This window comes from Nicotiana tabacum, chromosome 3 (assembly GCF_000715075.1).
Source record: "Nicotiana tabacum cultivar K326 chromosome 3, ASM71507v2, whole genome shotgun sequence".
Lineage (NCBI taxonomy): Eukaryota > Viridiplantae > Streptophyta > Magnoliopsida > Solanales > Solanaceae > Nicotiana > Nicotiana tabacum.
Window position 1 is genome coordinate 161,492,624 of NC_134082.1, and position 144,179 is coordinate 161,636,802.

General features: G+C 39.2%; 1 protein-coding gene across 1 annotated transcript in view; it reads left to right on the plus strand.

Annotated features, from left to right (window-relative positions):
- The first annotated feature begins 142,054 nt into the window (after positions 1 to 142,054).
- LOC107815464 (putative receptor-like protein kinase At1g30570) overlaps positions 142,055 to 144,179 on the plus strand; it is a 3,640-nt gene continuing 1,515 nt past the window's right edge. The window contains exons 1-3 of the mRNA XM_016641048.2: positions 142,055 to 142,254; positions 142,365 to 142,493; positions 142,666 to 144,179. The exon at positions 142,666 to 144,179 is cut by the window's right edge and continues 1,515 nt beyond it. Coding sequence (XP_016496534.1) covers positions 142,727 to 144,179 — 1,453 coding nt within the window. The 5' untranslated portion in view covers positions 142,055 to 142,254; positions 142,365 to 142,493; positions 142,666 to 142,726. The remainder of the gene's footprint in view (positions 142,255 to 142,364; positions 142,494 to 142,665) is intronic.

The window sequence follows — 144,179 nt, forward strand, 5'->3', positions numbered from 1 at the left end:
ACATGCCTATTATTCGATGCCATATAAGTCTCATTAATATAATAGATATTTTATTCATTAAAATTAAGATAATATTATTGAGAACAATAGGATAGAATTAAAAATTAAAAAAATTCAAGATTGGTAAAATATATATCTTCTATTATATTATAAAAAAAAGTAGTAGAAAAAAAAATATTAAACAAAGTAATATGCTAATTAAAATTTCTATTAACAATGTATTAATACTAAATATTGGATAATATAATAAAGAAAAATACCAAAAAGCCTATTATTCGATGGTTATATAAGTATCATTAATTTAATAGAGATTTTATTCATTAAAATTCAGATAATATTATTGACAAAAATAGGATAAAATTTAAAATAAAAAAAGAAAGGAAAGATCCCTCTCCTTAAACCTGTGGCAGCCTAGAAAAAAGCCACATGACATAAGTAGTTAATAATTAGTTATTGGTTATTATTTTTCAATTTAAATATCTATGAAATAATAAAATAAAAATTAAAAAAAAACTTTCCATTCATATTGGAGGGTAGTTTCAAGTTGGAGGTTTTAAATTATTTTAAAATAAAAAACTAAAATTACAAAAATTAATAATTACTTATTAGTTATTATTTTTCAATTTAAATATCTATAAAATAATAAAATAAAATATTTTATAATAAAAATTAAAAATTTAAAATAAATGTCCATTCATATTGGAGAGTAGTTTCAAGTTGGAGGTTTTAAATTATTTTAAAATAAAAAACTAAAATTACAAAAAATAAAAAAATGCCAATTCAAAATTTCTTTGTTTTTTTATAAAATGTTTTCCTTTTTAAAAATAAAAAGTTTATTTAATATTAACCCCGCATCGCACGGGTACGACCACTAGTTTCATGCAAAACGACACTTGGTTTAGGAAGGCCATTTGTCAAACAATCTTTTAAAACAATGGTACATATAAAAACTCTTGTCATGTACCAATTATCAAAGAGTATTTGGCCACAAGACTTCATGCAAGAAGTCACTTGAAAATAGATAGGATATTTGTAAAATTAAAAAGACATATTACTATTTAAAATTTTGAAAATACTATCACAGAAGCAACGACGGTATTTATTCCAAGTTGATTTTCTGGGTTCTTAGTTAAGGTATTTACACAAACAAATGAAAGAAACAATGATAACCTTATTACAACAAGCACACCAAATTAGTGAACTAAAACAAATAAATATAACTATTATGGGATATGTTTTGCCAAAATAAATTCACCCTACTGATTTCTTGCTTACTCTAAGGCCCAAATCAGATCAAAATGTTTTTTTTTTTTAAAAAAAAAATTTCATTGTTCTGTTTCGTTTATTAGGCCGTTATATGTCTGAGTTTGGGGATACAAGAAGTAAATTTTAGTTATTATGTGTGAATTAATCCTCTTTTTTCATCAACCTATATTCGATTTTGTCAATTTAGCAAAGCAACAACAACAACAACAACAACAACCGTAATCCCACAAGTGGGGTCTGAGGAGGGTAATATGTACGCAGACCTTACCTTTACCCGAGAGGCTGTTTCCAGGAGACCCTCGGCTCAAAGAAGCAACAAGAGACACTATATTAGTACTATCAATAGACTCATAATAAAACAACATAAAATACCATGAAATCCATAACATAACATAAATGCCATAAAAAACAAAGTAACAACAATATAAGAGATATAAGAAATACGAGAAAGATATAAGGTATTAATACACAAAGCGCTAGTGAAATTTCTGTTGTTTGAATATAACTGATAAAAGTCAGAACAATACAAAGAATTTGTTTAGTTTTATTTTATTTAATAAATATTTCAGTTTTTACAGACATCTCTTTGGGGGTCACTGTTGATAATTAACTCCACCATCCATATGGATTCTAACCCTAATTGTGAGGCGTTGATTTTGATTTGACGGTGCCAACATCAAATTTAATAAATAAAAAGATTATTATGTCGAGACAGGAAATTAAATGAAAGTACGAATTCATGAACCAAATTTTCCATCAAAGATTATATGATTGTCGGACAATCCTAAGTCATATCCATAAATGAGATGTCATGTCATTTTGAAGTCAATTTTAATACTACTAATTTAATTATGCTAATAAGCCGCTGAAACTTGTCTCTTTGTTTGGATAGGAATCTGAAACTATACACAAGGGCTGTTACCAATTATGGCAACATGTCACACTTAGAAATGGTGTAGTAAAGAAGAAATAATTATATTTTTTTGGATGATTTGATATACGAAATTACAAATAAAACATTACAAATAATTCACCTTTAATTTTAAATATTAGTAGTAACATTTTAAAGTTGCCTTTTCGAGAAAGGTACACTCAATAAAGGTAAAGCTACATATAAAAAAGGGAACTTCGTAATTTGCAAATAGGTTAAGAAAATAAACCTTCATAATATAAAGGAAACTCCTAGTATAAATTATACTGTATAATAGTAGAGATGGTTAAATTTTTGGGTTAAATTTTTGGCTAATGTTAAGGATCGAATCCCAAATTTAGTAGTTTTACATTTTTTTAATCCTTTGTTAGAGTTTCTAGCTCCACACGGCTAGTCAAGCGTGCTTATTATTGTAAATTAAATATTAAGTCATTTATTGTGCTTATTGTCTATGCCTTACAAGTGTATGGTACAATTTGTACTAGATTTTTACCTTATCTTTTTCAGTGACTCTTACGCCATCATCTAAAATTGTAGGCCAAGTTACGTTTGACACTCAATTTGCAAATAAAAATAAAATTCTAATAGTTGTAAGTAATTAAATAATGGACACACCAGCTATTTATTTAAAAGAAAGAGAAAAGAGCAGGACGACTTCCTGTCGGGCGATTTGCAGCCGTACCCTATATTTATGCTACCTTTTAACATATACCTTATTTTTAAAAACTATTGATTTCGTAACCAACAAACAAAAAATCCGTAATAATATGACCATTATACCCCTTCCAAAACATATAAAAGATGCATCAAGCTTACCAGATTCAAATTTCAGATCGCCTCCGTATCTCCTCCATCACTCCGTCTCTCCTCAGATCGTCTCTCGCAAACCAGATTTGAACCAGATTCAAATTCCAAATTCAAAATTACAAAATATATTGTAAGTATTCAAATATATCTTCAGAATTCAAAATAGTTTTTGAATTATATGTTTTCTGATTGATTGATTGAGGTTGTTTGACGAACTTCACTAATATGCTGAATTTACATTCTAAATCTGTTTGACGTTGAATTCTAATATCCTAATTCGACAAATATGCTGAAGTTTTTCACTGCATAATATGTTGAAATTTTTGGTTTATTTGCTAAACAAGTTGACTTTTTACATATGTTGAAGTATATGTCTTGTTTATTTGCTAAACAAGCTGAAGTTATTTAGTTCATATTTAAAAAATTCAGCAAAACGAAGTTTTCCTCCTACACTAGGTAAAAAATAAAACATAAATTAAAATTTAATATTGCACAAAAACTTAAGCATTAGGTGCTGAAGTTTTTTAGTTAATCTTTAAAAACTTCAGCAATATGAGCTAAAGTTTTCCTCCTACACTGGGTAAAACAAAAACATAAATTAAAATTACATATTGCAAAAAAAAAACTTCAGCATAGGTGTTGAAGTTTTTTAGTTAATCTTTAAAAACTTCAACAAGACGAGCTGAAGTTTTCCTCCTACGCTGGGTAAAAAATAAAACATAAATTAAAATTTAATATTGCACAAAAACTTAAGCATTAGGTGTTGAAGTTTTTTAGTTAATCTTTAAAAACTTCAGCAAGAAGAGTTGAAGTTTTCCTCCTATATTTGGTAAAAAATAAAACATAAATTAAAATTACATATTGCACAAAAAACTTCAGCATATGTGCTGAAGTTTTTTAGTTAAACTTTAAAAACTTCAGCAAGAAGAGCTGAAATTTTCCTTCTGCACTATGTATTTTATTATCATTTTTTGGAAAAATTTCATACCGAAAAATGCTTATATTTTCAGGAATATGTAAAATATTTTTCATATAATTTTTTGTATGCTAAAGTTTTTTTAGTTCATCTGCTAAAAATGCTTAATATTTTGTCCTGCAATATGTAATTTTCGGATAAGTTTTTGTTAATTGCTCTATTATTTTCTAAGTTAATTTTTTTTTAGTTCATGCTTGAAAACTCCGCAAAGGGAGCTTAATATTTCATCATGCACTGTGTATTTTATTATGATTTTTTGGAAAAACTTCATACAAAAAAATGCTTAATTTTCGGATTAGTTTTTGTTAATTCCTGCTGAAGTTATTTAGTTCATTTCCTTTGTTATTTCTCTAGTTTGAATAGAATTAATATTAAAAAAAATGCACAAAAAACTTAAAACAAAAACTGAATATTTTATTAAACATTAAAAAAGATAAATTAAATTACATAAATAACAAAATAACATTATAATCCTATAACTAAAAGATTATAAAAAAAAGAAGAAAAACTAATCATCCATATCATCATCATCATCATCATCGTCGTCACTACCAGATGGACGAGCATCTTCATCACCAAGACCATCAAATTTCACCAGCATCTCAATCCTATCAAGCTTGTTGTTAATTTCTTCCAGCTCCTTGTCGTACTTGTCTATGAGCTCATCCAGTTTCAGCTCAAAAGTCTCTATAATGTCTTGCTTGATTTCGTCAACTATTTGCCTGATGATAGCATCCATTTTTCTCCGTTTTGTATTTTATATCTGCTAAATATATGTATTTGAGTGAATAAACTCACAAGGTATAGCGTGCTTATATAAGCGAAAATAACTTCTGCATGGTATATGAAAAGGCAAAGAGGAATTTTAAACGTTGTCTAATTAAAAGCGTACATGAATGTGATAGGAATGTAATTATTACACTAACACATACCCCCAACGCAATATAATTACTACTTTAATTGTATTTGTTATGTTTACTCCTGTATACTATGCAATTAATGCTGACACATGCTCAAGTTTGTTGAATTTATTTGCTAAAACTTCAGCCCAATGTGCTGAAGTTATTTAGTTCATTTCTAAAGCTTCAACACTTAATGAGCTGAAGTTTTTTTCCCTGGATTCATGAATCCTGTCATACAACTTTTTCAAAAAAAAACTTCAGCTGATATGCTGAAGTTATTTAGTTTATTTCTAAAAACTTTAGCACTTAATAAGCTGAAGTTTTCTGTGCAGGATTCATTAATTATGTCATACATCTTTATTCAAAAAATTTCAGCAGAAAATGCTTAAGTGATTAGTTAATTTGTAAAAATTTAACCACAAACAACCTAAAATTCTTCTGTTCACTTTCCTAATACTTTCCACTAAACATGAATCTGCAGGATGAGTTCGATTTGCGTTGTTATAACTTTTAATGGAAGGTGGACTCCTATTTCAAATACTTGGATCATGATACAAAACTTGTTCTACTTAATAAGCACATATCATTCAATACTTTCTTGAAGAAAATTAGTGAAGTTGCAAATATTGATTCAACCAGATATTCACTAAAAGTATGGTTTGATATCAAACTAAATACAAGCAAAGGAATGCTTGTAACTTCAGATGAATAACTCACTACCTGTATCGCTTGCATATACAATAGATTCAGAACCTTTTGCTGATTATCAACATGAAGTAGGACAACCAATAATGGAAGTAGACAACGAGCAACAACCTTCTAACATTACAGCTGCTTTAGAATATATAATGTTGTAACAATTACCCGCTCCTCCAATAAATTCATACCAGTTTGTCGATGACCAAGAAGAAGAAAGACAACTAATAATGCAAATTAACAACCAACACACAATCCAACAAAATTTTTTGTTACCTTCTTCAATGATAAGCAACAACGAAGATGAAGTAAACATGGAGCTGATACCGATAACATCAGATAGAATTGAAGAATTTGCTGAAACTTCTAGTGCTTCTCAGAAATCAAGAAAAAGAGTGAGGAGAAAGTTGAAAGAATCTCCACCATGTAAAATACTTTGGCATGATGCGTTGCCTGAGGAAGTAAGAGTCGGATCAATTTTTGAGAACAAACAAAACATGACTAAATTTTTCTGCAGCTTGGAGATAAACCAGAAAGTTGAATTCACTGCTGTTAGATCATGTTCAAAGAGATACGAGCTGAAATGCATCGTGGACAAATGTGGTTGGAATGTACATGCTACCAGAATAAAAAATTCCACACTATTCAAGGTGATAAAGTATGATAACAACCATGGATGCTCGGTTGATGCAAGAAAATCAGATCAGAAGCATGCTACATCAAATTTTAAAAGTGAACAAATTATAGAACATGTTCGAGACAAAAAGATGGAGGTTACACCAGCCTTTGTAGAAAATGAAATGAAAAAGAAATTTGGGATTGATATTGGTTATCACAAGACATGGCACACTATTCAAAAAGCTGTTGCTTGCATAAGGGAAACACATGAAGAGAACTACCAGATTCTTCCTTCATAGCTACACATAATGGTGCGCAAAAACCTAGGAACGTACACAAGCATAAAAAGAGATGGGCAGAATAGATAAGCAAAACAATACTAACTTTCAGCCCGAAGTTTCAAATGTTCCTATTTGAAAAACTTCACACCTTATGATTTGTTTTTTTATATTTCACTGTACAGATTTGCTTACATGTTCTTTGCTCCTGCGACATCAGTAGCTGGTTGGTCCTATTGTAGACCCGTTATTGCAGTAGATGCAATGTTTTTAAAGTCAAAATATCGTGGTGTTCTATTTATTGCTGTATCAAAGGATGCAAACAATCAAATCTTTCCTCTATGTTTTGGTGTAGCAGATTCAGAAAATAATTAGACATATATTTGGTTCTTTGGGGAAATGAGAAAAGCAATTCAAGTCCGTCGTGAACTGGTTTTCTTGTCAGATAGAAACCAATCGATTGCAAATGGGATTAGAAAAGTTTTTCCTAAAGCTCACCATGGTATCTGCCTCTATCACTTTGAGAAAAATTTAAAGCAAAGACATGCAAACGCCATGGTAATAAATCTTTTTTAAAGTGCTTCAAGGTCATACAAACGTGAAGATTTTAATCAGTTAAGGTCACAACTCAAAAGTGTTGACAAGAAAACATACAATTACATAATGGAAGAGCCTCCAGAGAGATGGGCTCGATCGTGGTTCCCACGACGACGTTATGATATGCTAACAACAAACATGGTAGAATCAATGAATTCCGTTTTACTAAAAGGGAGAGAAATGCCTATTTTAAGAATGTTAGATTTCATCCAAGAAAAGTTGGGAGAGTGGTTTTAAGAACGGAGAAAAAAGGCAAATGAAACTTTTCACAGAGTGTCAATATGGGCAGAAGAAGAGATGACTAAGAAGATGGACTTGGCTTGCAAAATATTTGTGAGTATATTTATCAACTTCAGCTTTTTATATCTGTTGCAGTGATTTAGTGCTTACATTTAAAAAACTTCATACTTTTTCTTTTGAAGAAACAATATACTAATATAGTTTATCTTAATTTTTTATTCCTTGTTAGATGTTCAACCTTGATTCAGTGTTGTTTAGAATAAATAGTGAATGAATCGATTTCATTGTGGGCTTAAAGAAGAGAACTTGTGACTGCCTGGAATTCCAACTTGATGAATTGCCCTGTCCACATACAATTGCTGCTATTAATAAGAGATATTTGTAGAAACCTGACTACTGCTCAAATTGGTATTCAAAGAAAACATGGTTGAAAACATATGAAGGACATGTGAATACCGTGGGAGATCAAAATTCATGGGATATACCACAAAATGTACAATCTGAGCCTCCCGATGTAAAGATTTTACAAGGAAGAAGACAAAAGAAGAGGCATATCCCTGCGACTGAATCAGTACCATTGAAGTCTACCAAATGCAGTCGATGTAAACAAGTTGGGCATAACAGAACAACTTGCTTGTCTTCTCCAACACCTCATCCATATTCCAAGAAACACACTGAAAAATACTCCAACCTTCAATAATCCTTGGTCTGAATTAAACTTTCATTATTGTATGACATATTTGAAATGTGATTTTTTTTCATAGGAATAAAAAAATCTCTTGGACTATTTTATATACTGCTAAAGTACAAATCACTCATTTTTGTTGCGCAGGCTTACATGTTTGGTTGTATTTTAAAAAAGTATGCAATGACTTCAGCAAGAAAAAACTTCAGGTTACAGTATGTGAAATACATAACATATCCTTAACAAACATACACATATACACACACACACATATACGTACATCACACAAAAGAAACGTATGTACAAACAAAAGCTTTAGCATCTATCGGCTGAAGTTATAGAAAATAAACTTAATAACTTCAGCATATTCTCTAATGGATATGCTGAAGTAAACAAAAAAGCACATCATAAAAACATAAAAAAAGGATTACAAAAACTAAACATAAAACCAACTAATTTCATTAACTTCAGCAAATACCAATAATAACAAGGATAATGCAACATAAAACTAAGAAGAAAGAGGATGAGAATTACATTGATACAGAAAGAGATGAGGACAACACACAAAGTACAAACAATAACTTCAACGTCTCTAGGCTAAAGTTAGACAAAATAAACCTAATAACTTCAGCATATTCTCTAATGAATATACTGAAGTAAACAAAAAATACAGCATTAAAACATAAAAAAAGATTACAAATACTAAGCATCACCACCACCACCACCATCATCATCACAGTACTCCTCAATTTTCTAAATATCTCATCATCATCAGTATCAGAGATAACTATAGGGTACTCAGGCAAAAGACCACGGAGTCCAATGAGATCATTCTTCAACTTGTTGAATTTATCAGACAACTGACTTTGTTCAACGATTACTCTATCCATAAGAGAAAGAAGAGTCTTTAGGTTGTTTTACAACTTGGAATAGTCGTCCCCGATGAGAAACTTAAAACTACCAAACTGCTGCACAACCTTGTCAAACAAGTTGAATAACCTCCATAGCTACGTTCCAGGTTAAGCCTATTCTAGAATGATTCATTGGCAACAAACTGTGGTATGATTCTCTCCCAATCAACCTTTATTCGATTCCACAAAAGCATAAGATTAGACATCGATTTGTTATCGTACCACTTTGTGATGACACAGACGGTCGTCTTGAGAATTAACGCCCCGATTCCCTATTAACTGCCTTCCTCAAGTTTATTCTACTATTTTTATTAGCCGGGATGTTTGATTTTGAGTTACGGAGAGTTTTGGGGCACTTAGTCCCTAAATGAGAGCTTAAGTGTTGGAAAGTTGACCGTAGTCAGAACAGTGTGAAGACGATCTCGGAATGGAAATATGATGGTTCTGTTAGCTCCGTTGGGTGATTTTGGGCTTCAGAGTGTGTTCGGATTGTGTTTTGGAGGTCCGTAGCTAATTTAGGCTTGAAATGCCGAAAGTTGAATTTTTGAATTTTTCGGTCTGATAGTGAGATTTTGATCCGAGGGTCAGAATGGATTTTCGGAATTTGGAGTAGCTCCTTAGTGTTGAATTTGACGTGTATGCAAAATTTCGGGTCATTCGGACGAGGTTTGATAGACTTTTTGATCGAAAACGTATTTTGAGAATATTGGAGTTCTTAGGCTTGAATCCATGGTTAATTCGAGGTTTCGATGTTGTTTTAGGTGTTTTAAGGATTGGTGAAAGTTTGGGTAGTGGTTTGTGACTTGTTGGTGCCTTTGGTTTAGGTCCCGGAGGCCTCGGGATGAATTCGGATGGTTGACGAAGGATTTTTGGAGTTGGAAATTGCAGCATCAGCTAGTTTTCTGTCATAACCGTACCTGCGGTTTCGGTCCCGCAGGTGCGGAGCCACAGAAGTGGCAGAGCAAACAAAAATGCAGATTTGGGGAGGGCTAGCAGGTTCCGCAGATGCGGGTAATTCACCGTAGAAACGGTACCGCACATGCGGAAGGGTAACTGCAGATGCGGAAATTGGATTTTAAGTGGAAGTCTTAGATACGATGAAGTTCTCGTAGAAGAGGGACTGCAGAAGCGGTCCCAAGGCCGCAAATGCAGAAATCGCTGGGCAGAACATATAAATTCTTGCCTTCGCGAAATTTAGCCATTTTCATCTTTTCAAAACGGGAAGAAGCTTGGGGAGCACCTTTCAAGAGGGATTTTGAGAAGAGTTCATTGGGGTAAGGTATTTGGTCCCTAAACTTGTTATTGGAGTGATTTTTATCAATTTAAGCATGAAAAATTAAGAAAAATCAGTGGTAATTGGGGGGGTTAGGACTTGTCTAATTGGAGACCTTTAAATGATGATTTGAGGGACAAATTGAGGTACGATTTTGGTACTTTTTATATGACTGAACTCGTAAGAGTGCGAGGTTTCTGGAAACATAAATTTTACCGGATTCCGAGACGTGGGCCCGAGGGGCGTTTTGGTCTTTTTACATAATTTTGCGTATTAGCTTAGAATTTAATTGTAGAATCAGTTATATGAATTATTATTTATATTATGCAATTAAATTGAATAGATTTGGGCCATTTGAAGTTGAGTACTCGTGGCAAGAGCATGGTTTCAGATTGATTCTTGAACCGGTTCGAGGTAAATGACTTGTCTAACCTTGTGTGGGGTACCTTCCCTTTAGGATTGATATATTTGGTAATTGAAATACCTTGTACGTGAGGTGACGAGTGCGTACTTATACTAATTTGCTGGAAATCCGGTTTTCTTTAAGTAATTACTAGTATGTTTCCTTCCTGTTTATATTACTTGCACAATTAAGCCTGTTGTTAGTGGAAAGCATGTCTAAGTGACTTAATTGCTTTATTTGCTCAACCTGCCTTACCTGAATTCTGTGCAGCATGCTAGACTAGAATCACTTGTTGCCTTAATTTGAAGTTTGCCATTTCTGTATATTTTCCTATTGCTGCTGTGTTTTTATTTTGGGACTACGGATGTGGGATTCCGGTAGATCCCTCTGCACAGTTATATGGAACTACAGGAATGCATCTAGAAGATTCCTCTAGTACTGAGTATTTATATTTGGGACTACGAAACGGGATTCTGGTAGATCCCCGTGCACTATGAGTTGAACTACGGGACGAGATCCCGGGAGATCCATTGGATATGCACATATGGGACTATAGGACGGTATCGTGGGAGATGCCCGATTGTTACTATTGGTGCTGAGATGTATTTCCTTTCCGTGTTTACCTTGCTTCGGTATAGTTGTTGCTGTCCTGTATATCCTGTGTTATCTTCACTGCTGTACTTATTTATACTGTTATGTTCTATACTGTTGAACTTATATTTTTTTGTTTAACCTCAGTAGGGCCCTGACCTTCCTCATCACTACCCAACTGAGGTTAGGCTTGGCACTTACTGAGTACCGCTGTGGTGTACTCATGCCTCTTCTGTGCATGGTTTTCATGTGCAGATCGAGGTATTGCTACTCAGGCCTATCATCCTTGAGGAGAGGCGACTGCTCTAGAGACTTCGAGGTACATCTGTCGCGTCCGCAGACCGAGAAGTCCCTTTCTATTCTAGTTGTTAAACATTGCCCTTCTGTATTTTCTTTCTTGTTAGATATTTTGGAGTTAGACTGTTAGATATTCCAAAGGCTTGTGGATCCGTTAGTTTCCAAGTTTTGGGATAGTGTACTTGGTTCCAAAAATTGTTGTGTTATGTATGCCGAGCGGCACTTTTTAACACTGTTTTTATCACTCTTCTTTCTGCTTTAATTTGTTTATATTTCGCATTTTGGTTATCTTTTGAAAATTTAGGCTTACCTAGTTATAGAGGATTAGGTGCCGTCACGATGGTTCACAGAGGGCGAACCGGGGTCGTGATAAGTTGGTATCAAAGCTCTAGGTTCATAGGAGTCATGGATCACAAGCCAGTTTATTAGAGTCTCGCTGATCAGTACAGAGACTTCTGTACTTATCTACGAGAGGTTATGTAATTTTTAGGAAAATCTCACTTCATTTGATTTCCTTATTGTACGGTATTTTGACATCACAATTCTAAACTTCTGTCTTCTATTCTCTCACAGATGGTGAGGACACGTGCTACCCGAGATGATCAGGCACCCGCGCCCCCTACTGCAGCTATCAGAGGTCGGGGCCGGGGTAGAGGCCGAGGACGCGCACGTGGTGCAGCCAGAGCACTTACACGAGCTACTGCCGAGGTACCACCAGCAGGTCCAGCCGAAGTCCAACACCTAACACGCCTACTGCTACTACTACTCCAGCTCTTCAGGAGACTTTGGCACAATTCATGAGCATGTACACCACTCTAGCTCAGGCAGGGTTACTTCCCCTTGTTGCAGCTACATCTCATGCCAGGGGAGAAGCACAGACTCCCGTCGCCCACACTCCTGAGCAGCGAGTGCATGTTGAACATGTCCCTGAGATTATTCCTGTACCGCCCGCAGTGCCAGTTCAGCCCGAGGACAGGGCAGCGACTTCCTAGGTGGAGCAGCTGAGGCTTGAGAGGTTCAAGAAGTACAAGCCTCCTGTATTCAGCGGTCTAGCATCGGAGGATGCTCTGGATTTCTAGATGAGAGTTACCGCATTCTTCGTACCATGGGTATATCAGGATCGAGTGGGGTTTCCTTCACTACTTTCCAGCTTTGAGGAGCCGCCTATGAGTGGTGGCACACCTATGAGTTAGACAGTCCGGATGAGGCTACTTCACTAACTTGGACTCAGTTTTTAGATTTGTTCCTAAGAAAGTATGTTCCTCAGAGCCTCAGGGACGCATGGCGCGCAGAGTTTGAGCATTTACGCCAGGGTACTATGACTGTCTCAAAGTATGCTGTCCATTACACCAGTTTGGCTAGGCATGCACCAGCCTTGTTTCTACTGTTCGTGAGAGGGTTCGCCGGTTTATTGAGGGCCTTATTCCCAGCATTAGGTCTAGCATGGCTCATGAGTTGGATATGGATATTTCTTATCAGCATGTGGTGAGCATTGCTAGGAGGATTGAGGGTATGCATGCTAGGGAGAGAGAGAGGAGTGGGAGGCCAGGAGGTCTTGAGAGTCGAGCCATTTCTCTGGTGCCCGTGCCCCAGCAGTAGGTTGTCATGGTCGGGACTATATGAGTCACCCTGTTCATTCAACCCTTCCAGCAGCCAGTGGTGTTCCAGCTCCTCCTAGACCTCAGGAGCCTTATTATGCACCACCGGTATCTAGCGCGCCTCCTGCGTGGGGTGCTTTTAGAGGTCAGTCCAGCAGACCTAGCCCGAGCCAGTGACAACCACCACGTCCTCCCAGAGCTTGTTTTGAGTGTGGTGACACGCCATATGGTGAGCAATTGCCCCAGACTTGGGAGGGGTGCACCTCCACAGACTTCTCAGCCATAGCGTGGCCCGCAGAGTTCTCAGGCTATGGTTACAGCTCCAGTTGCTACCCCGCCTGCTCAGCTAACAAGAGGTAGAGGTCGGGGAGGTAGAGGTCGCCCTAGAGGGGGAGGCCAGGCCAGATACTATGCCCTTCCTGCCCGTACCGAGACTGTTGCCTCTGATTCTGTTATCACAAGTATTATACTAGTTTGTCACAGAGGTGCATATTCGATCCAGGATCCACTTATTCTTATGTGTCTTTTTATTTTGCTCCGCATTTGGGTGTATCTCAAGATTCTTTGAGTTCCCTTATTTATGTTTCTACTCCTGTCGGAGATTCTCTTATTGTGGACCGCATTTATCGGTCGTGTTTGGTTGCTCTTAGTGGTTTTGAGACCAGAGCCAATCTATTGTTTCTCAGCATGATAGATTTTGACATTATCTTGGGCATGGACTGGTTGTTGCCCCATTATGCTATTCTTGATTGTCATGCCAAGACTGTGACGCTGGCTATACTAGGTGTACTATGTATTGAGTGGAGGGGCACTTTAGATCACACTCCCAGTAGAGTTATTTCTTTTATTAAAGCTCAACGTTGGTTGAGAAGGGGTGTGGCGTGTATTTAGCTTATGTGAGAGATATCAGTATTGATACCCCTTCAGTTAATTCAATTCCAGTAGTATGGGATTTTCCTGATGTGTTTCCAGCTGACCTTCCGGGCATGCCGCCTGAGAGAGATATTAATTTTGGCATTGATCTGTTGCTGGGCACTCAACCCATTTCTATTCCTCTGTATCATATGGCTCCTCTTGAGTTGAAGGATCAATTATAGGAATTGCTTGATAAGGGTTTTATTTGGCCTAGTGTATCACCTTGGGATGCTCCTATCTTGTTTGTGAAGAAAAATGATGGTTCTATGCGTATGTGTATTGACTATCGCCAGTTGAACAAGGTTACAGTGAAGATCCGTTATCCTTTGCCTCGTATTGATGATCCGTTTGACTAGCTTCAGGGCGCACTGGTATTTTCTAAGATTAATTTGTGCTCAAGTTACCATCAGTTGAAGATTCGGTAGCCAGATATCCCGAACTGCTTTCAGGACTCGGTATGGTCATTACGAGTTCCTTGTTATGTCATTTGGGTTGACCAATGCCCCAACAACCTTTATGCATTTGATGCACAATGTGTTCTGGCCATATATTGACTCATTCATCATTATCTTTGTTGATGATATTCTAGTGTATTCCCAGAGTCGGGAAGATCATGAGAAGCACCTGAGGACTGTGCTTCAAACTCTGAGAGAGAAGAAGTTATATGCTAAGTTCTCGAAATGTGAGTTTTGGTTGGATTCAGTGGCATTCTCAGGCCACGTGGTATCGAGTGAGGGTATTCAGGTGGATTCGAAGAAGATAGAGGCTGTGCAGAGTTGGCCCAGACCATCCTCAGCTACAGATATCCGCAGTTTTCTTGGCTTGGCGGGTTACTACCGTCGTTTTGCGGATAGGTTTTCATTGATTGCAGCCCCTATGATCAGGTTGACCCAGAAGGGTGCTCCGTTCCAATGAACGGAGGAGTGTGAGGTGAGCTTTCAGAAGCTCAAGATAGATTTAACTACATCCCCACTTTTGATAATGCCTACAGGCTCGGGGTCTTATACGGTCTATTGTGATACCTCGAGGGTTGGCCTTAGAGCGGTGTTGATGCAGGACGATAGGGTGATTGCCTACGCGTCTAGACAGTTGAAGATATATGAGAAGAATTATCTGATCCACGACCTTGAGTTAGCTGCCATTGTTCACGCCCTGAAGATCTGGTGCCATTATTTATGCAGGGTTCCCTGTGAGATTTATATTGACCATCGGAGCTTGCAGTACTTGTTCAAGCAAAAGGATCTAAATTTGCGCCAGAGAAGGTGGTTAGAGTTGCTGAAGGACTATGACATCACTATTTTGTATCACCCAGGCAAAGCCAATGTGGTGGCCGATGCTTTGAGTCGCCAGGCGGAGAGTTTGGATTATTTAACAGCATCAGAGAGGCCTATGACGATGGATGTTCAGGCTTTAGCCAGCAAGTTTGTGAGATTGGATCTTTCGGAGCCCAGTCGGGTTCTAGCTTGCGTGGTTTCTCGGTCTTCCTTATTTGATCGTATCAGGGAGCGACAATATGATGACCCTCATTTGCTTGTCATCATGGACAAGGTTCAGCATGGTGATGCCAAAGATGTGAGTATTGGTGATGATGGGGTATTGAGGATGCAAGGTCGGATTTGTGTACCCAATGTGATGGGCTTCGGGAGTTGATTTTGGAGGAGGCCCATAGCTCGCGGTATTCTATTTATCCGGGTGCCGCAAAGATGTATTAGGATTTGAGGCAGCACTACTAGTGGAGGTGGATGAAGAAGGATATAGTTGGATTTGTAGCTCGGTGCCTCAACTGTCACCAGGTGAAGTATGAGAACCAAAGACCGGGTGGGTTGCTTCAGCAGATAGAGATTCCGGAGTGGAAGTGGGAGCGGATCACCATGGATTTTGTAGTTGGGCTCCCACAGACTTTGAGAAAGTTTGATGCTATTTGGGTGATTATGGATCGACTGATCAGGTCCGTTAATTTCATTCCTGTGTGTACTACTTATTCTTCGGAGCGGTTGGCGGAGATTTATATCTGGGAGATTGTTCGTATGCATGGTATTCCAGTTTCCATCATTTTAGATAGAGGTACTCAGTTCACATCACGGTTTTGGAGGGTCGTACAACATGAGTTGGGTACTCGGGTGGAGTTAAGTACAACATTTCACCCTCAGACAGACGGACAACCTGAGCACACTATTCAGATTCTTGAGGATATGCTTTGTGCGAGTGTGATTGAGTTTGGAGGGTTTTGGGATCAGTTCTTGCCACTGGCGGAGTTTGTCTACAACAACAGCTATCAGTCCATCATTCAGATGGCACCGTATGAGGCTTTATATGGTAGGCGGTGTAGATCCTCGGTGGGTTGGTTTGAGCCGGATGAGGCCAGATTATTAGGCACAGCCTTAGTTCAGGATGCTTTGGATAAGGTTAAGTTGATTCAAGATAGACTCCGCACAACCCAGTCCAGACATAAGAGTTATGCGGACGGAAGGTTCGTGATGTTTCTTATATGGTTGGAGAGCGGGTTCTGCTTCGGGTTTTGCCTATGAAGGGCGTCATGAGATTCAATAAGAAGGGAAAGTTGAGTCCGAGATTTATTGGCCCTTTTGAGATATTGAGGCATGTTGGGGAGGTTGCTTATGAGCTTGCCTTACCTCCCAGCTTGGCCGGAGTTCATTCGGTATTCCATGTTTCGATGCTCCGGAGATGTCATAGTGATCCGTCGCACGTGTTGGATTTCAGTTCAGTCCAGTTGGACAAGGATCTATCTTATGTTGAGGAGCCAATGACAATATTGGATAGGCAGGTTAGAAAGCTGACGTCAAAGAACATTGCATCAGTAAAGGTTCAGTGGCAGGGCCAGTCGGTCGAGGAGGCGACCTGGGAGACCGCACAGGTTATGCGCAGCCGTTACCCTCATCTTTTCACTACTTCAGATATGTCTTTATGCTCGTTCGAGTATGAACAAATGTTTTAGTGTAGGAGGATGTGATGACCCGACCAGTCGTCTTGAGAATTAATGCCCCGATTACCTATTAACTGCCTTCCCCGAGTTTATTCTGCTATTTTGATTTGCCGGGATGTTCGGTTTTGAGTTTCAGAGAGTTTTGGGACACTTAGTCCCTAAATGAGAGCTTACATGTTGGAAAGTTAACTATAGTCAGAACAGTATAAAGACGATCTCAGAATGGAAATATGATGGCTCCATTAGTTCCTTTGGGTGATTTCGGGCTTAGGGGCGTGTTCGGATTGTGTTTTGGAGGTCCGTAGCTAATTTAGGCTTGAAATGTCGAAAGTTGAATTTTTGAAGTTTCCAGTCCGATAGTGAAATTTTGATCCGAGGATCGGAATGGAATTCCGAAAGTTGGAGTAGCTCCATAGTGTTGAATGTGACGTGTGTGCAAAATTTCAGGTCATTTGGACGAGGTTTGATAGACTTTTTGAACGAATGCATATTTTGAGAATTTTGGAGTTCTTAAGCTTGAATCTATGGTTAATTCGAGGTTTCGATGTTGTTTTAGGTCTTTTAAGGAATGGTGCAAGTTTTGGTAGTGGTTTGTGACTTGTTGGTGCCTTTGATTTAGGTCCCGGAGGCCTCGGGATGAATTCGGATGGTTGACAGAAGGATTTTTGGAGTTGGAAGTTGCAGCATCAGCTGGTCTTCTATCATAATCGCACCTGCGGTTTGGGTCCCGCAGGTGCGGAGCCGCAGAAGCGGCGGAGCAAGCGCAAATGTGGATTTGAGGGCTAGCAGGTTCCGCAGATGCGGGTAATTCACCGTAGAAACGGTACCGCACATGCGGAAGGGTAACTGCAGATGCGGAAATTGGCGTTTAGATGGGAGTCGTAGATGCGACGATGTTCTCGCAGAATCGGGACCGCATAAGCGGTCCCAGGGCCGCAAATGCGGAAATAGCTGGACATAACATATAAATTCTTGCCTTCGCGTAATTTAGCCATTTTTCATCTTTTAAAAACGGGAAGAAGCTTGGGGAACACTTTTCAAGAGGGGTTTTCAGAAGAATTCATTGGAATAAGGTCTTTGGTTTCTAAACTCGTTATTGGAGTGATTTTTATCAATTTAAGCATGAAAAATTAAGGAAAATCAGTGGTAATTGGGGGGTTAGGACTTGTCTAATTGGAGACCTTTGAATAATGATTTGAGGGACAAATTGAGGTCCGATTTTGGTACTTTTGATATGAATGAACTCGTGAGAGTGCGAGATTTCTGAAAACATAAATTTTACCCGATTTTGAGATATGGGCCTGAGGGCGTTTTGGTATTTTTACATAATTTCACGTATTAGCTTAGAATTTAATTGTAGAATCAGTTACTTGAAGTGTTATTTACATTATGCAATTAAATTGAATAGATTTGGGCCATTTGGAGTCGAGTACTCATGGAAAGAGCGTGGTTTCAGATTGATTATTGAGCCGGTTCGAGGTAAGTGGCTTGTCTAACCTTGTGTGGGGGACCTTCCCCTTAGGATTGATATATTTGGTAATTGAAACGCCTTGTACGTGAGGTGATGAGTGCGTACTTGTGCTAATTTGTTGGAAATCCAGTTTTCTTTAAGTAATTACTAGTATGTTTTCTTCCTGTTTCTATTACTTGCACTATTAAGCCTGTTCTTAGCTTAGGAAAGCATGTCTAGGTGATTTAATTGCTTTATTTGCTCAACCTGCCTTGCCTGAATTCTGTGTAGCATGCTAGGCTAGAATCACTTGTTGCCTTAATATGAAGTTTGCCATTTCTGTATATTATCCTATTACTGCTGTGTATTTATTTTGGGGCTACGGATGTGGGATTGCGGTAGCTCACTCTTGTCTGTTTATTTTGGGACTACGGATGTGCAATTCCGGTAGCTCCCCCTTGTCTATTTATTTTGGGACTACCCACCTGCTCAGTTATATGGAACTACGGGAATGCACCCAGTAGATTCCCCTAGTATTGGGTATTTACATTTGGGACTATAGAACGGGATTCCGGTAGATCTCCGCGCACTATGAGTTGGACTATGGGACGGGATCCCGGGAGATCCATTGGATATGCACATATGGGACTACCGGACGGTATTCTGGGAGATCCCCGATAGTTATTATTGGGGTTAACTGTATTCCTTTCCGTGTTTACCCTGCTTTTGTATAGTTGTTGTTGTCCTGTACATCCTGTGTTATTTTACTGCTGTACTTATTTATACTGTTCTGTTCTATACTGTTGACCTTATTATTTTATTTTTAACCTTAGTAGGGCCCTATCCTTCCTCATCACTACCCAACCGAGGTTAGGCTTGACACTTACTAAGTACTACTGTGGTGTACTCATACCCATTCTGCGCATGTTTTTCATGTGCAGATCCAGGTACCGCTACTCAGGCATACCATCCTTGAGGGAGGCGACTGCTCTAGAGACTTCGAGGTACATCTGCCGCGTCCACAGACCGAGAAGTCCCTTTCTATTCTAGCTGTTAAACATTGCCCTTCTATATTTTCTTCCTTTTTAGATATTCTGGAGTTAGACTGTTAGATATTCCAAAGGCTTGTGGATCCGTGAGTTTTCGGGTTTTAGGACAATGTACTTGGTTACGAGAAATGTTGTGTTGTGTATGTCGAGCGGAACTTTTTAACACTATTTTTATCACTCTTATTTCTACTTTAATTTGTTTATATTTCGCATTTTGGTTATCTTCCGCAAATTTAGGCTTACCTAGTTGTAGAGAACTAGGTGCCGTCACGATGGTTCACAGAGGGCGAACCGGGGTCGTGACACACTCACACTTCAAAGTCTCCCACTTCTGCATAATTTCATCCTTATTAGGCTTCCTACTTCCGTGCACCAGACATTCTTTCTTTAACAAAAGCTAAAACACTAAGGATGAATATTAATTTAAATAAATATGATGGAAGTCTATGAATGACTATAACATTTTTAAGTGAAGAGATTGTTAATATAGACAAAGAGTTCACCTAATCAATTTAATATCTATAAATGTAAAAGTAACTTTTCAGGTGTTTTTACTGTTTTACATTCAGAGAAATTGAATGAAACAAGATAAGTAGGTTGTAAATGCAAAAAGAAATGTAACTTCAGCCCTAATAAGTCCACAATTTTTCTATAGTAAAAAAATAAATTCAGCCTGGAACATAACTTTTTGGATCATTTACTATATGGTCAAACAAATTTAAATGAAAGATGAAGTACGTGACAAAAGACAAAAAGTAGCTAGTAAATGTAAAAAAGATAAGTATCAAGTTAAAAAAAATACCAAAACATGCTGAAGTTTTTGTCATAAGCTTTTTTAAAAACTTCAATCCAATATGCTGAAGTTATTTAGTTTATTTATAAAAACTTCAGCACATCATAAGCTGAAGTTTTTCTTCGTGGTTCAATAATTTTGCTGTAAAGCTTTTTCATAAACTTCAGCCCAATGTGCTGAAGTTATTTAGTTCATTTCTAAAAACTTCAGCACTTGATAAGCTAAAGTTTTTGTCCTGAATTCACTAGTTTTTGTCGTAAAACTTTTTCAAAAACTTCAGCCCAATGTGCTGAAGTTATTTAGTACATTTCTAAAAGCTTCAGCACTTTATAAGCTGAAGTTTTTGTCCTGGATTTCATAGTTTTTCTCGTAAAGCTTTTTCAAACAACTTACGCAGAAACTGCTGAAGTTATTTAGTGTACTTCTAAAAACTTCAGCACTTGATAAGCTGAAGTTTTTGTCCTGAAGTCGATAGTTTTTGTCGTAAAACTTTTTCAAAAAACTTCAGCAGTTTCTGCTGAAGTTATTTAGTGTATTTCTAAAAACTTCAGCACATTATGAGCTAAAGTTTTTGTCCTACAGTCGATACTTTTGTTATGACTTTTAACCAAAACTTTATCTTAAAAAGCAGAAGTTATTTACTTAAAATATACTTAAAATTCATGAAAAAAGACACAAACATATTTGAATCAATCCAAGTCAACTAAAAAACTAATTAATGTGAATAGAACAAAAATTTAAAAGACATCACATAATTCACACAAAATAATGTATATTCACAAAATCCAATTTTGTTTTCACTTACATCCTTGAATAAAAGAAGAAAAAATTAGTTCTTTGTTTACAAGTTATTCTCTATTCAAAAAATTCATAGATTGTCTTCATATTCTCCATAGTCATGTCCTAGTTGCTCTTCTTGGGTTTCTTAACTACATTCCATGAGTCCAAAGATTTGCAGCCAATTCTCTGTTGAATACCAATGCATGCCTTTGGTTATAGAACTCTAAAATTCGCTTCCAACTGAACTTTACTACTATGATTTTTTTAGGAACTCCCGTCTTCTTTCATAACAACTTTACTACTATGATTTCATGCTTACAGATGAGACCTAGACACTAGCAAATCTCAGTGTCAAACTTAAGAGATATGCCCATGCTGAAGAGCTCCTGGCATAATAACTTTGCACCATATACACATCAACCTTCACTATGTTCTTCAACTGATTCACAGAAGTGGCAATACGAGCCCCTTACTTTACCACCTTGTACGGACCTCTGAATTACATTTGCCATATTCTTGCACTTCCCACATATGTGCATCTGGAAGGAATCACTAAGTGTGAAAAGGCGTTCATGCAAATTCGCTGTAGCACCATGAGCTATAAGACAGTCACGCTCCATTTCACCAAATTTAATTCCACCAAAGCATTTTTTGTCAGACACAACTTGACGAAGTTTACTACTATGATTTTTTATCAACTCCCATCTTCTTTTATAAGAAAAAAACAAGCAAATATTGGCAAAGACATGCTTACTGGTGTGCAGCTGGTAATTCGTGGGAAGTAAAGATAATGAAGGAGAAGTCCAAAATACTTCATATGTGACAGAGAGTGGCCACATAAAAAACTCGAGCTCCAGGAAATTTGCTCTTTTTCCTAAAAGTTAGATTTATCAACTAGTAAAAAGAGCAAATTGTCCTGGAGCTCGAGTTTTTGATCTGACCACTCTCCTTCACATATGAAGTATTTCGACTTTTCCTTCATTATCTTTGCTTCCAATGAACTCCCTTCTACACCCAATAAGCATGTCTTTGCCAACATTTCTTGTTTTTCTTTGAATGTAAATTTAAAGAAATATGATAGAAGTCTATGGATGACTATGAAAATTTTAAGTGAAGAGATTGTTAATATAGCCAAAGAGTGCACCTAATCAATTTAATATCTATAAATGTAAAAGATATCAATTTAATATCTATAAATGCTGAAGAGATTGTTAACTATTTTTTGTTCAGAGAAATTGAATGTAACAAGATAAGTAGGTGGTAAAACAAGTAAGTGGTAAATGCAATAAAAAAATAGTAAAAAATAAAGCCAAATTTTTTCTATAGTAAAAAAATAACTTCATTTACTATATGGTCAGGCAAATTTAAATGAAAGATGAAGTAAGTGATATAGGTGATAAATCACAAAAAGTAGCTAGTAAATGCACAAAAGATAAGTATCAAGTTAAAAAAAATACCAAAACATGCTGAAGTTTTTGTCGTAAAGCTTTTTCAAAAAACTTCAGCCCAATGTGAAACTTCAGCCCAATGTGCTGAAGTTTTTTAGTGTATTTCTAAAAACTTCAGCACTTGATAAGTTGAAGTTTTTGTCCTGGATTCAATAGTTTTGTCGTAAATCTTTTTCAAAAAACTTCAGCCCAATGTGCTGAAGTTTTTTAGTGTATTTCTAAAAACTTCAGCACTTGATAAGCTTAAGTTTTTGTCCTGGATTCAATAGTGTTTTTCAAAAAACTTCAGCACAAACTACTGAAGTTTTTAGTGTATTTCTAAAAACTTCAGCACTTGATAAAGCTGAAGTTTTTGTCCTACAATCGACACTTTTGTTATGACTTTTAACCAAAACTTCAGCTTAAAAAGCAGAAGTCATTTAATTCATGCTTAATTTTTTTCAACAAAAATGTACTTAATATTCATGATAAAAGACACAAACATATTTGTCTGAACAAAAATCAACTAAAAAAATAATTAATGTATATTCACAAAGTCCAAATTTTGTGCACCCAATCCTCTAATCAAAAATTCACACACAGTCTCTTCAAAATTTCCATAATCATGTCCTTGTTGTTCTTTTGGAGTTTCATAGCCGCTATTCTTGTTTCCACTTTCCATGAGCCCAACGATTGGCAGCCAATTCTTTCCTGAATGTCGATGTTTGACTTTGATCGAACATGAAGACATCTTCTTTCTTCAACCGCATATCCATGAACTTAAGAGCAAATACACCACAATCAACACTACAAAAAGAACATGAAAAAGAAATTGAAGAATAGTTAACACAAGGGCAAAAAATAATAAACATAAGATGCATGGTAAAACATATGTGAAACACGTACTTGTTATCGTGCAACGGTGTCTCCATCCTTTTAATTAGAAATTTTTTCACAGGTCTTTTCCCATAATATTTATTGTGTGCCCCAAATTCCATGCATTTGATATAGTGTGGGACCAACCGGGCATAATTTTGACATGTTCAAGCGCATGATCATATGTTACACTTCCCATGGAATCATACACATATAGTTTTATCTTTAAAGTCTAGAATTCCAAAAAGGTAGTACGTAGATCTCTGGACCGTCCTTGGCTTAAGTCGAAATGGAAAGAATACTTTTCTGGCAGATGCTCATGAGATACCACAGGAAAAGTCGACGCCTTTTACGCAGTTGGCCACCTTTTCATTCATTGATTCTTCCTCAAACCAACTAAAGTCCGTAAGTGGCTGAATAACCGCTTCTTCTTCTTCTTCTTCAGCCTGTTGTTTGGATATCCTCTTTCTCTTTGATTTGATCTTTTTTTTGATCCTCCATTCTTATTTCTTCCTTTTTCTAATTTTCTCCATCTGTTCTTCTGAAGGATGAATACTAGCCAGCTTAGTCATATACTGATCAAAAATTAAATCTGTTACTACACATCCTGATTTTGGATAACCTGGAAGGTGATAGCAATATTTTTTGCGCAAGTAATATATGCCCACATCCATATGCTGCAAATGAACAATAACAAATGATAACATGTTGTGAGCACGTGATTTTTTCCCTATCTGAATTACTCCTACAGAATCCCAAGGAAATATATTTTTTCTTTTAATTATTTGCCATTTTAGGAATTTTTGTAGAATTTTCTTAATTCTTTGCATTTTTCTATGCATGTTTATTTTATTTAAATCATGAAAAAATATAAAAATACTTTGCATTTGTATTTGAGGATTATTTTTACATTTTTAGATTAATTAGTAAATTAGTTATTTTATACAAAAAATAAAAATCACAAAATGGCTCACTTTTGCATTTTTACCTTTTAATTTTAAATTAGTAATTTCTTTCTTTTAGGAGCAATTAATTTGTTTTCAAATATTATATTAGATAATTATTTTAATTGTATAAGTTAATTTAGTTTAAGAGTTTAATTTAGGTCTTAATTAATTGAAAGGAAAAAATTTATTTTTATAAAAGGAAACAAAAAGAGAAGGAAATTGGGTATTTGAGTTAAAGACCCCAAATTGGGCCATGTCATTAAGAAACCCAAAACCAGCCCTTCTACCCGTCCAGGTCCAGCCCAACTTACCCCATTCACCCGTCCGTCTTCCCCAAACCTAACCCGTCCCCAACTAACTAATAACACAAAAGATACGAACCCTAGACCTAAATCCCCAAGACCTCAATGCGGCGCCCTACACTATTCATCATCTCCCCCTTTCAGACCAGTCCCAAACTCGCCAAAACTCAGGCAAGTTTCTCCCTAACTCACCTCACGCGCTCCCCCCTTCTGTCCTCTTGCCACATAGGTGTAACTGTTTATGACACCAAAGATTCCCCCCTTACTCGCCCGATTTTGAACCATTTCACGCGATTAGTAGGCTATAGAAGACGTGCGTTGGATGAGTGAGAGGCATTAGATCGATTCCACTTAATCCAAACCTCACATTCATCAGGTGTTCATTTTCAAGAGGGCCCGATCCGATTTCTTGAAGAAGAAAAAAAAAAATTTGGAGGGAAAGAGATATATAAGGGGATTCTGAGAGAATTGAGAAGGGGGAGGAAGAGAAAAAAAGATGGAGGATTTGTTCTGAGTTTTCCTTTTTTGGTTTAAATCTTTCTGTCTTCATTTCGATTTTTGAAAGAGAATGCAAAAATTTTCCAGTTCTTTTTTTGCTTGTTCTTAGTTTGCTTCCAAAAAATCTGAAAAAAATCGAAAAAAAGATTTCATTATCTTTCTTTGATTTCCTTCAAAAATGGAGATGGACTGAGCTGAGATCGAGTTGACCATTCGGGTTCGAGTTCTTAATTCTTGCATCCCAACGCATTATAGCTGTTGTTTGTCTTGAGTTGTCATTATTAAATTCACTTGTATTGATATTAACATAGCTTCTATGTGTGTGTGTTTCCGTGTGTTTCTGTGTGTGTGTGTGTCTTGGTGGCATGAGGGTTGCTGTTTGTTGTGAGGGAAATGAGTCGCTGGGGTGGTGGCCGAAGATTTAAGGAAAGGGGATGGCGGGTTAGAGAGGAGGTTGGTGAAAGGTACCGGTGGATAGTCGTTTGCTTGATGAGAGGAGGATATGGGCGCTAATCTCTCTTTTTAGCGAGTCTAGGCGGCTGGCAGCGTCTGCTCGTTTAGTGGGTGTTTGCTGCTGATGGTCGGAGAAGAAAGGGCTGGAATGGGTGTTTAAGGATGAATAACCAGCAACGGCTGGTTGGAGATGGGGAAATGATGGCCGGCCACCGTTTTTTTTTGGGTGTTCTCTAGGGTTTTGGTAGTGTGTCTCTAGATTAATTATTTGCCATTATAGGAATTTTGTAGAATTTTCTTAATTTTTTGCATTCTTGTGTTCATGTTTATTTTATTTAAATCATGAAAAATACAAAAATACGCTGCATTTTCATTTGAGGTTTATTTTTATATTTTTAGGTTAATTAGTAAATTAGTTGTTTTATACAAAAAATAAAAATCACAAAATGACTCACTTTTGCATTTTTACCTTTTAATTTTAAATTAGTAATTTCTTTCTTTTTGGAGCAATTAATTTTTTTTCAAATATGATATTAGATAATTATTTTAATTGTGTAAGTTAATTTAGTTTAAGAGTTTAATTTAGGTCTTAATTAATTGAAAGGAAAAATTTTATTTTTACAAAAGGAAACAAAAAGAGAAGGAAATTGGGTATTTGAGATAAGGACCCCAAATTGGGCCATGTCATTAAGAAACCCTAAACCAGCCCTTCTACCCATCCAGGTCCAACCCAAATTACCCCATTCACCCGCTCGTCTTCCCCAAACCCGACTTGTCCCCAAATAACTAATAACACAAAAGAGACTAACCCTAGACCTAAATCCCCAAGACCTCAATGCGGCGCCCTACACTATTCATCATCTCCCTAGTTCAGACCAATCCCAAACTCGCCAAAACTCAGGCGAGTTTCTCCCTAACTCACCCCACACGCTCCCCCCTTCTCTCCTCTTGCCACATAGATGTAACGGTTTCTAACACCAAGGATTCCCCCCTTACTCGCCCGATTTTGAACCATTTCACGTGATTAGTAGGCTCTAGAAGACATGCGTTGGATGAGTGAGAGGCGTTGGATCGATTCCACTCAATCCATGCCTCATATTCATCAGGTGTTCATTTTCAAGAGGGCCCGATCCGATTTCTTGAAGAAGAAAAAAAATCTGGAGGGAAGGAGATATAAAAGGGGATTATGAGAGAATTGAAAAGGGGGAGGAAGAGAAAAAAAGATGGAGGATTTGTTCTGAGTTTTCCTTTTTTTTTGGTTTTATTCTTTCTGTCTTCGTTTCGATTTCTGAAAGAGAATGCAAAAATTTTCCAGTTCTTTTTTTGCTTGTTCTTAGTTTGCTTCCAAAAAATCTGAAAAAAATCGATTTTTTTTCATTATCTTTCTTTGATTTCCTTCAAAAATAGAGATGGACTGAGCTGAGATCGAGTTGACCGTTCGGGTTCGAGTTCGTAGTTCTTGCATCCCAACGTATTGTAGCCACTGTTTGTCTTGGGTTGTCATTATCAAATTCACTTATATTGGGTTCAAGGTAGAATTAATCTAAGTTTTTTTGCAAGTCAGGTTCATTTCTAATCCTCTTCTTTGTTGCTCGTGATTCTGTGTTTATGGTTCGTATTCCATCATGGTTTAGTTTGAATCTTGAAACTCAATGTCTGTTTCTTCTAGTCGAGTTCTAAGCTCGTTTGGCCTTGGTTCAGGTCCATTTATGCTATTTTTGAGTTGAAAACTCTTCTAAGTCATAATAGAATATGCTGGAATTTCTGAGTTTGCATCTCTTTGTTGCTGTCATTTAAGATTTTGTAGGATTGAATCAGTGAGTTCGAACTTAGTTTCTTATTGATTCGTGACTAGCTAAGATTTTTGGTAAAGTTTGTTGAGCTATGTCGCTTTTCTCTGATGTTTTGTGGCTGAAGACTTGGTTTGAGTCTGTTTGTTGCCATTGTTTGGACTTAAAATTGATGTCTGAGGTTCAGTTGTGTGAGTTGTGTTCATCATTGAAGTTCTAGGAATTGGTTTTGATTTATGTTTTGGTTTTGTCATCGCCAGTTCTGATCCTTAATCTCTTCAGTTGTGTGTTTCATTGTTTTTTTTTGGATTTACCAATTGTTTGGTTAGGTTTTGAAAGTATGCTACTTGGATGTATAAACTAGTACTCATTTTCCTTCAGCCGTGCGACTATGACTTGAATAGTAGGGCCAAACTAGTACTCATTCCGAATCTTCAAGTTTCTCAATGTTTGAAAATCTTCCTTCATTCTTCCTGACAACCTTTATCTTTTAGGTTACTTGGTTTAATCGAACCAAAAGAGTAAGTAGGCCATGGTTATGCTTTAACACACTTGGGATGACTGCTGACTAGAAGAAGCTATTTCAAATTGAATTCTATCAAATTATCAGCTTTGCATTTGCGGTCAAAACATTAAGTATTTGTAAAATTTGGAAAACCAATTCGTTAAGTGACCCCTTTCTTGCCTGTTGCATCAAATTCTTGTGACTATATTTTGGTTTCATGTGTGTTTAGGCCTTCTACAATGGTTAATGGAATGGTCCATTGTCCAAATGTTATAAATGTGTAGAGATGATTGGAAAGATTGTGTGCTTATCAGGCTTTGTATTTGGTTTCTGAAAAGGACACTTAACTGAAATTAGCATAGCTGAAAGCCTGCAGATGTATTCGAAATATCATAGTAATGCATTAATGTTTGTTGTGGTTTGCTCTTGGATTTGTAGTTGCAATTGGAGCTTCGTCGTGATTGTGAATCTCGTAGTTCGTTTTACGTTTGTAATTAAAACGTCACGACTACGGGTACAGTTTCCATGACGTAGTTTTGACTCTAAATTTTGAACTAGCTTTAAATATGAATATCCTTAACTCATTTAGTTGAATAAATTTTGAGGTGTGCCATTCATGTCTTTGAATCATATAACCCATGGCCCTCATCTTTTATAACTTAGATATTTAAAATGAATCTCGTAGTTTGCTTTAGGCACGTAATTAAACTATCATAAACACGGGTACAGTTCTCGTGACATGGTTGTAGTACTTGTTTTTTCAAAAATTAAATAAATAGAAATATCTTTAGTTGGCCTTCAAAAGTATATATACAATCATTTCTATTAAAATAATTTAAGGTGCGCCATGCATAAACAAAATCCATAATCTATGGCCCTCATATTAATTATCTTGACTAGTGTATAAAAATGTGCCTTGAACTTTCGTAGTTTGCTTTAGGCGCGTTAATTAAATAATTGTCATAGCTACGGGTACGGTTCCCGTGACGTAGTTGTGACACTTAATTTCTAAAATCCGGGGGTACATTTATGTGACCCAGCCAAATTAATCTTGTTACTAAAATAAACATGTTATGGATCGTGGGTACTGTTTCCGTGACACGATTCGCGACGTGTAAGTACATAATTAGTTGTATAATACTTGGATTATTAAAAGCGATTTTCAGAAGGATAAAAATTCATATAGGTTTCAAAGATGTTTTAAAATCAAATAAATAGGCCAATAATAATAGTTGAGCGACCATGCTAAAATCACGAAAACCGAGAATGCCTAACACCTTCTCTCGGGTTAAAAAAATTCCTTACCCGGATTTTTGTATTTCGCGGATTGTAAACAGAGTCAATCTTTCCTCGATTCGGGATTTAAAATCGGTGACTTGGGACACCATAAATTATCCCAAGTGACGACTCTGAATCTAATAAATAATCCCGTTTCGATTGTCACTTTGAATGGAATAACTCTCTTACACCTTTTCCGGGGGTAGTAAAAAGGAGGTGTGACAGCTCTGGTGACTCTGCTGGGGATCAAACCCAAAATCTCTGGTTCAGGGTTCAAGAATTTGAGCTTAGAATAATTGTTATATTTGGATTTTATTTATTATATGGTTTTATTGCATGTTTGGGCCTAATGTGCTAAATGCCGCTTTTTACCGCTTTGATATTAACTGAACTGTATATAAACTGCTACGAAACCCTTCTCTTCTCATCTTCGAGGATGTGCATGCTAGCGTGACTCCTCTTCTGTTAGTGTCATACTTTAAATTAGGAAGAGGCTCGGACAAGTTACAAAGCCGGATGGCCTTTTGATTCTCACCGGATGTGGGATCCCTTTCCCCCCGACTCGAGTTGTCCGTCCGGGACACAAGTCTAGAACAACATACCCAGATTTTGAACTTAGAATAACTCAGCCTAATGCTGGATCCCTAGTAGGAACGCTTGTTTGCATCATATGCATTTGACTTTGGGGACTCAACACAAGGGTTGGGTCCGTCTAGGACAGGCGTACTCGAAAATAAAAAACCAACCTGATGCATTTTTATGTGCTACCTGTGCATTTAATTTATTTCGGACCGCATGTTGACCGACTTCTAGATTAAGTGAGAAAAACAAAAAAAAATTTTTAGAGAAAAGAAAAAAAAGAGACCAAGTGCGGAGAATGAGAGAAAATATCGTCTGTTGCCCAAAATTCGGTATCCAAAACATCCCGAAACTCTGCCGAAATGTTTTGAAAAAAAGTTAAAAAAAATCATTTCAAAGTGTTTTTTTATTTATTTTTTTCAATTGTGTCAAACATGGCCGAACTACGCGGGTTTGATTCTCACCGGATGTGGGATACGTAGGCAACCTTCATCGGGACCAGCCCCGCTTTTTGAAAATTTTGGAAAAAATATATGAGGCATCGTCATTTTGTCGTAAATAAAATGGGTCATGGTTCTTGTCTAAATAGCTGAATGTCCCAACGGGATGCCGGAAGGCTGTTTTTGCAAGAATAGCCGCTGATTGTGTTTTGTCAAATTTTGGCCACTTAGCGAGCACAACCCCAAAACTTCCATTTCAAAGTGTTGAAGGGTCGTATTCACAAAAGTAGCCCTGATTTCTTATTTTTTTGCAAAAATAACCCCTTTTGTCAGTTTTTCAAATGAGATTTACTTTGTGTGTAAACCAAATCACCCTAACCTAAATGTGCAGAATAAGCACAAGTCAAAACTTGTCAATGAAGGTCATGACCAAGATTCCTTTGGAAATGTACATTTGGTGGGAAGATCTGGGAAAATTAGGACGAGATGTGGTCAACCAGTACTAGGGGGGTCTCACCAGGTTATTGAAGATCAGGCCTAGAGGAGACATAATAAAAGCATTGGTTACATTTTGTGATTCAGTACACAACGTGTTTCATTTCTCGGACTTTGAACTCACACCCACTTTAGAAGAGATAGCCGGTTATGTTGGGAGTACCGAAGCTTTGAGAAATAAGTATTTGGATGCCCCGAGAGCCGTAACCTCTCACAAGTTTATTGATTTGCTAAAAATAAGCAGAGGGTCGAATATGCAGATTTGACGGTTGGGTTTTCTACTCCACAGTTCATATATCAGCGGTACAGACACATAGGGGGATTCGAAAACTCGGAGAGCAAAATTTGCTGCAAAGGGAATCGACTAAAATGGGAAGAGCATAGATGCTTCGCCTTCATGGTAGTATTTTTGGGTCTTTTAGTGTTTCCTAGGAAGGAAAAAAATATCGATGTACGTGTAGCCAGGGTCATCAACACTTTGCTTACCCAGGCCAAAAGCACCCTCGCACCCATGATAGTGTCCGAAATATTTCGAGCTCTCACAGCCTGCAAAGCCGGAGCAAACTTTTTCGAAAGGTGTAACTTGTTGCTACAAATGTGGATGACCGAGTATCTATGTCATCGTCCCCAGTACATGAACCATTGGTCAACGGGAGAAAGCTGCATAGAGAAGTTTTATACAAGGGTCGACGGGTTTAACATGCCAGAAGGGGTCGCAGAATGGATATCTTGCCTTCATTTCGTCATTGCCAATCAAATAGAATGGAAGTTGGGTTGGCTTCCTGCTGATGAAATCATATATATGCCTACTACCGGTCCTCACTTCCTCTTGATGGGTTTCAGAAGCATACAGCCTTATGCCCCGTACCGGGTTTTGAGATAGCTGCGGATGTGTCAAATAGTTCCAAAGGATGAAGACCTTAGTAATTAGGTAGTCGAGATCGGTTCTAATGGTCAATTTCATGAAGCGGCAGTTCGCTAGATCTGGAGCGAGTGTCAGTACTTGACAGAAAACTCCCAAGTGCGTGATTTTTCCAAGGGTGAAGCCTCGCCTGGTTACCTTGCCTGGTACAAAAGAAGTGTTGAGTTTGGAAGACCAGCCAAAAGACCCCATCTTCATGAATTTGTCGAGGCATCGCAGGAACAATGGGATTGGTTGGCCAAAGAAAATGAGTATAGGGCCACCATAAGCAAGATGGAAAAGCAAGTTAGAGATATTCAATTTGAGAATGGTTTGCAAGCCGCTGCGGATGAGGGTGAAAAGAAAAGCCAGCCAAAGAAAATGATGCCCTACGAGCCCAAATTCAGAAAATGAAAATAGCATCCAAAAACCCCGTTAGAAGTGCAAAAGATGAAAAGCTTATAAGTAACCTTAGGCAGAAAGTGGGTGAATATGGTTTTGATCTGAACAAGGCCGAAGGTGAACTGACAAGAGCTCGAATAAAATTGGCTAAAAATGCAGAGGAATGATCACGCTTGGTTAAACAGTTAAAAGAGAAATATGACAATGGAATCGTGGGGTTGAAGAAAAAAATCACCGTCCTTGACAACGAAATGACTAAGGAGGCAAGGGATTTCAAAGCAGAAAGAGAACAGTGTTATGCACTGATGTCGCAGTTAGAAAAAGACTTGCAGCAACTTCAAGAACAAAATCATATAGCTGAACAAGTTTTAAGGGTCAAGTCTCAGCAGGTTAGACGGTTGCTACAAGAAAAGGGTATCATCTGGGAGAGGGTTAGAGCAATTGCTGACTACATTGTCATGACGTGCCATGAATGTGAAGACATGACCAGAACCACCTTCTTTGCTGCGGTAATGACCTTTGTTCGCCAAGTAATGAGTGACCTGGAACGTTTCAAGGGGATCTAGCCATAGGTCTGTGGCAAGACCGACTGATGTCACACGGGCCTCTGGTGCAGTTGAGGCATTGATGTATTCATGACTTTCATTCGAGTCTATATTTTTATTTTCTTTGTTGGAGTCTATTAGTCTGTTTTCGAGTCTGTATTTTCATCTTTCTGTTGGAGTCTGGTAGTCCCCCTTTTCGAGTTTGTTAGTTTTTATGATTAAATTCTGTAGGATGAGTCGTTGTAATCTAGACGTTTTATTTTATGAAAATTTGAAAACCCCAAAATGTTTTTAATTTATTTATTTTACACTTATTCCTAGAATTACGCTTGGTCTGATTCATGTGGCTTCATGATACGTAGGCAATCCCTATAGGATTCGATCATAACCGTGAAATGAAAAAAAAGAGAAAGAAAAAAAAGAGAGAGAAAACAAGAGAATTGTGGGAGGGAAATAATGGCAAAACAAGAGAGTGAAAATGAGTGAACAAAGACAAGAATCAAGCAAGGAAAAGCAGGAATGAAAAAAAGAGAGAAGTTGCAAAATTAAAATTAGGGAAAGTCGGGATGACATAAGCAACCGGTCAAATGCATAATAGAAATGGTTAACTGCTTAGGTGCATTGCATCACTAACGTGCGGTCGCCTATCTGTTAAGCCTTAATCGCTAACAAGTTTGTTGTTGTCATCACACTCAGGTAGGTGGTTGGTTTGTTTGGCATTCTGGAAACTCACCCGTACAACACCAGGTCCAAAGACAAGTTGATCATAGCCAACCAAGAACTGGATGCAAGTGTTATTGATCCGTCAAGATAGGGGGAAGAGTCTGATATTAATCTGAAGGAGGAGTTGCATAAGCTGAAACACCAGATGAAAGAGATGTACTAGGCATGGGTAAAAGGGCATCCACCACCATCTTACCCCGCCAACCCTACTTTCGTCCTGCCGTTGGCTCAATCCTAAGAACCTCCCATTGTTGATTCATCTCCAGACTTTTCCATTTACCACCACTACCAAAGCACCACTTCCCAAACACCACAAGCACCACCACCCAAACTAGTCCCATACCCTCCTCTACTAGCCATCCCTATTTTTCGTGGCACTCCCATCCGCTACACTCCATTAATCCTCCAGTGAGTCCTTATTACAGATCCAAGATAACCAATACTACCCCCCGGAGCCTACTTTCAAGGCCCCAGAGCCTTACTCCTACACTCCTCATTTCGACCACCCAGGTGAGACTAAGAAACCACCTAAGAACCCAAAACAGGAGGAGATGTTTAAGAAGGTTAAAATCCTGGAACAGTCATTTAGAAACATGCAAGGATTGGGAGGTCAGGTGAGCGTGGTCTACAAAGATTTATGTCTATTTCCCGATGTTCAACTGCCGGTGGGATTCAAGATGCCTAAATTCGATCTATATGACGGGCATAGAGACCCGGTGGCCCATTTGAGGGGATTCTACAGTAAAATGAGAGGAGTCGGTGTGAAAGAGGAGCTATTGATGGCATACTTTAGCCTGAGTCTGAGCGGCGTGGCGTTGAAGTGGTACACTCGTCAGGATCACAACTGATGGTATACATGGGATGATTTGGCCCAAGCATTCGCTTGTCATTTCCAATACAACCTCGAGATTATCCCAGATCATTTGTCTCTGACTAAGGTTGAGAAGAAGCCTAGTGAAAGTTTCAAGGAGTACGATTTTCGTTGGAGAGAACAAACGGCAAGAGTTGACCCTCCGATGAAGGAGAGCGAAATGGTGGATTATTTTCTGCAGGCTTAGGAACCTACTTACTTCGGCCATCTAGTATTGGCCATAAGCAAGTCCTTCAACAAGGTACTGAAGATGGGTGGCATGGTGGAAGATGGGCTTAAATCAAACAAAATCATGAGTTATTCGGCTATTAAAGCAACTACCCAAGCCATTCAGAACGGTATTGCAGAAGTGATCGGAAAGAAGAAGAAAGAAGATGTCACAACAATCGATTCAGGATCATGGTTTGGACCCGGGGGCCTATCACACCAATATACCCAGCCTCAACCCCATCACCAAACCTACAACCAAACCCTATATAACCCACCCCAACATTATTTTTTTCCATCACCAGACTCTCGTATTTCTGTCCACCACGCCCAGACATATACTCAACCTCCTGCCTATGCACAGTGGCATGCCCCAGCCCCACAAAACACCTACCCAGCTCCACAAAATGCTTACCCACCCTCACGAGCCTACCGAAACCCTACTGGCCCCGGTTTCAGACCCAATCCAGCATTCAAAAACGAGATGTTGCAGCGAAAGAAAACCTTCACCCCATTGGGAGAATCTTACACCAATTTATTCCATAGATTGAGGCAGTTGGATATGCTGAGGTCAATTGAGTCGAAATTGCCAAATCCTCCTCCAAAGAATCTTGATTACTCCATGAGATGTAAATATTGTTCTAGTACTCCGGGGCATGATACGGAGAAGTGCTGGCACCTGAAAAATGTCGTCCAGGAGCTCATTGACACAAAACGGATTAAAGTCCAGACTCCAGAGGCACCCAACATCAACCAGAACCCATTGCCAACCCATCAAGAAACAAACATGATCGAGATAGTACATAAGGGAGGGGAGCCCAAGAAGCCTTCACAGACCGTCATGATGATTCGGTCCAGTGAGGTTAAGCCAGTTAAAAAATCAACAGTTGAAGGATCAGTGAACAAGTTGATTAGGGCAAACAGTGAATGATCTATGTTAGTCAAAGAAGGATCGCCTAGTGATGTTGCGGCGAAACAAGAAAAGTCAAAAGTGGTTGTGCTAGGAGTGGCAAACAAGCCTATCATAATTGTAGAGGGTGCCCGTACGGATCCTGTCATCATCAAGCCTGTAACCTAGTTGCCTGTAGTTAGCACCAAGGCTATCCCATGGAACTATGAACGGGTGATAGTGACCTACAAGGGAAAGTAAGTGAAAGAAGAAGTCAATGAGGCCCAGGGATTAACTCGTTCGGGGAGATGCTTTGCCCCAGAAGAGTTAAGGAAAGCTAAAACATTCAGAGATAACCCAGTTCTAGTGAAGAAAGCAGTGACTGAAGAAGAGGCGGAAGAGTTTTTGAGAAAAATGAAAGTACAAGATTATTCCATCGTGGAGTAGCTGAGAAAGACGCTTGATCAGATTTCATTGTTGTCATTGTTAATCCACTCAGACGAGCATCGTCGGGCCTTGATGAAAATTCTAAACGAGGCTCATGTTCTCGACAAAATTTCAGTAAACCATCTGGAAAAGACCGCCAATAAATTATTTGAGGTGAACAGGGTCACCTTCTCTGATGATGAGTTGCCTGTGGAAGGTACTGAACACAATAGAGCTCTTTATCTTACGGTAAAATGTGAAGATTCTGTGGTTACCAGGGTATTAGTTGACAATGGTTCCAGTGCAAACATCTACCTTCTCTCTACTCTGAACAAGTTGAAAGTGGATTATGAGAGGATTCACAAGAACAACATCTGCGTTCGGGGATTTGACGGTGGAGGGAAAGATTCAGTTGGTGATATAGTGCTTGAATTAACAATAGGGCCAGTAGAATTCACCATGGAGTTCTAGGTGCTGGACGTAGCCATTTCTTATAGTTTATTGTCGGGTCGACCTTAGATTCATGCCGCTAAAGCGGTCCCATCCACTCTACACCAGATGATAAAGTTCGAATGGGATAGATAGGAGATCGTCGTGCATGACGAGGATAATTTGTGTGCCCACAGTGATGCCTCCGTCCCGTTTATTAAGGCTGAAGATGACAAAGGGCCTTAGGTCTATCAAGTTTTTGAAACAGTACCGGACAAGAAGGTTCCAGAAGGGGAATGTGTTCCAACTCAAAGACAACCTCCGCATCAGTCACGGTGGCCTTTGAAATGCTGAAAAATGGCTTTATGCCCGGTAAAGGTATGAGTGCATCTTTGCAGGGTATCATACAACCATTATCTCTCCCTGAAAATTTGGGTACGTTCGGTCTTGGATTCAAACCTACAACGACAGATGTAAAAAGGTCTAAAAGGTTGAAACAGAAGGCGTGGGCACTTCCAAAGCCTGTTCCATGTCTCTCCTGGTCTTTTGTCAAGACTAGTGCTAGGAAACGCCCAGTGACGACAATTCCAAGTTCTGTGGTTAACGTTGATGAGGAGTTAATTGAAAGGTTCCAGAGGTTATTTGATGATGTGAACATGGTAGAGGTTAGAGAAGGTTCTAGCAACGCGTACGTGCAGTTCGTTGGGCCGATACAAAGCTTAACAATTGGAAGGCTACTCCTCTCTCTACCCAGAAGGAGTCTTGGTAGTTTGTTTTGTTTTCCTTTCTATCTGGGTCATTCTAGGGTTGTGACCCAGACTTTTATTTTCCACTTGTTGATGTATAAACCCTATTATCCTTTATTTTAATGAAATGTAACTTCCCTTTCTATCACTCGTGATAATTTTATTTTTGTTTTCTTTTCTTCTCTGTACAGTTCTTTTTATGCTGGTTTCAATGACATGACATGCATGAGGAATCTTCGGCCCAGTCTTAAAAGTCAATCTAATTCTGATATAATAATCCAAGAAATAGAGTGTGATGATGAATCAAAATATGATGAGGATGAGGCCTTTGAAGAGATTAGTAAAGAACTAAGTCATTTTGAAGAAAAGCCCAAGCCCAATCTGAATGATACAGAAGCAATCAATCTAGGGGACTTAGATAATGTTAGAGAAACTAAGATAAGTATCCATCTTGAACCACAAATCAAGGAAGAAATAATTAAAGCATTGTTTGAGTATAAAGATATTTTTGCATGGTCGTATGATGACATGCCAGGCTTAAGTACCGATTTGGTGGTCCATAAATTGCCAATTGATCCAGCATTGCCTCCCGTTTAGCAGAAGTTGAGAAAGTTCAAAACTGACATGAGTGTGAAGATTGAAGAAGAGGTCACAAAGCAGCTTGATGCAAAGGTCATTCGGGTCACGTGGTATCCCACGTGGTTAGCCAATGTTGTGCCCGTGCCAAAGAAGGATGGTAAGACCAGAGTGTGTGTTGATTACCGTGATCTTAACAAGGCAAGTCCAAAGGATAACTTCCCATTACCGAATATCCACATTTTGATCGATAATTGTGCCAAACATGAGATTGAGTCTTTTGTGGATTCCTATGTGGGCTATCATCAAATTTTAATGGATGAGGAAGATGTGGAAAAGACAGCATTTATCACGCCATGGGGAACATACTGCTACATGGTTTGAAAAATGCTGGGGCAACTTATATGAGGGCAATGACAACCATATTCCATGACATGATACACAAGCAGATCGAGGTTTACGTGGACGATGTGATCATAAAGTCCAGGAAGCATTTTGACCACGTCAGGGATTTGAGAAAGTTTTTTCAGAGGCTCTGCAGGTACAATCTCAAACTCAATCCTGCAAAGTGTGCGTTTGGTGTTCCATTGGGGAAATTGTTGGGATTCATAGTCAGTCGACGTGGCATTGAATTGGATCAGTCAAATGTCAAAGCTATCCAGGAATTGCCACCGCCAAGGAATAAGACCAAAGTGATGAGTCTGTTAGGGAGGCTGAACTACATTAGTAGGTTTATTGCTCAGCTCACAACAACTTATGAGTCTATCTTTAAGTTGCTAAAGAAGGATGCTGCAGTCAAGTGGACTGATGGGTGTCAGGAAGCATTTGATAAGATAAATGGGTACTTGTCAAACCCAACTATGTTTGTCCCACCAGAACCGGGAATACTTTTGATTCTGTATTTGACGGTCTTGGATAATTCATTTGGTTGTGTGTTGGGTCAGCATGACATCACAGGCAGGAAAGAGCAAGCCATCTACTATCTCAGTAAGAAATTCATATCTTATGAGGTTAAGTATACTCCCCTTGAGAAGACGTGTTGTGCCTTGACTTGGGTAGCACAAAAGTTGAAGCATTACTTGTCGTCCTACACTACTTACCTCATCTTACCTGGATCGCTTGAAGTATATCTTTCAGAAACCCATGCCTATAAGGAGGCTCGCAAAGTGGCAGATCTTGCTCACAGAGTTTGATATTATATATGTGACTCGGACAGCGATGAAAGCCCAAGCATTGGCCGATCATTTGGACGAGAACCCGGTCGATGAGGAATATGAACCATTGAGAACTTATTTTCTCGATGAAGTGGTAGTGCACATTGACGAGGTCGAGAAGGAGGAAAAACCCGGTGGGAAACTCTTCTTTGATGGGGCTGCTAACATGTAAGGCGTTGGGATATGAGCTGTACTCATTTCTAAAATAGTGCATCACTACCCTGTTACAGCTCAGATTCGTTTCTACTATACCAACAACATGGCTGAGTACGAGGCATGCATTTTGGGTTTAAGGCTAGCTGTAGATATGGGAATCAAGGAAGTCTTGGTCTTGGAAGACTCGGACCTTCTAGTGCACCAGATTCAAGGAGAATGGGAGACACATGACTTAAAGCTTATACCGTATCGACAATGTCTGCATGATCTTTGTCAACGGTTTCGATCAGTAGAATTCAGGAACATTCTAAGGATCCATAATGAGGTTGCCGATGCTTTGGATACATTGGCATCGATGTTACATCATCCGGATAAGGCTTATGTTGACCCTTTGCATATTCAGGTCTGCGATCAGCATGCGTACTGTAACATGGTGGAAGAAGAACTTGACGGTGAACCTTGGTTCCATGATATCAAGGAGTACATCAGAATGAGGGTATATCTGGTACAAGCCACAGGGGATCAAAAGAGAATAATTCTTCGATTGGCAAGTGGATTTTTCTTCAGTGGGGGAGTTTTGTACAAATGAACTCCAGATCTTGGATTGTTAAGATGCATAGATTCTAGACAAGCCACGACTATCATGACCGAATTACATTCCAAGGTTTGCAGGCCGCATATGAGTTGGTATGTTCTGGCAAAGAAAATTCTTCGAGCGGGTTATTATTGGCCATGGAGCGAGATTGTATCAGTTTTGTGTGCAAATGCCATCAATGCCAGGTACACAGATTTGATTCATTCTCTACCATCTGAATTGCACACGATGTCCGCACCATGGACCTTTGTTGCTTGGGGTATGGATGTCATCGGATCAATCGAGCCAGCAACATCCAATGGACATAGGTTCATTCTGGTGGCCATTGACTATTTCACTAAGTGGGTTGACGCTAAAACTTTCAAATATGTGATCAAGAAGGCAGTGGTCGATTTTGTTCATTCAAATATCATTTGTTAGTTCGGAATCCCAAAGGTGATCATCACAAATAATGGTGTTAATCTTAACAGCCATATGATGGAGGGAGTGTGTTAACAGTTTAATATTACTCATCGCAATTCCACACCATACCGTCCCAAGGTGAATGGGGCAGTCGAGGCAGCCAACAAGAACATAAAGAAGATACTTCGGAAAATGGTGCAAGGTTCCAGGCAATGGCATGAGAAGTTGCCCTTTGCATTGTTGGGTTATCGCACTACTGTTCGTACTTTAGTAGGTGCAACTCCTTATTTGTTAGTATATGGCACCGAAGCAGTGATACCCGCAGAGGTTGAAATTCCATCCCTTCAGATTGTTGCTGAAGCCGAAATTGATGATGATGAGTGGGTCAAAACCTGTCTGGAGCAATTGAGTTTGATTAATGAAAATAGATTGGCAGCAGTGTGTCATGGCCAGTTGTATCAAAAGAGAATAGCGAAGGCGTACAACAAGAAGGTGAATCCCCGTAAATTCGAAGTGGGTCAGCAAGTATTGAAACACATCCTTCCACATAAAGCTGAAGCAAAGGGCAAGTTCGCCCCAAATTGGTAGGGGACGTTCATCATAACGAGAGTTTTGTCCAATGGTGCTCTGTATTTAACAGATATAGAAGGAAAATGTGTAGATATGGCTATCAATTCTGATGTCGTCAAAAGATATTATGTATGATTTCTTTGGTTTGCCTAAATTGTTATATTTGACATATTTTAAAGATTGGAATGACGAAGACATTTTGTTCTACTAACTAAACACTTTATCCTTTACTACCCCTTTGAGCATTATTTATTTCCTTTCATACCCCCTTTTGGAATCAGTAGCAAAATTCAGAAACACGAGCGCAAAGGTGAGTAAAGAAGAAAAGAGAAAAGAAAAGAGAAAAGAGAAAGAAAAGAATAGAAAAGAGTGAAACAGAAAAAAGAGAGAAAAAAAGAGAAAAAAGAGAAAAGAAGAAGGAAAGGAAAGAAAAGAATAGAAAAGAGTGAAACAGAAAAAAGAGAGAAAAAAAGAGAAAAAAAGAGAAAAGAATAAGGAAAGGAAAGAAAAGAAAAATGAGAGAAGGAAAAGAAAAGGAAAAAATCACAACAACATAGTAATTCCTATGTCATGAACTACGTTCGACCTGATTCCTTTTAAGGATATGTAGGCAGCCTCACGGTTCGGTCCCATCAAAATAGAAATTCAGAAGTCCCCAAGCAAAGAAACTGGGGCAGAAAGTTGTGGTTATTGTAAGAAATCTGATTCCAAGAGTTGTAATTTTTAAACCCATTCAAGTTGTTTCGAGCCTTTTGATATCCTTTCTTTCTAACTCTATCCAAAAGCCCACATTACAGTCCAAAGATAGACCTTCCATCAGTCTTCGAGAGATGCCAAGTCGAGCAAGCAGAAATGATTCATATCAGGGGCAACACTCTGGTCTAAGTAGGAAAAATGAAAAAATGAGAGAGTCTTATTGGGGAAAACCCTCACAGGCACCGTAAGGCGACGTGAGCTGAGAGAAATAAAAAATGAGAGAGTTTTATTTTTGAAAACCCTCACGGGCACCATAAGTCAATGGTGAGTTGAGAGATGATTAATTGAGAGAGGTTTGTTGGTGAAAACCCTTCAGGGCACCGCGAACCAAACAAAGTCAGGGATTCGGCGAAGAAATTGGGTTATGGAAATCCTGGGGCATATAATATGACAACTGAAAGGTGATTGGTTGAATAGGCAAAGGTGATTGGTTGAATAGGCTGGGTTGATTAATCCGAAATGCATGTCATGATCATTGGTGCCAGCTGCTCCACTCAGATAAGTCTCTTTCTTTTTCCCCTTCAAACAATCATCCAGTTTTGGATTTCTTCTTTATTCTTAACTCTCGAAGTCATTGCATTTCATTTCTTTTCGGTTTATTTCTCTAAGATTTTTCCAATATCAGTTTTATTTGAGCAAGTGAGAAGGGATTTCAAAGCTTACTACCAACTTCCAAAATTGTACAAAGCAAAGTGCGGCCAAGGAATACTAAAGATAGCATGATGTAAAGTGGGAAATAAGGTGTCGGTGAAAGTTCCATTGGTCGAAGGGTTTAGTAATCTTGTGGGAGATACAGAGGTTCAGGTAGAACGGTTGGAAATGTAAAACAACGGTTTGGGTGTAGAACACCCGGGTCATCCAAGGTCCTGCGATTGAGAGCCAGTTAGAAAGTCAAATGGTTCTTGGCCAATTCAAGGCAACCAGTCAAAGTAAATCACGACAACAGAGAGGCCAAATTCACCAAGAATGCCACAACAAACCACCACATTTTAAACAAACAAGATTTTTCTCTGATTTGAAACAGGGACAGAAAATTCCGTTTGTTTCGGAGAAACCTTCCGTAAAGAAAGCAAGTACCAGACATGTTTGACTGTAAATCCTCTAGACAATGGGACCTAGTTAAAATACAAAACATTCATGCGTAACAGGATCTAGCGTAGGTTTTACCTTGAGGAAATATAAGTTGGCTTTGAAGTGTCATTCTTAGAAATTTTCAGGATCCTCCTGAATAATGAGACATAGATTTAAGACCTCCATCAGATAACAAGATTTAGCGTAAGTTCTGCCGTAGAGAAATATAATTTAGCCTTAAATTTGTTACTCTTAAGATGAGATTTGATTTTAATATTCAGGACCCTCCTGGATAATGGAATTTAGTTTAAGATCTTCACAGATAACAAGATTTAGCGGAAGTCGTACCTTTAGGAAATATCATTTAGCCTAAAAACTGTCAATTAACTAGGAATTTTCACGACCCACCTGTATAATGGGATCTAGTTTTCGAATTCTTAGAGATATTAGGTAACATGATTCAATTAACACTCACAGATGTGCCCACATACCAAACTGGACTAGAAAATTTTCTTGGTTTTGTCTATTTTGTTGTAATCAAGCACCCACCTGGAGAGCAAGGGGAAACAACACGAGTTTCAAGAAAAAGGACAATTCAGGTTCAGGCAATCAGGCACTCACCTTGAGTAGAAATAAGGGAGGACAGTTCAAAGGAAAAACAGTTTCAAGAAAAGGACAATTCAGGTTCAAGCAATCAGGTAGACACCTGTAGAAACAAGGGAAGGAAGTTCAAAGGAAAAGCAGTCGCAAAAGGAAGTAGTTCAAGTTTGGCAATCAGGAGCCCACCTGGAGAACAAAAGGAAGAGCAACTCAAGGGTTTGTAATCAGGATCCCACCTGGAGAACAAAGGGAAGCAACAGTTCAAGTGTCGGTAATCAGGAGCCCACCTGGAGAATAAAGGGAAGCAGCAGTTCAAGTATCGGAAATCAGGAGCCCACCTGAAGAACAAAGGGAAGCAGTTCAAGTTTTGAGGAAAAACAGTGCAGATGTTGGTAATCAGGCTCTTTCCTGAAAAACAAATGGAGAGCAATTCAAGTGTTGGTAATCAGGAGCACACTGGAGAACAAAGGGAAGCAGCAGTTCAAGTGTCAGTAATCAGGGGCCCACCCAGAGAACAAAGGGAAGTAGTAGTTCAAATGTCTGAAATCAGGAGCCCACCTGGATAACAAAGGAAAGCAATTCAAGTTTCGAGGAAAGACGATGCAAGTTCGGCAATCAGGCGCCCACCTGGGAAATAAAGGGAAAACAAGTCAAGTGTCGGAGGAAAGGAAAATAATTCAAATGTTGGTAATCAGGCTCCCACCTGAGAACAAAGGGAAGGCAGCAATGTTCGAAGGAAGACGATTCAAGTTCAACAATCAGATGCCCTCCTGAAAAATAAAGGGAAAGCACCTCAGAATACAATTCAAGTCAGCAACAAAGGAATTTCACCTGGAGAGTACAAGTCAACAAAGCAACAGAAACTGCAAGATTAAGTTTGAAGATATAGATAGGATTCTTGTAATTCATAGATCGTAGTCTAGTCTAGCTTCTTTTATTTTGTCTTGGTGTAATAAGGAGTTCGGCAAGCAGTAGCAGTAGCAACAATAGTGAAATTACAGCTTCCTGGTAGTCCCAGCTACCGAAACGTTCCGAACTATACTGACCTGATTCCTTTATAGCTAAGGATATGTAGGCAACCTCGGAAGCAGGGTGCGGTCAAATCTTTTCAAAATGCTTCCCACGGAGTATCCAAACAGGCAAAAATCGCTCGTATCCGCTCACTTTATCTTTGCACGAAAACTCTTCGTGTTTCCGAGCAAAGAGAGGCAGTTGTGAGCACGTGATTTTTGCTCTATCTGAATTACTCATACAGAATCCCAAGGAAATAGATTTTTCTTTTAATTATTTGTCATTTTAGGAATTTTTGTAGAATTTCTTAATTCTTCGCATTCTTCTATGCATGTTTATTTTATTTAAATCATGAAAAAAATACAAAAATACTCTGTATTTGCATTTGAGGTTTATTTTTGCATTTTTAGGTTAATTAGTAAATTATTTGTTTTATACAAAAAATAAAAATCACAAAATGGCTCACTTTTGCATTTTACCTTTTAATTTTAAATTAGTAATTTCTTTCTTTTTGGAGCAATTAATTTTTTTTTCCAAATATTATATTAGATAATTATTTTAATTGTGTAAGTTAATTTAGTTTAAGAGTTTAATTTAGGTCTTAATTAATTGAAAGGAAATTTTTTTTTTTATAAAAGGAAACAAAAAGAGAAGGAAATTAGGTATTTGAGTTAAGGACCCCAAATTGGGCCATGTCATTAAGAAACCCAAAACCAGCCCTTCTACCCATCCAGGTCCAGCCCAAATTACCCCATTCACCCGCACATCTGCCCCAAACCCGACCCGTCTCCAAATAACTAATAACACAAAATAGACGAACCCTAGACCTAAATCCCCAATACTTCAATGCGGCGTCCTACACTATTCATCATCTCCCCCTTTCAGACCAATCCCAAACTCGCCAAAACTCAGGCGAGTTTCTCCCTAACTCACCCCACACGCTCCCCCCTTCTCTCCTCTTGCCACATAGATGTAACGGTTTCTGACACCAAAGATTCCCCCCCTTACTCGCCCGATTTTGAACCATTTCATGTGATTAGTAGGCTCTAGAAGACATGCGTTGGATGAGTAAGAGGCGTTGGATCGATTCCACTCAATCCAAGCCTCATATTTATTAGGTGTTCGTTTTTAAGAGGGCCCGATCCGATTTCTTGAAGAAGAAAAAAAATCTGGAGGGAAGGAGAAATAAAAGGGGATTCTGAGAGAATTGAAAAGTGGGAGGAAGAGAAAAAAAGATGGAGGATTTGTTCTGAGTTTTCCTTTGTTTGGTTTTATTCTTTTTGTCTTCGTTTCGATTTCTGAAAGAGAATGCAAAAATTTTCCAGTTCTTTTTTTGCTTGTTCTTAGTTTGCTTCCAAAAAATCTGAAAAAAATCGAAAAAAAAGTTTTCATTATCTTTCTTTGATTTCCTTCAAAAATGGAGATGGATTGAGCTGAGGTCGAGTTGATCGTTCGGGTTTGAGTTCGTAGTTATTGCATCCCAACACATTGTAGCTGCTGTTTGTCTTGAGTTGTCATTATCAAATTCACTTGTATTGGGTTCAAGGCAGAATTAATCTAAGTTTTTTTGCAACTCAGGTTCATTTCTTATCCTCTTCTTTGTTGCTCCTAATTCTGTATTTATGTGTGTTCGTATTCCATCATGGTTTAGTTTGAATCTTGAAACTCGATGTCTGTTTCTTATAGTCGAGTTCTAAGCTCGTTTGGCCTTGGTTCAGGTCCATTTATGCTATTTTTGAGTTGAAAACACTTCCAAGTCATCATAGAGTATGGTGAAATTTCTGAGTTTGCATCTCTTTGTTGCTGTCATTAAGCTTTTGTGGGATTGAATCAGTGAGTTCGAGCTTAGTTTCTTATTGATTCATGACTAGCTAAGATTTTTGGTAAAGTCTGTTGAGCTATGCCGCTTTTTCTTTGATGTTTTGTGGCTGAAGACTTGGTTCGAGTCTGTTTGTTGTTATTGTTTGGACTTAAAATTGATGTCTGAGGTTCAGTTGTGTGAGCTGTGTTCATCATTGAAGTTCTGGGAATTGGTTTTGATTCATGTTTTGGTTTTGTCATTGCCACTTCTGATCCTTAATCTCTTCAGATGTGTGCTTCATTATTATTTTTGGATTTACCAATTGTTTGGCTGGGTTTTGAAAGTATGCTGCCCGGATGTATAAACTAGTACTCATTTTCTTTCAGCCATGCAACTATGACTTGAATAGTAGGGCCAAACTAGTACTCATTCTAATTCTTCAAGTTTCTCCATGTTTGAAAATCTTTCTTAATTCTTCCTTACAGCCTTTATCTTTTGGGTTACTTGGTTTAATCGAACCAAAAGAGTAAGTAGGCCATGGTTATGCTTTAACACACTTGGGATGACTGCTGACTAGAAGAAGCCGTTTCAAATTGAATTCTATCAAATTAGCAGATTTGTATTTGCGGTCAAAACATTGAGTATTTGTAAACTTTGGAAAACCAATTCGTTAAGTGACCCCTTTCTTGTCTGTTGCATCAAATTCTTATGACTATATTTTGGTTTCATGTGTGTTTAGGCCTTCTAAAATGGTTAATGGAATGGTCCATTGTCCAAATGTTATAAATGTGTAGAGATGATTGGAAAGATTGTGTGCTTTGTCAGGCTTTGTATTTGGTTTCTGAATAAGGACACTTAACTGAAATTAGCATAGCTGAAAAGCCTGCAGATGTATTCGAAATATCATGGTAATGCATTAATGTTTTGTTGTGGTTGCTCTCGAATTTTGTAGTTGCAATTGTAGCTTCGTCGTGATTGTGAATCTCGTAGTTCGTTTTAGGCTTGTAATTAAAATGTCGCAACTACGGGTACGGTTCCCGTGACGTAGTTGTGACACTAAATTTTGAACTAGCTTTAAATATAAATATCCTTTACTCATTTAGTTGAATAAATTTTAAGGTGTGCCATTCATATCTTTGAATCATATAACTCATGGCCCTCATCTTTTATAACTTAGATATTTAATGAATCTCGTAGTTTGCTTTAGGCATGTAATTAAACTATCACAACAACGAGTACGGTTCCCGTGACGTGGTTATGATACTTGTTTTTTCAGAAATTAAATAATAGTAATATCTTTAGTTGGCCTTCAAAAGTATATATATACAATCATTTCTTTTAAAATAATTTGAGGTGCGCCCTGCATAAATAAAATCCATAATCTGTGGACCTCATATTAATTATCTTGACTAGTGTAAAAAACGTCCCTTAAACTTTCGTAGTTTGCTTTAGGTGCATTAATTAAATAATTATCATAGCTATGGGTACGGTTCCCGTGACGTAGTTGTGACACTGCTTAATTACTAAAATAAACATGTTGTGGATCGTGGGTACGATTCCCGTGACACGATTCATGACATGTAAGTTAATAATTAGTTGTATAATACTCGGATTATTAAAAGCGGTTTTCAGAAGGATAAAAATGCACATAGGTTTCAAAGATGTTTTAAAATCAAATAAATAGGCCAATAATAACAGTTGAGCGACCGTGCTAAAACCACGGAATTCGGGAATGCCTAACACCTTCTCCCGGGTTAACATAATTCCTTACCCGGATTTCTGCGTTTCGCGGACTGTAAACAGAGTCAATCTTTCCTCGATTCGGAATTTAAAAGCGGTGACTTGGGACACCATAAATTATCCCAAGTGGCGACTCTGAATCTAATAAATAATCTCGTTTTGATTGTCACTTTAATTGGAAAAACTCTCTTACACCCTTTTCGGGGGTAGTAAAAAGGAGGTGTGACACATGTGAAATAAAAACTTCAGCACACATAACTATGAAGTTTAGAAAAAATGCATTACAAAACTACAAACAACATGAAAAAAACTTAAGCAAATTCAGTTTGAAGTGTTAGAAAATAATCTAAAAAATTTCAGCACGTTTGATTTAAAAGTTTTGAAAAAACTAGAGAATGCATGTCAAAAACTTCAGCATGGTTAGGCTAAAGTTTTAGCAAATAAGCTAAAAAACTTCAGCAGTTTATTATGAATAATGCTGAAGTTTTCCAAATTACAGTACAAAAACTTTACTATAAAAAATAAGCTGAAGTTTTGGGAAATACAGTTAAAAACCAATTCAAAAAATAAACTTAATAACTTACTTCATCCGCAAGATCACAATTAGGATCCATAAGCTCGGTAAAGAATTATTTTGCAGTATCAACTCTAGCTAATCTGAATGGATTGGAATCATTGTGACAACCCGACCAGTCGTCTCATGAGTTACTGCTCCGTTTCCCCCTTTTCTACTTCTTTATGCTTTGTTTATCCGTGTTATGTGGTATCAGATTGATCGGATCGAATCCGGAATGATTTTGGTAAGGTTTGAAACTTAAGTTGGAAAAGTCAACCAGATGTTGACTTATATGTTAGAGGGCTCGAATGTGAGTTCTGATGGTTCGGTTAGCTTCAGGAGGTGATTTGGGACTTAGGAGTGTGATCGAAATTAGTTTTGGAGGTTCAGAGTAGATTTAGGCTTGAATTGACGAAGTTGATATTTTGGTGATTTCCGGTTGGTAGGCGAGATTTTGATATAGGGGCCGGAATGGAATTCCGAGAGTTGTAGTAGTTCTGTTGTGTCATTTTATGTACGTGCAAAATTTCAGGTCACTCTGACGCGGCTTGGTTGGGTTTTTTTCAAAAGCATAATTTAGAAGATTTTGGAATTCTTAGGCTTGAATCCGATGCGAATTTGGTGCTTCGATGTTGTTTTGAGCGTTCCAAAGGTTGGAACAGGTTTGAATGAGGTTATGGGATATGTTGGCATGTTTGGTTGAGGTCCCGGGGGCCTCGGGTAAGTTTCGGGGTGGTCAATCAGACCATTTCATGAAGTTTTGAATTGTAGAAATCTGCTGCTCAATGTTGCAGACAAATGCCCTTCACGTTCGCGAGAGGGGAGCCGCGATCGCAAAGGGTTAGCTGGAGAAGGCTGAGGCTTTGGACTTCGCATTCGTGAGGGAGTCTCCGCATTCACGAAGGTATGGGAAGCGATTCATCGTGTTCGCGAGGTAAGCTACACGTTCGCATAGAGGAAATTGGCCAGCTCGATTTTGAGGTGTTTTGTTCATCGCGTTCGCGAGTGAGGAGCGCGTTCACGAAGGGTCAAGCTGAGGAGTTATCACGTTCACGATTGGCATGTCGCGTTCGCGTAGAGGATTTTGGTCAAAGTCATTTTTGTGCTTCGCGAACGCGAGTCTTTGACCGCGTTCGCGAAGAAGGAATTAAGGCCTGGGCAGAATGTTTAAATACTCGTCTTGTCCACGATTTTGGGGTTTATTTCCTCCATTATTGGTCATTTTTGGAGTTGTTTGAAGGGGATTGAAGAGGGATTCAAGGGGAATCACTTGGAGGTAAGATTCTTGGACTTAAAACTCGATTCTAATGTGAATTCCACCTAAATTATCATGGAAATTAAGCCAAAAATTGAAGAATTAGGGCTTGAAAATTTAGACATTTGACTGAGGATTTGAAGGAACATTTGAGGTCGGATTTCAGAACTTTTTATATGTATGAGCTCATGGAGAGATAAGGGACCTATTGATATAAAAATTATCGAATTCTGAGACGTGGGCCAGGGGGGTCGGGTTTTGGTAATTTCGCGATTTGTGTCATATTTTTGTTTTTTTTTGCTTGGGCTTCGTTTCCTTAGAATATTTTGACGTCTTCATTATGATTTTGGATTGATTCGACGCGAGTGGAGACCGATTCAAGGGGCAAAGGCATCGCGAGCTAGAGATTTGCTCGGTTCGAGGTGAGTAATGATTGTAAATGATGTTCTAAGGGTATGAAATCCCAGATTGTACATTGTAGCGCTATATTGAGCTGACTCACATGCTTGATGACGAGCATGTGTTCGTGCACTATTGGGGATCGTGACTTAGTCCGTCCCGATTGATTATTTTGCCACGTATTTAACTGAAAATCTATTTGCTATCATCATTATTTGGGCTGAGTGCCATATTTGGCCTTGTGCCAACTATTTGAACCCTTCGGGGATTTTTACTGGTATTTCTTCACTGTTTTGACTTTACACTTAAACTCAGTCATGTTATATTTTACTATTTTCTGTACTCAGCCATGTTTACTCCGTTTTAACACTTACATGATCTTTAAAATGATATTTTTGGGCTGAGAATCATGTTTTACTATTGCTCGAGTGGCTTGTGAGAATTTTGACTGAGTAAGGCCGATGGCCTATGTTGTGAGGAAACATTTGATATTGATTATGAGGCCTAGGGCCTGAGATATGTACGCCACGAGGTGGCTTGATTGATATGAGGCTGAGGGCCTAGTGATGATGCCATGAGGTGGCTTGATATTGCGCTTGGGCTGTAAGGGGCCCCTCCAGGAGTTTGTATACCCCCAGTGAGCGCGAGTACCCATTGTGATGTGAGATTGAGCCTGAGGGGCTGATATTGTTTTGAGATGTTGCCCGAGGGGCGGAATTGTGGATACTGTGCCCGAGGGGCAAACCTTTAGGTGTTTATCTTCTTAATTAACTGTCCATTACCTGCTTAATTGTTGAAAAAGGCTTTTCATGAAATTACATTTGATATAAAGGATTTTTGCCTATCTTTCATTGATTCACTGATTTTTAAATGGTTTTACTGCTTCATTATAGAATGCTTTGTGCTTTACGTAGTTTCTTGCTTTCAGTCTTTATTTATATTTGTTACTCACTGAGTTGGAGTACTCACTTTACTCCCTGTACTCCGTGTGCAGATTCAGGCGTTGCGGATCCTGCCAGTGCGAGTTGAGAGCTGCTGGTAGATATCAGAGTCCACGAGGTAGCTGCTTGATATCCGTAGTCCCGTGTTTCTCCCTCTTTATCATTTCTATCTCTTATCAGGCATTTGTAATAGTTTATAGACTTTTCAGACTTGTATTAGGTTTTATAGATGCTCATAACTAGTGACACCCCAGTATCGGGTTGTGTTTGGGTTGTATTCCGCATATTATACTATCATTTGCTTAAACTTTGGTTTATTTCTTCATGCTTAGACTGTGTCTTAAATGGTTAATTGTTAAAAATTGGATAATGAGAAGTGTCAGCTGGCCTTGTCTTCACTAGAGGCGCCATCACGACCGGGTCCGGGTTTGGGGTCGTGACAATCATATTCACCAGCATCCATCTCCAACCACTTTGTAAATCTTTGCATCAATCCACTATCATGATTAACATAATGGAAGGGACACCTTCGTGCATTCTTTCCTACTTTCCAATCTTGCCCCCTTTGCTTTTGTTTAGGAATAACGTAAGGAGATCTCAACCAAATACTATCCATATGAATCCTTTTCCCTTGTTATCTGGTTTTCCTTTTGCTTGCTCTTCCTGCTATTCCGTCACAACTAATTGCTGCTATTCAGCAGCAGGGGGGAAACCACAGCCATCGTGGTAGATATTTGATCAACTTCCTGCTGTTCACGACGTTCTTGTCTCTCTTCACAAACTATAACATCAACATAATTACCTTCTGAATTAGTCCCTTGTGTACTACCAAGTGAAAATGAACATAAATTGAAGTTGGGGATATCACTGGTGTCACACATAGGAGAACTAGAAATCTTCCTTCTCTTAGGATTTGGAAGAAGTTGCGATGCATCAGATGAGATCTGCAAAAGCAAGGAAAATATAAACATAAATAAAACTGATACAAAAACACATTAGGCAAAAAACAGCTTGTAATCGAATTGCAGAAAATAACTACCTAGTCTAAGTGTTGAGACACAGATGGTGTTTGCATTCCAGCAGATCCACTTTCTTTACCTTCAGATATGCCTGTATCTTCATGCAAAAAAAAAACTAAATAATATTGACTAAATTTTATAAAAAATACCAACACACTTCACACCTGTCTGTGAGCCAACAGGTGTGAATAGATGTATTTCTCCTTTTTGATATAGCTGCATAAGCTCACCAAATTCTTTTTGAGCTGCCTCGGGTCTTTCTGAAAAATCATTCAAAAACATAACAAAGAAAATAAAGTATGTAAAATTTCAAACTGTAAAAAATATACTTCGATCAAATGTAATAAATTCTTGATCTATAGAATACTTTGACTTTTGTCTTTTGCTGTGTTTTCCCCAGGCTGCATGCCTTTGTCGATATCAGCAGTTCTAGTTTCATTCAATTGTGCACCAACGTCGAGGAGCATTGGAGTATTCTCTGGAAGGTTTTTCTCAACTCTACCTTCATTCAATTCAGCATCATCAGAGAGTTTTTGAGTTGTGTCAATTGAAGCACAACTAGTTTCAACTTTCACTGCATATTCATAAACAGGAGGAATAGATCAACTAGTTTTTCTATATATATAACATAGAAAATATTTATGCCTGTAGTGAAAATTTCACTACAGGATATTATCAAAAAAATTAGTTAAAACTTCAACTCTAAGAAGGCTGAAGTTCGCCACTCACAAACAAAAATTTCGACTCTAGAGCTGAAGTTATCCAGTTACAAAAACAAAAACTTCAGCTCTAGAGATGAAGTTCACCAGTTACAAAAAATTCTGAAGTTCATAAAACATATAACAAAAAAATACAAAACATGAAACAAAACTTCAGCTCCTATCTAAGGTATCATTGAACTATAATAAACTTCACACTTTATACCTGTAGTGACAATTTCCTGTGTATCACCACCTACAATTTCATTGCAAATAGCTAGTACTTCTGCAAACCGATCGTCTTTCCCAATAGTGCTAGACACATCACTCACTTTCAGTTCTAAAGTACCAACAGGTGCTTGATATCCATTGCCAAACAAATTGCCTTTTGCAATATCACTTTCCAAAGCACAACTCGGTGCATGTTTTTCAGTACCAACAACTTGATCATCTGCACCTTTCTCAGTTGTTAACTTTGCATCATTTCCATCTTTACTCAGTCTATAAACACTAGATTGTTCCTCTCCACCTTGTTGTTGAACATGTTCATCGCCTTCAACAGCCGCTTCCTTACGTGTAGCATTATCATCTGCGACTTTATGCGATGCATCATGAGCAGCATGTTCTTCAGTATAAACAACTTGATTATTTGCACCTTGCTTGCTTCTAACATTCTCAGTTGATAACTGTTCTTCATCATTTCCATCTCTGCTCAATCTATCAGCACTGGAACGTTCCTCTTCAAATTGTTCTTGAACATGTTGATGGCCTTCAAAAGCCGTTTCCTCACGTGTAGCATTTATATCTGCGACTTTATGCGATGCATCATCAACAACATTAATATCCGATAGATGTTCGTAACAGTCGTTCATCTTATCATATTCTCGATGGTTACTCAAATCAAAATTGTCATCGTCCATTCCATTTGATTTGTTGACAATCTTAAACAACTGTTCAAACTTCTCATCGAAATTGTCACGACCCCAAATACCCGGTCGTGATGGCGCCTATAACATTACTAGGCAAGCCAACCCAAACCATTAACTACAACAAATTCCTTTTATAAAACCATTTTCTAACACAGGTTTAAATACCAAATTTCCATAATAAGCTTTTAAAACACAACTACATATGCGGAAGTCAAATAAACATGAAAACTACACATCCCCAAATATTTGATGTCACGAGTCTAGAGCCTCTACTACATAACTGACTGTCTGATACAACATAAGTCTAGAAAATGCGTAAAGAACAAGACAAGAAGGAGAAAACAGGGCTGCGGACGCCATGCAACTACCTTAAAATCTCCGGCAACCTCTGAATTAGCTGAGGACCCTCACTCTGCCACTTGGGCACCTGGATCTGCACACTGTTGCTATCCAATTTTTTCCTGTATATTTGTTATATGAAAAATAATTTCAAAATAGCATATATATACATATATAAGTATGTCCCAATGTTTTATTAATTTTCTTAATTTTAAAGATTTTTTAACCAATTTATTCCTCGATTTTATTCATAAAAAACCCAATAATAATTCCCAAAGTTATCAATCTTGGTGATTCATTTATTGAATTCTCATATTTATACTAAAATATAGTCAATATAATTTTTGCATATTTTTACAAATTTATTTAGTATTTTTAAAGCTAAATTACATATAATTGCAATATTAGCCTCTTTTAGATTTAATTGCGTTTATATTTATAAAAATTAATTTCAATATTATTAAATTGATAATTATGTATTACAAATCATTTTAGTACCTTCGATTTATTTTCAGGAATTAATTTACTATTTTTTATAAAATTAAAAAGGGAAAAGTGGCTATTGCAATTATAGCCCAAATTGAGTTTCAATTATAACCCAAAACATGCCCCCAATTTCCCAACCCAATTTCAATTTCAACCCGACCCCTGACCCAATCTAAATAACCAAACCCGGATCCCCTACCTAACCCTTTCAATCCTGGCCGTTGATCATTTAGATCAACGACCAATATCGGCCCTTTCCATTTTAAACCTCAAACGACCCCTTACCCCACCTCATTTCACAGCAAACGCCGCCCTTGAATCCCTTTCCCTCTCAACTCTCTCTGCAATCCCTCATGAACCCTAGCTGCCGCCACCTAACCCAACCCTAATACCTCCCAAATCTATGGCTTCCAAGGTCATCGGAGACCTGTATCAACCCCCATGGCTTCTACGTGTTCGATTCTTATTGTCTCAAGGCTATATCTTGAAAGAGCTTGGTCCAGACCCTGTTCGATTTCAGTTCATGACTGTTCTCCAGTCATCCATGGCTATTCGAGTCAGACTTTTGACTCTCCTGCTTAGATCGATGGTTTTCAAAGCCTTTCTCATCACTTGGGTTTCTTCTGAAACCCTAACCTCTAGGGTTCTTTCGATTTCTTTTAGATCTATTTTAGATCTATGTTTGCTCTGAACTGCTAAGAGTTTTTCTCGAAGTTTCTTTTAAAACTCGCCTTCAAAACCCCTTATCTTTTCCGATTAGTGTTCTTGTTAGTTTATTTCAAAACTTTTCTCTGATTTTTGACATGTTCTGCTGTGTTTCCTTATATCTTTCTTCTACTTGAGTTTGCATGTTAAAAGCCCTAATTTATTATGACTATGTATTAGACGAATGTTTGTTTGCTTGAGTTTCTGTCCGATTTGTTTGTTTGTCCTCTTTTCAAAACTCTTCTATTGTTGAGAATCCTATGGTTTTGGGTCTGAGGCTGTTCGTTTAAGTGCATAACTCGATTTTGAAGTTTTTTATCTCAAAATCTCTTATTTCTCTGTTTGATTCTTCTGACTCTGGTTTTCTATCATCTCTAAAATTCAATTATGCTCGAAACCCTAATTTTCAAGAGGGGTTTTCTTCACCTGCTACTGTGAGATCTTCACATGCTTTGATATTCTAAGTTTTTTTCACTACTTGACCTACTGGGCTATCATGTTTCGAATGTTGCTATCCACTGAATTTTGTGCTACTATTGTATGCTATTTCCTTCTGCCAACAGGCTTGGCCTCGCATGTATAGTGTTTATGCACCCTATTTATATGCTAAGTTTCCTCTTTTGTTTGACCTTCAACTTGTGACTGATTTCGAGCTTTTCCTTTGTGAAATTCTGATTTCACTCGCCTGTTAAGGTTAATTGTTTTTCTTTTCCTGTTTTGCCTTGCTGAATTCTTTCCAAAATTAGTGTATCACTGTACCTAGACTCAATGGCCTACTTAATGCTTTACTACTTCTTTTATGGAAACTGTCAGCCTACTTATAAATTGATTTCTTTCCTTATTTTTGAACCTATCACTACCCATTAAGCAAAGTGATCCCTTAATTAAAGGCAATCACTTGTATAATTGATTCTGAATCATGATTGTTTCCATGTTTGTAGCTTATTACCCTCCCTTACTCGTTTTCAAAAATCTATAAATACCATGTACTTCTTTTCTTTCAAAAGACACGAACACAAGGCATAAACACTTGAGTTCAAACACACACTCCACCAAATCTCTCTTTTCTTTGTTACTATTATATTGCTGCCTTACATAGCCGGCTGAAAGCCTAGTCTAGGCTGTGGGGAAACTTGCTTATTTTCTGCATTAGCATTTCTTACTGGTATGTTCTAATTAAGTTTCTGCACCAACAACAATATGCTTATTTACTGTTTCTTGCATTCTTGTCTGCCTACTGTTTGTATTTAGCCTAGTACCATTGTTTAGCATGTTGTAATTTCCTTTCTCCTGTTCTGAATCAATGTATCATGACCTGTGAATTCTAAATCCCTACCCCAATGTGTTTAATACTCGTGGTTGGTTTGGGGCATGACAGCATTGGAAATTGCTGTGCATGACCCAAACTTGATCCTCTTAGGATCATAACCTCCATGTTTCTCTTATATGTTGTGTGTTCTGGTTGATTTACAGGCATGTCAGCACTTCCTATTGTTGTACATGCCCAAAGTTAACCCATGCTTAAGTGTATAATCTCCTTGCAATGGATTACCAATCCCCTGCCCCCTTTGTGTGAAGTTATTGACTCCCTGAAATGTTAATGACTGTCTCCCATCACCCTTTCCCTCTCCTTTATTCCCTAAGCTCTAAGAACTCTGTTTCTACGCTTTCACTCTCTTCTTATACTTATGTTCTGCCTCCCTCATGTGAGCCTTGCCTTGGGACCCATGAGCTGCCTCTAAACTTGGACACATGAGGGCTGGCGTTTCCATACTGCACTCATCTCTATTCTGGTTATGTAACTTGGGTGTGAGCACTGCCCGGGGTCCTATTGAGGCCCTTAGGGAGCTTTGACACACTTAAGTCTGAGAAAGGCTTTGTATCAATGGCATTTTGAGGTGGTTTATTCCATAACTCAGAGAGGAAGTCAAGAATCAGGCTTCCTCTGGTTGTAACTTTTCTTTGTACTTTTTTGATGTGATTCGGTATTCCTAGTTTGTAATAATTTGTAATGAACATTTAGGGCTGGCTAGTGAAAAGGGTTGGGTAATTATGCATGCTCAAGGGTAGAAAATATGCCTATAGGACTGCTTTTTCTACATGTTCAATTCACATTTAGAAAACATGCCTAGAGAACTGCTTTTAATTCTGCATATTCACATCACATTTAGAAACCATGTCTATATGAGCTACTTGTTCAACTTCACATCTTGATAGCCTGCCTATAGGAATTATCTAAAATTCTGCATGTTTGTCACCGTTTAGATATCATGTTTTTTAGGGCGTTACAACCCAACCTCCTGTTAAAATCAGCATAATGAATAGAAATCATACTTATAGAAATTCCCAAGTGAAAACCCGCATGTTTCCATTGTCTACTAGATATTATGCCTATAGGGGGTTTGACATTATTCAGATACTATGTATACAAAGATTTAAAATCGGCAATTATGTCTACAAGAGTCTAAAATCAGTAATCCTAGATACCATGTTCATAGGAGTAAAAATCAGCGATAGTGGATACTGTCATCTGCAGAAACTGAAACTAGTCTAACTTAAAATTCGTCCATTCTGAATCTTTTTTTTTTACAATTTCATTCCCTTATTTTAGCGAGGTTTATCAAGCATGCTTATAGGATTTCAAACAATTGGCTTTGAGTCATCACTGTTTCACCACCTTCTGAATTAAGAAGATATCATGTCTATAGGACCCCATCTAAATACTTAGGCAAGCCTTAGAGTAATGACTGTAAAATTGAGTCGGCCTTTGTTAATTGTTACAACCAGTAGACATGTCTGATTCAGACTTCTTATCTAATTTATGTAATAAATAAATCTACTTCAATAATTAAACTCCCCTCGTCTTTAGTATTTTTAATTAAACCTAAATAGTATGTGCAAGTCATGCTATTATGTGCTTTGTTTGAGGAGGCATACCTGAGCCTTTATTTGTTTTCATGCTTTCCCCTAATGTACAGTGTTATTTGTTTTGTATGTCGCCTTAGACTTTTATCCTTTGAAACCAATCAGCCTTATATCCCACCTTTTAGAGCAATATCCCACCTTTTAAGACTAGTCCTAAGTGCCTCCGGGACTGATAGGAATGGGACGAGTGATAGCATGCAATAGTTATCGAGACCAATCTGCTCTTTAATACATTAACAAGGTGGAAAGGGTAGATATGGATATGATGACGGGTATTGCATTGACGTGATCCATATTAATATAAACCTAGGACCCCCCTTTTCTTTTATTAGCAAACTCTTTTTACTCTTCTTTTAATTGTTCTTTCTTTTTATGTGTTTAAATCCCCTAACATTTGAGCTCATACTTGTATATTTGCTAAATTCATGTCTGGCCGGGAACTACACTAGTAGATCCTAAGGGGTGCCTAACACCTTCCCCTCGGAATAATTTCAAGCCCTTACCCAATCTCTGGTTACCCAAACAAACTTAGAATTGAACCTCATTGGTGTCCTAATGCACCTCAAATCATTAGGTGACGACTCTTCAAAATTGCAAAACCCAGTTCCCAAAAGGAACGAGTTACCCTCCAAATGTCATAAGCCCGATTTCGCGAGAAAAAGGGGGCGCGACAGCATGACAACTCTGCTGGGTATTTTTAGGCTTTTACCATTTCAGACTATCATTGTGAATTTATGCTCATTTATGTGCAATTACTTGTTTAATTTCTTTAAGTATTCAATTCTCTTTTCAATTGCAAAACTGACTTCTCTTTTTGTTTCCTCCTTTTATTACTACTTCAAATTATGAAACTACTGTATTTACTGCTTTCTTAACGTGCAAATACGTGCCAACATGCTTTTAATTATTGCATAATCATGCTCAACATCATATCCCACCCGTGTCCAAACAAATACCATAGCAACGCTTATAATGAGTGGTTGCGCTCTTCCTATATTATTACCCCCTAAATCCGAAAAAGACATATTTGCGGTAAAACCAGTCGATCAATGATGTAGTCGACAGTTCCGTGCCTTTCCCCCTTGAGTTGTTCGCTCAAGGGTACCAGTCTAAAACCCCATAGAAACCTTACTCTGTTTAAACTGTGCATGCATCATGGTCAAACCTAGACGAGTCAGTTATGTTGTCCACATAATGACCCTTTAAGTTAGCCTTGTCCAAAGTCCACTAAAAACAGACTCCATCACGTTCTGTGCATTTATTTAGAGAACTAAATGCTTTATGCTAATTGTTGATGTTAAATAGTCGAGTCTGGCGGGGGTAAGGGCCTAACCTTGTTTGTCTTGCAGAAAATGAAGAACGAGGTCCCAGTTTCGGTATGGTTAGCACGCCCCCATTCTTGCTAGACTGGTGGAGTCTTCCATCAGATGACCAAATCAATGAGTGGAAATAGAGGGCTGCCAGATCTAGCGAAAAGTTGGAATATCTAGAATACAGTCTGCTAGAATTAGAAGGAAAAGTGAGGAAGAGATTCACCGACTGCCAGAACGCTGAGGGAAACGAAGGAGAACACCTGGCCAAGGCAGTTTTATTGGTGAACCTACGTGAACTGGAGGATTTGATCAACGAGAGCATTCAACCTGAGGAAGGTCCTTTTGGGACCAAGTAGATAGGAGTTTTTCTTTTCGCTTTATAAAATGTAATAAGGCCAATGGCCATTAGTGATTTTCATTTCCTATTTGTCTAGGGTCAATTTAGGATTCGTCTTATTTTCTATCAATAAAATATGGCATTTAGCATTCTAAGTGCTCCAAATTAATTTGTCGCTAGGCCTACCTCGGGCACAAAGAGGTTCCCAAATTAGGATACGTTTTACATTCGGCACTACGTGTTTAAATATTGCAACATTTTTTATGATCCTCACTAACTTGGTTACCTTTTGTTTTTACTTTTTTGTTTTATTATTCCCCTCCCCAGAGGTTAGTTCGGCACTCTGGAAACATCATCCTATTCCACGAGATCCAAGGGCCCTCCACCTACTCCTCCTCTTAGTCCTGTAAATAACAAGAACAAAGGGAATATGGAAGATTTGAACAATATCAGAAAGGAGAACTCAACTGAATGGGTAAAGGTCACTCATGATCATGGTACTCAGATTTCCAAAGAAAATGCATCCCAACTCGAACAAAAGCTGCTGAAATTCCAAGAAGAACTTGATCAGGTTCGGAATCTGGCAAATCTGTCATTTTCCCTTACCACTCCAGATATCAATTTCCTAAATGATCAAAACCCCACACCTCCACAGAATATCCCAAAGCAGCAAAACCATCTCGTGCCTCACCATCACTGCAACACCTGCCATACCTCAAACAACACCCCGCTACTCATCCCAGAACTCCAAAACTCCACAAATCACCACTTCCACACCCACCATAACACCCCATCTATGTGGAGACTATGCCACATTCCACCCAACCCATCTCAAGCACACCCGAGTCTGATGACAAGGATTTGCTCATCAGGAACCTGGCTGAAGAACTCAAGAAATTGATTAGCCAAATTCAAGGCGTTGGAGGAAGTAAGGGAAATGAAGGGTTGAACTATGAAGATCTTTTCATACAGCCTAATGTCGAACTGCCCGAGGGGTACAAACCTCCGAAGTTTGAAATGTTTGATGGTACAGGGGATCCAAGGGTCCATTTGAGAACTTACTGTGATAAGCTGGTTGGAGTAGGGAAAGATGAAAGAATCCGCATAAAGTTGTTCATGAGGAGTTTGAAGGGAGATGCTTTGTCTTGGTACATTAGCCAAGATCTGAAGAAGTGGTCAAATTGGGTAGGCATGGCGTCCGACTTTGTGGACAGGTTCAGGTTCAACACAGAGAATGTGCCAAACATGTTTTATATTCAGAATCTAAAGAAGAAGCCCACAGAAACATTCCGCGAGTATGCTAATCGCTGGAGGTCAGAAGATGCTAAGGTTAGACCTGTCTTAGAAGAGGAACAAATGAACAAATTCTTCGTTCGGGCTTAGGACCCGTAGTATTATGAATGCCTAATGATGATCGAGAGCCACAAATTTTCTGACATTATCAAGATGGGAGAAAGGATTGAAGAGGGCATCAAAAGCGGTATGGTTATGACTTCGAGGCCTTGCAAGCTACAAATAAGGCCTTACAGTCCGGTGGTGTGTCCAAGAAAAGGGACGTAAGAGCTGTAATGGTTGCACTGAGAATCAAATCCCCCATCAAATACCAAACCTACCCAATGCCTCCACTCACATATCAGCCTACCCCGAACTACCAAGCACCCTCACCCTCTTACCAAACTCCGCCACCCGCTTATCAATCACCTCAACCTCCTATATATCAGCCTACTTCACCCAGATATTCCCAACCCGCACATGTTTACCAAGCCTACAATGCTCAACCATCCCACTATCAATCCCCTCCTTCACACCAAAACTTCCCTAGACCTCGACCAAATTTTGACTGCAGACCTTCGAAATAATATACAACCATGTTGAACCTATTGTCCAGTTGTACGAAAGACTCAAAGCTGCTGGTTATGTCACCCCCATCTCTGCTGCAACTCCTGAGAACCCTTCTCAGTGGGTTAACCCAAACAAATCATGTGCATACCACTCCGGCATGAAGGGACACACCATCGACAAATGTCGTTCTTTGAAGGACAAGATCCAGACTTTAATTGACACTAAAATTATTGTGGCAAAGGAACCCACTCCGAATTTCCGCAATAACCCGCTGCCAGATCACAAGGGTGGAGGCGTTCACATGATTGAAATAGAGGAGGATTGGGATCCCGAGGGATGGATCGGTTTGATCACAAAAGGTGATGACCTAAAGAAGCCAATAGTTACTCTTGAATCGATCGTGGTCCAGATTCAGCCCGAGGTAAATATGTTCATGCCACTTGAGTTTGAAACAACGTCATCTGCAAAGACACCAGCACCAATTGAGGTCAAATTCGTATCTCCAATAAATGCACCCACACCGTTTGAAGTTGCGGTTATACCACCCAAGACACATGCTCCGTTCAAAGTAAAGATATCTACGACGATTCCAGTTGATATGTCAACCATGATGCCATACCATACAAAGGATATACCATGGGACTATATAGTCGAGGCAAGGAGAAAAGGCAAGGGTAGGTTCGAAGAAACTATTATTGCATAAGGTATGACAAGAACTGGTAGAGTTTATACTCCTGAACATCTAGCTGAGTCAAGCAAGCAAGCCTCCAACCGGCCACCCATTATTGAGACAGGTCCAGACAATCTTTGGAGAAAGATATAGGCCAAGGAATACTCGATCATCGACCAGTTGAACAAAACACTAGTGCGAATCTCCATACTTGCTTTGCTACAAAATTCTGAGGCACACAAGAATGCCCTGCTAAGGGTGCTTAGTGAAGCATATGTGCCAAACAACATCACTGGCGGGGAAATGGCTAACATGGTAGGACAGGTATTGGAAAGTCATAAAATTACTTTTCATGAAGATGAGCTGCCACCTGAAGGGTTGGGTCATAACAAAGCACTGCACATCACCGTTCAATGCGAAGACTATTTCATCACCAAGATTCTGATCGACGGGGGTTCCAGTCTCAATATTTGTCCACTAGTAACACTCAAGAAGTTGGTAAAAGGACTGCATGAGATAAAGGACTGAGCCATCAACGTGAAAGCCTTCGATGGTTCCCAAAGGTCCACCATTGGGGAGATTAGTCTGTGTCTGCAAATAGGGCCAACTTGGTTTGATGTTGATTTCCAAGTGATAGACGTGCCAACATCTTACAATCTGCTGTTGGGACGACCATGGATTCATGCTGCTGGGGCGGTAGCATCGACACTGCATCAGGCAGTAAATTTCGAATGGAATCATCAAGAGGTGATCATTCACGGCGACGGTAGCAACCCTATATACAGTCGCCAGACCATTCCGTCAATTGAAGGAAGAAAGAAGCTAGGTGGAGAGACCTACCATCACATTGAACTGGTAAATGTTTTTGACAAAAACAAATGGTGGGATAACAAGATCGAGAGCATACTGAATTGGAGTGGGTATAAACCTAGCAAAAGGCTCGGCAAGAACCTCCAAGGAATCACTAAGCCCATAAAACTCAAGAAACATGGCACCACTTTCGGTGTGTGGTCCCTACTATTGGCTAGAGCAGCCAATACCACATTTGGAGCAGACTTTCCAACCAGCCGATATTATCTATGGGTCTGATGAGGAGGAAGCCCTGGCAGCGGTTAAGAACTTGTTCCTAGAAGACAATGATATGGACTGATGTGTTATTCTCGAGGAGGAAGGGGAGGAAGGCCCTTCCATATAGGATGTAAGCAGAGGAGCACGCCTCAATAAATGGACCATCAGGACAACTAGAGTCCGACGAGCCTCGGGGTAGAAAGGCTAAAACAAGCATCATGCACTGTCTTTATTTTATTAAATGATTTTATTTTCGCATTTTTAATTCCCGCAATGAGATCTCCAATGTTCCAAAACCGTTATGCAATTTATCAAAGCATTTTGACTTTTCTTAATGAATCAACGCTCATTATTATTTTTCTCTCATTACTTTACTTATACAACATTACTATTACTTATCTTGATGAGCCAATGACTGTGACATGCAATGAGATAACGCAACAAACGGACATAGATTCAGAGAAAGATGACATACCGGAGGAGATTGTTAAAGAAGTTGAGAATTTTGAAAACAGACCTAAGTCCAACTTGGACGAGATAGAAGTTGTTTACCTGGGTGATGCAGAAAATGTCAAAGAAATACGAATCAACGTCCACTTATCACCATTAGAAAAGAAGGAATACACATATTTTCTAAGAGAATATGAGGACATATTCGCCTGGTCATATGATGATATGACTGGCCTGAGTACATCTATTGTGGCTTACAAACTGCCAACCGATCCAACATGTCCGCCGGTAAAGCAAAAGCTCAGAAAATTCAAGCCTGATATGAGTCTGAAAATCAAGGAAGAAGTTAGTAAGCAGGTCAAAGCTAAGGTTCTCAGGGTAGTAGAATACCCAACATGATTAGCCAACATCATGCCTGTACCAAAGAAGGATGGGAAGGTCAGAGTCTGTGTCGACTACCGAGATCTCAATCGGGCCAGTCCAAAAGACGAATTTCCTTTGCCAAACATACACATCCTGATCGACAATTGCGCCAAGCATGGGTTGCAATCATTTATAGATCGTTTCACTGGTTATCATCAGATTTGGATGGATGAAGAAGATGCTGAGAAAATGGCTTTTATTACACTGTGGGGAATGTGTTGTTACAAGATGATGTCGCTTGGGTTGAAGAATGCAGGGGCCACCTACATGAGGGCCATGACCACCATTTTTCACGGTATGATACACAAGGATATTGAGTTATATATGGATGATGTCATCATCAATACCAAGAGAGCCACTGATCATATAGAAGATTTGAGAAGGTTCTTCAATAGACTGCGAAGGTAGAACCTGAAAATGAACCCCGCAAAATGCGCTTTTGGGGTTCCCACTGGGAAATTGCTTGGGTTTATTGTGAGTCGCCGAGGAATAGAACTGGATCCATCAAAAGTCAAAGCTATTCAAGAATTGCCACCTCCTAAGAGCAAGAAGGATGTGATGAGTTTTTTGGGAAGGCTTAATTACATCAGCCGGTTCATAGCATAATCTATAGTTATCTGTGAGCCGATGTTGAAGAAGGACGCCGCTACCGAATGGACCAATGACTGCCAGAAGGCCTTTGACAGAATCAAGGAGTATTTGTCAACACCACCAGTCATGGTCCCGCCTGAGTCAGGTAAACCCTTATTACTTTACCTTGCAGTATTAGATGGAGCTTTCAGTTACGTTCTGGGGCAGCATGATGAAACGCGGAGGAAGGAGTAGGCCATATATTACCTCAATAAGAAGTTCACCCCGTACGAGGCCCAGTATTCTCTGTTAGAGCGCACCTGTTGTGCTTTGACTTGGGTAGCTCAGAAGCTGCGGCATTACTTCTGTGCCCATATCACATATCTCATATCAAGGATGGATCCTTTGAAGTACATCTTTCAGAAGCCCATGCCCACTGGCAAACTAGCCAAGTGGCAAATCCTGTTGAGTGAATTTGACATTGTCTATGTAACTCAGAAGGCAATCAAGGGACAGTCACTAGCAGATCACCTTGCTGAAAACCCCGGGGATGGAGAATATGAACCCCTAAAAACGTATTTTCTTGACGAGGAGGTATCATTCATAGGAAAAAACATTGTAGAATCCTATGATGGTTGGAGAATGTTTTTCGATAGAGCAGCAAACTTCAAGGGAGTTGGCATAGGAGCAGTCCTAGTAGCGGGAACCAGTCAACATTATCCGATGTCTGCCAAACTCAGATTCCCGTGCACCAACAACATGGCCGAATATGAAGCTTGCATCCTACGGCTCAAGATGGCCATTAACATGAACATTTAAGAGTTGTTAGTGATCGGAGATTCAAACCTACTCATACATCAGGTCCAAGAAGAATGGGCGACCAAGAACTCCAAGATACTCCCGTATCTGCATCATGTACAGGAATTGAGGAAGAGGTTCAAGAAAATGGAGTTCCAACATGTTCTTAGAGTCCAAAATGAATTCGCTGATGCATTGGCTACCCTATCAACCATGATACAACATCCAGACAAAAACTTCATTGATCCCATTCCAGTGGAAATCTATGATCAGCCGGCTTATTGTGCCCATGTTGAAGAAGAAGCAGACGGAAAGCCTTAGTTTCATGATATCAAGGAATATTTGGCAAAAGGAGAGTACCCAGAGCTTGCAAATCCTACTAAAAAAACGCACGCTTCGAAGGTTGTCCAATAATTTCTTTCATAATGGAGGAATCCTGTATAGAAGGACTCCAGATTTGGGATTACTAAGGTGTGTCGACACAAAAGAAGCATCCAGGTTACTAGAGGAAATTCACGCCGAGACCTGCGGTACACATATGAACGGCTTTGTATTAGCAAAGTAGATACTCCGAGCTAGTTACTTTTGGATGACTATAGAAACGGACTGCATCCAGTATGTCCGAAAAAATGCCACCGCTGTCAAATACATGCAGACATGATAAAGGTGCCGCCAAACAAGCTTAATACAACAAGCTCACCATGGTCGTTCGCCGCTTGGGGAATGGATTTATCCTGGTAGCAATTGACTATTTCACCAAATGGGTCGAAGCAGCATCTTACAGAGCAGTGACTAAGAAAGTCGTTGCAAACTTTGTCCGCGACCACATTGTTTGTCGATTCGGGATTCCAGAGTCAATCATTACAGATAATGGCTCCAACCTCAATAGTGACTTGATGAAAGTTATGTGTGGAACTTTCAAGATCAAACACAAGAATTCTACAGCCTACAGGACTCAGATGAATGGAGCTGTAGAAGCCGCCAACAAGAATATTAAGAAGATATTGAGGAAAATGGTAGAGAAGCATAAATAGTGGCATGAGAAGTTATCACTTGATTTATTGGGGTATCGAACCACAATCCGCATATCAATCGGGGCAACCCCATATATGCAGGTTTATGGTAAAGAAGCCGTCATTCCCGCTGAAGTAGAAATTCCCTCCTTAAGGATTATATAGGAAGCTGAGCTCGACGACGCAGAATGAGTGAAAAGTCGTTATGAGCAACTAGCCCTTATAGACAGAAAGAGAATGAATGCAGTTTTCCATGGTCAACTCTATTAGAACAGAATGTCCAGAGCCTTCAACAAAAGAGTCAAACCGAGACAATTCACATCAGGGAAACTGGTGTTAAAGAAACTTTTTCTGCATCAAGATGAAGCCAAAGGGAAATTCTCTCCCAACTGGCAGAGTCCATACATGGTTCATCGGGTTCTGACAGGAGGAGCCCTCATACTTGCAGAAATGGATGGAGAAGTCTGGCTAAAACCTATCAACTCAGATGTAGTCAAGCGTTACTATCTGTAATCTTTATGCTTCCCTTATATGATGTAAATTGAACTACGCCTGACCTGATTCCCGTTTAAGAAGGGATACGTAGGCAGCCCTATAGGTTCGGTCACAACTCAATAAAATTTTCATTTTCCCCCTGAAATTGGAAACTGGGGCAGAATTTTGAGGAGGACCCTCAAAATTCCGAAGTAATTTCAGTCGATCGTCGTACGAGCAACAGTCAGAAACGTCAACCCATCAAACTGGGGTAGAATTTTGAGGAGGACCCTCAAAATTCCATAGCAAGAGAGGTTGCAATGTCTCGAACCACGTCACAGTCGTCGGTTTATCAAAAAAACAATCTTAACTTTATACCTATGTTATATTTTTACAAATCATGCATGTTTATTACTGAAATTGCCTTGTTTAGCAACGCTATCCCAATGATACATATAGTATCACCAGATCAAAGCTGAGCAAGTCAAGCAGAGCCAATGGGGATACGAACTAACCTTCCCTCTTTACAAAATTCACGATTTTTCTTTGGATGCAGGCACTTGGATTACAAAAGCATCATACATACAATACACTCACGAGACAAATACCATTCAGGAATACAACTCTCAAAACTATCGCACTTACTCACATTTGCCATCCATGCATACCGGTGACGTTCCGTGTGTCACCACATTCCCAGCAGTCACAATATCGTAATCCACTATCAGCTAAGAAAGCTCTGTTACCATTTGCTACTTTATTTCTTGCATAAGGCTACCATTCTGCCTTCCGAGACTAAACGTTGTCTCCATCTGCATTTCTGCATTGCATAAGGCTACCATTCTACCTTCCAAGACTAAACGCTGTCTCCATTTGCACTTCTGCATTGCATAAGACTACCATTCTACCTTCCGAGGTTAAACGCAACCTTAATCCGCATCTGTATGGCTGAAATATCACCACCCTATCTACACTTACATGGCTAAAAGATCGCCACCTTATCTACATTTGCATGGCTGAAAGATCGTCACCTCATCTACATTTGCATGGCTGAAATATCACCACTTTATCTACATTTGCATGGCTGAAATATCGCCGCCTTATCTACATTTGCATGGATGAAAGATCGCCACCTTATATACATTTGCATGGCTGAAAGATCGCCACCTCATCTACATTTGCATGGCTGAAATATCGTCGCCTTATCTATATTTGCATGGCTGAAAGATTGCCATCTTATCTACATTTGCATGGCTGAAAGATCGCCACCGCATCTATATTTGCATGGCTTAAATATCGCCGCCTTATCTACATTTGCATGTATTAAAGATCGCCACTCATCTACATTTGCATGGCTGAAAGATCCCCACCTTATCTATATTTGCATGGATGAAAGATCGCCATCTTATCCATATTTGCATGGTTGAAAGATCGCCAAATACTGCATCTCATAGGCTGAAAGATCACCAAATCATCTGAAGGAGTTATTGTTCGGAGGCACCATTTTCATAGCCCGAGAACGCCATGTCATGGCTTGAGGACCCTTTTAATCTTTTGCATATCATTATTCAAAGGCGTGATGGTTCGGAGGCATCATCCTCATAGCCCGAGAGCATCATTTCATGGCCTGCGAATCCTTTATTATACGCTTCATGGCCCAAGACATCATGGTCTAAGGACGTCATTCTAATCGTCCGAAGACAATCCTCATGGTCCGATGGGAGATTGCATCATATTTAAATTTATGCACAATATATGCTTGTATTGCTTATTCGCAGGTAAACCAGCAAACAACAGCCATCTCGGCAGGAGCGATCCCGCTCCAGTTCCCGCAACCATGTCCAATCTTAACCATTCCCCCATCCTGAATATTGCGTCCGTTCTCGAAAGTCTCCATCGGCATATCCCGTCAATGAATCCCGAACTACATATGGCCTGATTCCTGTAAGACCAGGGATATGTAGGCAACTCAGAAGCCAGGGTGCGACCTAATTTCTCAAACCATTTCGCTTGGTAAAAATTGGCCATCATATCTTTACCCAACAACTCTTTCATCCTTCCCCAGGTAAAAAGGGGCAGCTGTTGATATCCAATTTTTACCTGTATATTTTTTATATGAAAAATACTTCAAAATAGCATATATATACATATAAGTATGTCCCAATGTTTTATTAATTTTAAAGATTTTTAACCAATTTATTCCTCTGTTTTATTCATAAAAAAACCAATAATAATTCCCAACGTTATCAATCTTTGTGATTCATTTATTGGATTCTCATATTTATACTAAAATATGTACAATATAATTTTTGCATATTTTTACAAATTTATTTAGTATTTTTAAAGCTAAATTGTATATAATTGCAATATTAGCCTCTTTTAGATTTAATTACGATTATATTTATAAAAAATTAAGTTCAGTATTTTTAATTGATAATTATGTATTACAAATCATTTTAGTACCTTCAATCTATTTCTAAGAATTAATTTACTATTTTTTATAAAATTAAAAAAGGAAAATTGGCTATTGCAATTATAGCCAAAATTGAGTTTCAATTATAACCCAAAACAGACCCCTAATTTCCCAACCCAATTTCAATTTCAACCCGGATCCCCTACCTAACCCTTTCAATCCTGGTCATTGATCATTTAGATCAACGACTAATATCGGCCCTTTCCATTTTTAACCTCAAATGACCCCTTACCCCACCTCATTTCACACCAAACGCCGCCCTTGAATCCCTTTCCCTCTCAACTCTCTTTGCACTCCCTCATGAACCCTAGCCGCTGCCACCTAACCCAACCCTAATACCTCTCAAATCTATGGCTTCCAAGGTCATCGGAGACCCGTATCAACCCCCATGGCTTCTACGTGTTCGATTCTTATGGTCTCAAGGCTAGATCTTGAAAGAGCATGGTTCAGACCCTATTCGATTTCAGTTCATGACTGTTCTCCGGTCAGCCATGGCTATTCGAGTCAGACTCTTGACTATCCTGCTTAGATCGATGGTTTTCAAAGCCTTTCTCATCACTTGGGGTTCTTCTGAAACTTTAACCTCTAAGGTTCTTTCGATTTCTTTTAGATCTATTTCAGATCTATGTTTGCTCTAAACTGCTAAGCGTTTTTCTCGAAGTTTTTTTTAAAACTTTGCCTTCAAAACCCCTTATCTTTTCCGATTAGGGTTCTTGTTTGTTTATTTCAAAACTTTTCTCTGATTTTTGACATGTTCTGCTGTGTTTCCTTATATCTTTATTCTAATTGAGTTTGCATGTTAAAAGCCCTAATTTCTTATGACTATTTATTAGACGAATGTTTGTTTGCCTGAGTTTCTGTCTGATTTGTTTGTTTATCCTCTTTTAAAAACTCTTCTATTGTTGAGAATCCTATGGTTTTGGGTTTGAGGCTGTTCGTTTAAGTGCATAACTCGATTTTGAAGTTCTTTATCTCAAAATCTCTTATTTCTCTGTGTGATTCTTCTGACTCTGGTTTTTTATCATCTCTAAAAATCGATTATGCTCGAAACCCTAATTTTCAAGAGGGATTTTCTTCACCTGCTACTGTGAGATCTTCACATGCTTTGATATTCTATGTTTTCTTCACTACTTGACCTACTGGGCTATCATGTTTCGAATGTTGCTATCCACTGAATTTTGTGCTACTATTGTATGTTATTTCCTTCTGCCAACAGGCTTTGCCTCGCATGTATAGTGTTTATGCACCCTATTTATATGGTAAGTTTCCTTCTTTTTTTAACCTTCAACTTGTGACTGATTTCGAACTTTTCCTTGGTGAAATTATGATTTCACTCGCTTGTTAGGGTTAATTGATTTTCTTTTCCTGTTTTGCCTTGCTGAATTCTTTCCAAAATTAGTGTATCTTTGTACCTAGACTCGATGGCCTACTTAATGCTTTACTACTTCTCTTATGGCAACTGTCAGCCTGCATATAAATTGATTTCTTTCCTTATTTTTGAACCTGTCACTACCCATTAAGCAAAGTGATCCCTTAATTAAAGGCAATCACTTGTATAATTGATTCTGAATCATGATTATTTCCATGTTTGTAGCTTATTACCCTCTCTTACTCATTTTCAAAAAGCTATAAATACCATGTACTTCTTTTCTTTCAAAAGACACGAACACAAGGCATAAACACTTGAGTTCAAACACACACTCCACCAAATCTCTCTTTTCTATGTTACTACTATATTGCTGCCTTACCTAGCAGGCTGAAAGCCAAGGCTAGGCTGTGGGGAAACTTGCTTATTTTCTGTATTTTCATTTCTTACTGGTATGTTGTAATTAAGTTTTCTGCACCAACAACAATATGCTTATTTACTGTTTCTTGCATTCTTATCTGCCTACTGTTTGTATTTAGCCCAGTACCATTGTTTAGCATGATGTAATTTCCTTTCTCCCGTTCTGAATCAATGTATCATGACTTGTGAATTCTAAATCCTTACCCCAATGTGTTTAATACTCGTGGTTGGTTTGGGGCATGACAGCATTGGAAATTACTGTGCATGACCTAAACTTGATCCTCCTAGGATCATAACCTCCATGTTTCTCTTATATGTTGTGTGTTCTGGTTGATTTACAGGCATGTCAGCACTTCCTATTGTTGTACATGCCCAAAGTTAACCCATGCTTAAGTGTATAAGCTCCTTGTAATGGATTCCCAATCTGCTGCCCCATTTGTGTGAAGTTATTAACTCCCTGATATGTCAATGGCTGTCTTCCATCACCTTTTCCCTCTCATTTATTCCATCAGCTCTTAGAACTCTGTTTCTGCACTTTCACTCTCTTCTTAGACTTATGTTCTGTCCCCCTCATGTGAGCCTTGCCTTGGGACTCATGAGCTCCCTCTAAACTTGGACACATAAGGGCTGGCGTTTTCACACTGCACTCATCTCCATTCTGGTTATGTAACTTGGGTGTGAGCACTGCTCAGAGTCCTATTGAGGCCCTTAGGGAGATCTAACACACTTAAGTCTGAGAAAAGATTTGGATCAATGGCATTTTGAGGTGGTTTATTCCATAACTCAGAGAGGAAGTTAAGAATCAGACTTCCTCTAGTTGTAACTTTTCTTTGTACTTTTCTGATGTGATTAAGTATTCCTGGTTTGTAATAATTTGTAATGAACATTTAGGGCTGGTTAGTGAAAAGGGTTAGGTAATTATGTATGCTCAAGGGTAGAAAATATGCTTATAGGACTGCTTTTTCTACATATTCAATTCGCATTTAGAAAACAAGCCTATAGAAATGCTTTTAATTCTGCATATTCACATCATATTTAGAAACCATGTCTATAGGACCTACTTGTTCAACTCCACATCTAGATAGCCTGCCTATAGGAATTATCTAAAATTCTGCATGTTTGTCACCGTTTAAATATCATGTTTTTTAGGGCCCAATTGGTTACAACCCAACCGCCTGTTAAAATCAGCATAATGAATAGAAATCATGCTTATAGGAATTCCCAAGTGAAAACCCGCTTGTATACTAGATATTATACCTATATGGTTTGACATTATTCAGATACTATGTATACAAAGGTTCAAAATCGGAAATTATGTCTACAATGGTCTAAAATCAGTAATCCTAGATACCATGTTCATAGGAGTAAAAATCAGCAATAGTGGATACTGTCATCTGCAGAAACTGAAACTAGTCTAACTTAAAATTCGTCCATTCTGAATCTTTTTATTTATAATATGATTCCCTTATTTAAACGAGGTTTAGCAAGCATGCCTATAGGATTTCAAACAATTTGCTTTGAGTTATCACTGTTTCACCACCTTCTGAATTAAGTAGATATCATGCCTATAGGACCCTGCCTAAATACTTAGGCAAGCATTAGAGTAATGACTGTAAAATTGAGTCCGCCTTTGTTAATTGTTACAACCAGCAGGCATGCCTGATTCAGATGTCTTATCTGAGTTATGTAATAAACAAATCTGCTTCAATAATCAAACTCCCCTCATCTTTAGTATTTTTAATTAGACCTAAATAGTATGTGCAAGTCATGCTATTATGTGTTTTGTTTGAGGAGGCATACCTGAGCCTTTATTTGCTTGCATGCTTTCCCCTAATGTGCAGTGTTATTTGTTTTGTATGTCGCCTTAGACTTTTATCCTTTGAAACCAATCAGCCTAATATCCCACCCTTTAGGACTAGTAGTCCTAAGTGCCTCTGGGACTGATAGGAATGGGACGGGTAATAGCATGCAATAATTATCGAGACCAATCCGCACTTTAATACCTTAACGGGGTGGGAAGGGTAGATATGGATATGATGATCGGTGCGCTAATGCCACGTGTAACCCCTCTTTTGAGGAGTGATTACTGGGTATTGCATTGACGTGATCCATATTAAATATAAACCTAGGACCCCTTTTTTCTTTTATTAGCAAACTCTTTTTACTCTTCTTTTAATTGTTCTTTCTTTTTATGTGTTTAAATCCCCTAATATTTGAGCTCATACTTGTATATTTTCTAAATTCATAATAAACTGTCTGGCCGGGAACCACACTAGTGGATCCTGAGGGGTGCCTAATACCTTCCCCTCGAGATAATTTCAAGCCCTTACCCAATCTCTAGTTACCCAAAAAAACTTAGAATTGAACCCCATTAGTGTCCTAATGAACCTCATATTAGGTGGCGACTTTTCAAAAATGCAAAACCCAGTTCCCAAAAGGAACGAGTTGCCCTCCAAATGTCATAAGCCCGATTTCGCGAGAAAAAGGGGGCGACACACACAAGGTGCATGGAGTAACGTGAGTATGTCAACTCAGTAAGTAACTAAAGTAAATAAGGTCTGAAAGTAGTGACGAACAGTTAAAAAAATCATATAACTGAATAAACAACAGGATAACAGGTCAACTTCACAGTTTAACACCAATTTCGTCGTAAAATCATCATTTTCAGTTTAAACACTTGAAATCATATACTTAGCAATTTTTCCAATAAAGGCTTATTTTTTAAAGAAGAGTGAAATCAGTAAAAATATCGTAATTAGGCCCCTCGGGCAAGGTATCACTTAGAATATGGCCTCTCGGGCAGCTCTCAGTCACTCGTGACTCGCTTTCGTCACTCAGTACTCGCTATCAGCATCTAGGCTCATTAATATCTCATAATAATAGAAATCATAGTAACCGCTGTGGCGTGCAGCCCGATCCGTAATTTATAGTCGACTACGCTCACTAGGGGTGTACAGACTCCGGAGGGGCTCCTACAGCCCAAGCGTCATATCGTTGCGGTGCGTAGCCCGATCCAATATATATATTGTTGTGGCGTGCAACCCGATCCATATATGTATCGCCGCGGCGTGTAGCCCAATCCATAATATATACATATAATATCCTCACCATTTGGTTCTCAACCTCTCTCAGCCATTAACCCCACAGCTTCTCGGGCACAACAATAGAAATTAGGGAACTCAGCCCAAATAGTCCTCACAATTAGAAGTGGAGTGTTAAAACCAGTTTTAAACCTTTAAACAGGTAAAGCATGACTGAGGATATGCTTTTAACAAATAAAGTGAGGGAAAACAGTAAAAATGCCCCTAAGGGTATCAACAAGTCGGCACAAGGCCCCCAACATGGCATACAGCCCATAATACAGTATGAATGACTAAAGTACGGAATATCATAAGGTTTCAAATCAAATGTGCGGCTCAATAGTAGCTGTGGGACGGACCAAGTCACAATTGCTATCTGTGCATGCCCACACGCTCGTCACCTAGCATGTGCGTCACCGCATTTATCAAAACAAGTCAAATACTGGGGTTTTGTACCCTCAGTTCCAAATTTACAATGGTTACTTACCTCAAACCGGTAAAAATACTACTACGCGATGCCTTTAGCCCTCGAATCGGCCTCCACTCATGTCGAATCTATCCAAAATCAGAATCATGGCGTCAAAATATGCTAAGGGAACGAAGCCCAAGCGAAAACAATTAAATAATACCGAAAATTCCGAAATTGGCCAAACCCGACCCCCGGGCCCACATCTCGAAACTCGATAAAAATCACATCAACGGAATCCTTATCATCCCACGAGTCCATACATACCAAGAACACTGAAATCAAAGTCCAAATGACTCCCTCAAATTCTCATTTTAAAGTCTCTTAATCTCAAGCCCTAATTCCTCAATTTTAGGCTTAGATTCTATGATTTATTAGGTAGATTTTACAATAGAATCGAGTTTTAAGTCCAACATTCTTACCTCCAAGTGATTCCCCTTGAATCCCTCTTCAATCTCCTTCAAATAGCTCCAAAAACGACCAACAATGGAAGAGATAAATCACACATTCGCGGACAATACAACCTTTTAAACCTTCTGCCCAGGCCTGAAAATCCTTCTTTGTGAACGCGATCAAAGCCTCGCGAACGCGAAGCACAAAAATAACCTTGACCAAATTCCTCTTTTGCGATCGCGACCACCACATTGAGAACGCGATGCTTTACTCAGACAGGCCTTCGCGATGCTTTACTCTTCTATACGAATACGTAGCCCTTCGCAACGCGTAGCCATCCTCGCGAATGCGAAGGCTTACGTTCCACCTTCCTCAACTGAATCTTTGCGAACGCGAGGGTCCACTCGCGAATGCGAAGAGTAAAATACCTGCAACAGCTAAACAGAAATCTACAACTTTTCTTTAACTCAAAATGGTCCGTTCAACCCTTCGAAACTCACCCGAGGCCCCCGGGACCTCAACCAAAGGCACCAACATATCCCAAAACCTTATTCAAACTTGTACCAATCTTCCAAATACCTCAACAACATCAAATCGACCAAAACACATCGGATTCAAGCCTAAGTTTCCAAAAACTTCTAAATTTCGCTTTTGATCAAAAACCCGACCAAACCATGTATGAATGACTTGAAATTTTGTACACACGTTCCAAATGACACAATGGAACTATTGCAACTCAGAGAATTCCATTTTGACCCCTATATCAAAATCTCACCTATCAACCGGAAATCGCCAAAAATCTGATTTCACCAATTCAAGCCTAAATCTACTTCGAACCTCCAAAACCCATTCCGATCATGCTCCTAAGTCCAAAATCACCTCCTGAAGCTAACTGAACCATCGGAACTCACATCCAAGCCCTCTGACACATAAGTCAACATACGGTTGACTTTTCCAACTTAACATTTCTCAAAAGAGACTAAATGTCTCAAACTTTACCAAAATCATTCTGAATTCGATCCGACCAATATGATACCACATAACACGGATAAACAAAGCATAAAGAAGTAGAAATGGAGAAAATGTAGTGGTAACTCATGAGTCGACTGGCCGGGTCATCACATCCTTCCCAACTTAAATAAACGTTCGTCCTCGAACGAGTCAAGAAACATACCTGAAGTCTCAAACAAGTAAGGATATCTGCTCCACATCTCTCGCTCGGTCTCCTAGGTAGCCTCCTCCACGGGCCGACCTCTCCACTACACTTTCATTGAAGCTATATCCTTTGACCTTAACTTTCGAACCTAACGACCCAAAATGGCTACTGGCTCCATATCATAAGTCAAATAATCATCCAACTACCGTGCTGAAATCCAAGACATGAGACGGATCTCCAATATACTTCCAGAGCATAGAAACATGAAATACTAGATGCACACTCGACAAGATGGGTGGCAGAGCAAGCTCATAAGCCACCTCCCCAATCCTTCGAAGCACCTCAAAAAGCCCAATGAACCTAGGGCTTAATTTCCCTTTCTTCCCAAATCTCATAACACCCTTCATGGGTGAAACCTTCAACAGAACCTTCTCGCCAACCATGTAGGACACATCCCGAACCTTCCTATCAGCATAACTCTTTTTCCTCGACTGCTCTGTACGAAGCCTCTCCTGAATTACCTTCACCTTTTCTAAAGCATCTTGCACCAGGTCTGTCCCCAATAGCCTAGCCTCACCATGCTCGAACCAACCAACTGGAGATCTACACCGCCTCCCATACAAAGCCTCATATGGAGCCATCTAAATACTCGACTGGTAGTTGTTGTTATAATCAAACTCTGCAAGCGGTAGAAACTAATCCCAAGACCCTCCGAAATCAATGACACAAGCATGCAACATGTCCTCCAATATCTGAATAGTATGCTCGGACTGTCCGTCTGTCTGAGGGTAAAAAGATGTGCTCAACTCAACCTGAGTATCCAACTTTCGCTGCACAGACCTCCAAAACTGCAAAGTAAACTGAGTTCCCCTATCTGAAATGATGGTAAAATTGGGACACCATGCAGCCGAACAATCTCTCGGATATAGATCTCTACCAACCGCTCTGAAGAATAAGTAGTACACACAGGAATGAAGTGCGCGGACTTGGTCAGCCGATCCACAATCACCCAAATAGCATCGAACTTTATCAAAGTCCGTGGAAGTCCAACAACAAAGTCTATAGTGATCCTCTCCCACTTCCACTCGGGAATATCCATCTGTTGTAGCAAGCCACTCGGTCTCTGAAGCTCATATTACACCTACTAATAATTGAGACATCGAGCTACAAATCCCACAATGTGTTTCTTCATTCTTCTCCACCAATAATGCTGTCTCAGATCTTGATATATCTTCGCAGCACCCGGATGAATGGAATACCGCGAGCTATGGGCCTCCTCCAGGATCAACTCCCGAAGCCCATCTACATTGGGCATGCAAATCTAGCCCTATATCCTCAACACCCCATCATAAACTATAGTCACATCCCTGGCATCATCATGCTGAACTTTGTCCTTAAGGACAAGAAAATGCGGATCATCGTACTGGCGCTCTCTGATGTGATCATATAAGGAAGAACGAGAAACCACATAAGCCAATACCTGACTGGGCTCCGAAACATCTAATTTCACGAACCGATTAGCCAAGGCCTGAACATCAACTGCAAGAGGTCTCTCTCCAACTAAGATATATGCCAAACTCCCCATACTCACCGCCTTTCGGCTCAAAGCATCGGCCACCACATTGGCATTCCACTGCCTCAAATTGAGTTCCTTCTACTTGAACAAGTGTTGGAGGCTACGATGATCAGTAAACACCTCACAAGATGCTCCATACAAGTAATGCCTCTAAATTTTCAACGCGTGCACTATGGCAGCCAACTCCAAATCATGAACGGGGTATTTCTTCTCATGGGGCTTCAACTGACGAGAAGCATAAGTAATAACTCTACCCTTCTACTTCAACACACAACCAATACCAACTCTAGAAGCATCACAATACACAGTATATGAACCTAAAGCTGATGGCAAAACTAACACTAGAGTTGTTGTCAAAGCTGTCTTGAGCTTCTGAAAGCTCTCCTCGCACTCATTCGACCATACAAATGAAGCACCCTTCTGAGTCAACTTGGTCAAGGGCGATGCAATAGATGAGAATCCCTGAACAAACCTGCGATAATAGCCTGCCAAACCAAGAAAACTGCGAATTTTTGTGGGTAAGTACGGTCTGGGCCAACTCTGAACCGCCTCTATCTTCTTCGGATCAACCTGAATACCCTCGCTGGACACCACGTGCCCCAAGAAAGCCATTGAACTGAGCCAAAACTCACACTTGGAGAATGTTGCATGAAGCTTATCCTCCTTCAATCTCTGCAACACAACTCTCAAATGCTCCGCGTGCTCCTCCTGGCTACGCGAATACACCAGAATATCATCAATGAAGACTATGACAAATGAATTGAGGTAAGGTCGGAACATGTTGTTCATCAAATGCATGAACGTTACTAGGGCATTGGTCAGCCCAAAAGACATCACCAAGAACTCATAATGACCATATCGAGTCCTGAAAGCTGTCTTAAAAATATCCGAGTCCCATCTTCAACTGGTGATAACCTAAACGGATATAAATCTTGGAGAACACTCTCGTTCCCTTAAGCTGGTCGAATAAATCATCAATGTGTGGTAAAGAATACTTGTTCTTAATTGTTACTTTGTTCAATTCCCTATAATCAATACACATCCTCATAGTGCCATCCTTCTTCTTCACAAATAGAACCGGCATACCCCAAAGTGACACACTAGGCCGAATGAACCCTTTATCGAGGAGTTCCTGAAGTTGCTCTTTTAACTCTTTCAACTCCGTTGGTGCCATACGATACGGCGGGATAGAAATGGGCTGAGTGCCCAACACCAGGTCAATACCAAAATCAACGTCTTTGTCTGGTGGCATGCCCGACAGGTATGTAGGAAACACATCGGGAAAATCCCTTATAACTGGGATAGAATCAATATTATGACTCTCAGATCCGACATCCCTCACAAAGGCTAGATACAAAAGACATCCCTTCCCAACCATACGCTAGACCTTCAAGAATGAGATCACTCTACTAGGTACATAATCATTCAAACCTCTCCACTCAATCCGTGGCACACCCGGTATAACCAATGTGACTGTCTTGGCATGACAGTCCAGAATAGCACGACACGGAGATAACTAGTCCATGCCTAAAATAATATCAACATCCAGCATACACAGTAATAGAAGATACACTCGGGTCTCTAGACCCCCAATAGTCACCATATGCGACCGGTATATACGGTCTACAACAACAGTATCGCCCACTAGAGTAGATACATGAACAGGTAAAATAAGAGACTCACGGGGTGTATCCAGATAATGGGCAAAGTATGATGACACATAAGAAAATATGGAACCGAGATCAAATAATACAGAGATATCTATGTGGAAGACTGAAACAATACCTGAAATCACGGCATCTGCAGCAGCAACATCTGGTCTACTTGGAAGAGCATAGAAACGGGCCTGACCACCACATGATCGGCCTCTCCCTCTAGGGCGACCCCTGGCTAACTAACCTCCACCCCTAGCTGGTTTGGGGGTGATGAAGTAATTAGAGCAGAAGTCAAGGGTTGACCCCTTTACTGAGACTGACCATCATGAAGACGAGGACACTGCCTCCTCATATGCCCAAACTCTCCACACTCATAACAACTCCTCGGTGCTGGAGATAGGGAGTGAAGGGAACCCCTAGCACATGAATGACCAATAGAAGGACCTGGCATGGAAGAACCCTGCACTAATGGAGCACGGGACAAACTCTAGGCTAGAAGGGCACTGAGTGATGAGTGGCCCTTATGAGAACTGTGAGAACCATTACTCAATGATGCCCCACGATACCCTGGGCAAGCTGTGAGCCTGTCTGAATAGGCAGCCTCTGCCCTGCTGGAACTGACCTCTCGAAGGAGTACCACTGTAACTACCAGATCCTCGAGGCCTTTTGGCCTCCCTCTCATCTCGCTCCTGGCGACGAACAGACTCAATCTTATGAGCAATATCCACAACCTCCTCGAAAGTAGAACCTGTCACCCTCTCCCTAGTCATGAGAATTCGAAACTGATATGTGAGACCATCAACAAACCTCATAATCCTCTCTTAATCGGTGGGAACCAACCAAACCACATGACGGGATAACTCGGAGAACTGCATCTCATACTGCGTCACAGTCATCTCTCCCTGACGCAACTGCTCAAACTGCCTGCGCAGCTCCTCTCAGCAAGACTGTGGCACATACTTCTCCAGAAAGAGAATAGAGAATTGCTTCCAGGTAAGGGGTGCTGCACCAACAGGCCTACGCCTCTCATACACCTCCCACCAAGTGAAGGCAGCCCCAGAAAATTGAAAGGTGGTAAAGGCTACACCACTGGTCTCTAGAATCCCCATTGTACGAAGCATCCTCTGGAACTTATCTAAGAAACTCTAGGCATCCTCGCCCTCTGCACCACTAAAAGTCAGAGGCTTGAGTCTACCAAACCTCTCTAGTCGATGTTGCTCGTCGTCCAGCATAACTGGTACCACAAACTCCTGAGCTGGTGCAACCGGCTAGGCTGGAGGTGCCCCCGGTGTCTAGAGTCCTTACACAACCTTCTCAGGTGTGCGAGAAACGGGAGTCTAGGTGCCTCCCCTGTCCTGATAAGTAGTTGCGGCCCTAGTAACTGAAACCGCCTGAGCCAAACCGGTACACACTGATAAGATCTGAGCTAAAGCCTCCTGAAGGCCTGGAATCACAATGGGCACAGCTGGTGCCTCAGCTGGTGCTGCTGTAGCGTCCACAACTAGGACCTGATCCTGAGCTGGAGCAACTGGTGGATCTGTAGGTGCTGCCCTAGCTGCTCTGCCCCTACCACGGCCTCGATCGCATCCTCAACCTCTGGTGGCCCCAGCTGGTGGTACTAGCAGTCGTCCATCCTACCCGGTAGCACGTGTCCTCACCATCTGTGAGAGAATGAAATAACAGAAATTTAGTACTTGGATCAACAAATTCGCACGACAAGAATTTCAAGAATATGAAGTTTTTCCTAAAGGTTCTGCAGCCTCTCGAAGATAAATACAAACGTCTCTGTACCGATCCGCGAGACTCTAGTAAACCGGCTCATGACTCACGAGACCTATGTAACCTAGGCTCTAATACCAACTTGTCACGACCCCAAATACCCGGTCGTGATGGCGCCTATCACATTATAGGCAAGCCAACCCAAACTATTAACTACAACAAATTCCTTTTATAAAACCATTTTCTAACATAAGTTTAAATACTAAATTTCCATAATAAGCGTTTAAAACACAACTACATATGCAGAAGTCAAATAACATGAAAACTATATAGCCCCAAATATTTGGTGTCACGAGTCTAGAGCCTCTACTACATAACTGACTATCTGATACAACACAAGTCTAGAAAATGCAGAAAAGAACAAGATAAGAAGGAGAAAATAGGGCTGCGGATGCCATGCAGCTACCTTGAAATCTCAAGCAACCTCTGAATCAGCTGAGGACCCTCACTCTGCCATTTGGGCACCTGGATCTGCACACAAGGTGCAGGGAGTAATGTGAGTACTCCAACTCAGTAAGTAACTAAAGTAAATAAGGTCCGAAAGCAGTGACGAGCAGTTAAACAAATCATATAACTGAATAAATAACAAGATAACAAGTCAACTTCACAGTTTAAAACTAGTTTCTTCGTAAAATCATCATTTTGAATTTAAACACTTGAAATCATATACTTAGCAATTTTTACAACAGAGGCTTATTTTTTAAGGAAGAGTGAAATCAGTAAAAATATCGTAACTGGGCCTCTCGGGCAAGATATCACTCAAAATATGGCATCTCAGGCAGCCTCTCAATCACTCGCGACTCGCCCTCATCACTAAGTACTTACTCTCAGCACTCAGGCTCATTAATATCTCATAATAATAGAAATCATAGTAACCACTGCGGCGTGCAGCCCGATCCGCAATTTATAGTCGACTACGCTCACTAGGGGTGTACAAACTCCAGAGGGGCTCTTACAGCCCAAGCGTCATATCGCTGCAGTGCGCAGCCTGATCCAATAGATATATCGTTGTGGCGTGCAACCCGATCCATATAAGTATCGATGTGGCGTGCAACCCTATCCATATAAGTATCATTGCGGCATGCAGTCCGATCCATAATATACACATATAAAATCCTCACCATTTGGTTCTCAACCTCTCTCAGTCATTAACCTCACAGCCTCTCGGGCACAATAATAGAAATTAAGGAACTCAGCCCAAACAGTCCTCACAATTAGAAGTGGAGTGATAAAACTAATTTTAAACATTTAAATAGGTAAAACGTGATTAAGGATATGCTTTCAACAAATAAAGTGAGGGAAAACAGTAAAAATGCCCTTAAGGGTATCAATAGGTCGGCACAAGGCCCCAAATATGGCATACAACCCATAATACAGTATAAATGACTAAAGTACGGAATATCATAAGGTTTCAAATAAAATACACGGCTCAATAGTAGCTACGGGACAGACCAAGTCACAATCCCTATTGGTGCATGCCCACACGCTTGTCACCTAGCATGTGTGTCACCGCATTTGCAAAACAAGTCAAATTCCGGGGTTTTGTACCCTCAGGTCTAGATTTACAATGGTTACTTACCTCAAACCGATGAAAATACTACTTCGTGACACCTTTGCCCCTCTAATCGGCCTCCACTCACGTCGAATCTATCCAAAATCAGAATCATGGCGTCAAAATATGCTAAGGGAACGAAGCCCAAGCGAAAACAATCAAATAATACCAAAAATCCCGAAATTAGCCAAAGCCGACCCTAGGGCTCACGTCTTGAAACTCGATAAAAATCACATCAACGGAATCCTTATCCTCCCACGAGTCGATACATACCAAGACCACTGAACTCGGAGCGAAAATGACCCCCTCCAATTCTCATTTTAAAGTCTCTTAATCTCAAGCCCTAATTCCTCAATTATAGGCTTAGATTCTATGATTTATTAGGTATATTTCACAATAGAATCGAGTATTAAGTCCAAAATTCTTACCTCCAAGTGATTCCCCTTGAATCCCTCTTCAATCTCCTTCAAGTAGCTCCAAAAATGACCAACAATAAAAGAAATAAACCCCACATTCGCGGACAAGATGACCTTTTAAACCTTCTGCCCAGGCCTGAAAATCCTTCTTCGCGAACGCGGTCAAAGCCTCGCATTCACGAAGCACAAAAATAACCTTGACCAAATTCCTCTTTCGCGATCGCGACCACCACATCGCGAAAGCGATGCTTTACTCAGACAGGCATTCAGGATCGCGTTTCACCTATCACGAACATGATGAATTAAATCCACTGAAGCTCAGTTGCTCATTTTCTTCTATGCGAACGCGACAATACCCCGTGAACTCGATGCACAAACACTTAGCCCTTCGCAAATGTGTACCCTTCCTCGCAAATTTGAAGGCTTAAATTCCACCTTCCTCAACTGATTCTTCGCGAATGCGAGGTTCCACTCACGAACGCGAAGAGTAAAATACCTGCAACAGCTGAACAGAAATCTACAACTTTTCTTTAACTCAAAATGGTCCGTTCAACCATTTGAAACTCACCCGAGGCCCCCGGGACCTCAATCAAAGGCACCAACATATCCCAAAACCTTATTCAAACTTGTACCAATCTTCGAAACACCTCAAACAACATCAAATCGACCAAAACACATCGGATTCAAGCCTAAGTTCCCAAAACTTCTAAATTCCGCTTTTGATCAAAAACCCGGCCAAACCACGTCCGAATGACTTGAAATTTTGCACACACGTCCCAAATGACACAACGGAACTACTGCAACTCTTGGAATTCCATTCCAACCCCTACATCAAAATCTTACCTATCAATCGAAAATTGCCAAAAATCTGATTTCGCCAATTCAAGCCTAAATCTACTTCGAACCTCCAAAACCCATTCCGATTTCGCTCCTAAGTCCCAAAGAAACTCCCAAAGTTAATCGAACCATCAGAACTCACATCCGAGCTCTCTAATATATAAGTCAACATCCAATTAACTTTTCCAACTTAACCTTTCTCAAAAGAGACTAAGTGTCTCAAACCTTACCAAAATCATTCTGAATTCAATCCGACCAACCCAATACCACATAACATGGATAAACAAACCATAAAGAAGCATAAATGGGGAAAATGGAGCGTTAACTCAAGAGACAACTGGTCAGGTCATCACAAAAATATTCCTAGAAAAAATTATTAACAATGATTAATCTGAATAACATTAGCAGAAATAAAAAGACTTCTCTATAAATTAGCTTACCTTAACTTTTACAAAAACCGCATCCACAATAGTAGATCGCTCATCCTTTTGAAAGTTATCGAAAACTTCTTTCACGATCGTGCTTCTTTCTTTTTCTGCATGCCTTTGAACCTCCATCGTTACCCTCTAGTATAGACACACAACAAAAATTCAGATATAGAAGAAAACTTCATCTCAAAGCTTGTTGTACTTTACAAAAACAAAACCAAAAAACTTTAGATCAAAACTTACAGAACATATTGTGTCCAGTAATTCATTGTCATCAAACTCATTTGTAGAACAAGTAGAACGACTCTGGGTACGAGATGATTCGCCAATAAAAGGAGTTCAATCCGTTTCTTTTGATCGACTCTGACTATGTGGTGATTGGCCAATAATAGGAGTTCGAGTTGCTTCTTTTCATCAACTCAGACTACGTGGTAATTCACCAGTTGAAGGAACTGCATTAAGTACCTTTGAACGAATCCGGTTGCATGGTAATTGTCCAATTAAAGGCATGGAATTCAATTCCTCTTCTGTAGGAATTATATCCAATACCCTAAAGTTGCGATAATTCTATTTAATACAAAAATGTATATTATAAGGGGAAAAAAACTAATACGTCAACATATAAACACAAAGACAAAAAAAAGTAACTTACTTTATGACTACTGAAGAAATCAAAAAGTTCGGGATATTTAGGCTACCCCACACATACATAACGTAACATCTAGGGAACCTGAGGGGTATCAAGGTACTAATCCTCTCTTATATACTTCTCCCGAATACCTGGTAAGCTCTCATAGAACCAAGCACATAACGGATATGGAAATCCACCAACTTTATACTAAGTTGAACGTACTTTGTTCTGCTTGTCCAATGCATGTTTCAGTGAGTAAATGAGCTTCTTATAAGCCACATTGCCCCAAGGATATTCAGCACAAACCTTATCATCTTCAACAATAGATGCATACTCCTTCATCACAGATGACTCGGTCTTTTTCCCAAACAAAATAGACTCTACAACAAGAATTTCCATAAGCTTCACAGCATCATCATCACTCTCGCATACGTGACGGTGATTCACAGCATTCTTTGGAATTTCATTCCGAGTCATAAAATCTCGAATATCCTTCAAAGTCACACCCTTGGACTTACCAAAATAGCGCTTCAGAATATTGCTCTCCCGATTAATTGGTTTTTCAACATTATGTGATGTGATCCGCAAGCTGCACATAATGTGAAAGTATTCAAGGGTGAAGGAAACATTATGGCCAAAAATCTTGAAACTAATGGAGTCTCGATCATTGGTGAATATTCGAGAAAGACACAGACAATGAACCAACTTCATGCTACATTTGAAATTCTCCATAGCCATAACGTATCGAAATGTACCATTATTAAGTTTATCCCATTGTGTAGTAGTCAAGAAATTTGTAATTAAACTCTTCAAATTGTGGTTCCCCTTCTAGTAACCCTTATAGTTAAACCAATCTCGAAACTCAAAATATCTTTGCCATGGTCTTGTAGGTGGAGGAGCAGGGACATAAGGACCTGGGGGTATTATAGGTTGTCTAGGTGCATTAGGTGCATTAGCTGCTTTGCGTACTTTAGCTGCATTAGGATCTTTAGGTGCTTTAGGTCCATATGTTAAAAAAAAAGTAAAATATACAAAAAATAACATCAGTACATTAACAAAAAGATCAGTTAAAACTCCAATCTCTAAGAAGGCTGAAGTTCCACATGTACAAAACAAAAACTTCAGCTCTAGAGCTGAAGTTCGACAGCTACAAAACAAAAACTTCAGCTCTAGAGTTGAAGTTTGACAGTTACAAAATAAAAACTTCAGCGCCAGAGCTGAAATTCACCAGTTACAAAAACAAAAACTTCAGCTCCTAAAGTTGAAAGTTCACCGGTTACAAAACAAGACTTTCAGTAAAAAAATATGTTGTAGTTTTTACAAAAAACAAAACACAAATACAAATCCAAAAATAATGCCAAAACATGAAAAAGAACTCCAGCTCCTATCTAAGGTATCATTGAACTATTATAAACTTCACACTTTAATAGTATCATCTATTTAACTCTCAAAATTTGTAAAATTTTCGACGTCTAATCTCTGAAGAATTTATAGAATTTTCATTAACAACACAAACACTCGTTCAAAAAATCTAAAAACACAATCGTAAAAGTAAAACTAATGCACTTATCAAACTAAACCATAAGAAACTATTTTATCATAAATACATGACTATCAAAACCAAAACCAAAAATTAAATAGTAAAAATTAATACTAAAATAAAACCCAAAAAGTTAATGCAATGTACCTGTGATTAAATCATAATGTGGGAACAACGACGACTAGCAGTTGAAAAATAAAAAACAACGACGAAAACCGTTTGATTTCAGAGAAGAACAAATCAAAATATGCGAATAATGGGAGAGAGAGAGAGAGATAGTAGAAGACTAGCGTATACTTGGAGAGAAAGTAGTGTTTTAATAAAGAAGGGCAAAATAGTCTTTTTAAAAAAAATTTAACAAAAAAACAGGTACAGGTGCAAACAGAAAAACAAAGCGGCTACAGGTTACATGCAATTTTTACCTTCCTGCCCCCTCCGTCTTTTTTTATTATCTTCACGATGTAGTTTGCTTATTAATATTAGTTAATACGGTATAAATTTTATATCAAAAGGATAATATTAATTATCCCATATAGGTGTCACGACCCTAAACTCAACCCGATCGTGATGGCGCCTCTCGTGAAGACAAGGCCAGCCGACTCACTTCCAATTCACTTTAAGCAATTAAAATAAGAACTACTAAGTCTTTAATCAAAAATAAAATACCAAAATAAGCATTTAACAGTATAATTTGCGGAAATAAAAGCCGACATCGGGGTGTCACCAGTCATGAGCATCTAAAACAATACTATTAGTCTGAAAGTCTACTCCACTACTAAATAACTGAATCAGAAAAAAAATAATATAGAGGGAGGTTGCACCGGGCTGCGAATCACCAAGCAACTACCTAGTAAACCTCGGAAGATCTGCTGGGACTGTCAACCGTCAGTAGCAGGACCTGTAGCGCCCGAATCTGCACACAGAGGTGCAGGGAGTAAAGTGAGTACTTCCAACTCAGTGAGTAATAAGAATAAATGAAGACTGAACAATATAAAATCACGTTAAACACAACATTTAGCTATCAGTGGTATAACAAAATCAGTAACACAATTTAACGTTGAAATCTCATAAAAAACCTTTTTAAGTAGTCAACAATAGATAGGAAAAACAACTAGGAATGGTAAACACATAAGAACTGCCCCTCGGGCACAATAACATCAAATCAGCCACTCGGGTAATATCATAGAACAATACCAGCCCCTCGGGCTATATCTCATGTCACAATGGGTACCCACGCTCACTGGGGATGTGCAGACTCCTGGAGGGACCCCCTACGGCCCAAGCGCAATATCAAGTCATCTCGTGGCATCATAAACAGGCTCTCGGCCTCATATAAATATCAAGTCACCTCGTGGCGTACAATCTCAGGCCTTCTGTCTCATTATCATAATTAGTGTATCACTGTTGCGGCGTTCAGCCCGACCCAAAAGTATCCTCACAATACGGGCCCTCGGCCTTACTCAGTTAGAATCTCATAAGCCCTTCGGGCAATAGTAAAAATATGCAGCTCAGTTCAAAATATCTTTAAAACTTCATTTAAGGTTTCTAAATAGATTAACATAGCTGCGTTTTGAAAACAATGAAAGATCTGGCATAACTGAGCACAAGTATGAAATCAAACAGTGAGAAAGATATCATTAACGATCCCCTAAGGGTTCAAACAGTTGGCATGAAGCCCAAATATGGCATTTAGCCCAAAGTATAATAATATCAAACAATTAGCTACCAAATATACAGAAAATTAATCATTCGGGATGGACTAAGTCACAATCCCCAATGGTGCGCGACCTCACGCTCGTCATTTAGCGTGGGTGTTACCTCAACATAGTCGAATGTTGTATAATTCGGGGTTTCATACCCTCATAACGGCATTTAAAATCATTACTAACCTCAAACTAGCCCGAAAAGCTACTCTGCAACACGCTTGCCTCTCGAACCAACTTCCGAGTGCTCCAAATCTACCAAGTTCAGATTTTTATCATCAAATTATGCTGAACGAATGAATTCCAATTGAAAAATATCGATTTTAAGCACAAAATTCGAAATCAGTCAAAACCCGACCCCCGAGCCCGCATCCCGAAACTGGACAAACTTTATACCAAAATGTTCTTCATCATCTCACGAGTCCGTAAATATAAATAACTCGACAATCGGAGCTCGTTTGTCCCCTCAAATCATCCCTAGAAGGTCTCATAATCTCAAGCCCTAACTCCACCTTTGTCTATTGATTTTCATGAATTAAACACTGATATTTTGTTCTTTAATCACAAATAATCAAGTTTTAGGGTCCAAAATCCTTACCTCAATGAAGAACAATGATTTCCTCTCTTCAAAATCGCCTCAAAGCTCTTTCCCGTTCAAAAATGGTGTAAAAGGGTTTAATGGTCGCAAAGAGTTTATTTAAATACTTCTCACGCGTTTTACTGTTCATCCGAGTACTGTTCACCCGAGTTAGTGTTCACCCGAGTTACTATTCACCCGAGTTACTTTTCACCTGAGTTACTGTTCATGCTGCTGTGAAAAAAAGCAGTAGCTTTTCTTCTAGTCTAAATTGATCCGTTAACCTTTCGAGATCCACCCGAGGCCCTCAGAAATCTCAAAAAATATACCAACACATCCCATAACATCATTCGAACTTAGTCGAGCCTTCGAAACACCAAAATCATATCAAATTCAAGCCTATGAACTTTAAAATTCTTAAATTCCACCAACGACGCCGAAACTATCCAAAACAACTCCGATTGACCTAAAATTTTGCAGACATATCCAAAATGACATTACAAACCTGTCTGCCAAAAACTAACTTTCGCCAATTCAAGCCTAATTCTACACCAGACATCACAAAAATCCAAATCACCTAACGAAGCTATCTGAACAATAAAATCCGCATTCTGAGGTCGTTTACCAATAAGTCAACTCTTAATTGACTTTTCTAACTCTAAAGCTACTTTTAGAGACTAAGTGTCTCAAACCTTACCAAAACCATTCCGGATTCGATCCAATCTGATACCACATAATACGGATAAAAAAAGCATAAAGAAGAAAAAATGGGCAAAATGGAGCGGTAACTCTTGAGACGACTGGTCAGATCGTCACAATAGGAGCTAAAATAGATAATAATAGATGTCCCATAATTGTAATTTCATGCGATAACCCATAACTGATCCAAATAACCCTTTAATGTTGTTATAATTCCAATCAAATATGTGATCTTTTAAGAAATTATAGCAAAGCAAATTGATATAAGAATTATTTTAGCTTTAAAAATTAAAACCAAGCATGTCTTTGAAAATTAAAACAAATTAGTGTTGAAACATGCAAACATACAAAATAATTGTATTCTTAGTAAAATATACTAGTGTATATGACATCAGGTAGCCACTTTTAAGTATGTTGTTTAAAATATATCCACAATTTACAATGTAGTTAAAGATTAACCAATTTCATTCAAATTCCATGACACAACGTCCTACAATTTAAGCCTCAAAATTCAAACTCTAGGACATCGTTTCCTAAGATTTGAAAATTGTGTCCTGAAGTTCAAATCTTATATCCTGAATTTTAAATTAGTGACTCAGAAATCTAGGACACTTAGGGTGTGTTGGTATGAAGGAAAATGTTTTTCATGAAAAATATTTTCTTAGAAAAAGTTTTCCTGAAAATGAGTGATTTCTTGTTTGGTTGGTGAGTGAAAAAAAAATCGAAAAAAATATTTTCTAGTGCTTCTTTAGATAGTAGAAAATAAAGGTGACCGGTGATGGAGTGAGGAGGTACAAGAGAAAGTGGAAGCCAAGAAAGCGGCGTACTTGAAGCTTATAGAGAGCATGGACGAGGAGGCGAAGAGGATGAACATGGAGGGGTATAGGATGGCTAAGAAGGAGGTGAAGTTAGCGGTTACTACGGCTAACACTACGGCGTTTGGGAGTTTGTATGAAAAGCTTAGGGCCAAAGGCGGGGGATAAGAAGCTATACAGACTAGCCAAGGCGAGAGAGGAAGGCCCACGATCTAGATCAATTTAAGTGTATCAAAGATGATGAAGGTAGAGTTTTGATGGAAGAGACTCAGATTAAATGAAGATGGCAGATATATTTCCATAACTCTTGAACGAAGAGGGTGATAGGGACATTGTGCTGGGCGACTTGGAGCACTCCATGATGCGCTGGAATTTCGTGTATTGTACGCGCATAAGAGTAGAGGAGGTCAAGGGGGCTATACATAAGATGCACATAGGTAGAGCTATCGGGCCAGATGAAATACTTGTGAAATTTTTTAAGAATGCGGGTAGGGCAGGTTTGGAGTGGATCACTAGGCTCTTCAACGTCACTTTTAGGATGAATAAGTTTCCCAATGAATGGAGGTGGAGTACGATGATTCCTTTGTATAAAAACAAGGGAGATATCTAAAGTTGCAATAATTATAGGGGGATTTAAGATTCTAAGCCATACTATGAAAGTTTGGGAGAGGCTGATTAAAGTGAGGGTGAGGACTAGTGTATCCATTTCTGAGAACCAGTTCGGTTTCATGCCAGGGCATTCGACTATGGAAGCCATTCACATTGTGAGGAAATTGGTGGAGCGGTATAGAAAGATGAAGAAGGACTTGCACATGATGTTCATTGACCTAGAGAAAGCATATGACAAAATCCCGAGAGAGGTGCTCTGGCGATGCTTGGAGGCTAAAAAGGTCCCAGTAGCCTAAATTAGGGTGATTAAGGACATGCATGATGAAGCTAAGAGTAGGGTTAGGGCAGTGGGAGGAGACCTTGAACACTTTCCAGTTATGATGGGGTTGCACCTGGGATCAACTCTTAGTCCATTCCTATTTTCCTTGGAGATAGACGCATTGACGAGACACATTCAAGGGTCGTTTGGTAGGAGGTATTAGAAAAAATAATGCAAGCATTAGCTCTATGCATTACTAATACCTTGTTTGGTACATTTTTTCAACATGTGTATAATTAATACTTGTATTAGTTATACATCATACTTGGTATTATCCTATACATTAGTAATGCATAGAAAACCATGGCATTAGTAATACCAAGGCTATTAATGCATGCATTAGTATGTTTAAAGATAAAATTGTCCTTAAAGTCCTTTAAAGCTAGAGAATATGGAGAGAATTTTTGTAAACAACTATTTTTCTTAAAAATTATGCAATGCATTATAATTTCAATACACCACACCAAACAGTAGATAAGAAATAATATATGCACAACTAATGCTTGCATTACTAATACATGCATTACTAATACACCTTATTCCGCATTATTCTTATACATCCTACCAAACCATCCCTCAAGGTGATATTCCATGGTATATGTTATTTGTTGATGACTCAGTTTTAATTGACAAGACGGGGGATGGTGTTAACGAGAGGCTGGAGGTTTGGAGGCAAACCCTGGTGTAACGACCCAACTGGTCGTTTTGCTTTCTAAAACCCCGTTCCCCTAAATAAGACTTCCCGTACTTGATTTAACTGATTTATTACTTGCAATGATGGTTAGTCCGGGATTTGGAAGAGTTTGAATTGAAATTGGAATACTTGATTCCTTAAGGTTGGCTTAAACGGTCAAGTTTGACTTTGGTCAATATTTTTAGTAAACGGACACGGACTTGTGTTTTGATGGTCCCAAAGGGTCAGTAGTAAAATATGGGACCTGGTCGTATATCCGAAATCGAATTCTGCGGTCCCTAGCTAGAGTAATAAATTTTTGTTAAAAATTATTAAACTGAAAATCTAAGGATTTAAAGAAATTGAATAATGTTTGATCATGTTGGTATCGGGCCCGTATGTTGGTTCCGGAGTCCGGTACAGGTCCAATATAGCATTCAAGTCTTGTGTGTGAAATTTGGTGAGAAACGGGACCGATTTGACGTGATTCGAACGTCAAGTTGTAAAAATAGGAATTTTAAATGTTCTCAAGGATTTCATTTATTTTGGTGTTAAATCCGTAGTTTTAGATGTTATTTTGACGATTTGATCGCTCGAGCAAGTTTGTACTATGTTGTTGGACTTGTGTAAGTATTCAAAGTGGAGCCCCGAGGGCTTGGGTGAGTTTCGGACGTGGGTTGGGGGTGAAAAACACCCCAGTTTCTGGTGTTTTTGGGAAAGGTTGCAGGTCTCGCAAATGCGAGGAAATGTTCGCATTTACGAACCTCGCATTTGCGAGGAAAGCATAGCATTTGCGATGAAGCCTGGCTGGGGGCAGTGGTTGGATTTGCGACATCTTCTTCACATTTGCGAACCCAGCAGGGTCCGCATTTGCGACCCTTCTGTCGTATTTGAGATCAAGGCAGAGGGAGGCCCAGTTTGCATTTGTGATTGTTTTGTCGCAATTGAGACTTCGCATTTGCGAAAATGCGAAAATGCGACATCAGAGGCCTGGACACAGCTTTTAAAAATGGGACTTGGGCCATTTATATCATTTCACTTCTAAACTTGGGCGATTTGGGAGCTTTTAAAGAGGGGATTTCAACCTAGCATTGTGAGTTTTGGAGTGTCTGGCACCAAATTGAGGGTTTGGGCTTAAGCTTGGATCGGAAAGTAGGACGTGAAGCGAGGTAAGTCTCTTTTTTAACCTTGTAAGAGGGAAATCTCCCCATAGGTAAACTTAATTAATGTGTGATTTGATTGTGGGGGGCCGCGTTCGCACGAAGTGATGAGAGTCCGTATGTGGCTACTATTCATATTATGTCCGAGTAGTTCTAGGCTTACACCATGCTCTGTGGGTATTGTTATATGATCGTAAATTGTTGAATTGCATTGATTGAAACCGCATTTGGAATGTGATGATTTCAAAGATTTCATGTAAATAATTATTTTGAAAGGAATTAAAGGAGCATTTAAGTTGTATTTATACTTAACCACGCCACAAGTATATTCCGTGAGCGGGGTGATTATTCCACTACTCTCATGGGAGCGGGTCGTTCACCTCGGCAGATTGGAAATTGTATATATATATATATATATATGTGTGTGTGTGTGTGTGCGTGTGTGTGTGTATATGGTTCGGCCCGTTCGACCCTCGGCAGTGCACAGTTTACTTTTATGTTGGATCGGGTCGAACGTCCTCGGCGGAAATTGTATGATAATGGAACTGAGACCTCTTATAATCCGTATGATTTATTGTTCGAAGGACTACTTATTTTAAAATAAGGAAATTCCTAGATTTATTAATTGATGAGAAGGTTTTCAGTATTATTTCTTATTTGAACTTGTTTCTATCTATGTACATTGTGAATTGAAATATTGAACCTCATATTATCATATTATTGACCCTAGTAAGTGTCAAGTCGACCCCTCATCACTACTTCTTCGAGGTTAGACTAGATACTTACTAGGTACATATTGTTTATGTACTCATACTACGCTTCTATACTTAATTGTACAGGTTTTGAGGCAGGTGCACCTGGCTACCCGTCTGGTGTGCATTGTTGATAGTTGGCCAAGATTCCACAGTGATATTCTCCCTTCCTATGTCGTTCAGTAGCATGATCGAGTCTCTCTTTTGTTTTTGACTATCTATTCTATTTTAGACAGTAGGATAGTGTATTCTTTTGTATATTCTACTAGATGCTCGTTTACTTGTGACACCAGGTCTTGGCACACACATTAGTAGACTATTCTTTTGGGATGTAATCACTTAATTATGATATCATTTGGTCACTTCAGCTTTAAATTTGCCTAAACTATTTATTATCGCTGAATGTTTTAAATTTAATCTAAGTAAATGTTAGAAATATTTTGGTGACATAAATGGAATCCATTAGTTGGTTGAGTTTGGCTTGCCTAACCTCGGTGTTGGGCACCATCGCACCATCGCAACCTAGGTCGTGACAACATGGTATTAGAGCACTAGGTTCACGTAGGTCTCATAAGCCATGGGCAAACCTAATAGAGTCTTGCGGATCGGTATGAAGATGTCTGTATCTATCTTCGAGATGCTATAGGGTGTTAGGAAAACTACTCTTTATTCATCTTCTATCGTGCAGTTGATGGTATACTAAATCCCCTTCTCCTATTCTCTCACAGATGGTGAGGACGCGAACACCAGATGTTCCAGACCTGGGAGAAGCTTCTCCCCTCCCCCTGTTGCTAAAGGCCAAGGCAGAGGCCGGGGGAGGCACCAGCCCAAGATAGTGGACGAGGGCATCCGAGAGCTGCCCCAGTTGCTCCCCCGGCGGATCTTGTGGGGGATCCTATCATAGAAGGGCAGGGCGAGGTGCCCACAGCTGAGCCTACCCCGGCGGACTTCATGGCAGTACCAGATTTCTAGGAGGTCATGGGCCGTATGTAGCGGTTCATGGACACAATGACTCAGGCTGGTTTATTTCCAGCGGACCCAGCCACATCTCAGGAAGAAGGGGGAGCACAGACCCCTACCGACCAGGCTCCTAGTCATGCAGCGGTAATGTATTGGACTCCGGGTACACTACCAGCGGATTGGGCTCTGCCTGTTGCTGCAGTGGTACCCGAGCCTAGACCGGCTGCGAACGGCGATCCGCTGAAGTTACTGGACAGATGGACTAGGCTACACCCTCCCATCTTCGGAGGTGAGCGTCATAAGGATGCTCAGGATTTCATTGATAGGTGCAAGGACAGACTGCACAACATAATGATATTGAAGTCTTATGGGGTTGACTTCACTACATTCCAGTTGGAAGGCATTGGGGGCAGTCTTATGTTCTTGGTAGGCCAACGGGTTCTCCCCCCATTACTTGGGCTCAGTTCACACAGATTTTCCTGGACAGGTATATCCCACCCTCTTAGAGGGAAGAGTTGTGGTGCCAGTTCGAGCAGCTCGAGCAAGGTCAGATGTCTGTGATCGACCATGAGGCAAAATTCTCTGAGTTGTCTCCCCGTGCACTCATGATACATTCCACCCTCTAAGAGAGAGTGCGAAGATTTGTTGGAGGGTTGCACCCCGGTATTCGAGCTAGCATGGCCCGAGAGGTGGAGATGGGTACTGAGTATCAGCTAGTGGTAGAGATTGCTCGCAGGATTGAGGGATATCTCCAGAAGTGTAGATAGCAGATTCAGCAAGATAAGAGGGCTTGATTTTCAGGAGAGTTAAGAGGTGCTCCAGCTAGGGGTAGAGGTTACTTTGGGAGGGGTCAGCCCGACAGGTGTCACGACCCTAAACCCAGACCCGGTCGTGATGGCGCCTCTCGTGAAGACAAGGCCAGCCGAAACTCTCCCAATTCATTTTAAGCAATTAAAATAATACAAATTAAGTCTTTAACATAATAATAATCCCAAAAGAAGGTGAAACAGTACAGTTGCGAAATAGACATAGCCCGACATCGGGGTATCACCAGTCATGAGCATCTACTATCCGAATAAAGACAGGAAAAGTCTACATAGTCTATTACAGAACTAAAACAGAGTAAATAAGATAGGGGGATAAGCACTGGGTTGAGGACGCCGAGCCGCTACCTAGTGAATTTCCGAATCCGCATGAGCTGGAAGAAGTCAACACTCGCTAACGGGACCCGAAGCGCTTGAATCTGCACACGCACACAGGGTGCAGGAAGTAAAGTGAGTACTCCAACTCAGTGAGTAATAATAATAAATAAAGACTGAGTGATAAGAAATCACGTAAAAGAACATCAACATGCTATAAAGAAGTAGTATAAAACCAGTAAAAGCAATAAAATGGTGAAAACATGTAAAAACACTTAGTTCAGAAGAAGCTTCTTTAAAACACCTTTTTAACAGTTAAGCAATTAAATGCAAAGCAGCTAGAACAAATAAATACATAAAAACCCGTCCCTCGGGCACAAAGTCAACAGAATCCGCCCCTCGGGCAATATCATGGAACAACACCAGCCCCTCGGGCTATATCTCATATCACAATGGGTACCCGTGCTCACTGAGGGTGTACAGACTCCGGGAGGGTCCCCATACGGCCCAAGCGCAATGTTAAGCCATCTCGTGGCATAATTAATAGGCTCTCGGCCTCATATCAACAAGCCACCTAGTGGCGTACAATCTCCGGCCCGCGGCCTCATAATCATGAATCAGCTCAATAACCTCACAACACAGGCCCTCGGCCTTACTCAGTCAGAATCTCATAAGCCACTCAAGCAACAATAAAACATGATGCTCAGCCCAAAATATCATTTAAAATATCATTTTAAGTGTCAAAACAGAGTAAACATGGCTGAGTTATGAAAATAGTAGAATATAACATGACTGAGTACAAGTATAAAGTCAAAACAATGAGGAAATATCAGTAAAAATCCCCTAAGGGTCCAAATAGTTCGCACGAGGCCCAAACATGGCATTCAGCCCAAAACATGTTGATAGCAAATAGTTTTTAATCAAATACGCTAAAACAGTCATTGGGGATGGACTAAGTCACAATCCCAAACGGTGCACGACCTCACGCTCGTCAACTACCATGTGCATCACCTCAATATAGCACAACGATGTGTAATCCGGGGTTTCATACCCTGAGGACAACATTTATAATCATTACTCACCTCTATCCGGCCCAAATCTCTAGCTCGTGATGCTTTTGCCTCTCGAATCAACCTCTGAATGCTCCAAATCTAACCAAAATCAGTGCAAAACCATCAAAATATGCTAAGGGAACAAAGCCCACTCGAAATAAATTATATTACAACACAAATCCCGAAATTGGCCAAACCTGACCCCCGCACCCATGTCTCAAATTCCGATAAAAATTACATCAATAAACTCCTTATCACTCCCCGAGTTCATTCATATCAAAAGCATCAAAATCCAACCACAAACGGCCCCTCAAATCCCAAATTCTAGGTCTCCAATTACAAGCCCTAGTTTTTCAATATTAGGCTTAAATTCCATGATTAATTAGGTAGAATCCACATTAGAATCGAGTGTTAAGTCAATAAATCTTACCTCCAAGTGTTCCCCCTTGATTCCCTCTTCAATCCTCTTCAAAAAGCTCTAAAATCACTCAAAAGTGGTGGAAGTTAGCCTAAAATTGCGGGCAATGGCTATTTAAACATTCTGCCTAGGAATTTAAATCTTTCTTCGCGAACGCGGTCAAAGCCTCGTGTTTGCGAAGCACAAACTGACGTTGACCACATTTCCCTCTTTCGCGAACGCGACCACTTCCTCGCAAATGCGATGACTCCATAGCTCAACCTTCGCGAATGCGGCCCCCCCTTCTCGCGAACGTGATGCTTAATGGCCCAGCCCTTCGTGAACGCGGGACCTCCCTCGCGAACGCAAAGGCAAAAACTTTAGCCTCATCTGCTAACCCTTCGCGAACGCGGGGTCTACTCGCGAATGCCGAAGTCCAATTGTCTGCAACACCCAACAGCAGTTTTCTGCAGTTTTTCACAACATGAAATGGTTCGATTGACCACCCAAAACTCACCCGAGGCCCCGGGACCTCAACCAAACATGCCAACATATCTGATAATATCCTTCAAACTTGTTCCAATCTTCAGAACGCTCAAAACAACATCAAAATACCAAATTCGCATTGGATTCAAGCCTAAGAATTCCAAAATCTTCTAAATTCCGCTTTCGATCAAAAAGTCCACCAAACCACGTCCGAATGACATGAAATTTTCACACACATCCCAAATGACACAACGGAACTACTGCAACTCCCAAAATTCCATTCCGACCCCTATATCAAAATCTCACCTATCACCGAAAAACACCAAAATTCCAATTTCGCCAATTCAAGCCTAAATCTACTCTGGAGCTCCAAAACATATTCTGATCACGCTCTTAAGTCTCAAATCACCTCCCGACGCTATCTGAACCATCGGAACTCACATCGGTTCCCTTTAACACATAACTCAATATCCGATGAACTTTTCCAACTTAAGCTTACTCAAAAGATACTAAGTGTCTCAAACCTTACCAAAACCTCTCCGAACCCCAGCCAACCAACCCGATCACATGTACAACCGATAAACCCAGCAATAAGAAGCAGAAATGGGGAAAACAGAGTGGTAACTCATGAAACGACGGGCCGGGTCGTTACATCCTCCCCCTTTTAAACAAATGTTCATCCTCGAATGAGTCAAGAAACATACCTGAAGCCTCAAACAAGTGAGGATATCTACTCCGCATCTCCCGCTCGGTCTCCCAGGTAGCCTCCTCCATGGGTCGTCCTCTCCACTGCACTTTCACCGAAGCTATATCCTTTGATCTCAACTTTCGAACTTGATGCTCCAAAATAGCTGTTGGCTCCACATCATAAGTCAGAATACCATCTAATTGAACCGTGCTGAAATCCAAAACATAAGACGGATCCCCAATATACTTTCGGAGCATGGAAACATGAAATATCGGATGCACACTCGACAAGCTGGGTGGCAAAGCAAGCTCATAAGCCACCTCCCCAATCCTCTGAAGCACCTCAAAAGGCCCAATGAACCGAGGACTCAATTTACCCTTCTTCCCAAATCTCATAACACCCTTCATGGGCGAAACATTCAACAAAACTTTCTCACCAACCATGTAGGATACATCCCGAACCTTCCTGTTAGCATAACTCTTTTGTCTCAATTGCGCTATACGAAGCCTCTCATGAATTACCTTCACTTTTTCTAAATCATCCTGCACCAAGTCTGTCCCCAATAGCCTAGCCTCGCCCGGCTCAAACCAACCAACTGGATATCTACAGCGCCTCCCATATAAAGCCTCATATGGAGCCATCTGAATACTCGACTAGTAGTTGTTGTTATAAGAAAACTCTACGAGCGGTAGAAACTGATCCCATGACACTCCGAAATCAATGACACAAGCACGTAACATGTCCTCCAATATATGAATATTGCGCTCGGACTGCCCGTCCATCTGAGGGTGAAAAGTTGTGCTCAACTCAACCTGAGTACCTAACTCTCGCTGCACAGACCTCCAAAACTGCGAAGTAAACTGAGTGCCCCTATCTGAAATGATGGAAACTGGGACACCATGCAAACAAATAATCTCTCGGATATAGATCTCTGCCAACCGCTCAGAAGAATAGGTAGTACAAACAGGAATGAAGTGCGCGGACTTGGTCAGCCGATCCACAATCACCCAAATAGCATCAAAGTTCTTCAAAGTCCGTAGGAGCCCAACTACAAAGTCCATGGTGATCCTCTCCCACTTCCACTCTAGAATATCCATCTGATGAAGCAAGCCACCCGGTCTCTGATGCTCATATTTCACCTGCTGACAATTGAGACACCAAGCTACAAATCCCACAATGTCTTTCTTCATTCTCCTCCACCAATAATGTTGTCTTAGATCCTTATACATTTTCGCAGCATCGGATGAATAGAATACCGCGAGCTAGGGCCTCCTCCAAAATTAACTCCCGAAGCCCATCTATATTGTGCATACATATACGGCCCTGCATTCTTAACACCCTATTATCACCAATAGTCACATCTCTGGCATCATCGTGCTGAACTTTGTCCTTAAGGACAAGCAAATGAGGATCATCATATTGGCGCTCTCTGATGCGATCATATAACGAAGACTGAGAAATCTCGCAAGCCAATACCCGACTGGGATCCAAATATCTAACCTCACAAACCGATTGGCCAAGGCCTGAACATCAACTGCAAGAGGTCTTTCCCCAACTGGAATATATTCCAAACTCCCCAGACTCACCGCCTTTCGGCTCAAAGCATCGGCCACCACATTGGCCTTCCCCGGATAGTACAATATAGTAATATCATAATCCTTTAGCAACTCCAACCACCTCCGCTACCTCAAATTGAGATCCTTCTGTTTGAACAAGTGTTGGAGGCTACGATGATCAATAAACACCTCACAAGACACACCATACAAGTAATGCCTCCAAACCTTCAACACGTGAACAATGGAAGCAAACTCAAATTCATGAACGGGGTAGTTCTTCTCATGGGGATTCAACTGACGAGAAGCATAAGCAATAACTCTACCCTCCTACATCAAAACACACCCAATACCAACCCTCGAAGCATCACAATACATGGTATATGAACTTGAAGCTGATGGCAAAACTAACACTAGAGCTGTGGTCAAGGCTGTTTTGAGCTTCTGAAAGCTCTCCTCACACTCATTCGATCATACAAATGAAGCACCCTTCTGAGTCAACTTGGTCAAGGGCGACGCGATAGATGAAAATCCCTGAACAAACCGGTGATAATAGCTCGCCAAACCAAGAACACTGCGAATCTTTGTGGCTGAGGACGGTCTGGGCCAACTCTGAACCGCCACTATCTTCTTCGGATCAACCTGAATACCCTCGCTGGACACCACGTGTCCTAAGAAAGCCACTGAACTGAGCGAAAACTCACATTTGGAGAACTTTGCATAAAGCTTCTCCTCCCTCAATCTCTGCAACACAACTCTCAAATGCTATGTTTGCTCCTCCTGACTGCACAATACACCAGAATATCATCAATGAAGACTACGACAAATGAGTTAAGATAAGGCCGAAACACGCTGTTCATCAAATGCATGAACGTTGCTGGGGCATTGGTCAGCCCAAAGACATTACAAGAACTCATAAGGACCCTAGTGGGTCCTGAAAGTTATCTTAAGAATATCCAAGTCCCTGATCTTCAACTGGTGATAACCCGAACGGAGATCAATCTTGGAGAACACTCTCGCTCCCTGAAACTGGTCAAATAAATCATCAATGCGAGGCAAAGGATACTTGTTCTTAATTGTTACTTTGTTCAACTACCTATAATCAATGCACATCCTCATAGTGCCATCCTTCTTCTTCACAAATAGAACCGGCGCACCTCAAGGTGACACACTAGGCCTAATGAACCCATTATCAAGAAGTTCCTGAAGCTGCTCCTTTAACTCTTTCAACTCTGTTGGTGCAATACAATATGGTGGAATAGAAATGGACCGAGTACCCGGCACCAGGTCAATACCAAAGTCAATATCCCTATCCGGTGGGGTACCCGGCAGGTCTGCAGGAAACATATTGGGAAACTCCCTCACAACTGGAACAGAATCAATACTGGAAGTCTCTGCACTGACATCCCTTACAAAGGCTAGATACGAAAGACAACCCTTCCCAACCATACGCTGGGCCATCAAGAATGAGAATACCCTACTGGGGATATAATCGGTCAAACCTTGCCACTCAATCTGTGGCACACCCAATATAGCCAATGTCATTGTCTTAGCATGACAGTCCAGAATAGCACAACACAGAGATAGCCAATCCATGCCCAAAATATCATCGAAATCCACCATACATAATATTAAAAGATCCAATCAAATCTCTAGACCCCCAATAGTCACCATACACGACCGGTACACATGGTCTACAACAACAGTATCGCCCACCGGAGTAGATACATGAATAGGTGAAACAAGAGACTCACAGGGAATATCCAAATAACGAGCAAAGTATGATGACACATAAGAAAAGGTGGAACCAGGATCAAATAATACAGAAGCATCTCTGTGACAGAATGAGACAATACCTGTAATAACAGCATCGGAAGCAATAACATCGGGTCTACCTGGAAGTGCATAGAAACGGGCCTGACCACCACCTGATCGACCTCCCCCTCTAGGGCGACCCCTAGCTGACTGACCTCCACCCCTAGCTAGCTGGGTAGGTGGTGGTGAAGTAACTGGCACTGAAGTCGATGGCTGACTCCTCTGCTGAGATGAACCCGCAAGACGACGAGGACACTGCCTCCACATATGACCCATCTCTCCACACTCATAGCAACTCCCAGGCGCTGGAGATGGGGACTGAAGGGAACCCCTAGCACCAAAATGACTAGCAGATGCATATGGCATAGAAGAGCCTTGAACTGATGAAGCACGGGAAGAACTCTGAGCTGGAAGGGCACTAAGTGATGACTGGACCTGATGAGAACTATGAGAACCATGACCCGATGATGCCCCACGATAACCTAGGCGAGCTGGCTGAGCATGCCTGAATGGACGGCCTTTGCCGTGCTGAAACTGACCTCTTAAAGTAGCACCACCATAACTACCAGATCCTCGAGGCCTCTTGGCCTCCCTCTCATCTCGCTCCTGGCGACGAACTGACTCAATCTCACAAGCAATTTCCATAACCTCCTCAAAAGTAGCACCAGACACCCTCTCCCTGGTCATGAGAATACGAAGCTGATAAGTGAGGCCATCCACAAACCTCCTAATCCTCTCTCTATCTGTCGGAACCAACCAAATAGCATGATGAGCTAACTCGGAGAACCTCATCTCATACTGCATCACAATCATCTCTCCCTGACGCAACCACTCAAACTGGCTGCGCAGCTCCTCCCTGTGAGACTGCGGCACATACTTCTCCAGAAAGAGAACAGAGAACTGCTACCAGGTAAGGGGTGCTGCACGAACAGGCCTATGCCTCTCATAAGCCTCCCACCAAGTGAAGGCAGCTCCAGAAAACTAAAAAGTAGTGAAAGCGACCCCGCTAGTCTCCATAATACCCATTGTGTGAAGAATCCACTGACACTTGTCTAAGAAACCTTGGGCATCCTTGCCCTCTGCACCATTGAAAGTCGGAGGCCGAAGTCTACCAAACCTCTCCAACCTACGCTGCTCGTCCTCTGGCATGGCAAGAGCTACACAGTTCTGAACAACTACAACCAACTAGGATGGATGTGCCCCTGGCGTCTGAAGTCCTTGCACGACCTGCTCAGGTGTGCGAGCGGCGGGAGTCTGAGTGCCTCCTCCGGCCTGAGAATTAGTTGCGGCTGTAGTAACTGAGACCGCCTGAGCTAGGCTAGTGCATACTGATAGAATCTAAGCCAAGGCTTCCTGAAGACCCAGAATCCCAATGGGCACAGCTGGTGCTGCTGGAGCATCCACAGCTGGGACCTGATCCTGAACTGGGGCGGTTGGTGGATCTGTAGGTGCTTCCCTAACTGCTGTGCGGGCCATACCCCTACCCCTACTACGACCATAACCGTGTCCTCGGCCTCTAGTGGCCATAGCTGGTGGTACTAGTGGTCGTCCATCCTGATTGGTGGCGCGTGTCCTCACCATCTATGAGAGAATAGAATAAATGAAATTTAGTACTCCGATCAACAAACTCGCATGACAAGAATTTCAAGAATATGAAGTTTTTCCTAAAGGTTCTGCAGCCTCTCGAGGATAAATACAGATGCCTCCGTACCGATCCGCGAGACACTACTAAACCTGCTCATGACTCGTGAGACCTATGTAACCTAGGCTCTAATACCAACTTCTCAAGACCCTAAACCCAGACCCGGTCGTGATAGCGCCTCTCATGAAGACAAGGCCAGCCGACACTCTCCCAATTCATTTTAAGCAATTAAAAATAATACAAATTAAGTCTTTAACATAATAATAATCCCAAAAGAAGGTGAAACAGTATAATTTCGGAATAGACATAGCCCGACATCAGGGTATCACCAATCATGAGCATCTACTATCGAAATAAAGACAGGAAAAGTCTACATAGTCTATTATAGAACTAAACTAGAGTAAATAAGATAGGGGGATAAGCACTGGGTTGCGGACGCCGAGCCGCTACCTAGTGAATTTCCGAATCCGCATGAGCTGGAAGAAGTCAACACTCGCTAGCGGGACCCGAAGCGCCTGAATCTTCACACAGGGTGCAGGGAGTAAAGTGAGTACTCCAACTCAGTGAGTAATAATAATAAATAAAGACTGAGCGATAAGAAATCACATAAAAGCACATCAACATGCTATAAAGAAGCAATATAAAACCAGTAAAAGCAATGAAACGATGAAAACATGTAAAAACACTTAGTTCAAAAGAAGCTTTTTTAAAACACCTTATTAACAGTTAAGTAATTAAATGCAAAGCATCTAGAAAAGATAAACACATAAAAACCCGCCCCTCGGGCACAAAATCAACAAAATTTGCCCCCCGGGCAATATCATGGACAACACTAGCCCCTCGGGCTATATCTCATATCACAATGGGTACCCGTGCTTACTTGATTCCCTCTTCAATCCTCTTGATTCCCTCTTCAATAAAGTGTTCCCCCTTGATTCCCTCTTCAATCCTCTTCAAAAAGCTCCAAAATCACTCATAATGGTGGAAGTTAGCCTCAAAATCGCAGACAATGGCTATTTAAACATTCTGCCCAGGCATTTAAATCTCTCTTCGCGAACGTGGTCAATGCCTCGCGTTCACGAAGCACAAAATGATGTTGACCACATTTCCCTCTTTCGTGAATGCGACCACTACCTCGCGAACGCGATGACTCCACAGCTCAACCTTCGCGAACGCAGCTCCTTTTCTAGCTTCTCGCGAACGCGATGCTCAATGGCCTAGCACTTCGCGAATGTGGGACCTCACTCGCGAACTCGAAGGACAAAACTTCAGACTCATTTGCTAACCATTCACAAACATGAGGTCCTACTCGCGAACGCGAAGGCCAATTGTCTGCAACACCCAATAGCAGTTTTTTGTAGTTTTTCACAACATGAAATGGTCCGATTGACCACCCAAAACTCACCCGAGGCCCCCGGTACCTCAACCAAATATGCCAACATATCCCATAACATCATTCAAACTTGTCCCAATCTTCAAAACACTCAGAACAACATCAAAACACCAAATTCGCATCGGATTCAAGCCTAAGAATTCCAAAATCTTCTAAATTCCGCTTTTGATCAAAAAGTCCACCAAACCACGTCCGAATGACCTAAAATTTTTCACACACATCCCAAATGACATAACAGAACTATTTCAACTCCCAAAATTTCATTCCGACTCTTATATCAAAATCTCACCGATCAACTGAAAAATGCCAAAATTCTAATTCTGCCAATTCAAGCCTAAATCTACTCTGAACCTCCAAAATACATTCCGATCACGCTCTTAAGTCTCAAATCACCTACCGAAGCTATCCGAACCATCGGAACTCACATCTGAGCCATTGAACACATAAGTCAACATCCGGTTGACTTTTCCAACTTAAGCTTCCTCAAAAGAGACTTAGTGTCTCAAACCTTACCAAAACCTCTTTGAACCCGAGCCAACCAACCCGATCACATATAGAACCAATAAACCAAGCAATAAGAAGCAGATTTGGGGGAAACAGAGAGGTAACTCATAAAATAACCGACCGGTTCGTTATAGCAAGCCCCCATATTCAGCACCACCACCCCCTTCTCGAGGTGCGCCAGTGAGGCCTTATTTTAGTGTGATGCCGGAGAGTTATTACCGTCCACCAGCTATTCAAGGTTCCTCCAGTAGGTATTCTGGTCATCCGGGTTCTTCCAATGCTTACTTTAGTGCTACGCCATAGAGTTCATACTGCCCACCCGCCATTTAGGGTTCTTCTAGTGGGTATTCAAGCTAGTAGGTTAAGGCTTCAAGATAGCAGTCTATGTCATCGCGGAGTTGTTAGGAGCGTAGGGATCCAAGTCACATAAAGATATTTTGTCTCAGACTACGAGGCAAGGTAGTACAGCAGGGTTATCAGCCTATGATTACAGTGCCAGCCATCCGGCCACCTAGAGGTGGAGAACATGCTGGCAGGGGTCGTCCTATAGGTGGAGGCCAAACAAAGGGAGGTCAGTCAGCCATTGCTCAGCCCGGCGGAGGCTAGCCAGCCAGCGCTCCAACCAGATTCTATATTTTTCTGGCTAGACCAGAGTCTCAGATGGCATGATCATAGGTATTATTTCTGTCTGCGGTAGGGATGCTTCGGTACTGTTTGATCTAGGGTCTATATATTCATATGTGCCATCTCTGTTTGCCCACTTTCTGGATATTCCTCGTGAGTCCTTAGGTACTCCTGTTTATGTGTCCACTCTTGTGGGCAATTCTGTGGTTGTGGATACGATATCTGATCCTGTGAGGTTACCTTTTGTGGTTACGAGACTAGACCGGATCTCCTATTACTTGACATGATCGACTTTGAGGTCATCTTGGGCATGGATTGGTTTTCTCCATATCATGCCATTCTTGACTACCATGCCAAGACTATTACTTTAGCAATGCTAGAGTTGCTGAGGTTGGAGTGGAAGGTTTCCTCCGTTAGTTCATCTAGTCGTGTTATCTTGTTTCTGAAGGCTCAACATTTGGTCGAGAAGGGTTGTTTGGCGTATCTAGCATATATTTGGGACACCACCGCAGAGTCTCCAACGATTGATTTAGTACCAGTAGTCTGGGAGTTTGCTGATGAATTTCCTTCTAATCTTCATGGCATGCCACCAGATCATGATATTGATTTCTGTATTGATTTGGCTTCAGGTACTTAGCCTATATCTATTCCACTATACCATATGGCTCCGAAAGAGTTGAAGGATTTGAAGGAGCAGCTTGAGGAGTTGTTAGCAAACAGGTTTGTTAGACCAAGTGTGTCACCTTGGGGTGCACCAATGTTGTTTGTACAGAAGAAGGATAGGATCATGCGGATGTGCGTTGATTACCGCCAGCTGAACAAAGCTACCATCAAGAACAAGTACACATTGCCTCATATCGATGATTTGTTTGACCAGTTGCATGGTTCTAGGGTGTTTTCTAAGATTGACTTGAGATCAGGGTATCATCAGCTGAAGATTCGAGACTCAGATGTCCCGAAGACAGCCTTCCATACTAGATATGGCTATTATGAGTTTCTGGTGATGTCCTTTGGCTTGACTAATTCTCCAGCGGCATTTATGGACTTGATGAATAGGGTGTTCAGGACTTTTATCGATTACTTTGTCATCGTCTTCATTGACGACATCTTAATATACTCAAGTAGCCTAGGGGAGCAAAAGCGGCATTTGACTGTAGTGCTTCAAACCTTGCGAGAGCAGAAGCTATATGCTAAGTTCTTCAAGTGTGAGTTTTGGCTAGAGTCAGTGGCATTCTTGGGGCATATTGTGTCAGGAGAGGGTATTAAGGTGGATCCCAAGAAGATTGAGGCAGTTTAGAGTTGGGCACGTCCTACTTCAATGACCGATATCAGGAGTTGTCACACCTCTTTTTTAACCCTGAAGTGGGTATATGAGATTTTTTTCAATTGAAGTGACAATAATCGAAACGGAATTATTTATTTAAATTTAGAGTCGCCACTTGGGATAATTTATGGTATACCAAGTCACCAGTTTAAAACCCCAAGTTGAGGAAAGTTTGACTTATTTATGGTCTGCGAACACAGAATCTGGGTAAGGAATTCTATTAACCCGAGAGAATGTGTTAGGCATTTCCGAGTTCCGTGCTTTTAGCACGGTCGCTTTAATCATGCTCTACTTAATTAAATTGTCTAATTACTCATTTTAAAACCTATGTACATTTATCTTTTACTGCTTTTAATTGCTTGAATTATTCGTAATTAAGGAGTTATTTTAAAACAAGCCACGCGTACGTGTATTCATTTTGTTTGGCGCGTCAAGACTCATGTCACGCGTACATGTCCACAATTAATTACGCTTTATTAATATCAAGAGATTTTGGTTGAAGTTGCGCGAACGCATACCCCGATTTTATTTTTAGGATCGTAATTATGTCACGCGAACATGTCCACAACCACGATGATTTATTTAATTGCGCCTAAAGCAAGCTACAAATGTTCGCTTTTAGAAATAGTAATCGTGTCACGTGAACGTGTACACAATAAATAACATTTACTATTATTACTAAGATTATTTCACCCAACGTTGCGCAAACGCATACTTTGGTCTTAATTTTGGAAATCGTAATTTTGTCACGCGAAAGCGTACACAATCACAAAACTAATTTAAGTGGCGCCTAAAAGCATTTCTATGATGTTCGGAAATTATTCAACTCCTAGATTCGAGATAGTTGTGAGTTCTATGAGTTAAGGAGCTTATTGTGGAAGAAATGAACTACAATAACATAATTAACGGGAACTGGAATATTAAACTTGCATAGTATTGACATGACTACTCAATTTTTGTACCAAATGGGAAAGTTCAACAGAATCTCCGTCAAAAAGAAAAAAAAACAAATACATACCAACAAATGGACATAACTATTGTATAATCCAAATAAAGGTTTGAAATTGAGAATAAGTAGTACACATATAAAATGTGAACAGGATTATCTAAAAAAATGATCTTTCTTTCCAGATTTGTGATTATGCGTGACAACCATTTAACACCCAACACTTAAACTTCCAATTAACAGAAGGCAAAAATGATAGCAATATCTAGAAACACAGTAAGAAGAAAGAAATCAGACCTTTGTATTGATGGATCTGAGCTCAAAACTACAACTGGACAATTTCTTTACAAAATATTCGCCAACGATTTCAACCGGAATCGACGACCGGAGTTTTCGAACGACACCTTTGATAACTCTTGACGTTGCTTTTTTGATAAAAATAGACTGTTTCGAACAGATTTTTCAGTTGGATTTAGAGGTGGCTTTCATGGATATTTGCAGGTTGGTTATGGAGGAAGGAAAGTAAGCAGGTGGGAATTTTGAGATGAGGAGTATAGGGGTCAGCTGACTTCTCTTATCTCTCCAAAAATAGAGAATCAGATTCTGGCCAAGAATCTAAAATGAAACGGATGACTGACTCTTTAAGGTAGGTGGGGTGAGGATCTTTTAAGTATTTGGTGGAGGAGCATCGCCGGATTCCAGTTTTGGCAGTGAGAGAGACGATGGGAAATGGGGTTGAGGCTTTTTTGAGATTAGAAAGCTGGGGTGGCTGCCAGTTTCCCATTAATTAAGTGTAAAACTAGAATTTTTGGTAGATGTAATCATTGAGAAAATGATCGGCCAAAGAATACGGTATCAAACATTCTCATTTCTTTTGTCAATAAAAGGCTCCTGGTGTGTCGTTGGTTTTCAGAGAAAATAGGATGGGTGCTGCCGATTTTTAGACTAGGTCTAGGTCTCGCTTTTGGATTTAGGAATTTAGTATTATTTTATAGCGGGTAGGAATTAGGTTTGGTCAAATGGGGAATGGGTATGTGCTCAATGTTTTTGGCTATCCGAAATTGTGTCTTTTCAATTAATACTAAACAAAATTAGCCTTAAACTTCATACTCTTTCTTCTAAAACAAGACCAAAAATACTACACCATTTATTAATTAATCCTAATTAAGTAAAATAACTATTAAAATAAAACTATCCGTTGAAACAATCCTATTTTTGGTATTTTTTTTAAATATCATACTAAAAGTTAAAAATGGAAAAATCATTGTAAAACTAAAATAATATTCCTGGAACTATTGTTGTATTTTTGAATTTTATGTAAAATAGACAAATTAAAAGTAACTAGATAAAACTATTAATTATCTAAATAAGAGAAAATATTTTTATAATTTTTATTTTTATGATAAAATAAAGTAAAAGAGAGCGATACTAAACTTAAACTAAATATTTACGCTAAAATGTGTAAAATCTTGGGGAGGGTCAAAATTACATGTCTACAGCTGCCCCTCTTTGACTGGAAACGTGAAGAGTTTTCAGACAAAGAACGACGAGACAGGTTTTTTTTGACCCGACCCTTATTTAGAGAGACCAAAAATGTAAAGCCCCGTAAATTCTTTTAGTTAACTCCTACTAATTTTGAGCTTGAGAATGCAATGTAATTAAATCTGATCTACATGATTATTCGAGTGGAACAAAGTTATTGGAATGCTTAGGGACAATATCGATAGTTAAGCATTGAATTATTGGATGTTACAAGGTCATCAAATGCATTGGAGCATTTCAAGTTTCTATTCATAAGTGCTGAAATTTTGAGAATTCAATGGTATGTAACCAACTTGAAGAGTTGGAATTTAATAAGGAAAACAAGGATTTAAAATCCTAGTCTTCAGATGGCAACGAGAAAGGATTTAGAAAACTAGAAAAAGTGGCTGGCCAACAAAGAGACAAGTGGGGGACAATGGAATTAATTAAATAACAAAGATAAGGAAATAATGGAAGTAATTATGAAAGACAAAAGTAAGTGAAAAATAGAATGATTAAAGTTGAAGTCCAAAATGTTGCTTCTATGATGGAATAAATTAGAACCCAGTGAAAGCGTGCAACTCAGCACCCGAAATTTAGAATCCACAGTTGAAGTTTTTGTAGACATTTTGTAAAGGGAGAGATTATATTATATTTGACTTGGTCTTGGGGATTAGAGAGAAGGAGCAGCTATTTACCATTAATACATATTCAAGGTAAGAATTAAATACCTTTCTTTGATAAATTTGATTCATTTATTACATCTCTTAACCCTCCAACATCGTGGGATTCATAGATTTTTGAAGATAATCTCAAGGACATTTCAAGAAACTCAAATCTTGAAACTTTTAGGGTTCGACAAAGAGGTAATTTCTTCACTCCAATTTTATGTACCATACTCCACAGGCGTAGTAGAGTATATTTATGAATTTAGATTTGTATTTAAACATCTATTCATAAAACCCTAGAAGCTAGTCTTGAAATTGAAAAGTTGGTTGGTAAGAATGATGAATAGTGATGGGTGTTGTTTGAACGATGTTATTTTGAGTTTATAGTGGAATGACTAGATTTCATAACAAGTTTAATGAATAAGCTGGAGTTGAAATTCAAGGATTGTCATTCAAATAATCAAATGAGGATTTTTGTTAAACTTACAAGATTAGATTTAAGTGTCAGACACTTAGTTGGTTTAGTAGGTATCGTTGTGATTCGTTCTTGAATTATGTGAGTTCGTATATGTAGATCATGACTCATTGGCGTTATTGGATCATTTGTGATAATGTTGGAAGCAATTTGAGGTACGTTGAAACTTACTACCCTCAGAACTTTTCTCCAAACTCATATCAAAACATGATTAAACTGAGTTTCAAAATGCGAGTCCTAGCTTATAGGGACGAGTGAGTTGGGATTTTACCATTCTTGCATCATAAAAGATTTAAGTTATATGAATATTATTTTCCTGAAATGTTGTATCTTAATTAAAGAAAAAAAATAAATAAATAAGGAATAGCACTTGTAGTATTTTGAAATGAAAATACATGAGTTGTAAAATATCTTGGATATAGCTATTCTCAAATAGTTGATTTGGCTATAAATATCATCATTGATAAATGTAAAGGTTTTGGGAGTTACTTAAATTCACCGAGATTGACTTGGACATTTTTCCTCATTAGGTCATGAAACTACACGAGCCGATGTAAGCGTAGAACCTACCTTACGGTTGGGGACTACGACAGAGTACTTCCCATTACGGGTACTATTGTGCTACTTTATTAGTATGGCTGAGTCGATTCGTGCCGCACAACAATGAGATGACCTGAGCAAGTAGGGTATATGATACTTTCCGCTAGGTACATAACCTAGTTGACCTTCTTTCGTGTCGGTGATGGTATAGTGCTCCCGGTAAATGAAAAATCTAACATGATTTTGCAAATATCAATGATAAAGGAAGACTTTGAAATATGTTTTACTATATTATTTTATTGTACTTTTTAAATTGGTAATTGATATGAATACTTCTTTCTTGATATCAATTATTATTGCATATCTTATGTCTTCTTAATATCGTCCTATTTTCTTTTTGGGCAACGGTTCATGATTCGTACTAGGAATGTGGAGCTTAGGCCTTTCGGCCACAATTCCATTTTCTATTTTCAAAGACTAGACCTGAGCAACTTGGATCGCATGGATAGGGAAGCTCTACATTCCCGTTGACGTTATTTGGTGAGACTCCACGCTTGTATTTGTGGAGGACTTTATTATATTAATATCCTTTTGAGTCAACGGGTTATGCCTTGGCCGACTATTACAGTTCATGTCATAGAGATTCCATAGACAACAATAGTATTCATTTTGGGTTGTAATCCTATGGTTACTTACATGGCGTGCATGAACGAAATTTTCTTTTATCTTTATGAAGCTTTGCCTTCAAAGGAAAATATTTACTTAAAGACATCATGTTTTGCATATATCTTAAAATGATTGAAATTGAATATCCTTTCGCATCCTCCTATTAAGCATATAGATGTGTATTAATCTATAGGATGGTTCACTCTGGTACAGGTAGAATACCGGGTGCCGGTCACATAGTTTTAGGGCGTGACAAAAAACTAGAAGAAAGGAGAATGTGACCGAGCCCTGGTATCTGAGTTGCCTACATATCCTTGGCTATAAAGGAATTAGGCCACGTGTAGTTCAGAAGTGAATGAGGTGATGAACTATACCGAGGTGGAGAACCGATTGAGGTGCCATCGAGGTTCAGGTCCGCGGTCCCGTTATTACATCAAAAAATCAAAATTGAAAAAAACTAACTAAGCCTATCAGCTACAGTTACAAGATTCTCATCTATGAGTCTTCTGAAGCTTGATCTTGAGTATTGAATGGTTCTCCATGCGGACTTTAGATTTGAACCTTGACGCTTGCTAGCTGTAGGTGCTAGTTCATTCTTCTTCACCTTTTTGGATCAAGACCGGACATGTAGCGCTCATGACATCAACCACTTCTTGAGCAGTTCACATCTTTTTTCTGCTTCTGCATTTTGGATTCACTTTTTTTTTCTTTTTTTTTGGATTGAGACTACTTTTGTTGGTCATCTCGGATTGTTGACTCGCATCTTGCCGCAAGCTTCTGCTACTTCTAACTTGAATTGAATTCTGAAATAACTTCCCTTGTTCTCCAGGTGGGCGCCTGCTACTGACTTGAAACTTGAAATAATTTCGAAACGAATTCCCTAGTTCTCCAGGTGGGCGCCTGCTACTACAACAAAACAGACAAAACAAAAGAAACTTTTCTTCCCCAGTTTGGTACCGAGAATATTTGTGAGTGTAAAAGCTAAATCCCATTATCCAGGAGGGTCCTGAAAACTAAAATTAAATCTCATCTTAAGAGTGAAAATTTGAAAGCCAAATTCTATTTCCTAAAGGTAAAACTTACGCTAAATCTCATTGTCTATAAGGGTCATGAAACTTAAAACTACATCCCATTATCCAAGAGGGTCCTGAAAAAATTTAAAATTAAATCCCACTCTTCAGGAGGGTCCTGATTTTAAGACAACTAAAGATTGATAACTTAAGAAAACTAAAATTGACACCTTCTTCTTTTTTCTTTTTTTGTCAAATTCAAACTTCCCTCTTTCTTTTTTTTTTCAAATTATCCTAGGAGAAAATTCGTCATACTAGGTTTTCTATCTTAGAAGAAAGATTCATCAGACTAAGATTTTTATCCTAGGAGAAAGTTTTTCAGACTAGGTCTCTTTTTTTTATTATCCTAGGAGAAAGATTCATCAGATTAAGATTTTGATCCTATGAGAAAGTTCATCAGACTAGGTCCTTTTTCTTTTTTTCTTTTTTTGGTATCTTAGGTAAAAGATTCATTAGACTAAGATTTATGTCCTAGGAGAAAGTTCATCAGACTAGGTCTTTTATCTTAGGAGAAAGATTCATCAGACTAAGATTTTGATCCTAGGAGAAAGTTCATCAGACTAGGTCTCTATCTTAGGAGAAAGATTCATCAGACTAAGATTTTGATCCTAGGAGAAAGTTCATCAGACTAGATCTTCTATCTTAGGAAAAACATTCATCAGACTAAGATTTTGATCCTAGGAGAAAGTTCATCAGACTAGGTTTTCTATCTTAGGAGAAAAATTCATCAGACTAAGATTTCGTTGGGGAGAAAATCCATCAGACTAGGACTTTTATCCTAGGAGGAAAAATGTGAAGAGCAATGGCAACATTTTCTGCACATTAGCAATACTGATAAAGGTAAAGATTTGAGAAACTTCCCTTTGTCGGCTCTTCTCTTCTTATTTTCTTTTTCTTTTCTTTTTTTCTCTTTTTTTCTGAAACCACTTTCCTTGCACTGCTTTATCCCTGTTCAAACAAAGAATATTTTGTTAGTTTTGTGGCCTTGAGTCTTGAGCAGCTTAGCTTTTGCTCGATCAGCTTGAATCGGTCTCAAGAGACTTTTGTTCTGTACCAACTCTGATTGTTTCACACCTAGTACCATTTGTATTTGCAGCTCAAACAGCCTTGTTCCAACTGGAGATCTTTGCTTAGGTGATCTTTTCTGATATCTTGAATGACTTCCTACTTTTGAGCAATTTATCTATCAGAGAGAATCACAAGTTATCTTTGTTTGCACTAAGTTGGCTGACAAAAGTCTTTTGGGGGAGCCTTTGCATGAATCCTCAAGGCATGTTGAAAGTAAACAAATGGGTGTGCTGGCAAAATTTACTTTGGTGCAACTGAAAAGCTGGTAGCAAATTTTGAAATCTTTTCTTGCTCGTTTTTGATAAGGACGGACTGAGAGTGAAGGACACAATGATGCAAAGAAATAATATACAAAGAAATGCCTCTGTCGGGAAGAACAAAAGGAAGATTTTTTTTACGATAACTAGCCTTAATGATCATGACATGTATTTTGGACTTAACGGCCTGGTCTATCAAACTGATCTAATCTTTCCTTTTACCATTCCTATGACCTTTGAAACCGGGCTTGCTCGTACCAACCCTTTGCATCAGCTTCATGACTCACTTTCGACTAGTGGTGCCTCGAGGAGTTTTCACCAAAAAGTCTCTCTCATTTATTTATCTCTGCTTACCGTCGTCTTACAGTGCCCATGAGGGTTTTCACTAATAAGATTCTCTCATTATTCTTTTTCTTTTTCTTTCCCTCTTTTTTTGTGAGCAACTCGACAGTGTTCTATATCGTGTGACAATTGTTGCTCGTTGCATGTGTCTCTTGGCATTCTTGAAGGTTGATCAAGAGGTCTTTATTTGGAAGGTTTTTGGATAGGGTTGAAAAGAAAGGACGGCATGAAGGCTCAAAGTAGACTCAATATGATGGGTTGTACACTTACAACTCTTGGAATCGACTCTTTCAAAAGTAAAATAAAATCTCTGCCCTAGTTTCAGATACTAGGGATTTTTGGATATATTTTTTTTTGATTTCTTATTTGGTTAGACCGAATCGTGAGGCTTCCTACGTATCCTTTTTTAAAGGAATCAGGTCAAACGTAGTTCAAACATCTAACCTAACTAAAAAAAATCATCTTTCTTTCTTTTTCTTTGTCTCTTTTTTTCTTTTGTCTTCTTTTTTTTTTCAAAACAAGTTGTCTCAGCTTCTATTTTCTGGGGGCATGGACCTTTGCCAGTTCTTTTCTTCTTCATTTTTTTTTCATTTGAACTTTCCAAGAATTTCCCCAGTTTGTACTCTTGGGACATGAACTTTTCTTATTTTTTTTGTTTTTTGACTCTTGACTCTAACTTGATTCCAAAAGAGGGCGGTCAAAGAAAATTACACAGGCTCAAAAGGGGTAGCGAAGGATATAAAGTGTTTGGATAGCAGAAAAGGACCTCCTAGCCTCGAGAATGCCAATCATGTTATCTTTTCACGATCACTGCATTGACGAACATGTTTGTCTTCTGGGTGTGTCATGGTCACAAGACACTTTCCATCCCTTAATGTCAAACTTTCCAACAAACTTCAATTGATAAAACATCCTCAAGCTCGATCTTCATAATGATTTGAAGGTGAATTTTACTCGACCTTAATTCCAAAGTATTTCAACTCTTTATTCATCCTCAAAAGTGTTTTTTAAAGTTATCCAATTCCAGATTCAATCAGTTTCTAAGATCTTGCCAAAATTTCCGTATACATGTCATATCATTAGAACTAGAGAGAAAAGAACTAAGAACAGAATGACAAAAAAGGACAATCTGTATTTCATTGAGTAAAGGATGAAAGGGTTTGACAACAAGACAAACAACCTAAAATCTGAGTTACAACCCTAAAGTAACCCGAATAAAATAGCAACAGAACAAACGAACAAGACTCACACTGACAGAATGGAGGGATAGAAGGGTTGGACTCAATAAAACAAATAAAATCTGGATCACAACCCTGAAATAACCCAGATAATAGAAAAAATATCAAAACAAGCTACCAAGATTCCTTCCTAATGAAGAGGGAATGACTTTTAAATTGCTAAGCTTGACATTTAGCCACAAATTTGCTCATCAGAATCACCATGGCCTTCTCCAATTTTAGTCGCCAAGCTTCCGGGAGGATTCTCACATTCCATGTCACCAGGCATCATCCCTATAAAGTGTGCATCATCATGTGCAGGTAAAGGATTCTGCACGATATTCTGGGTCATTGTCTTGGATCACAATTAGTTTTTCCTAGATCATCCTTTCTATTTCTCTTTTCAAATCCCGACAACTTTCAACATTGTGCCCCTGGGCATTGGAATGATATTCACACCTTTTAGATGGGTCAAAGCTTCTTGAACATGGGTCTACATAATTTGGAGGAATGGGTGCAATCATGTTATAATGCTTTAACTTCTCAAATAAGCTTGCATGGGACTCTTCTATTGGTGTAAAATTATCTTTCAACCTTTGTTCTTTCTATACCCCTGGCTTGGATGTGGGTTATAGGGCACTTGAAAATTTTGTGGAGGATGGTGGAGATTTTGTGATGCTCGTGCTCACCTTCTTGGGTGATTTGGTGGCTGGACAACATACTAAGGAGGAGCAACATAGTATTATGAGTTCTGAGGTGGATAGTAGTGCTCAGGAGCATCATCGAAAAACAAACGAGGCTGGTCATACCTTCGAGATGCTCTCCTAGGACCTCTTCTCGACCCTGATATCATCATGATTTCTTCGTCCTTCTCATTTATGTCACTAAAATTATCAGATTCAATCTAGACAACCTGAGTTGCGGCTTTAAGAACTGCTTGACTTATAATTCTGCCTGTTTTAAGACCATTCTCAACCATTTCCCCCATTTTGATTGCTTCCGAGAAGGATTTACCCACTACAGACATCATGATTTGAAAGTAATCGGGCTCTTGAGCTTGAAGAAAGACAGTGATTAGCTCGTGGTCATCCATGGGTGGCTTAACTCTAGATGTTTGCTCTCTCCATTTAATGGCATATTCCCTGAAACTTTCATTTGGTTTTTTCTTCATGTTTGAAAGAGAATTGCGATCTAGGGCGATATCGATGTTGTATTGGAACTGTTTGACAAAGTCCTGTGCCATGTTATCCCAGACATACCAGCAAGATGTATCTTGATCCATAAACCATTCGGAAGCTACACCCGTAAGGCTTTCCCCAGAATAAGTTATTAGCAATTTTTCATTTCTCCCTGCACCTCTTAGTTGATTGCAATATCTTTTCAGGTGGGCTATGGGGTCTCCATGTCCATCATACTTTTCAAATTTGGGAGTCTTAAAACCAAGTGGCAAACGAACATCGGGGAACATGTATAGATCCTTGAAAGCAATACTCTTCTAACCTTCCAACCCTTGCATGTTTTTTAACTGTTGTTTTAAGCTTTTCACTCTATGGGTCATTTCTTCCTGTGCCATATTTCAGGCAGGCTCCTCAATCTTTGCAGGAAGATCAAATAGGTACAAGTGGTACTCAGGAGAGTGGTACTGCTCTTGCTGGGTAGCAAACTGTGACTCATGAGTTTTCCTCTGCACCACCGCCGGCTGTAGGACAATGAAAACAGGAATAACAGTAGTGGTTATCTGATTGGTTGTCAATGGCACACTTTGGAAGCGCACAACAAAAGTTCCAGTTGTAGTCGTACAATTGGGATAAATACTGAACCCAGATAGATAGGATTGATCAGACAATAATACAGAAATGGTAGTAGTCGAGATGGGTGTGAACTCTGGGAAACCATGAATAGAAAAAGGAAGTCCTTGGCCATTGGCCCATGCTTGACACATTTCAGTCATTTGCTGCTTTAGTACCCTATTTTCCTCAACCACAGTTAGGGGTGGCAAAATGATTCAAAGAAAACAGTTAACCACCCATATTATCCATTAAAAAATGGGTTGGATAATGAACTATTTAAAAATAGGTCAAATATGGATAAGAACTATATTATCTATTTAGAAAATGGATAACCAATGTGTCTAACTTTTACAAATGTAAGCCTCAAATTGGGGGTTCCTCAAGTTAGGGAGACTAAGAATTCTCCCAAAAGTGATCATATGTAAGAAGTCATGGATAATATGGTTACACATATTATTTGCAGGTTAACCCATTTTTTATCTGTATTAAATATGGGTCGGATCAGATAATTTACCCATTTTTTCATTACTCGTTTTCAACCCGAACCATATCCGACCCAACCTGCTTGTTTGTCACTCCTAACCACAGTAGACTTTTGTTGAACCCTCTGACCTTGAGTCTCTTGAGCACTAGTAAAAGCTTCAATGTCAGTTATCATTGGCATTTTTCCCTTGGATCTTATGAATTATGGATGTGTTTCCAGCTTACCACAAACCGACCACCTCAAACTTTCATCACAATTCAAAACAAACAACATGTTAGAATGGCCACTCTTCTTCTTCTTTTTTTCTTTTTATTTTTTTTCTCTTTTCTTTATTTTATCTCTTCTTTTTTTGTTTCTTTTTTTTATCTTTTAAACAATTCGATCGAACCTAATGTGGGTTGCTTACGTATCATGACACCGCATGAATCAGATCTTTACGTAGTTCGGGAAGAATAGGAATAACATAAATAAACTAACTCTTTTTTTGGATTTTGAACTTTTTTAGAAAGAAAACTTAAAAAGAAGAAACAAAATATTTTTGGATTTCGATTTGTTTGTTTATTTTTTTTAATTTTTGAAAAGAAAGACTTCTAAAGAAGAAGAATTTTTTTTTGGAATTTCGACTTTTTTTTTCTTTTCTTTTTTTTGAAATTTTGAAAGAAAACCTTCTAAAGAACAAAGGAAATATTTTTGGAACTTTATTTTGAATTGATGAAAGAAATACTTCTAACGAAAAAGTAAATATTTTTGAATTTTGAATTTTATTTTCAATTTTTGAAGAAGAATAAAAATATTTTTGGATTTTGAGAAGAAACTAAAAGAAAATATTTTTGTATTTTGTTTAAAAATTGGGGTCTAAAAGAAAGACTTTCTAAAGAAGCAAATTATGGAAAATACTTTTGGATTTTTTTTAAAAAAAAAAATTGTGGGCCGAAACCGATGAGGTTTGCCTACGTATCTCACATCCGGTGAGAATCAAACCCGCGTAGTTCAGCCAGTATTGACATAATTGGAAAAACATGATATTGACTCACTTTCATTTTTTTTTGAAATACATTTTCTTTTCCTTTTTTTCTCAAAAATTTTGGTAGAGTTTCGAGGCATTTTCAAATACCGATATTTTCATAATCGGGTGAATTCTCTATCCTACCTCACTCATGTTTTTTTGTTGTTTTTCTTTCCTTAGCCGGTCAACATACAAGCCGAAGCAAATAAATGTACGAATAGCACGTAAGATGCATCAGGATGGTCTTTCATATCGGGTACACTTGTCCTAGACGGACCTAACCCCTATGTTGATGTAAGGCCCTGAAAAATTTTGCTAAGTAATCTAGGATTTCGTGGTGCCCTGTAGGCTAATTATAATATTTTATGTGCTATTAACATGGTAGACATCAATTGGATTTGGTAAATAAGTTTACAAGTCTATGGTAAGTAATTTGGGGCCCAAGGAAATGCCTAAGCCTAAGTCACATTGGAAAATTTCATAATAGGCTAAGATTCTAACTGAGTTTGCACAAGACAACACTTTGAACAAGCATATCTAAATATGTGTAAGGTTTTATGTGATGAACAACCTATAAAATGAATGGTCTTTGAGTCTAGTTTCAAACTCTTCAAACCGTTCGTCATTTGGACATTCCTACACAAAGTTATGATCAAATTACCAAAGGCTAGAAAAATGTGATCCTGCGTCAATTCTGCGATCGCAAAAACCATTATGCGGTCCGCATACTTGATCTGCGATCACAAATCTGGTCGCAAACTGGACCAGTATAGCCCAGTTTTGGGCACCGATTCTGCGATGCATTTTGCGACCCGCGTTCAATTTTTGCGGTCCATTCTGCAATCGTAAACCCGACTTCGGAGGGTTAGTCTTCCTATTTTTATAACCTGGCACCATTTAAATATATAGGCTTTGGGGTTCATTTTGGGGTCATTTCTTACTGATTTTAGAGAGAGATGAGAGCATTTTAGAGAGAGAAGGAGGAACTCAACATTCAATCATCCAATCTTGCATCAATCTTCAAGAATCAAAGAACCCAATCACAAGTTCTTCATATAAGAGGTAAGGTTCTATACCCTAGACTTTAATTTCGAGTTTGGGGTATAAAGTGGGGTATTGAGGTATGATTCTTGGGTGTAATACTACTATGTATATTGATTTAGGATGATATGTGTACACAAGAGCAAATAAAATTGTAAGCATGAGACTTCACATAGAGGACACAACATATGCAGCTTCAATATTAATTTAAGGTCTAAGCATTTCAATACATGATTCATATTCCATAATTCACGTTTCACATTATTCCCATTTTCAACATTTACTTTGCCACTTAAGATCATAGGCGCATACAAAGGCAAATTAAATCATAAGCTAGAGAGGAATTCGTAAAGTTTGGCATATTAGTCCCAAAGTAACCTTGGCATGACATTTAGGAATTTAGCACATAGATCATGTTCTCTACACATCCTCTATTTACAAAGAATAACACATTAAACACATGAAGAAGTACCTACCACATACATTTTTACAATAATAATCCACTTAACATAACAAGTACTGCATCAATCATGTTTCGAACTTACAACATTTACACGGGCACCATGGAAGTTCAATTTCTAAGAGACGGGGTTTTAGCCATACATACCTTGTTTAAGCTTTTCTTAAGTTACTACAACGTTTCGAAAATTCTAGCAATCCCAGTCTACTTTGAGATATAACAAAATTGAACATAAATTAGGAAGGTATTCATGGTTTCAGCTCATTTGAGCATTTCATCAAATACTAGTTGAGCATCTTGATTTAAATCTCTTTTACTAGGTGTCCTTCATTCCCCAACCCAATCTTTACTTGTTTATGTTCAATAATCTTTTCACAAACCTAATTTGTACACTAACATTGGAATTGGGAATGATGTGAAATGTGGCCTAGTGCCAAATATATGACGTGATAGTTGTAGCCCCAAGTGCCTATGAAATGATATATGTGAAACAAGGATCGAATCGAGATGATTGATAGAAAATGGTAACGTCTCGGGGAGACGGCTTAGCCGATCGGGCCGTGATCGGATGTCATGATATATATACACATGGTGGTAATGTATTGATGATTGAAACTAGAAAGTGTGAATGAAATAATGGTAACATCTCAGGGAGATGGCTTAGCCGATCGGGCCGTGATCGGACTCCGCTCACGGAAGCGGTAGTAATATGGATAATGATGCAACAGTGTGGGATGCTCCAATCTAAAATTTCAAGAACTATGTGAAAATCATGTGAACCTCCTTATATTGTTGACATGGTGATATTTGAAACTTTGTTGTCTTTATGATTTCCTCTTTATTCCCGTATGCAAGTTCTTTCTAATTTGATGGTGTTTAGTTATACATACTAGTGCTATTCGATGGCACTAACGTCCCTTTTGCCGGGGGCGCTACGTCTTTAAATGGATGTAGGTGTTTCTATAGCAGGCAGTGTTGGTTGCAGCTAGTGCCGCATCATCCTTTCAGCTGACTTGGTGAGCCCCACTTCGTTTCGGGGTCCTGTTTCATCTATTCATCATGTACTTTATATTTGAGGTATAGTCGGAGCTTTGTTACCGGCATTTCCATATTAAATTTCTCTTCAATTGTGTTTAGAGGCTCCGTAGACAAGTTGTGGGTAGTGTCGGGTATTAAAATTAAAGTAGAAATATTGATGTTTGGCAAAGATTTATAAAACTTGTAATATTTTGATAATTATGATGTAAGTTGCTAATGGAAATGAAATGGAAGTGGTTAATGAAATACTTACTAAATATGATTAATGGAGTCCATCTCCTATTTAATCATGAATTAGTTTGGGTAGAATGAAATCTAACAGGCTTGCTCAGTCGGGTTTACTCGGTTGAGCGCCGATCGCGTTCCTCGGATTTTGGGGCGTGACAAACCTGGTATCAGAGCCTAAGGTTTTAAAGTGTCCTAGGATGTCTCGGAGTCGTGTCTAGTAGAGTCCTTCTTATCGGTGTGCAGTCGACCACACCTATAAGTTGGAGGCTATTCGGACATTTAGGAATTTCACCCTTCCTTGATACTCCAATCGTGTGATAGAGCTCAAGTTAGGGAGTTAGTTTTCTCTCCAAGCCTTACTCTCAAAATGAGTAATCATGATACCATAATCCGCGAACTTGAAGTCATGAGAGGGTAGTGATCCCACCATTGAGTCCAAGGGGATTGCCCAAGCGTTTGTTAGGAGAATGTATTGAGCCATGGAGGGATTGGTAGAACTTGCTGCTAAGGGGAGTAACCTTGTTCCTATTAATGTCTTTGCACTACCAGATCATGTAGTATATCAGTATGTTACCTACGTGCGTTAGGGATGCGGAGTTGAGGGGTATCGATTAAGTTATTTGCCCTATCAACCTAAAGTTATTAAGTGAGTCAAATTAAAATTTCTACTCGTTGTACATGTACATCCATATTGAAGAATTCTCATAAACATGGTCTTTAAAAGGTGTTGAATAACAGAACATTGCATGTATCGACTCTTTGAACAAGACGCATTATTCGTGAATACACTCTATTATAAATCCTCTTATTTACATTCTTGTAGAATTAAGTTCTATAATTGTGTCCTTGGATGGAGTTATGACTCTAGGATTAGTACTTCCGACTTGCTTTCCTAAATTCTCAACAAGGGACTATATCCGATGAATTTCTTACAAAATCTTTTTATGGACAACGTCTGCTCATTTGTGCCTATGCATGCACCGTTGTAAAGTTTACCTATGTGGTGTCAAGTTCCATGCAAAGCATCCCAGTGTTGCGATCCTTCTCGAGTCACTCTTTTACTCAGTCATGTATATGGCTTATATCGTTTGAACAATCACTCTACTCTCTTGCGAGTATCATCATGAAACTTTCTCACTGTCTAGTAACATAAGAGCATATCTTAGCACCTATCATAGGAGATCATGTCAATCGAAATGGTCACCGTGTGCGTAAAGCCTCTCTAAAAATTGAGATCCTCGCATCTCCTCATAGGAAGATCAGGTGTCACCATCGTGGTATAACTTTTGTGTCCACTTGGGGCGTCCCGTAGCAAGTAGCTCACTAGGTTTCTAGTATTGTGGTCGCCCATGATGTGGTCTTGTATTGTAGTCTGAGAGTTAATATAGCAGAAGCATGTAGCTCATAACAAATGATTATTTTCTCTTTATACCTCCACAACGCGTTAATTGTATTCCATAGTTAGTGAATTCATTGTGCTAGTTTCCCAACACTTGTACGATAACCATGAGAGAACATGCCCTTTAATGTGTCACTATGACACTTCCTTTCTCAAGTCAAAACCCATGGAGAATTCATCATGAACATCTGCAAACCTTCCATGATTATTTTGCACTGTCTCATTGAGTTCTATTGTCTTTACACCCTCGACTTCTAGAATCATTGACTATATCGTTGTCATGTGCGGGGAGTTTTTCTACCCTTGGTATTTTACCTTCTTGGCTGGATAGGAGTGTTATTTGTCTTCACCCCGGAGCATCGTGTTAACTATTAGAACCCCTATAACCAAGACATGATTTTGTCCTAATATTAAGATGTCCTAGCTATGTGGTTTCACTCATGAAAGGTTGAGGTTAGATGCCTTCAGATTTTTGCACCTATCGTGGGCTTGTGGCATAGATTCCTTGTGTCAGTGAACGTTAAGAGTGTAATTCAACTTCATGTGTTTTGGAAACCATATCGCATTCAAGGTGCCAGAATATTCTCATTCTTGATAACTGGATTTTCCCTACACTCCAGGAGACGACTAGGTCACGTACATGAATATTCCTCCTTAATGGTTCCTATTGCCAATGTACGAGTTACCCCTATGCCTTAATTGTCTAATAGTTGATGTCGTCACAATGATTAACCATATCAGCATCATTAATAGAAATCTTCGTGTCTTTTAGCATGTAACCTCCTGAAATACTCTGATCAACGCCTAGATGGATTCCTGAATAATTCTAGCCCAATCTTGAACTCCATTGCTCCTTACTATATTAGATCTATTGGGTATTGAAGGTTCAAACATATCAAAGAGGAAGTATCCCCGCGTGATACCATATATTTGATAGGTAATTTTATGGTCAATTTATTATAGCACATCTTAGAGTAATCGTGAAGGTCACCACGAGTTTAGTTTAAGTGTTCGCATAGAGATTTAGAATTCAGGAGGGTGAACCGGTTATTCTCAAAATTCTCCCATGTAGAGGTTATGTGAATTGATGATGAAGGGTACGTAAGCACATTTCCCATTAGGTCGCACATGGAGTATGATGTTTCCCCATAGTTGTTCCTCATAAATTTGTGTTTTCATATGTCTATGTCTAAAAAGGTAGGTAGAGATCATTTGTGTATCATCCTGGTGAAAATTATTGAAGGTGAATGTTAATAGATAGTTAGCTTATGCGAGGTATCTAGTTGTCATCCTTGTTAAATAAGTTTGGAGGTTGGGGTTGTTTCCGTGAATGTGTTATGGAAGAGCCTATAAGTATAAGAGGCCACATTGAAGGCCGAGAGTATTGTGGAAATAACGTATTTTCTCTTGATTGTATAATAGTTGGTTTTGATTTGAAAAGTACCTTCTAGGTATTATGATTTAAAAATGTACAGTCCATGTCCAGGTATTATCGTGATAATGCAGTGCTTGTAATGTTGAGGTTCATGTTATTGATATGTACATTGCGGTGCTTTGTCGAGTTGTGGATGTGTTTTAAGAATGGTTTTGGTGGTTTCTTTGGCAGGTGGATAGGCCTAGTTACAAAGGAGATGTTGCCGAAATTTCTAAAAAATTTGGGAGTTAGTCAAAATTTAGGGACTTGAGGTAGGATAGAAAAGAGATATGTTATGTTAGGTATTTGGGTCAGGCTCTACTCCTCATTCGAGGATGAATGATCCCAAGGGGGGAGAATGTAAGGCCTCGGAAAATTTCGCTAAGTAATCTAGGATTTCGTGGTGCCATGTAGGCTAATTATAATATTTTATGTGCTATTAACATGGTGGACATCAATTATATTTGGTAAATCAGTGTACAAGTCTTATGGTAAGTAATTTGGGGCCCAAGGAAATGCCTAAGTCACATTGGAAAATTTCATAATAGGCTAAGATTCTAACTGAGTTTGCACAAGACGACACTTTGAACAAGCATATCTAAATATGTGTAAGTTTTTATGTGATGAACAACCTATAAAATGAATGGTCTTTGAGTCTAGTTTCCAACTCTTGTAACCGTTCGTCATTTGGACATTCCTACACAAAGTTATGATCAAATTACCAAAGGCTGGAAAAATGTGATCTTGCATCAATTCTGCGATCGCAAAAACCATTATGCGGTCCGCATACTTGATCTGCGATCACAAATCTGGTCGCAAACTGGACCAGTGTAGCCCAGTTTTGGGCACCGATTCTGCGATGCATTTTGCGACCCGCATTCATTTTTTGCGGTCCATTCTGCAATCGTAAACCCGACTTCGGAGGGTTAATTTTCCTATTTTTATAACCAGACACCATTTTAATATATAGGCTTTGGGGTTCATTTTGGGGTCATTTCTTACTGATTTTAGAGAGAGATGAGAGCATTTTAGAGAGAGAAGGAGGAACTCAACATTCAATCATCCAATCTTGCATCAATCTTCAAGAATCAAAGAACCCAATCACAAGTTCTTCATATAAGAGGTAAGGTTCTATACCCTAGACTTTAATTTCGAGTTTGGGGTATAAAGTGGGGTATTGAGGTATGATTCTTGGGTTTAATACTACTATATATACATGTATGTACAAATTAGGTTTGTGAAAAGATTATTGAACATAAACAAGTAAAGATTGGGTTGGGGAATGAAGGACACCTAGTAAAAGAGATTTAAAATCAAGATGCTCAACTAGTATTTGATGAAATGCTCAGATGAGCTGAAACCATGAATACCTTCCTAATTTATGTTCAATTTTGTTATATCTCAAAGTAGATTGGGATTGCTAGAATTTTCGAAACGTTGTAGTAACTTAAGGAAAGCTTAAACAAGGTATGTATGGCTAAAACCCCGTCTCTTAGAAATTGAACTTCCATGGTGCCCGTGTAAATGTTGTAAGTTCGAAACATGATTGATGCAGTACTTGTTATGTTAAGTGGATTATTATTGTAAAAATGTATGTGGTCGGTACTTCTTCATGTGTTTAATGTGTTATTCTTTGTAAATAGAGGATGTGTGGAGAACATTATCTATGTGCTAAATGCCTAAATGTCATGCCAAGGTTACTTTGGGACTAATATGCCAAACTTTACGAATTCCTCTCTAAGATTATGATTTAATTTGCCTTTGTATGCGCCTATGATCTTAAGTGGCAAAGTAAATGTTGAAAATGGGAATAATGTGAAACGTGAATTATGGAATATGAATCATGTATTGAAATGCTTAGACCTTAAATTAATATTGAAGCTGCATATGTTGTGTCCTCTATGTGAAGTCTCATGCTTACAATTTTATTTGCTCTTGTGTACACATATAATCCTAAATCACAAATCTAACATTGGAATTGGAAATGATGTGAAATGTGGCCTAGTGACAAATATATGACGTGATAGTTATGTCCCCAAGTGCCTATGAAATGATATATATGAAACAAGGATCGAATCGAGATGATTGATAGAAAATGGTAACGTCTCGGGGAGACGTCTTAGCCAATCGGGTCGTGATCGGATGCCATGATATATATACATATGGTGGTAATGTATTGATGATTGAAATTGGAAAGTGTGAATGAAATAATAGTAACGTCTCGGGGAGATGGCTTAGCCGATCGGGCCGTGATCGGACTCCGCTCACGAAAGTGGTGGTAATATGGATAATGATGCAACAGTGTGGGATGCCCCTATCTAAAATTTCAAGAACTATGTGAAAATCCTGTGAACCTCCTTATATTGTTGACATGGTGATATTTGAAACTTTGTTGTCTTTATGATTTCCTCTTTATTCTCGTATTAAAGTTCTTCTAATTTGATGGTGTTTAGTTATACATACTAGTGTTATTCGATGCAACTAACAACTTTTGTCGGGGGCGCTATGTCTTTAAATGGATGTAGGTGTTTCTATAGCAGGCAGTGTTGGTTGCAGCTAGCGCCGCATCATCCTTTCAGCTGACTTGGTGAGCCCCACTTCGTTTCGGGGTCCTGTTTCATATATTCATCATGTACTTTATATTTGAGGTATAGTCGGAGCCTTGTTACCGGCGTTTCCATATTAAATTACTCTTTAGTTGTGTTTAGAGGCTCCGTATATAGGCTGTGGGTAGTGTCGGGTATTGGAATTAAAGTAAAATTATTGATGTTTGGCAAAGATTTATAAAACTTGTAATATTTCGATAATTATGATGTAACCTTCTAATGGAAATGAAATGGAAGTTCTTAATGAAATACTTACTAAATATGATTAATGGAGTCCATCTCCTATTTAATCATGAATTAGTTTGGGTAGAATGAAACCTAATAGGCTTGCTCAGTCGGGTTTACTCGGTTGAGCACCGGTCGCGCTCCTCGGATTTTGGGGCATGATAGTTGAGTCCCCAAAGTCAAATGCACGTGATGCAAACAAACGTTCTTTCTAGGGATCCGGCATGAGGTTATGTTATTCTAGGTTTAAACCTGGGGTTGTGTTCTAGACATGGCTTACCCAAGCGGACAGCTCGAGCCGAGGTGGGGGCAACGTACCAAGATCACGAAAGTCTACCCGGCCTTGTTGATGGCCTAAGCCTCGTTCTATTTTTTATGAATTCTAATAGAAAAACGGGTCACGCATACGTGTGCACCGTATTTTTAGAAGACTCAAAAGGGAGGCGTAAGAAGACAGTTTAATACATTTCAAATAATATCAAAGCTATAAATAAGTGGCAATTAGCACATTAGGTCCACAAATACAGTAATATCAACAAACAATAAAGCCAAGCATAGATCATATTAACAAGCTCGAATTCTGAACCCTGAACCAGAGATTTTGGGTCCTTCTCCCCAGTAGAGTCGCCAGAGTTGTCACACCTCCTTTTTAACCCGAAAGGGGGTATAGGGGAGTTTTTCTAATTGAAGTGATAATAATCGAAACGGGATTATTTATTTAAATTTAGAGTCGCCACTTGGAATAATTTATGGTGTCCCAAGTCACCGGTTTAAAATCCCGAGTCGAGGAAGTTTGACTCGTATTATGGTTTGCGAACACAGAAATCCGGTTAAGGAATTCTGTTAACTCGGGAGAAGGTGTTAGGCATTCCCGAGTTCCGTGGTTTTAGCACGGTCGCTTTAATCACGCTTGGCTTAAATAAATTGTCTAATTAATCATTTTAAAACCTATGTACATTTATCTTTTACCACTTTTAATTGCTTGAATTATTCGTAATTATGGAGAGTTCTTACCGTCCACTCAGTGCGATGCCGGAGAGTTCTTACCGTCCACTAGCTATTCAGGGTTCCTCCAGCGGGTATTCTGGTCATCTGGGTTCTTCCAGTGCTCACTTCATTGCTATGCCAGAGAGTTCATACTACCCACCCGCCATTCAGGGTTCTTTTAGTGGGTATTCAGGCCAGTAGGTTCAGGCTTCAGAACAGGAGTCTATGGCACCGCGGGGTTGTTAGGAGTGTGGGGATCCAGGTCACATGAATAGATTTTGTCCCAAACTTTGGGGCAAGGCAGTACAACAGGGTTATCAGCTTATGATTACAGTGCCAGTCGTCCGGCCACCTAGAGGTGGAGGACAGGCTGGCAGGGGCCGTCCTAGAGGTGGAGGCCAGACATGGGGGGTCAGTAAGCCATTACTCAGCCCAGCGGAGGCCAGCTAGTCGGCGCTCCAGCCAGATTCTATGTTTTTCTGGCCAGATCAGATGTAGTGGCCTCAAATGGCGTGATCACAGATACTATTTCTGTCTGCAGTAGGGATGCTTTGGTACTGTTTGATCCAGGGTCTACATATTCATATGTGTTATCTCTGTTTGCCCACTTTCTAGATATTCCTCGTGAGTCCTTGGGTACTCATGTTTATGTGTCCACTCTTGTGGGCGATTTTGTGGTTGTGGATCGGATCTATCGATTCTGTATGGTTACCTTTTGTGGTTATGAGACTAGAGCGGATCTCCTGTCACTTGACATGATCGACTTTGAGGTCATCTTGGGCATGGATTGGTTATCTCCATATCACGCCATTCTTGACTGCCATGCCAAGACTGTTACTTTAGCAATGCCAGAGTTGTCGAGGTTAGAGTGGAAGGGTTCCTCTATTAGTTCATCTAGTCGTGTTATCTTGTTTCTGAAGGCTTGACATTTGGTCAAGAAGGGTTTTTTGGCGTATATAGCATATGTTCGGGACACAAACGCAGAGTCTCTGACGATTGATTCAGTACCAGTAGTCTGGGAGTTTGCCGATGTATTTCTTTCTGATCTTCCTAGCATGCCACCAGATCGTGATATTGATTTCTGCATTTATTTGGCTCCAGGTACTCAGCCTATATCTATTCCACCGTACCTTATGGATCCAAAAGAGTTGAAGGATTTGAAGGAGCAACTTGAGGAGTTGTTAGCAAAAGGGTTGTTAGACCAGTATTGTTTGTAAAAAAAAGGATAGGACCATGCAACAAAGCTACCATCAAGAACAAGTACTCGTTGCTTCGTATCGATGATTTGTTTGACCAGTTTCATGGTGCTAGGGTGTTTTCTAAGATTGACTTGAGATCAGGGTATCATCAGCTAACGATTCGGGATTCAGATGTCCCGAAGACTGCCTTCCGTACCAGATATGGCCATTATGAGTTTCTAGTGATGTCTTTTGGCTTGACTAATGCTCCAGCGGCGTTTATGGACTGATGAATGGGGTGTTCAGGACTTATATTGATTCCTTTGTCATCGTCTTCATCGATGACATCTTGATACACTCATGTAGCCTGGGGGAGCACGAGCAACATATGAGAGTAGTGCTTCAGACCTTGCGAGAGCAGAAGCTATATGCTAAATTCTCCAAGTGTGAGTTTTGGCTAGAGTCAGTGGCATTCTTGGGGCATATTGTGTCAGGAGAGGGTATTAAGGTGGATCCCAAGAAGATTGAGGCAGTTCAGAGTTGGTCACGTCCTACTTCAGTGACCGAGATCAGGAGTTGTCACACCTCCTTTTTAACCCGAAAGGGGGTATAGGGGAGTTTTTCCAATTGAAGTGACAATAATCAAAATGGAATTATTTATTTAAATTCAGAGTCTCCACTTGGGATATTTATGGGGTTCCAAGTCACCAGTTTAAAATCCCGTCGAGGAAGTTTGACTCTTATTTATGGTCTGCGAACACAGGAATCCAGGTAAGGAATTCTGTTAACCCGGGAGAAGGTGTTAGGCATTCTCGAGTTCTGTGGTTTTAGCATGGTCGCTTTAATCATGATTGGCTTAATTAAATTGTCTAATTACTCATGTTAAAACCTATGTACATTTATCTTTTACCGCTTTTAATTGCTTGAATTATTCGTAATTATGGAGTTATTTTAAAACAAGTCGGAACTCATTTCGTCTCGTGCATCAAGACTCATGTCATGCGTACATGTCTAGAATTAATTATGCTTTATTAATATCAAGAGATTTTGGTCGAAGTTGCGCGAACGCATACCCCGATTTTGTTTCTAGGATCGTAATTATGTCACGCAAACATGTCCACAACCATGATGATTTATTTAATCGTGCCTAAAGCAAGCTATGAATGTTTATTTTTAGAAATTGTAATCGTATCACGCGAACGTGTACACAATCAATAACATTTACTATTATTACTAAGATTGTTTCGCCCAACGTTGTGCGAACGCATACTTTGGTCTTAATTTTGGAAATAGTAATTTTGTCACGCGAAAGCATACATAATCACAATACTAATTTAAGTGGCGCCTAAAAGCATTTCTATGATGTTCGAAAATTATTCAACTCCTAGATTCGAGATAGTTGTGAGGTCTATGAGTTAAGGAGCTTATTGTGGAAGAAATGAACTACAATAACATAATTAACGGGAATTGGAATATTGAACTTGCGTAGCATTGACATGACTACTCAATTTTTGTACTAAATGGGAAAGTACAACAGAATCTCCGTCAAAGAGAAAAAAAACAAATATATACCAACAAATGGAATAACTATTGTATAATCCAAATAAAGGTTTGAAATTGAGAATAAGTAGTACACATATAAAATGTGAACAGGATTATCTACAAAATTCATTCTTTCCAGATCTGTGATTATGCGTGACAACCCTTTAACACCCAACAGTTTAACATCCAAACACTTAAACTTTCAATTAACTGAAGGCAAAAATGATAGCAATATCTAGCAACACGGTAAGAAGAGAGAAATCAGACCTTTGTATTGATGGATCTGAGCTCAAAACTACAACAACTGAACAATTTCTTGACAGAATATTCGTCGATGAACTCAACCGGAACCGACGATCGGAGTTTTCGGATGACGCCTTTGATAACTCTTGACGTTGCTTTTTTAATAAAAATAGACTGTTTCGAACAGATTTTTCAGCTGGATTTAGAGGTGGCTTTCATGGAGATTTGCAGGTTAGTTATGGAGGAAGGGAAGCGAGCAGGTGGGAATTTTGATATGAGGAGTAAAGGGATCAGCCGACTTCTCTTATCTCTCCAAAAATAGAGAATCAGATTCTGGCCAATAATACAAAATGAAAGGGACAACTGACTCTTTAAGGGAGGTGGGGTGAGGATCTTTTAAGGATTTGGTGGAGGAGAAGCGTCGGATTCCAGTTTTGGCAGTGAGAAAGACGATGGGAATTGGGGTTGAGGCTTTTTTGAGATTAGAAAGTTGGGGTGGCTGCCTGTTTCCCTTTAATTAAGTGTAAAACCAGAATCTTTGGTAGATGTAATCATTGAGAAAATGATCGTCCAAAGAATACGGTATCTAACATTCCCATTTCTTTTGTCAATAAAAGGCTCCTGGTGTGTCGTTGGTTTTCAGAGAAAATAGGATGGGTGCTACCGGTTTTTAGTCTAGGTCTAGGTCTCGCTTTTGATTTAGGAATTAGGATTATTTTATCGGGGCTAGGAATTAGGTTAGGTCAAATGGGAAATGGGTATGGGCTCAATATTTTGGGCTATCCGAAATTGAGCCTTTTCAATTAAGACCAAATAAAATTAGCCCCAAACTTCATACTCTTTCTTCTAAAACAAGACCAAAAATACTACATCATTTACTAATTAATCCTACTTAAGTAAAAATAACTATTAAAATAAAACTATCCGTTAAAACAAACCTATTTTTGGTATTTTTTTAAATATCATACTAAAAGATAAAAATGGAAAAATCATTGTAAAATTAAGATAATATTCCTAGAACTATTTTTTTATTTTTGAATTTTATGTAAGGTAGACAAATTAAAAGTAACTAGATAAAAATATTAGTTAGCTAAATAAGAGAATTTTTTTTGTAATTTTCATTTTTGTGATAAAATAAAGTAAAAGAGAGTGATACTAAACCTAAACTAAATATTTAGCTAAAATGTGTAAAATCTTGGGAGGGTCAAAATTACATGTCTACAGGAGTATCCTGAGGTTAGAAGGTTATTACCGTTGATTCGTACAGGGCTTTTCATCTACTGCATCACCTCTGACTAGATTGATCTAGAAGGGTGCTCCTTTCCGTTGGTCCGATGATTGTGAGGCAACCTTTCAGAAGCTCAAGACGTCTTTGACTACAGCACCGGTTCTAGTGCTGCCTTCCGGTTCAGGGATATATACGGTATACTGCGATGCTTCACGCGTTGGCTTGGGATGTGTATTGATGCAGGAGGGGAGAGTTATCGCATATGCTTCACGTCAGCTGAAGGTTCATGAGAAGAATTACCTTGTGCACGATCTAGAGTTAGTAGCGATTGTTCATACTCTTAAGATCTGGAGGCATTAGCTGTATAGGGGTGCCGTGTGAGGTTTATACTGATCATTGCAGCTTACATCATTTGTTCAAACAAAGGGATCTTAATTTGAGGCAGCGTAGGTGGCTTGAGTTACTAAAGAATTATGACGTCACCATTCTTTATCAACTGGGCAAGGCAAATGTGGTCGCAGATGCCTTGAGTAGGAAAGCGGAGAGTATGGGTAGCTTGGCATTCATTTCAGCGAAGGAGAGGCCACTAGCTTTGGACATTCAGTCCTTGGCTAACAGACTTGTGAGGTTGGACATTTCAGAGCCCAGCCGAGTCCTTGCGAGTGTTGTTTCTCAGTCTTTATTGTTGGGGCAGATCAAGGCCCTGCAGTTCGATGATCCACATTTGGCAGTTCTTAGAGAGGCGGTGCTACAGGGTAGTGCCAAGGAGGTTTCTATGGGTGAGGATGGTGTTCTGCGACTCCAGGGTCACCTATGTGTTCCAAATGTCGATGGCTTGAGAGAGAGGATTCTGGAAGAGGCACACAGTTCACGGTATTCTATCCATCCAGGTGCTACAAAGATGTATCGTAACTTGAGGGAGGATTATTGGTGGCGGAGGATGAAGAAAGACATCGTTGAGTAGGTGGCTAGGTGTTTGAATTGCCAGCAGGTTAAGTATGAGCACTAGAGGCCAGGTGGCCTACTACAGCAGATGCTTATACCAGAGTGGAAGTGAGAGCGTATTACTATGGACTTCGTAGTTAGGTTACCGCGGACATTGCGGGAGTTTGATGCAGTTTGGGTCATTATCGACAGGTTGACCAAGTCAACACACTTCATTTCGGTAGTGACTACTTATACTTCAGAGAGGTTGGCACGGATCTACATTCGGGAGACAGTTCGATTGCACGGTGTGCCCGATTCCATCATATCAGATAGAGGCCCTCAGTTCACTTCGTATTTCTGGGGAGCTATTCAGAGTGAGTTGGGGACCCGTGTGGAGCTCAGCACAACATTCCATCCTCAAACAGACGGGAAGTCCGAGCGGACAGTTCAGATTTTGGAGGATATGCTTAGAGCATGTGTGATTGACTTTGGAGGACAATGGGATCAGTTCTTGCCTTTGGCCGAGTTTGCTTACAACAATAGTTATCAATCTAGCATTGAGATGGTCCCATTTAAGGCTTTATATGGTCGGCAATATCATTCTCCTATCGGGTGGTTTGAGCCCGGAGAGGCTAAGTTGTATGGTACAGATTTGGTGGAAGATGCCTTAGAGAAGGTAAAGTTGATTCAGGAAAGACTTTGCATAGCATAGTCCAGACAGAAGAGTTATGCGGATCAGAAGGCGCGTGATGTATCATTCATGGTCGGCGAGATGGTCCTCTTGAAAGTTTCGCCAATGAAGGGTGAGATTCGGGAAGAAGCGCAAGTTGAGCCTAAGGTTTATTGGCCTATTTGAGATGTTGAGGCGAGTTGGGGAGGTTGCTTATGAGCTTGATTTACCTTCTAGCATATCGGGAGTTCATCCAGTTTTTCACATGTCTATGCTTCGGAGGTATCACGCCAATTTGTCTCATGTGTTAGACTTCAGTACTATTCAGTTGGATGAGAGTTTGGGTTATAAGGAGGAGCCAGTTGCTATTATTGATAGGCAGGATCGCCAGTTGAGATCCAAGAGGATTTTTGCGATAAAGGTCCAGTGGACGGGCCAACCAATAAAGGAGGCAACTTGGGAGTCTGAGGAGGACATGCAGAGCAGATATCCCCATCTTTTCCCTAGCTCAGGTACTTTTTTATGACCGTTCGAGGACGAACATTTGTTTAAGGGGTGGAGAATGAATGACCCGACTGGTCGTTTTTCTTTCTAGAACCCCGTTGGATTGAAATCAGAACACTTGATTCCTTAAGGTTGGTTTAAAAGACCAAGTTTGACTTTGGTCACCATTTTTAGTAAATGGACCCGGACTTGTGTTTTGACGGTCCCGGAGAGTCCGTAGTAAAATATGAGACCTGGGCGTATGCCCGAAATCGAATTCCGAGGTCCCTAGCCCGAGTAATGAATTTTTGTTAAAAATTGTTAAACTGAAAATCTAAGGATTTAAAGAAATTGAATAATGTTTGATCATGTTGGTATCGGGCCCGTATGTTGGTTTCGGAGCCCAGTACAAGTCCAATAAGCATTAAGTCTTGTTTGTAAAATTTGGCGAGAAACGAAACTGATTTGACATGATTCGGACGTCCGATTGTAAAAATAGGAATTTTAAATGTTCTTAAGGATTTCATGCATTTTGGTATTAAATCCGTAGTTTTAGATGTTATTTTGGCGATTGATCGCTCGAGCAAGTTTGTACGATGTTGTTGGACTTGTGTGAGTATTCAGAGTGGAGCCCCAAGGGCTCGGGTGAGTTTCGGACGTGGGTTGGGGGTGAAAAACACCCTAGTTTTCTGGTGTTTCTGGGCAAGGTTGCAGGTCTCGCAAATGTGAGGAAATGTTCACATTTGCGAACCTCGCATTTGCTAGGAAAGCATCACATTTGCGATGAAGCCTGGCTGGGGGCAGTAGTCGCATTTGCGACATCTTCTTCGCATTTGCTAACCTAGGAGGGTCCGCATCTGTGACCCTTTTGTCGCATTTGCGATGAAGGCAAAGGGAGGCCCAGTTCACATTTGCGATCGTTTTGTCTCAATTACGACTTCGCATTTGCGAACCTGATGTCGCAAATGCGACATCAGAGGCCTAAACACAGTTTTTAAAAATGGGACTAGGCCATTTATTTCATTTCACTTCTACACTTGGGCAATTTAAGAGCTTTCAAATAGGGGATTTCAACCTAACATTGTGAGTTTTGGAGTGTTTGGCACCAAATTAAGGGTTTGGGCTTCAGTTTGTATCGGAAAGTAGGTCGTGAAGCGAGGTAAGTCTCTTTTCTAATCTTGTAAGAGAGAAATCTCCCCATAGGTAAATTTAAATAATGCATGATTTGATTGTGGGGGGGCTGCGTACGCACAAAGTGACGAGAGTCCATACGTGGCTACTATTCCTATTATGTTCGAGTAGTTCTAGGCTTACACCATGCTTTGTGGGTATTGTTATATGATCATAAATTGTTGAATTGCATTGATTGAAACCGCGTTGGGAATTTTATGATTTCAAGGATTTCAAGTAAATAATTATTTTGAAAGGAATTAAAGGAGCATTTAAGTTGTATTTATACTTAACCGCATCGCAATTATATTTCGCGAGCGGGGTGATTATTCCACTACTCTCATGAGAACAGGTCGTTCGCCTCGGTGGATTAGAAATTGTATACCTATATGATTCGGGCCGTTCGACCCTCGGCAGTGCACATTTTACTTTTATGTTGGATCGGGCCGAACGTCCTCGACGGAAATTGTATGATAATGGAACCGGGACCTCTTATACTCTGTATGATTTATTGTTCGAAGGACTACTTGTTTTAAAAGAAGGAAATGCCTAGACTTATTAATTGATGAGAAGGTTTTCAATATTATTTCTTGTTTGAACTTGTTTCTATCTATGTACATTGTGAATTGAAATATTGAACCTCATATTCTCATAATATTGACCCTAGTAAGTGTCAAGTCGACCCCTCGTCACTACTTCTTTGAGGTTAGACTAGATACTTACTGGGTACATATTGTTTATGTACTCATACTATGCTTCTGTACTTAATTGTACAGGTTCTGAGGCAGATGCACCTGGCTACCTGTCTGGTGCGCATTCTTGATAGTTGGCCAAGATTCCACGGTGAGCTGCTCCCTTCCTATGCCATTCAACAGCATAATGGAGTCTCTCTTTTGTTTTTGACTATCTATTCTATTTCAGACAGTGGAATAGATGTATTCTTTTGTATATTCTATTAAATGCCCGTTTACTTGTGACACAAGGTCTTGGCACACACATTAGTAGACTATTCTTTTGGGATGTAATCACTTAATTATGGCATCATTTGGTCACTTCAGCTTTAAATTTGCCTAAACTATTTATTATCACTGAATGTTTTAAATTTAATCTAAGTAAATGTCGGAAATGTTTTGGTGACATAAATGGAATCCATTAGTTGGTTGAGTTTGGCTTGTCTAACCTTGGTGTTGGGTGCCATCGCGACCTAGATTGGAAATTGGGCCGTGACACCTAGAGTCTAAGGGTTCCAAGTTGAGCAGGACCAAGACAGAATACTTGGAGTGCAAGTTCAGCAACAGTACCCAGGAAGGGGATATGGAGGTGAGGCTAGATATGCAAGTCATCCCCAAGAGAGGTAGTTTCAAGTATCTTGGATCTATAATACAAGGTAATAGGGAGATTGATGAAGCTGTCACGCATCGTATCGAAGCAGGATGGATAAAGTGGAGGGTCACTTCCGGTGACTTGTGTGAAAAGAAAGTGGCACTGAGACTTAAAGGTAAGTTCTACAAGGTTGTAGTTAGACTGACTATGTTGTATAGACCAGAGTGTTGGCTGATCAAGGACTCTCATACCTAGAAGCTAAAAGTATTTGAGATAAGGATATTGAGGTGGATGTGTGGATATACCCGGTTGGATATGATTAAGGACGAAGTTATTCGAAAAAAGGTGGGAGTGGCACTTGTGGAGAATAAGATGCGGGAGGAGAGGTTGAGATGGTACGGACATGTTAAGAGGAGAAGTATAGAAACTTCAGTTAGAAAGTGCGAGCGATTAGCGTCGGTGGGTAGCAGGAAGGGTAACGAGGTAGGCCTAAAAAGTATTGGGGAGAGGTTATTAGGCAAGGCATGGTAAATCTGGAGCTGACTGAGGACTAGACAGGAGGGTATGGAGGTCAAAGATTAGGGTAGAAGGTTTGTAGGCAGTTGAGCGTTTCACTTTGTCTTACTCAGTTCGCTAGCATTAGTGTTAGTATGATAGCTTTTATTCATAGATGACTATTACTACCTAGAGTTTGACTGCATTCTTGGATTCGATCTTATTTTATCTTATTGTTATTCCTACTTGTTGCAATTACCTTTCCTTTTTCAGTCGTTCTCTAGCCGAGGATCTATCGAAAACAGCCTATCTACCTTTTCAGGGATAGGGGTAAGGTTGTGTACATCTTACCCTCCCCGGATCCCTCTTGTAGGAAACTAATGGGTTGTTGTTGTTGTTGTTATTGTTTAGAGAGTAAAAAATATTTTTTAGAAAAATAATTTTTTATGCTATTTTTCTTTCTCTCCCCGTCCCCCAAATCCCCATGATTCTAATGCTCCCCCCTCAAACCCCAAATACCCAACGTTTTGAGGACTCTATTTTCTTCGAGAGTTTAGTTATTCTTTTAAAAATTCACAAAAATCCAAAGTGACTAATGTGTTGTTTTACATTTTCACGCAAAAATAACATTGAAATTTGTGCTACATAACTAAAAATAAATACTATTTTTTTTTGTTGAAAAAGAAAGTATTATTTCTATAACATGAAAAAGTACTCATTTTGCTAAAGTGAGAGAAAATATTTTTTTTACATCATAAAAAGAAAATACTCATTTTGTTGAAATGAAAGAAAATATGTTTTACTACATCATATTGTTGAAATGAAAGAAAATACTTTTTCTACATCATAAAAAGAAAGTACTTTTTTGTTGAAATGAAAGAAAATAATTTTTCTACATCATGAAAAGAAAGTACTTTTTTGTTGAAATAAATGAAAATACATTTTTACATTATGAAAAAAAATAATCATTTTGTTGAAATTAAAAAGAAAGTATATCTACAACATAAAAAGAAAGTACTCTTAATAATATTTCTATTTAGGATGGGTTGGGGGGTTGGGGATGGTGGGTGGGTATGGTGGTGTGGGGGTAGGGGTGGGGTGGGTTATGAGTGGCATGGATGGAGTGTGGGGAGGGGGATTGGTGGGGAAAGTTGAAGAAGAATTTTGGAAAATGTTTTTCCTTTTTTTTATAGGGAAAACATTTTCCTCCAATTGGAGAAAAATATTTTCAAAACATTTAAGCCAACCAAACATGAGAAAATTGGAAATATTTTCCTTCATACAAAACGCACCCTTAGTCCTGAATTTCAAATCAGCAGCTTAAAAATTCAGGATACTAAGTCCTGAATTTCCAAATTCAAGATACTTTTAGTCTTGAAGTTTGGATGAATTGACTAATCGTTAAATACATTGTAAATTGTGAATATAATTTAAATAACCTTAAAAGTCGCTATTGTTGCACTCCGTCCTAAAATATGTAAGTCCAGCACTGTTAGTAGGGCCCGGTAAAAGCGACGGATATTAGTCTTATTTTTTTTGAAAATTTTACCTCCTATAGCAAAGCTTTACATCCTATTTATTATAAATAAAAACTCTTTTAAATTATTATTTTATAGCTACCTTTTAGATTTTATAGCAAAATATGTATTTATGATCACTTCCTACCGTTAAGCCATTAAATATGTTGTCTAATATTTTTCTCTCATTCTTTCAGTTTATTTTCTCCCAAAATCACCGCATAGTATCTTAATTCTCTCTCCACGGTCTCTCTCTCCTCACTCCTCTCTCTAGGCGACATGGAGACCTAGCAGCTGCCATGGTCATTTTCAATATTTTTTGCTCCAAATTTCTCTCCCTAGCTCTCTCCTTTATCAGCGCCATTGTCTCCCTTAATTTTCAAAAAAATTATCTCCAAAAAGTTGTGGTAAGTATTAAGGTTTTTTGGTACGTTTTTGACCGGTTAAAGTTTCTTCTTTTTCTCTTCAATAGTTTTTTTAAAATATTCACCATTGTTGGGTTTTCTGCAGAATACCCGCTAAAGCACTCAATTTCGAAAGACCATCTTTCGATACTATAAAATTTTGTTAGGTTTTCTGCAGAATACCCACTAAAGCACTCAATTTCGAAGGGCCATCTTTCGATTTGCAAATCACTCAAGAGGAACCTGTATTTGCAGGTTCATCAACAACCATTGAAGTCGAAAGGAGAACAAAAATATGCAATGACCCTAATTGTAGATGTATTTATATGTATTCGAGTCTGAATACATTGATTTTTAGTTTGTACAGTGGTTTTCTCTTCTTGTATTTAGATGTATTTATATATATATTCGATAAGGCATACACTGATTTTTATTTTGTACAATGATTTTTGATTGTTGTATCTATATGTATTTGAGTTTATACAACAACATATTTATTTACGTTGTTAGTTCTATCATTTTGATGTTATTCATCAATTAATTATGCATTCAATCTAACTGTATTCATCTGTATTTTCAACCTAACTGTATCCATCTATATTTAAAACAATAATACAGTAAAATACTCTCAATACAAATAGAAAATCAATGAATACAACCAATGGAATATACTCAATAAAGCAGTAATACTATGTATTAGGAATAAATAAAATATTATTAATACAAAAATAAACTTGAATACATTGAACACAACTATTAGATACAACAGAATACAAGCACTAGGGTTATTATGAAATATGCAGGCAATAGGTTACTATTACAGGTTGTATCCAGCATAAATACATGATGTATTCATATATAGAAAATCGAATATAAGCACTAGGTTTATTAGGAACCTCGAACAATGTCAGGAAAAAAATTCAAACTGTATTAGAAAAAAAAAAAGAGGGACTGAAACTTTGAAGAATGCTCTGTTTTTTGGTGTTTAGAGTCTGATAATCTTCTCATTAATTGGATTGATAATGTTGTGTGTTATAATTGATTTAGGTGAGTTATATTAGGAGTATATCCCATTAAATTAGCAGCTTTCCGTTATTAAACAACTGGAGAGACCTATTATTACGTTATATTCATGAATATATGGTGTGAATACAACGGCTGACAGCTGGACTACCCTATTTTTTAGTCGATTTTTGCTATTGTATTCATGAATACAATAGCTCGAGTACATCGAATACATTACCATAACAACTGAAAGGTAATTGCGGAAAGTAATTATGTATATGATAGGTATAGAAAGTTAATAGCCCTAAAATTATTATGAAATGTTTCAAGATATTTATGGGTGTCATTTTTTTTTTAATTAATTCAACTTTTTTCCTTTTCACTTTTTGTCAAATTGAAAGTTGTTCCGGTTATGTTTCTATTCATTTATTCTTCTTTACAGCTATTATCTTGACCAACTTTATAGTGGTACTATGAGGTACGGAGGAGCAAAAAGACATGGATTTACTATTCTAATTGTCAAAAACAGAGTGCTGTTTTTTTAACTATTTTTGGACTGTTGTTTATTTTCCAGACATGGCCATGTGACCACCGCAAACCCAACCAAATAATGGAGATCCATTCTCTGCCATCCCCATTTCACACCAACTAATGAACTATTTTCTTTTTTGTAGAAATTAGAAATTGTTATTCGATAAAGTTCTTAATTTTATTTTTATTTTTTCATCTTACATTCGTTTCAAGGAAAAGTAGACCTCTTTTCTCGAAAAATTTGCTTCACTCTTTTCAAGTTAAATTGCTATTAATAAAAAGGACAAATGAGAGGTAATTTGTTAATTATAATTATAATAATGATATGAATAAGCTAAAAGTCTAAGACGAAATTAAGCAATTTCGAATTACATAGAGACACATTTAATCCTTTTAAACTAACAGCCAAGTCGTGACGTGTTAAACTGCAAGTGGTTTCGAAGTCCCCGCTTCAAATTTGCTTAAACAAAAATCCTGCCAATTCTTTTTTTGTCTGTAAATTATAAAGAATACGGCAAAATAAACTGAAAGTGTACTCTTTGCCGTCCATTTTAAGTGATGAATTTATTGTTTAATATTAATTTTAATTTACTCATTAAAAATATAACAAACTATTCCGAGACTTTTTACTTCGAAAATAATTTTGGAAAGAAGAAATTATTTTTTTTTTAATATTTGAAAAAGTTAAATATTATAAATCACAAAAAAGCTAAAAAAGCACTAAAGTGGCCATAATAAATTATATCAAATAAAGTATTTATTTTTAAGGCTACTTCTAGAATGGGTGTTACAGCAGTTACAACAAATACTGATGGAGTAATAAAATAGTAGTACTGCAGATATGGTGGTAAAGAAAACAGAAAAAGACAGACAGTTCAATATATGAATGTTTCCAGTCTGTTTCAAACAACTCCAGCCAACCCATGTTCCCCTTCTCCTCTTTTTTTTTTCTCAGAAAACAAAAAAACTAAAATAGGAGCTCTTTTCCCTATAATCACTATTTTTAGGTAATCTGTCCTTAGACTCATTCATCTCCATTCTTGACAAAAAAAATCTTTTCTTTTTTGATTACCATTGTCTCCAAAATTCAAGCTTTTGACCATTTTCTTGGTTTCAGATCTGCTTGCTGATTTGGGTTTTTATTTTTCTGAGCTGAAGCTGTTCATTTTGAAGACATTTTCTTTGTGGGTTTTGGTTATTTTCCCATGTTGTTGAGCTCTGAGTTGCCTATAAGAGATTGATGAAGGTATTCTTTTTCTTAATGTTTATGCTCCACTTTTGATTTTACAAGGTTTAAGCATAAAGATATATTGGTTGTTTTATTTTGGGGTAGAAAGTGATTGACATGATTGAACCTTGGGGTATTTTTCATATTTGAAAATTTCTCTAGTTTTGAAACAAATTATTGGTTGTTGCAGTTTTGAAGCTGAGCTTGAAAAAGTGTATATAACTTGGCGGGGTGTATTGGGATAGTGAGTTATGAAAGTTAAAGGCAGAGAGGTGTTTGGGCAATTTCTTGTTTTGATATTAGTTGTGTTTGTTGAAATTGGAGAAGCTCAAACAAAGACTTTTTTGATAAATTGTGGGACAAATGCCAGTGTGAATGTAGATGGTAGTAAATGGATAGGAGATTCTGCCCATGGCAACAATGTCACTTTGAGTTCACCTGGTATTGAGGCAACAACTGCTTCATTTAATGGTGATTCACCTTTTGAGCCACTCTATAAAACTGCCAGATTTTTTGATGAAAGTGTTAACTATACTTTCCAAATAGCACCTGGTAGTTATTTCCTCAGACTCCATTTCTATCCCTTTTCATTCGGGAGTCATGATGTGAATGAGTCCTACTTTGCTGTTGCTGCAAATGGTTTGAAGTTGGTTTCGGAGTTTAATGCTGCTGGTGAGATTTTGCACAAGAATTCGTACTTGCAAAGTTCCGGAGGCAACTCTAGTGTTTTCTCGCTGGTGAAGGAGTATTTTGTGACTTCCGATATTAATGTCTGTGTGCTCGAGTTTATTCCCAAAAAAGGTTCTTTTGGATTTGTTAATGCCATAGAGATAATCCCTGTGATTGATAGGCTATTTGTTGACTCCATCAGTAAAGTCGGTGGCAATGGTGCTAACAGTTCTTTAAATTTGAGTAAACGAGGGATTCAAACTATGTACAGGTTGAACGTTGGTGGTTCAGCAATTAAATCTACTCGAGATTCAGGGTTGAGGAGGATGTGGGAGGCGGATTCAAGCTATATGATCATTGCAGATGCAGGTGCAGAAGCCAAAAACCATTCCAACATTACCTATGCTTCCCCAAACGACACCTCTATTGCGCCTCTTCTTGTGTATGAAACAGCAAGAATTATGAGCAACACAGATGTCATGGAGAAGCGGTTGAACATGTCGTGGAAATTGGAAGTGGATCCGGATTTTGATTACCTTGTGCGCTTACATTTCTGTGAGTTTGACTATAATAAACCAAATCAAAGGATCTTCAAAATCTATATAAATAACAAAACTGCTGCTGACAACTATGACATTTTCTCACGAGCTGGGGGAATGAACAAGGCGTACCATGAGGATTACTTTGATGTGATGCCCTCGAAAAGCAGCAGCCTTTGGGTGCAACTTGGTCCCGATACAACAACTGGTTCTGCAGGCACTGATGCTCTTTTGAATGGTTTGGAGGTTTTCAAGTTGAGTCGGAATGGTAATCTTGCGTATGTGCAGAAATATGAGGATGTTCCAGAAAAAACAACTTCGAAAAATTTAATCCTTTGGGTAGGAATTGGAGCAGGTATTGCATCTATTGTCATTGTTGCAGGTTTAATCATGCTGATTATACGTCTATGTAGAAGGCGGAGAAGCAAAGACAACACGAAGAAAGGCGAAGCTGGATGGAGGCCTTTATTCCTTCACGGAGCTGCTGTGACTAGCA